At 41.3% G+C, this 144,179-nt stretch overlaps 1 protein-coding gene and 1 long non-coding RNA gene across 3 annotated transcripts; one reads left to right on the top strand and one right to left on the bottom strand.

Annotated features, from left to right (window-relative positions):
* Window positions 1-35,204: 35,204 nt before the first annotated feature.
* LOC132829532 (myb/SANT-like DNA-binding domain-containing protein 2) lies at window positions 35,205-68,160 on the bottom strand. Of its 2 annotated transcripts, XM_060846757.1 has the most exons (5): window positions 67,768-68,160; window positions 61,625-61,973; window positions 45,994-46,054; window positions 42,745-43,339; window positions 35,205-38,824 (listed from the first exon to the last, which is right to left on the bottom strand). In XM_060846757.1, exons 1-5 carry the CDS (start codon window positions 68,137-68,139, stop codon window positions 38,786-38,788), a joined length of 1,416 nt encoding a protein of 471 aa, XP_060702740.1. In that variant the 5' UTR covers window positions 68,140-68,160; the 3' UTR covers window positions 35,205-38,785. The 2 variants fall into 2 exon arrangements, with proteins under 2 accessions (XP_060702740.1, XP_060702739.1); XM_060846756.1 differs by having other exon boundaries at window positions 35,205-43,339.
* A 425-nt stretch (window positions 68,161-68,585) lies between these two features.
* Window positions 68,586-89,279, top strand: LOC132829645 (uncharacterized). The gene is made up of 2 exons (XR_009646249.1): window positions 68,586-68,935; window positions 89,086-89,279. It is a non-coding gene; the product is annotated as an uncharacterized LOC132829645 (long non-coding RNA).
* Window positions 89,280-144,179: the final 54,900 nt, after the last annotated feature.

The raw sequence follows: 144,179 nt of genomic DNA, 5'->3' as shown, positions 1-144,179 counted from the left end.
ATAGGTGGATAAGAGATGTAAAAATAGAGCAAATCTATGATGTCCTGAGACAATTATTTTGGAGGAGTTCAAAAATTCACTGCCTGGCAAAATGTGAACTCATGTGGAAGAGCAGAGAGTTATAACAGCAAGGTTAGCAGCTGACGGGACTGATGATTACAAGCTGGTCCATAAACCATGGTTTGGTTTCCAGAATCAATTTCAGTCCATGAGGGATAGAAGTTGGGGAAAAGAGAAATCTTCATGTGGAAAAGGTAAGGTAGATCTCAGTGAAGGTCGTGAGGAGAACTCGCCACAGTGTAAAAAGGAAGCCCTTGAAGGGGACAAAGAAAGTGAAAGGCCCCAGTGTTTTCATTGCAATAAATTAGGCCATATGAAATCACAATGTTAGTGGGCTAGGAAAACAACAGGAAAGCCAGATGTGGGAAAGCAGGATACGCCTGGAAGTTTTGTTGTAATGGTAACAGAAAGCACAGTGGAAGTTAGAAAGCTGCATCAGAATGTACAAGCTGATCAGAGGTTAGTTCAGGAGGAAGTGCCAGATCTGCTTAAAGAATATACCGACAACATTAAAGTTTATTCACATTGGCCAGGAGTAGCAGGAAAGCAGGTTACAATATTAAGGAACACAGGATCTTCTCAGTCTGTGCTGCTGAAGGATGAGGAGATACGTACTTCTGAGGGACTATTGCCAGAAAAGGTACTGGTAACAGGAATTCATGTTGAGACAAAGAGCACTCACTTATGTACAGTGAGGTTAGAGTGTCCAGAAAAGAGTGGAGAATTTGTGATAGGAGTACGGGACAAACTCTCAGCTCCAGAAATACAATTTGTCCTTGCAAATGAGATAGCTGATTCATTGGTAAGCATGCTGCCTACTGTAGTTGAAAAGCCAGTGGAAACTTAAGCAACTGATGCAATGTGAGATTCTTATCTGGGAATCTTCTCTGATTGGGTAGTAACAAGGTCACAGAGTTACCAGTCGAAGGAGGAGAGATCAAAGGATACAAATAATGAAGATGAAGTGGCTTTAGCAGAGACTATGTTTGATCAGTTAGTTGGGACAAACCAGGAGCAAATAAATAATCATGCGAGTATCTTTACCTCTGCAAAACTCATTGAGTTGCAGCAGAAAGATGAAAATTTAGAGCAGTTGTATCAAACGGCATATACAGAGCAAGAGTATGAATGTTATTACCTGAAAAATGGTGTCTAAATGAGGAAATGGGCATTCTCAAGCAGATGAGAAATGGGCAGAGATTCATCAAATTGTATTGCCAGTGGGGTGTAGAAAGGAGATGTTGTGAGTGATGTGTGATGTACCACTTGGAGGTCATTTAGGAGTGAGGAAAACACAGGCTAAAAGACAAGGACATTTTTACTGGCCTGGACTGCACAAGGATGTTGCTGAATTGTACCAGATGTGTCATACATATCAGGTAAATGGAAATCCACAGGTGGTAATAAAACCCGTACTTTTAATATCTATTCCAGCATTTGATGAACCTTTTACAAGAGTCTTGATTGATTCCATAGGTCCATACCCTAAACAAAATGTGGGAATCAGTATTTGTTAACAATAATACATTTATGGACGTATCGACGAAATTTCTAGATGGCATTCCATTATCCAATATCACAGCTAAAAATATTGTAAAGGAATTACTCAATTTTCTTTACTAGATACGGACTACCAATAGAGATACAGTCAGATCAAGGGTCAAACTTCACATCCATACTATTCAAGGAAGTTATGGACAGCTTAGGCATAAAGCAATTCAAATCTACTGTGTACCATCCAGAATAGAGGGAGCACTAGAAAGATGGCATCAAAAACAAAAGACATGTTGAAAGCATATAGTCAGGATTATCCAGATGATTGGGATAAGGGAATTTTGTTTGTGCTTTTTGCCATCAGAGATGCACCAAATAAATTGACCAAATTCAGTCCATTTGAATTAGTTTTTTGGTATGAAGTGAGAGGACCATTAAAATTGATTAAGGAGGAATTGTTAAGTCAGAATTCAGAGACCAGCCCATTTGGACTATGTGTCAAATTTTAGAGAATGATTAAATAGAACTAGGGAGTTAGTTAGCCAGCATTGAAAAGTATCACAGCATTCAATGAAGCAGGAAGTGGACAAGAAATCAAAAATTTGCAATTTTGCTATTGGGGATAAGGTACTAATGTTACTTCCTATAGCAGGTGAACCTTTAAAAGCAAAGTTTAGTGGACCTTATCAAATTGGAAAGAAATTGAGTGAGGTGAACTACTTAATAAGAACCTCAGACAGGAAGAAATCTCAGAGTGTGTCATGTGAATAGCTCAAAAGGTGTTTTGACGGGAAAGGAAAGCAAGAGAAGAAGGTGCTAATGATTACAGCACAGAAGGCAGAACTAAGTTCAGAGTATTCTGAATTGGACATTCCTCAAATTAAGTTGGACAATGAGGAAGTTGTCAAAAATTGGGATAAATTATTGGATTACCTTCCTGAGAAAAATCAAAATAACCTGAAAGAGTTATTACTATCACATGGAGAAATATGTGGAAATAAACTAGGAAGTGTTAACCTAATCATGCTTGACATAGATATAGGAGATACTATTCCAATTAAGCAACATCCTTATAGACATAATCCTCTAAAGTTGGCATAAGTTCAGTAGGAGATAGAATGCATACTCCAAGATGGCATAATCAAAGTGAATTACAGTGACTACAGCTCGCCCATGGTAATGATGCCAAAGCCTGGTGGTACCCAATGGTTACGTGTGGACTATGGCAAAGTCAGTGCAGTTACAAAGACTGATGCATATCCAATTCTGTGGTTGGAAGATTGAGTTGAAAAGATGGGACAAGCAACTTGCATTTCTAAGTTGGACTTGCTCAGAAGATACTGGCAGGTACCTTTGCCCGAAAGAGCAAAGACAATTTCAGCTTTTGTAACACCAAATGGACTGCATCAGTTTAAAGTCATGTCATTTAGTATGAAAAACGCTCTGGCCACATTTTAGTGACTAATAAGATAATTGCCAGATTATCCAACTGTGTTGTGTACATTGATGACCTGGTGATTTTTAGTCGCTCATGGAAGGAATATTTACAATATTTATTGGACTTGTTAGATCGACTTTAGAGGACGGGGCGGGTAGTAAACGAAGCTAAAAGTGAATTTTGCAAAAGCCCAAGTCACCTTCCTGGACCACGTTATTGGACATGGACTAATGACCCCATGGGATGCAAAAATGAAAATAATTGCAGAGTTTCCCGCACCATCAACAAAAAGAGTAGTACTATGGTTCTTTGGATTGAATGGATTTTATCAAAAGTTTGTGCTGATGTTTAGCCATGTAGCAGCTTCACTCGCTGAATTGCTAAAGAAAGGCCAGAAGTTGCAGTGGGCATCGGACTGTCAGAAGGAATTTGACAGCCTGAGGCCTGTGTTAACTACTGCCCCGGTATTAGCCAATCTGTTTACACAAAACTTTTCAAGGTGGCTATCAATGCCAGTGATGTGTGTGTTGGAGCTGTACTCCTCCAGAAAGACGACGAGAAGATGGAAAGACCTATTGGGTATTTCTCCAGAAATGAATGTTCATCAGCAGAAATACTCAATGGTTGAGAAAGAGACTTTAAGCTTAGTGTTAGCACTACAACATTACAACGTTTATGTTACCAGCAGTGCATCTGAGACAATTGTATACACTGATCATAATCCATTGAAGTTTGTGAAGAAGACTAAGGACAAAACTGCCAGCCTGTTTAGATAGAGCTTGTTATTACAGCCATTCAATTTGAAAACTGTGCATGAGGCAGGTCAAGAAAACATAATTGCTGATGCATTGTCGAGACTTGAGTGAGAAACAGAGGTGATTGGTGGTGGGAGAACCACAGACAGAATCCAAACGTAGTTGTGATGTTTGCACATTTATAGTTAGTGAATATATATGTGTGTTTAAAGTAGTAACTTTTTATTATGTTTTTTGAGGTTTCGAAAAATGAAGCCATCTTTGGATGTTGATGTTTATAGGGGGGAGTTTGTCACAATGCTGATCTGTCGCAAGGTTATTATGCCTTTGAGATTTTTTTCAGAGAGGGGAGAATAGGCCAGACTCTCTCATGTTTGAAGTTTGAATGGTTCAGGCCAAAAGCTTGAAAAGTCTTTTGAAAACTGGTACTGTCAAGGGGGCATGGCCAGCTCTCTACCTGTGCCGTTCAATTCCGTTCAGGAGTTAGCTGAGTAAGAGACATAGTTGAAACTGGAAACTCTCTTTTTCCATCTGCCCTTCTCACTTCAAAAACTGTAAAGCTGCCAGTGCCATTGTTTACTGTTTGTGCGAAGGGATGTGTGTACTGGGACTGTTGCAAGTACTTTCGGAACAGCATCAAGTCAGGTTTGGATAGGATACGTTATCCAGTATTCTGTTTTCTGTTCTTTGTGTTTCATTCCATATTTTTGTAAATAAATTTTGTTTCTTTAAAACTTGGCAGTCAAACCAGCTAATTTACTCCAAGAATCTCCGCTGTACACCTCGCTAAAACAAATAGCAAAGTTGTGGTCTGGGCTACCTGCTCAAAGAGGTTTTGAGGGGTCTGGCCTTGTCCATAACACTATCAATAGATCAGCAACACATATCCAACACTTGGAATTCATGTATTTGAAGCTTTGTCCAACAGACTTATTTTTCATTTCTTTTATAAGGATTGGCGTGTTTCTCAAAATTATAATAATTTTAATCACAAAATTCCAACTTGACCAGTACTCCTTTGGTAGTAAATAGGGAAGGAATTGATTTGATCTCCAATCTCCATTAAAAGCTCCTCCTTCTCCCTGGAAACAGACTGAGGTCAAGCCAGCCTGCCTGCAACCGTAGCATTACATTTGACCATGAAATGAGCCTCCAACCTCATGTTTGTGCCATCATTAAGACATTTTCTTAATATTGCCTGATTCATCCTGTCTCAGCTAATCTGCTGTTAAAATCATTAGTTGAAAAGTGTGATGCTAGAAAAGCGCAGCAGGCTAGGCAGCATCTGAGGATCTGGGGAATCGATGTTTCAGGCATAAGCCCTTCTTCAGGAATGAGGCTGGTGTACCAAGCGGGCTGAGATAAAAGGAAGGGGGGGGAGGAATTTGGAGGAGGCACGGTGGCACAGTGGTTAGCACTGCTGCCTCACAGCGCCAGGAACCTGGGTTCAAATCCCGCCTCAGGCGACTGACTGTGTGGAGTTTGCACGTTCTCCCCGTGTCTGCGTGGGTTTCCTCCGGGTGCTCCGGTTTCCTCCCACAGTCCAAAGATGTGCGGGTCAGGTGAATTGGCCATGCTAAATTGCCCATAGTGTTAGGTAAGGGGTATATGTAGGGGTATGGGTGGGTTGCGCTTCGGCGGGTCGGTGTGGACTTGTTGGGCCGAAGGGCCTGTTTCCACACTGTAAGTAATCTAATCAGTAATCTAAGTAATCTAATCAGTGTTGAGGGGCACTGGGAATACGATAGGTGGAAGGAGGTGAAGGTGAGGGTGATAGGCCGGAGAGGGAGTGGGGGCGGAGAGGTCGGGAAGAAGATTGCAAGTTAGGAAGGTGGTGCTGAATCTGGGGGGTTGGGACTGAGATAAGGTGGGTGGAGGTGAAATGAGGAAGCTGGAGAAATCTTCATTCAACTCGTGGCGTTAAAATCATTACTACAGTCTACATTACCTTAGATGGCAATTTCATAGAATCCCTACAGTGTGGAAGCAGGCCATTCAGCCCATTAAGACCACACCAACCCTCTGAACAGCATCCATCCCAGACCTATGCCCATACCCTATCCCTGTATTTCCCATAACTAATCCACCTAGCCTACATACAATGGCAATTTAGCATGGCCAATCCATCTAATCTGTACATCTTTGGACTGTGGGTGAAAACCCACGCAGACACGGGGAGAAGGTGCAAACTCTACACAGTTGCCTAAGGGTGGAATCGAACCCAGGTCCCTGGCATTGTTCGGCAACAGTGTTAACCACTGAGCGACCACGCCGGACCCGATTCTAATGCATTCCTGATACATTTACCAAATACTTAGTCAAAGAAAGAGTTTGAAGGAATATCTTAATGTGGAAAAACAAAATTAATCATTGCAAGGAGGATATTCCAGAATTGAGGGTCCATTCTGACCCACATGAACTTAGGAACATCCAAAACCTGCAGCCCTGACTTGGATTGCAGCAAGTTCAGTTTGCCCATCACTTACCTCATTGGCTTGAAGTTTTGGTTTAGGAATTCTCATCCTAATTTTCCAACCCCTGTGTGGTGCTGCCCCACTCTATCTCTAAACTCTCATTCCAGTCTTGCGACCATCTGAGATATCTGCACTTCATCAAATGCTGTTCTCTTCCCTGATTTTGATGGCACCCCCATTGGTGGCATCTAGCTGTCAGAGCCCTCAAACATGGAATGTCCTCCTGAAACTCCTCTGCTTCTCTACCTCTACTCCACACTTTAAGATGCTCATTTAAACCACCATGATCTGGGAAAGCACAGCTCTGAGGATATTTAAACCACTTCTGTCACTTTAACCCATCAAAAGAAAGCAAGGCAGGACATAATTGTTTTTCATCCATTAGACTTCCTTGAGGGCTGCATTATAGAATCCCTACAGTATGGAAGGAGGCTACTTAGCCCGTCAGGTCCACACTGACTCTCCAAAGAGCACCCAACCTTACCCTCATAGCCTGACATTTACTACCTTCAACCCACCTAACCTACACATCCTTAGACACTACCAATAATTTACTGTGGTCAGTCCACCTAACCTGCACGTCTTTAGACTGTGGGAGGAAACCGGAGAACCCAGAGCAAATGCGTGCAGACACGGGGAGAACGTGCTAACTCCAAACAGGCAGTTGTACGAGCTGGAATCAAACCCAGGTCCCTGGCACTGTGAGGCAGCAGGGTTGACCACTGAGCCACTGTGCCACCCCTCTGTACATGTTGATGGAGTGCTTTCTCATTCTCACGAACTGTTCAACATTAAATGGTGCAGAGAGTCGAGGAGTAGGGAGAGAGAGCAGTTAAATGCGTGGCTACAGGGATGGTGCAGGAGGGAGGGATTCCGGTTTCTGGACAACTGGGGTTCTTTCTGGGGAAGGTGGGACCTCTATAAAAAGGATGGTCTACACCTGAACCTGAGGGGCACCAGTATCCTTGGGGGGAGGTTTGCTAGTGCTCTTTGGGAGGGTTTAAACTAACTCCGCCGGGGCATGGGAACCTGGACTGTAGCTTTATGGTACAGGACCATGAGTGTAGGGAGGTTATGAATAATGCAGCGATCTCGAAGGAGGGTGCCTGTAAACAGAAGGGTGGATTGAAGTGTGTATACTTCAATGCCAGAAGTATAAGAAATAAGGTAGGTGAACTTGCAGCGTGGGTTGGTACCTGGGACTTCGATGTTGTGGCCATTACAGAGACGTGGGTAGAACAGGGACAAGAATGGCTGTTGCAGGTTCCAGGGTTTAAATGTTTTAGTAGGATCAGACATGGGGGTAAAAAAGGGGAAGGTGTGGCATTACTTGTCAAAGATAGTATTACAGCAGTGGAATGGACGATGGAAGAGGACTTGCCATCTGAGGTAGTTTGGGCTGAGGTTAGAAATAGGAAAGGTGAGGTCACCCTGTTAGGTGTTTTCTACAGGCCTCCTAATAGTCCTAGAGAAGTAGAGGATAATATTGCGAGGATGATTCAGGAAAAGAGTGAAGGTAGCAGGGTGGTTGTTATGGGGGACTTTAACTTCCCAGATATTGACTGGGAGAGCTATAGCTCGAGTTCATTCGATGGGTCGGTGTTTGTCCAATGTGTGCAGGAGGGTTTCCTGACACAATATGTAGACAGGCCAACAAGAGGTGAGGCTATACTGGATTTGGTTCTAGGTAATGAACCAGGCCAGGTGTTAGACTTGGAGGTAGGTGAGCACTTCGGGGACAGTGACCACAACTCGGTGACTTTTACTTTAGTGATGGAGAGGGATAAGTGTGCGCCGCAGGGCAAGAGTTATAGCTGGGGGCAGGGAAATTATGATGCAGTGAGGCATGACTTAGGATGTGTGGATTGGAAAAACAGGCTTCAAGAGAAGAACACTAATGAGATGTGGGGATTGTTCAAGGAGCAGCTACTACGTGTCCTCGATAAGTATGTACCAGTCAGGCATGGTGTAAAGGGCCTTGTGAGGCAGCCGTGGTTTAGTAAGGAATTGGAATCCCTTGTGAAAGGGAAGAAGGCGGCATATGTAAAGATGAGGCGTGAAGGTTCAGTTGGGGCGATAGAGAGTTATAAGGTAGCCAGGAAGGATCTAAAGAGAGAGCTAAGAGAAGCGAGAAGGGGACATGAAAAGTCTTTAGCTGGTAGGATTAGGGAAAACCCAAAGGCTTTCTATAGGTATGTCAGGAATAAAAGGATGACTAGGGTAGGTATCGGTCCAGTCAAGGATAGTAGTGGGAAGTTGTGTGTGGAGGCGGAGGAGATTGGAGAGACACTAAATCAATACTTTTCATCAGTATTCACTCAGGAACAGGACACTGTTGCTGATGTGAATATGGAGTCACAAATGATTAGAATGGATGGCCTGGAAATATGCAGGGAAGAGGTTCTGGAAATATTGGAGAGGATGAAAATAGATAAGTCTCCTGGGCCTGATGGCATTTACCCTAGGATCCTATGGGAAGCTAGGGAGGAGATAGCAGAGCCATTGGCCTGGATTTTTATGTCGTCATTGTCAACGGGAATAGTACCAGAGGACTGGAGGATAGCGAATGTGGTCCCCTTGTTCAAGAAAGGGAGTAGGGATAGCCCTAGTAACTATAGGCCAGTGAGTCTGACTTCAGTGGTGGGCAAAGTCTTAGAGAGAATGGTAAGGGATAAGATTTATGAACATCTGGATAGGAATAACGTGATCAAGGATAGCCAGCATGGTTTTGTGAAGGGCAGGTCGTGCCTCACAAACCTTATTGAGTTCTTTGAGAAGGTGACTAAGGAAGTGGACGAGGGTAAAGCAGTAGATGTTGTGTATATGGATTTTAGTAAGGCGTTCGATAAGGTTCCCCATGGTAGGCTAATGCTAAAACTACGGAGGTATGGCATTGAGGATACATTAGAGGTTTGGATTAGGAATTGGCTGGCTGGAAGGAGACAGAGGGTAGTAGTTGATGGACTATGTTCATCTTGGAGTGCAGTTACTAGCGGTGTACCACAAGGATCTGTTTTGGGACCATTGCTTTTTGTTATCTTTATAAATGATCTAGAGGAAGGGCTTGAAAGCTGGGTAAGCAAGTTTGCGGATGACACAAAAGTCGGTGGAGTTGTGGATAGTGAGGAAGGAAGTGGTAGGTTACAGCGGGATATAGATAAGTTGCAGAGCTGGGCAGAAATGTGGCAAATGGAATTCAATGTAGCTAAGTGTGAAGTCATTCACTTTGGTAGGAGTAACAAGAAGATGGATTACTGGGCTAATGGTAGACTACTTGGTAGTGTGGATGAGCAGAGGGATCTTGGTGTCCATGTACACAGATCTCTGAAAGTTGCCACCCAGGTAAATAGTGCTGTGAGGAAGGCATATGGTGTACTGGGCTTTATTGGCAGAGGAATTGAGTTCCGGAGTCCTGAGGTCATGTTGCAACTGTATAAGACTCTGGTGCGGCCTCATCTGGAGTATTGTGTGCAGTTTTGGTCGCCATACTATAGGAAGGATGTGGAGGCATTGGAACGAGTGCAGAGGAGGTTTACCAGGATGTTGCCTGGAATGGTAGGAAAATCTTATGAGGAAAGGCTGAGGCACTTGGGGCTGTTCTCATTGGAGAAGAGAAGGTTTAGGGGAGATTTGATAGAGGTGTATAAGATGATTAGGGGTTTAGATAGGGTCGACACTGAGAACCTTTTACCGCTAATGGAGTCAGGTGTTACTAGGGGACACAGCTTTAAATTAAGGGGTGGTAGGTATAGGACAGATGTTAGGGGTAGATTCTTTACACAGCGGGTTGTGAGTTCATGGAATGCCCTGCCAGTAGCAGTGGTGAACTCTCCTTCTTTATGGTCATTTAAGCGGGCATTGGATAGGCATTTGGAAGTTATTGGGCTAGTGTAGGTTAGGTAGGATTCGGTCGGCGCAACATCGAGGGCCGAAGGGCCTGTACTGCGCTGTATCTTTCTATGTTCTATGTTCTATGTTCTATTATGTAGTAAGAATACTTGCTGTATTTTTGCTGTTGTATAGGGCATTTAGACTCTCACAGAAGCCTATCTAAAGAAATGTATCAATACCCTCAATAATTATCAATTCTCGCTATTAAACTTAAAACAATGCACCAGGAAAGTATTAATTTCCTAGACACTACAATATTTAACTTGGGACAGGACAATAAGCACTGTTTAACAACAGCATTTATTTTCAAAATAATTGACACACGCTTACACAGAAAAAGCCATCACTCTAAACATCACCCATAAATATTGACAGATGACTGAACAGCTAATGTATAAACACAATACTTGAACATTTCAATCAGGCAGTTGCTATCCTTTTTACTGTACCTCTGATCTCAATCTAAGATTTAAGTTTAACAATTGTCAAACAGGGATATCATGATAGCATCCACTATGTTTTTCCATATGAAATAATTCTTCAAATTACACAATCATTAATTTAGTTTTTTTTAATTCATTCTTGAGATGTGAACATTTCTGCCCAGCCCAAGGTGCTCTTGTGAAGGTGGTGGTGAGCTGCCTTCTTGAACTGCTACAGTCAATCTGCTGTAGGTAGAACTAAAATGCTGCTAGGGAGGAAAAGTGGGAATTCCAGGATTCTTGTCATCTCCTGTTTCCCCACCTTGCTATTCCCTCTGCAGCTTCCCTTCCCTACCTCTATTGTAGCCTCTTCCATTCCTACCAGTCTTGGAGATTTCTCTTCCCCCTCCCTCCCCCATATCCCTTTCAGCTTTCTCCTTTCCCCATCTTCTAGCATTCTCCTCACAGTCACCGCTGTTTCCTAACTGCCCACTGCTTCTCCAATCACAGAAATACTGTGGAAATCTGACACAAAGTGAATGCTGGAGAAACTCAGCAAGTCTGGCAGCATCAATGGAGACAGACACAGAATTAATGTTTCGAGTCTGGTAGGAGTCCTCATCATAACTTCAGGCTTCTGAAGAAGGGTCACTGGACTGGAAAAGTTAACCCTGTATCTCTGTCCGTTGATGCTGCCAAACCTATGTTCCAAAGTTAGTCCCTCTTTTTTCTAAAAGCTGTTCCTTGGCTCAAGGAGACTCTGCCCTTGATTTTTTTCAGAGGGGCAATAATCCAGGCCAGGCTCCGGTCAGTCTGGTTTGATACAGAGGTGAAAAGGATTTTGAGAGGCCTTTTGTTTATAGGTAAACAGATGAGATTTCAGGCCAAAGTGGTCATGTTTTAGAAGTGACCTGTATAATGAAACGAGAGTGGTCTGCTCTCTAGCTACCTGAGCTGAGCAATTTAGTTCAGTTTTAAACTGTGAGAAGTTCAACAGGGAACTGTGTGGAAACTCTCTCTTTCTTTCTTTCTGCCTTTGACTTCAACCTATAAAGATGTGTTCCATTTATACTTATTTTAAAGGGTGTTTGCTTATTGGGACTGTTGTGTATATTGGGAACAGCATAATTAAGTCTAGTTGGATAGGATGAGTTCTGCAGGGGCTCTCTATTCTGTTCTTTGTGTTTCATTGTGTAATTTTATGAATAAATTTCTGTCTGTTTTAAAATCTAGTCGTCAAACTTGCAAACTTAATCCGGATAAATTTCACTGTACACTTACTGAAACAAATTCAAAGTTATGGTCTGAGCTGCCTGCTTAAGAGTGTTTGAGTGGTCTGGCCCAGTCCAGAATACATTGGGTGCTCTTCCAGGATTTAAACAGCAAGTGGTAGGTGCTATTGTCTTTATTTCAGGTTGGTTGGGTTGGGTAGACAAAGCTTGGGATAGGAATGGCTCTTTTAGTTGCCAAAACGCTTCTGAATGTGGATGCAGTGACTTTGGAAGTTTAGCAAAAAGTGAATAAGACCAAGTTGCAAGAATTAGCAGAGAAGCTGGAATTGGAACTGCCTGCTTCTGTGAGGAAAAGGGAGATAATTACAGCAGTAGCTCAGCATTTAAACTTGCTGGAGAAGCCATCAGAATCTATAGAGATGGCAAGAATTCAATTGTAAATGAAGCAGATTGAGTTAGAGATGAAAGATAAGGAAAGAGCAGAAGAAATGAACCTCTTTGAGTAATGATTAAAAGCAGAAGGGAAAAAGAGAGCAGAGAAATAAAAAAGAGAGAGCTTTTGAAACTTCAAACACTGACGCTTAAAAAGGAAAATCAGCTTAAAAGGCTGGAGAGAAAGGCTGAGGGTAGGCTCGGTGAGGAAGTAGTGCCAACTCATGTGAAAGACCAGAGAGTTAAAATGGCAAAGTTAGCAGCTGAAGTGGCTGATGATTATGAGCTGGTCCATAAAACACAGTTGACTTCCAGAATCAATTCCAGTCCATGAGGGCTAGAAACTGGGGCAAAGAGAAATCCTCACGTGGAAAGGGAAAGGCAGGTCTCAGTGAAGACCATAAGGATAACTTACTACAGGGTCATAAAGAAACCCTTGAGGGGGACCAAGAAGTTAAAAAGCTCTGGTGTTTTTGTTGTAATGAAGTGAGCCACACAAAATCACAGTGGTGTAGGAGAAAGCCAGACGTCGGAAAACCAGACAAGCCTGGGGAGTTTTATTGGACTCGTAACAAAAAGCACAAAGGAAGTTAGACAACTGCCTCAGAGTGTACAAGATGATCAGAGGTTGATTAAGGAGGAAGTACCAGATCTGCTTAGAAAATGTACATGCAAGGATAAAGCTTATTCACATATGCCAGGAGTAGCAGGTAAAGAGGTCACAATATTAAGGGACACAGGATCCCCTCAGTTTGCAATGCTGAACGATGAGGGGATATGCACTCCTGAGGGACTACTGCCAGACTACTGGTAACAGGAACTCATGTTGAGACAAAAAGTGCTCAATCTTATAAAGTGAGGCTAGAGAGTCCAGACAAGAGTGGAGAATTTGTGGTGGGAGTACTGGACAAACTCTCAGTTCCAGGAGTACAATTTGTCCTTGCAAATGATAAAGCTGATACACTGGTAGGCATGCTGCCTACTCTAGTTGAAAAGTCAGTGGAGACACAGGCAAGTGAGGACATGGAGAATGTTTATCCAGGAATTTTCCCTGATTGTGTGATCACAAGATCACAGGCACAAGCTGAAGCAGGAGAGATCAAAAGACACAGTGTTTTGAAGCTGACATAGTGTTATCTGAAATGTACTTAATCAGATAAGTGGAACAGAGAAGGTGCAAATAGGTAAACATGCCAGTATCTTTTGCTCTGCTAAACTGATTGAATTACAGCAGAAAGTTGAGGGGTTAAAACAGCTATATTAAAAGGCATATACAGAGAAGGAGAGTGAATGCCTTCCTGTGTGTTATTACTTTACAAATGATGTCTTAATGAGGAAATGGTGACAATCACACATTCAAGCAGATGATAAATGGGCAGAGATCCATCAAATTGTTTTGCTAGTAGGGTATAGAAAGGAGGTGCTACCACTTGAAGATTATTTAGGGGTAAGGAAAACACAGGCTAAAATACAAAGCCATATTTACAGGCCTGGACCACACAAAGACGTAGCTGAATTTTGCCAAATGTCAGCAAATCGGAAAATCACAGATAGTAATAAAACCTGCATCTTTAATGTCTATTCCAACATTTGAGGAACCTTTCACAAGAGTCTTGATTGATTGCGTAGGTCCCCTACCTCAAACAAAAGTGGGAATAAGCATTTATTAGCAATAATGGATGTGCCGACTAGATTTCTGGAGGCAATCCCATTACGCAAAATCACAGCTAAAAGATTGTAGAAGAACTACTTAATTCTTTTACTAGATACGGACTACCAATAGAGATCCAGTCAGATCAAGGATCAAACTTCACATCCAAACTATTCAAGGAGGATATGGATAACTTGGGAATAAAGCAATTCAAATCTACTGTCTCCATCGGCAGTCACAGGGACTGCTAGCGAGATGGCATCAAACACGGACCATCATGTTGAGGGCCTATGGTCAGGATTATGCAGATGATTGGAATAAGGGAGTTCCGTTTGTACTTTTTACGATTCGAGATGTACTGAATGAATCTACCAAATTCAGTCCATTTAAATTAATTTTTGGGCATAAAGTAAGAGGATTGTTAAAATTGATTAAGGACCAATTAATAAGTCAAAATTCAGAGACCACCCATTTGGACTATGTGTCAAAATCTAGAGAACAATTAAATAGAGCTGGAGAGTTGGCTAGGCAGCATTTTAAAGTATCACATCATTCAATGAAACAAGAGGTGGATAAGGAATCACAAATTCGCAATTTTGCAATTGGGGATAAGGTATTGGTGTTACTTGCAGAAACAAATGAGCCCTTAAAAACAAGGTTTAGTGGACTGTATCAAATTGAGAAGAAATTGAGTGAGATGAACTACTTGATAAAGACTCCAGATAGGAAGACATCTCACAGAGTGTGTCGTGTGAATATACTCAAAAGGTATTTTGATAGGAAAAGAAAGCAAGAGGAGAAGGTGTTTATGATTACAGCACAGAAGGAAGAACCAAGCTCAGAGGATTCTGCATTGGACAGAAAAGACCTGAAAGAGTTTTTACTATCACATGGGGAGATTTGTGGAAATAAACTGTGAAGTACTAACCAAATTGTGCATGATGTGGATATAGGAAATGCTGTTCCAATGAAGCAACATCCTTACAGGCATAATCCTTTAAAGTTGGCACAGGTTCAGAAGGAAATAGAGCACATGCTCCAAGATGGCATAATTGAAGTGAGTTACAGTGACTGGAGTTGTCCCAATGGTCATGGTGCCAAAGCTAGATAATACTCAATGGTTATGTGTGGACTGTCACAAAATCAACGCTGTTACAAAGACTGATGCATATCCAATTCCACAGTTGGAGGACTGTGCCGTAAAAGTGGGACAAGCAACTTACATTTTTAAGTTGGACTTGCTCAGAGGTTACTGGCAAATACCTCTATCAGAGAAAGCAAAGGCAATTTCAGCTTTCATAGCGCCAAATGACTTTGAATGCCAAATGACTTTGAACGCCAAAAAACGCTCTAGCCACATTTCAGAGACTGACTAATAAGGTCATTGCCAGACTACCCAACTGTGTGGCATAGATTGATGACCTGGTGATTTTTAATCACTCATGGAAGGAACATTTACAGCATTGATCAGACTTCAGAAGGGAGGCTTAGTGGTAAACCTGGCTAAAAGTGAATATGCCAAGCCCGAGTCACCTTCTTGGGCCATATTATTGGACATGGACAAATGGCCCCACAAGACGCAAAAATGAAAGTAAATGGGGAATTTCTCACACCGTCAACAAAAAAAGCAGTACTATGGTTCCTGGGGTTGGGTGGATTTTAACGAAAGTTTGTGCTAAATTTTAGCAGTGTGGCTGCTTCACTCATCGAATTATTTAAAAAAGGCGAGGAGTTTCAGTGGACAGCAGAATGTCAAAAGACATTTGACAGCCTACAAACTGCGTTAACCACTGCCCCAGTAATAGCCACACAGGATTACACAGAGCCTTTCAAGGTGACTATTGATTCTAGTGATATGAGTGTCGATGCGGTGCTCCTGCAGGTGGATGACGAGGGGATAAAAAGACACATGGGGTATTTTTCCAGGAAGTTGAATGTTCATCAACAGAAATATTCAACGGTGGAGAAAAAGACTTAAGCTTGGTGTTGGCATAACAATATTTCAGTGTTTATATTACCAGCAATGCATCTGAGACACTAATCACAACCCAATGACATTTGTGGAAAAATTTAAGGACAAAAATGCCAGACTGTTTAGATGGAGCTTGTTGTTGCAGCCATTCAATTCAACAATTGTGCAGGTGGCAGGTCACGAAAACATGATTGATGATGCGTTATCGAGACTCGAGTGAAATACGGAAGTATTTGGTGATGGGTGTACTGCGACCTAGGGTTGTGCATGTTTGCACGTTTATAGCTAGGAAAGTGTATATGTGTGTTTAGACTACTAATTGGGTTTTTGAAGGGTTAAAAATGAAGCCATCTTTTGGTATTGATGGTTCATTTTTCTTAAGAGGGGAGATGTCACCTGTTCAGTTTCTCCAGGACTTTGTGTGTTTGCCTCCAATCACAGGCTGTTTCTCTCTATGTTTGCTCATGCAAGGCAGTGAACCAGCCTGTGATTGGTCAAGTTCCTCACTGATTCTATCACACTCTACTCACCAGGTGAAGGGACTTTTTTCTAATTGGTTGCTCCCACAATTTAATACTTTTTGGATATTTTAGGAGCTTTAGGGTGAATTCACTCATTGTGCTTAGATATTTTGAGCCCCGGAGAGAGCTGGTAAGGGCATGGATATTCTTGGTCCTTTCTGTAGTAGTTGTTTACAAAATGCTAAGTACATTTCAAGCTCTTTGCGAGTTCTGATGATGCTCTTTGAGAAATTTCAAGAATTAGGGAGTTTTGAGAAGATCTGTAGCTCAGGTTGAGGTTCTGCATGTAAGTTTGCTCGCTGAGCTGGAAGGTTCATTTTCAGATGTTTCATCACCCAACTAGGTAACATCTTCAGTGGGCCTCCAGTCGAAGCACTGTTGATAATTCCTGCTTTCTATGTGTATCTATCAACAGGAATTATCAACAGTGTTCTGCCTGGAGGCCCACTGAAGATGTTACCTACTAGGGTGTTGAGAAGTCTGGAAATGAACCTTCCAGTTCAGCGAGCAAACCTACATCCAAAACTTCAAGAATGTGGAAATTTCCACATAGTGTCTAAACTGAGATATCTTCTCCAGTACCTGTCCTTGTCCTCTGTATGCTGAATAGATATTTCTCTGGCAGATGGAGACAGAGGCAGAGGGGAGGGGGCTATTGGTAGGTTGGGGGGGGTTAGTGGCAACAGAACTGTATGTTTTGAACTTTCTTTGTCTGAACACAGTTCTTTTCATTCTCTCAAAATAGAAATTGCTGGAGAAACTTAGCAGGCCAAGTAGTATCTGTGGAGAGAGAAACTTAGTTAATATTTTGGGTGGGGTGACCATGCTTCAGAATCATACTGGAGTGTAGCCAGAGAGGGGGTTCAGTTGAGGTCAGACAGGCACCACCCCAGTAGAAACCCTAACTGCCACAGCAGGTACCTGTACTTAGACGCCCAGCTGGCACCTCAAGCCAAGATCCATAGGACTATGTGACCACTCTTCTCGGTAGGTTTAAAGAAACTTAAAATTGGGGTCCCCTGGAGTGTATGCAAAAGCAGGTGAAAGTGAGTACCGCAGATGCTGGAGATCAGAGTCAAGATTAGAGTGGTGCTGGAAAACAACAGCAGGTCGGACATCATCCAAGGAGCAGGAAAATTGATGTTTCAGTCAAAAGCCCTTCATCAGGAATGGCACTATAATCCAATAGCAGTGCATGACGTGGACAAGGGAGATTTCCTACTAATAAATCAACCAATATGTTGGTTATGAAGAAGAGTCACTGAACTCAAAATGTTAACTGATTTTCTCTCCACATCTCCTGCCAAGCCTACTCAGGGAGTTCAGAAACTTGGGCTCAGCAGTGAGGAAGAGATGTTTTCGGTTCAGAATGTTGGGCTCCTTGGAGAGAAACCTATATAGTGCTTTTACAGGTATGAGTCTACATGCCATATATAATTGTGTTCCCATGCATCTGCTGTTTTTAGTTGGCAGAATTTCTACATTGGAGGGTGCAAATGAGGGATACTTTAGACAGTTGGTGTAGTGCATGTCTAGTCAGTAATTAATTGACAAAGGGGACACTCATCAAGTTGGTTGCTTTGTCCTGAATTCCATCACTTTCCTAAATCATGCTTTGTAGATAGCAGACAGTCCTTGAAGAGTTAGAAAGTGGGTCACTTGCCACAGACTGCCCAGCTTTTGGCCTGCCATGTAGTCACTGTATTTATAGATATTTTCAATCAACCTTCTTGAGATGCTGATACACAACTCTGGAACAGTTGGGACTTGAACTCAACTCTCCTGGCTCAGAGTCGAGAGTGTTGTGCTGGAAAGGCACAGCAGATCAGTCAGCATCTGAGGAGCAGGAGAATCGACATTTTGGGCATAAGGCTCATTCCTGATGAAGGGCTTATGCCCAAAACATCGACTCTCCCGCTCCTTTGGTGCTGCCTGACCTGCTGTGCTTTATCAGCTCCAAACTCTCGACTCTGATCTCCTGCATCTGCACTCCTCACTTTCTCCTCCTGGCTCAGAGGTAGGGATATTACCACTACACTACAAGAGTCCTAGTAACAGTACTTGCATGACTACTTCAGGTAAATCTCTGAGCTTGTTGACCACAGTATTCTAATGATGGTGACTAAGCTAGTGGTAATGCCATTAGATGCCAAGGTGAAGTGTTCCAACTCATTTTTATTGGAGATGGCCATTATACAAGGGACTTGTGTTTGCTGCAAACATCCTTGCCTGGTTTTGCTGCTTCTTTATCTGAGGAATTGTGAATTGAACTATAATCATCTGTTTGTATTCTGCAACCAAGGCCCAGGGTTGACACAAGTACTTCCATGGCTAGTCAACTTAAACTCCCAATGCGATAAGCACAATTTAGTTTTTAAAGAGTGTTTTTTAAGAGTGAGAATAGAAGCCCCCAGGGATAGCATTTAGAGTCAATGTTATTCCTGTTACATCTTCTTCAAATTGTTTTGACATTAGCAGGATGTGCCTGTCACAGATCACAGTTTCCCAGATGCTTGAGGTTGCACATACACAGCAGCTGTGAAACCACGGGAAATGCAACTGCTGCTTTTGTAAAGGAACTCTGCCTTCCTCTGATTTTTGGCTTTTACACATCCCCAGTTTTAATCATTTGCTATAAAAAGACATGCTTTTAACTAACTTGACTCGAAGATCCTTAACCTCCTCCCTAAACCTCTCTACTTCAACACCTTAATGAATATCCTTAGCATCTATCTCTGTAACCACACTGACAGTCACTTGTCTTAAGATGTCCTGATTTGAAGGGATGCCCAGTTTTGTCTGATCACCTGTCTGTGAGACATGTTGAGATGTTTTACCACGTTAGAGTTGCCATATAAATGCATATTGCTGAAAGAGCTCAAGTGATATTGAGACCCTAATGAAAGGCATTGAGCCTTTGAAGCAGTGAGCAATTTGGGACATACAGTCCAGGATGGTTCTGGGTTCAAACCTCAGTCTGTCATCAGTCAATTCATCTTAACCAAGGTGCTGGCAGAGAGGCTGCAGTTGAATTTTGCCAGGATGGAGATTATTGGCCAGTTTTCCTGCTCCTGGGCAATTTCTAGAGACTTGCGGCTGGGACTGCATCTTTGTGGCTGCTGAGTTAAGATCAGAACTGAACTAGGTGATCATGCCCTTGCAATCAAGTGGATAATTTCCATTCATCATTAACACCTTTAGGAAAGGACAGACAACAGGAATAATCAGCAGGAGAGGACAACAGTATTCAGCCTATTATCAAAGTGATCACTAAAAACTTCAGTCAACCTGTCAAATCGTACATTCAGTCTGAAAGATGGAATAACATAAAAGCTCTTGCTGATTTGCCACTGATAACTATATAGTGTTAATAGTCATTTTACTAGCAGAGCTGAAAATGTGTTGCTGGAAAAGCGCAGCAGTCAGGCAGCATCCAAGGAACAGGAAATTCGACGTTTCGGGCATAAGCCCTTCATCAGATGTCGAATTTCCTGTTCCTTGGATGCTGCCTGACCTGCTGCGCTTTTCCAGCAACACATTTTCAGCTCTGATACTCCAGCATCTGCAGACCTCACTTTCTCCTCGAAGATTTTATTAGCAGAGTCAAGATTGCAAAACCAAAAACATAGCATTTCCTGGTTTACTGAGAGCAAATGGGAGAAATATATCAGTAACCTGCATTTGTATAGCAACCTTAACATATATGTCCCAAGGTGCTTTGTGTAGAGTCATACAGCACGGAAATAGACCCTTCGGTTGAACCAGTGCATGACAACCATAATCCCAAACTAAAATAATCCCACCTGCCTGCGCTAGGCCCATCACCCTCCAAACATTTCTTAGTCATGTACTTATTTAAATGTGTTTTAACTGTTGAACTGTAATCACATCCACCACTTCCTCTGCAAGTTCACGCTCTGTGTAAAAATAAAATGCCACCATGTCTTTTATTAAATCTTTCTTCTCTCACCTTCAAAATATGTCTCCGAGTCTTGAAATCCCCCTCTAGGGCTTTGTTATTAACTGAAATTGTCACTAAGCCACAGAAGGAGATATCAGAACAGATAACCAAATGGTTGGCCAAAACAGATGAGTTCTATAGAGTGTTTTAAAGGAAGAAAGTGAGTATGAGGAACTGATATTTTTCTTTGTTGAATTATAAACTGAAATAGATGTTGGACATTGCAATTTAACTTGAAATAACAGGAGATGGATTAAAAAGTGGTGCACATTTTTGACTGCGCAAGACAATATTAATTTTTGAAACAGTGATTTGGATACTTTGCGATAGAATGGCACCCGGCATCCTTGATTTAAAGAAAAGCTACTCAGCAACAGTCCTCAGATTGGTCCATCTGCAGTTTGTTACAGATCTTCATGTGTAGAGCAGCTAGAATGTCCAGAGTCAGCAAACAGAAATCAAATCTATCTCCCTTCAGTTGCTTTGTGTGAAAAGACACTCAATGAAAGAAACTTAAAAGAAACATTCTAGTAAAAATAAAGACCTAGGTCTATTGGATCAACTACTGAAGAACAATCATGGATTTACAGATAACAGCTTGTCTAAATCATAAGGAACTCTGAAAGTCAATTTAATCCATCCCCGTGGCCTGTTCTTCTTACCTTCATAATTTTGATTTCTCTGTCTATAGTTTTGCACCATAGCATTTGTATCAAACCATCTGTCTTTAGTCTACTTTAATTATGGATAAATTTATATGTAGTTGCCATTTTAAAGGGGCATTTTAAAGTTGCTTCATAACACAGTTATTAACACTTTTCTCTGCCATTTGATAAAGTTAAATATGCCTGCTAATTATGAAACCTGGTGTGAATTGCTTTTGGCCTGAATAGGTGGTCACATTCAGGCCTTATATGTTTTGTAAAGCCTTGTGAAATAGTGGGGTATGATTATCAGTGCATTCTGCTCAGCTAAGCCATGACATGAGACAGAAGCAAAAACAGGCTTGCAGAAGAATTTCATAGATTGCGATATGGCCACCAATAATGATGTGAATGAAATGGTTTAAAGACTGGAATTGGAAGAATGTAGAGATAAGGGAGTGTTTTGGGCTCTTGTTGATGAGAGGTGAGAGGTCCCTAAGTCCCAAGGAAGGATTTGAAAATTAGGATAAGGATTTTAAAATTGAGAAATTGCTTAATGAGAACCCATTATAAATCAATGAGTAGATGACTGATGTCCAGACTTGAGTTCAGTCACTAGCAGCAAGATTTTTGAATGGACTTGAATCTATGGCCATTAGGAACTCAGAAACAACCTCGAACCATGGTATGGGACAGGAGTTACCTTATGAGCTGATCATTTGAGTTCAGAGATTTAAGGAGGATCTTTGTGTTCAGTGTGGGGAAGGGGTCGCTTTGCTCATGCTCAAGGGGTGCAAGCTCAGATCAGAGTTGGACATTGGTGATGGTCTGTGTGCTGGATTGATTGAGAGGGATAGGACAGGGTGGGAGGAGTTTGTCGCCTGTGGAGTTGGGGAGTGGCTGTAGGGCTTGGGCTGGAAGTCACACTAGATCCCATGATTCTTGACCCTAGTCTTGTCTCAAAGGTCATGGAATAGCCAAATCTAGAGGTAATAATAGCTCAGAAGAGGTTTCAGTTGAGAAACCAGAAGAGTTAGGCAATGTCACAGAGTTGGAATTAGCCAAAGATGTAAAAGTTAACAAAATGAATTGAACAAATGGAGTACTGTTTCAGTGGATCTGAGAGGGTAGTCTCCATGTAAGCTTGCTGCCTTTCAGAAGACTTTACTGAGTAAAGTGCCACGAACACTATTGTAACAAAAATGTTTCAGAGTAAAATAAACAATGCTGCAACATACTTAAGGGGCTTAAATGAAATAATAAAGCTTTCATTTAACCATGATCATATGCCAAAACTCACTTACCTTAAATTTATCTCAAATCAGATTGAACCAGCTTAATATTCTTGCAGAGTTTAGTTTAATAGCAATATCATAGAAACATAGAGATGTACAGTATGGAATGTAGCAATAGAGACAGTTCATTAATTATTGACCTGTCTTGTTTTCATACTTTTTCCTGCATTAATCTATGATGGGATGTCTATGTCAATAAATGGACAAGCTTTGATTTTACCCATCCCTAGAGTGCCTTACTAATCTATTTCAGAGGCAGAGTGGAACCATCTTGCTGGAAATGTAGAGTCACTTGTAGGCCAAGACAGCAGATTCTCTTCCTTAAAGGTTATGAGTGAACCAGATGGGTTGTTTTTATGACAAGTGATGATGATAGATTAATTTAGTTTATCTTTCAGTTCCAGATTACATTGAACTTAAATTCCACCAGATTTCATGATGAGATTTGAACGCTGGTCATGGAGCAATGATCTTATTCTGTGGATTGCAATCCAGTAACCCCACTGTGTCCTTATTAAATCCTTACCTATCAAAAGCCTTAAAATGGTCAGTATTGAAATTTACAACAGAGCTAGCATCAACATTTTGGAGGTAACTCAGATTTCTACAACTCTTCACTTTGTAAAGACGTATTTCCTGAGAACCAGCTCCAAAGGAGCCTTGTTCTGGAACTCCAAATCATCAGGGGAATTAGTTCATCTTTATCAGCTCAATCAAATCAATTAATCATCTTAAATGAATTAATTAGATTAATGTTTAATCTGGTTTGCTTTTGGGAATACTAGTCTTGTCTATGCAGCCTGACTTCATAATTAATCCTTTCAGCTCCAGCTATACCCTGGTACGTCTGTGCTACACCCTTTCCTAAGCTAACATATCCTTCTTGTGACACACTGGCCAGAACTGAACACAGCACTCCAGATGGGATTGCACAAAGGCATTTTTACAACTATGCTGTGTGAGTCCTACATATTTCTTTTTGACTTCATTCAAACAGAAGCTGCAATATACAACAATCAATCCTCACACACCCTTCAAACAACATATAACAGAAAGATGAGGAATGTGGAGTGGGGACTCTCAAACACCAGACGATGCCTAACTAGGTTAGTGCAAGCCAAGATAATGTTGAAAGAGTGAGGTCAACAGTTTGGTTTGGCAAACTCTAGCACTGAGTGTTGTTGCCAAAAAGCACATTGAGTCATCAGATTCCTTAAACGTGATTCTATTCCAACTTTCTCCCCTTGCCTTCTGATGGTTGCTGTGGTATGGATTCATGAGTCCCAGCAGCCTCTGGAATCTGTATTGTTGGCTAGTCCTCAAGTGTCGGCCTCCAAAATGAATGCTAGGCTATTCAACAGTGGCTGTGGCTAAGTCCAATCGATCCTTGCCCAGACCCCATAATGTATAGGTTCCAAAATGTAACACTGGATTTAATCAAGGACATAAATGAGAAATAGGCAAACCAAACATTGAGAAGTTATGCTAAATCTGTATAGAATCTTGGTTAGATAACACTTAAAGCACTGCATTCAGTTCTGATTGTCAGATTGTAAAAGGCTGATCTTGCTAACATACAGAAGCATGCATAGTAGCAGCAAAATCTTGCAACTATATCCAAATAAAGGGTGTTAAAAACTTATTAAACACTTAAAAATGAAAAACAAAATGAGAGTGTATCAGTGAAGAAAAGGGGTGAGATGAAGTAGAATAGCTTTTAATTTTTTAAAATTGGCTTTATATTGCACAGTTTTAAAAAGAAGACAGAGGTGCAATTGTAACTTATTATGGAATAATTGGTGAGAGCAATTATAAATTGGATATAGAGGCACGGGAGAGGGTACAGAGAGGAATTACAAGAATTATCCACACCCAGGCATTTTTAACATAATCAGGAAAAGATGATCAGGCTGGGTTGCTCTTCTCTTCAGAAAAGGCCGAGGGTTGAATAAATGGGGTCCTTTAAAATTATGAATGGTTTTGAAATTTTGGACATGGAGAGAAAGTTTCTCCTGTGGAGAAAAGTGAAATCAGAGGCCATCAATATGAGGTAGTCGTCAAGAAATTCAGCAGGGAGTTGAAAGGAAACTACACAGAGAGTGGCATGAAAATATAGAAATTGCTAAGGCAGAAAGAAGATGAGGAAAGTAATTTAGATACAATTTAGAGGAAACCAGACATGGATTTCAGGGAGTAAGGAATAGAGGGTTACAATAAGATATTTAGCCAAGAGAACTTGGAAGGAGATTTGAGAGCAGTAAACTTCTGGCAGGAGCTGATTGAACTGAATGACTTGTTTCGGTCCTTAATTTTTTTAGAACAAAGGGCTGAATCTCATGACTTTTAGGATATCACTATCATCAAGTTCCATGGAGAGTTTCTCTCCATGAGGCAGTTGAGATTTCTCATTGTAATTAACCAACCTACCTCATTAACTACCCATCCCAATAGTGCCCTCTCGCCCCATTCTAACGTTCCCAAAACAACCCGGTACTCGCAGGATATCTTACAAAAGACTGGCATCCCTGACCCTCTGCAACATCTGTGAAAGGGTGAACAAGTGCTGATATTGTAATAGTACGGCAACTGCAGAGCTCTACATTGCTCACCGCACATAAACAGCATGGTTGTCACTCCCTCCCCCATACAATCCCCCATTCTCTCATCCTCAATACTGTTTGACCACTTGACAGCATGGATTATCTATCCATAGCTACATCCCATCTCACCACCCTCTTGAAAGTCACCAGTGCTCTTGTCTTCATGTCTGCATCTTGTCATTGAACAGTAAAGCAACACCATGTACAGGCAAACTATTGGACAAATGCAAACATGAGCTTTTATTTACAGTCAGCAAAAGTGAACACAAACTAAATGAATAGAAGCTGCATTTCACCTCACAATGCAAGCAAAATACAGGCATGAAGACCAATGATTCTTGTATAATCTCTGATTGTCTGCTGCATCCAGCTCCCATTGGCTGGAACCAGGTGTCAGTCAGCTCCTTTGTCATGCCCGATGCAGCCAAGCTCTGTCATGCACATGGAGAACTTCCTCTCCCTCCTTGGAATGCCGCTCTCATTTCTCCAGTTCCTCAGTATCTATCACACTTCTGTTTTACTTGTTCCAATTGTGCACAGCACATCATAGGGTGACACACTTTGTCTGGACTATACTCATGTGCTCCCCCACAAACTGGTCCAAGCTATAGATCAGCATTTTCAGCAGTCTCATTGCTTGCTCCACCATAGCCCTGGTCAATGCATGGGCAGCATTTGTACCTGCACTCCACATCAATCAGGGACTTTGCAATGATCTCAACAGCCATGGTCATAATCAGTGGACCCTTTCCCTCAGTATCCAGCCTTGTAAGGAACTGGACCCTCAAACATATCAAGTTGATGGAAGTGCAGAGTGTAGGAGTCGAGGCAGCTGCCAGGTTAGTGGGCGCATACCTGCAGGAAGTGTTAACCTCTTCCTGTTCATGATTCCATGGCATTCTGACAGTGCTCCCTCAATGCCAAGTGTGTTCAGTCGATAGTCCCTGCATCAGGAGAAACCCAGATATGTTCTTGAATCCTACTGCCTGGGCTGCAGCACTGATTACGTCATTGGAGATCAAAATGAACCAATATGATCGTGTACAAATGGCAATAATCACAATCCTAATACATTTGTGGATGCACGACTGAGAGATCTGACACAGGTCACCTGTTGTTCCCTGGAAGGAGCCAGTCATATTGAAGCTCATAGCGACTGTCACCTTCACAATACTAGGAGGGGACGGTCTTCCGCTCCCGCACTCTCAGGACCCACTCTAGCAGCCAGCACAGTTCCATCACATCATTGACACACAACCTGTTTTGATATTGTGCCTCAATCATCTGCAGGAAATGGAGTCTGGGATGAAAAATTCTGCTCCTCCTCTCTTGATGCAACTCGAGGGACCAAATAGATGTGATCTGTGCCCTTAGGTATGTGCTTTTTCAGCTCGCCATCATTTGTCCTGATCATCCTGCAACTACATTTGCCTTCACAGAAAGGCACCACAATAACCAACTTGCCACCAATGGCTGGGCACAAGTCAGAACAGTCAATGGATACTCCCCCACATAGTAAAACATGTAATGCTAATGTCTCCATCATTCAGTCAGCTTTAGCATCAGCACATGCTGTTGTGGTTCTGTTCACCGAGCTGGAAGTTTTTGCTGCAAACGTTTCGTTCCCTGGGTAGGGAACATCATCAGTGCTATTGGAACCTCCTGTGAAGCGCTGCTTTGATGTTTCTTCCGGTATTTATAGTGGTTTGTTCTTGCCGCTTCCGGGTGTCAGTTTCAGCTGTAGTAGTTTGTATGTGGGGTCCAGGTCAATGTGTCTGTTGATGGATGTTCTTGCCGCTTCCGGGTGTCAGTTTCAGCTGTAGTGGTTTGTATATGGGGTCCAGGTCCATGTGTCTGTTAATGGAGTTTGTGGATGAATGCCATGCCTCTAGGAATTCCCTGGCTGTTCTCTGTCTGGCTTGTCCTATGATGGTAGTGTTTTCCCAGTCAAATTCATGTTCCTGGTTGTCTGAGTGTATGGCTACTAGGGATAGCTGGTCGTGTCGTTTTGTGGCTAGCTGATGTTCATATGACACCCGGAAGCGGCAAGAACAAACCACTATAAATACCGGAAGAAACATCAAAGCAGCGCTTCACAGGAGGCTCCAATAGCACTGATGATGTTCCCTAGCCAGGGAACGAAACGTTTGCAGCAAAAACTTCCAGCTCGGCGAACAGAACCACAACAACGGACACCCGAGCCACAAATCTTCAACCAGACTTTAATCAGCACATGCATCACTTGGCCAACTGAGCTTCAAAAGAATATCCCAGAACTGTCTTACCATTAGTGACCGATCTATATTTCTGACCATCCGCATCCTGACTAAATAGAAGTATCAGGAATTCTGAATTGTGTAGAAGTCTTCAGACTTCTTGACAGTCTACCTCATACAATGCTAATAGATTGCACAGAAAATTTTTCTCTTCATTGAAGATGTAAGGTTTTCACTATGACATTTGTGCAAGAAAACATGTTTTTCAAGTTACTAAGAGCTTTAACAGTTGAAAACCAAGTGGGATTTCTTGTTTGCTTTGTTGTAAGAAACACTGTTCGTTCATCAGCCAGACCAGATCCAAACTCTTCATTTACCTGTATTTATATTTTGCCAGAGGTAGTTGGACATTCCGATGACATTCTGTGCCTTTCAGTTATTGACAATCAATTCCGTTGATTTTGAGTGTGGGCCAAGTTTCATTGGAGATCCATAGCACCTTCAGCTTTCTACATGCTAGTGGCTAGTAATGCATGCCAGGAGGCATGCCCTGGTATCTCACCTCAACTGATGAGTTAAACTCAATGAGGGGACCATCAACTTTTTTCTCATATAGAGAGGAGACATTCCACCACCATCCTCCCAACTCATGTATGTTCATAATCTCAGGAAAGATGACAAAGCAACAGATCATAGCAAGAGGACACAGCAAATGTGTGACACAATCAGGATACTCCTGATCAAAACGTTTTGTGGTCAGTCACCTGGACCTTTACAGAGTAATATCCTATAGTGAACAATGAAACATGATGCTACTGCCTACGGTCATTGTCAGCAGCAATCACATACTAATGAGTATGATTGTATATCTACCCAATTTTGTGTCATTAGTCATGGGTCCCATGGCCCTCATGTGGCTGATGAGCCCAAGCCTATACCCATATCTCTGACCACACAGTTGACAGGTGTTTCTGGGAGGTGGAATTGGTCCTTAGCCTTGAGATTGCTGACAATCCTTTCTCCTGTTTCTTTTCTTTTTGCTAGCTGGGGTGTTCTCAAAGAATTGCATCCCTTCATATAGGAGCTTCCTCCAAATTTGTTTCTGAATAAGGGCCTTGCATGAGTTACTTTCTTGAGGGAAGCCTTCAGGGGTCTTTGTAAAGCCTCTTTTGTCCTCCTTCAATTTGAGAAGAGAGCCTTCCTTGAGTTGAGCAAAGAAATTTGCGTTGACACTCGAAATGCAGGTATCCTGAGCATGTGGCTCTCATGTGGAGATTGTTTGGATAATCGTGGCCTTGGTGCTGATGTTACTATTCACACCTTCTCAGCTGATGTGGAGAATCCATCTCAAAAAGCATTGATGGTACTTCTCAAGAGCCTTGATGTGAACTCTATAAGTAGTCCATGTGTTGGACACTAATATATGAGTCGATATCAGGGATGTCATGGTCATAGACGATACTCATCCTAACTTGAACAAAATCAACGCTCACAGACTGAATGCAGGTGTTAGATCTCTGCATTAAAGACAGCCTTAAATGCATGGTGGCTTGCCAGGTTGGGGAATTATTCCATATTCAGGATTTTTATGTTAATCTTAATGGAGGGATGGAGCTGGGTTGGGCTGATAAAGGACTTGAGTCTTCTTGAGGTTAAGGCTAAGAACGATCCTTAGAAGCTACTGATGTAACATTGTATTTAACTTTTAGCTAAAAGATAATTGTAAGATTTTAGATTAAATTGAAAAAATCTAATACTTGTTTCCTTCTATGATTCGAGACCATTCTGATTTTCAAATAATCTTAATGGCAAAAATTGCAATGGGTTTTCTTCCTGAAGTGGAACAAATGGTGAAGGTTCTCAGAGCAAAGGTCAAAGGGAGTACGTATGGCAGTAAAGGAAGGATAGAGATTAACATAATTGTGAAGGGTAAGTGTGAAGAGATTAACATAATTGTGAAGGGTAACTGCTGAAAAAGCCAAGACAACACAAATAAAACACAGCTGCTGGAGGATTATCACAAATATGGAGAATAGAGGTCACGGTCTAAAGTTATTGAATCCAAGGAGGCTACCAAGTGCCTAAACTGAAAATAAGGTGTTTTGTTTTTCATTAGCTAATGTTGGGATTTGTTATAACATTGACATTTCCATCCTGGACCTGCTACAATGTGGGACCAAGCAACTAGAAGGTTGGAGTAAAAGGTGAGGTCTGCAGATGCTGGAGATCAGAGCTGAAAATGTGTTGCTGGTTAAAGCACAGCAGGTCAGGCAGCATCCAAGGAACAGGAAATTCGACATTTCGGGCAAAAGCCCTTCATCTTTTCCTGATGAAGGGCTTTTGCCTGAAACGTCGAATTTCCTGTTCCTTGGATGCTGCCTGACCTGCTGTGCTTTAACCAGCAACACATTTTCAACTAGAAGGTTGGAGTCAATCCTATGGACAGAGTGGAGGTGTGCTGCAAAGCTGTTACTCTGTCTTTTCTCATTATTCAATCACAGGATAAGTGTATCACTGGCATTTATTGCTCAGTTCTAATTGCCCAGAGGGCAGTTAAAGCTCTACCACATTATGGCAGTTTCACTTCCTGAAGGGTATGAGTGAAACAGATAGGTTTTTCCAGCAATCAGGTTTAGACTCTTAATCCCAGTCAAAGTTCAACAGTCCGCCATGGTGGGATTAGAACCAGAGGCCGGAGAACATTACCTGGGTCTCTAGATTAACAGCCCAGTGATGATAGCCCATGGCTGCCACGTCCCCTCTGCATTTAGTCTTCTAATGTAAAGGAGTCCTCATTGTGAGCAGCAAATATATTGAACTAGCTTGAAAGAACTACAAGTCAAAGACTACTTCATCTGGAAGGTGCGTCTGAGGCCTTGGGTAGTGAGGTGGATGGAGGTGAAAGGGTGAGCATAACACCTCTGCATATGTTCCGTGGGGGTTGGGTGGATGAGAAAGTGTTAGAACTGATGGAGGGATGGTTACCATGGAGGGAATAATCATTGGAGAATGCTTACACAGGACATTGTTTAGGCCACTTTTGGAATGCGGTGTTCACTTCCAGTCTCCCTGTTATAGAAAATATGTTGCTAAACTTGAAAGGCTTCAGAAATGATTTACAAGGATGTTGGCAGGGTCGGAGGGTTTGAGCTACGGGAGATGAACAGGATGGGGCTATTTCCCTGCAGCATTGGAGGCTCCTTTAAGAAGTTGATAGGGTCATGGATAGATGACTAGGCAAGGTCTTCTTCCAAGGGTAGGGGAATCCAAAACTAGAGGGCATAGGTTTAAAGTAAGGGGGGGGGGGGGGGGGGAAGATGTAAAAGGCACACATGGAGTAATATTTCCACGCAGACGGTGGTGTGTGTATGGAATGAGCTGCCAGAGGAAGTGGTGGAGGCTGGTACAATCACAACATTTAAAAGGCATCTAGTCGATGTGTAATGAGTGTAGCTGTGAGTTCTTTTGTAGAGTAGTATAGTAGATAGTTTATGGTTTATTGTTGTTTGTGTTATATTTTCATACTTTCATAGTTTTGTAAAGAAACTTTTTCTATAAAAATATTTTTAAAAAGGCATCTGGTATAGGAATTGGAAGGGTTTAGAAGGATATGGGCCAAATGCTGGAAAATGACACTAGATCCATTTACAATATGTGGTTGGTATACTGACAAGTTGGACTAAAGGGTCTGTTTCCATGCTGTGCATCTCTTTGACTCTGGTGGTGATGGTGTCCTGCAGGAGGTACAGTGAACCCCAAATAATTAATACTTAATATTTAAGATTAGATTCCCTGCAGTGTGGAAACAGGCCCTTTGGCCCAATCAGTCCACACCGACCCTCCGAAAAGTAACCCACCCAGACCTATTTCCCTCTGACTAATGCAGCTAAAACTATGGGCAATTTAGCATGGCCAATTCACCTGACCTGCACATCTTTAGATTGTGAGAGGAAATTGTCGCACCCGGAGGAAACCCACGCAGACACTGAGAATGTATAAACTCCACACAGACAGTTGCCCCAGGCTGCAATAGAACCTGAGACTCTGGTGCTTTGAGGCAGCAGTGCTAACCACTGAGACTTTGCAAAAGGGTTTGGAGAAACACACCACTACTTGTTTTTTTTGAAACTAGGAGGGAAAGAAAGGAGAAAAATCCAGTCACAGAGAGGACGGTGGCAAAAATAACTCAATTTACCAAATTTCCTATCTCGGACAGAAATCTGGGATAGAAGTAGTCAAAAATCTGAGCAGAGGCCAAATGTTAAAACAAGCTTGAAATGATACTGAAGGAAACGGATTAGAAGCAAAGAATCATTTTAGTCAAATAAACATCTACAACAATTTTTCATAATCTTAACACCCAAAGAAAATAAATGGCTAACCACCGAGAACCCAGCCCCTCTGACCAGTTGGAAGTTATAACTCGGAAAGTACAGGGAATAGTGCTGAGTGAGGCTGAAGGACTGGAGTTGTTCTAAATAATTCAATTCTGGAACGGATAAGAGAACCAAAACCTCTAATTGATTGGGGTGCTTTGCCCAGAACAATAACCCTGGCTGTGGAAGGGATTGAAGACAGTTTCCGCAAAGACAAAGGTTTTCAAGAGAAGAGAGGTTCTGGAGATGACATTAAAAGCTTAAGTAAAAGAGGAGTTCAAAAACTAACAGAAATGACTGAAGGAATTAGTGATGTTTATTTTGATTTAACTTGATTTATTGTTGTCACGTGTACAACAATAAGTAGTGAAACATTTTTTGAGTAGTACACGCAGCTCATTGCAAACAAGGACATACAAATCATAGGGTGCTTAGAAGAGCGAGACATTAAAAAAACTTGCTTGTTAAAGTTCCAGTCATTTTGCCCTAAAAACCCAGAACAGTGAAGGATGTCTGTAAAAATCAGGACCAAGCTAGAATTATCCCATTCAGCTACCCAAAGCAGAAGTAGTATTGATCCTCCTAAAAGAAATGCTGGTGTCAAAAAACATCAAATAATGGACTCTTAGAGAGTTCAGAGAAACCAGACAAACTGAACTAATTCAGCCAGGTTCTGCAGATGTCTGGAGCAAAACAACCCTTTTCAGGGCCAGGCTGGCTCAGCCAAAGTCATATGGTTTTACAAAACCTGAGATTTGGCCAGTAAAATGTGAAGAGGTCAGAAAAGTGAAGTGACGGATGGAGAAATCTTTACTAAATTAAACAGAAGACTGTTAGTAAGGGAGCTGCCTCACACAAAGTATTACATGACAGCCGTGGCCACTAGTTAGCCTGTGTACACGAGGGTATCCCAGTAGAGATATGGGAGAACAGGAAACAGTGCATCCCCCAATAGCAAAATTATGGAAATCCTTACCATAGAAAATCACCTACGAGCATTAAAAAAAAACAAACAGATCAGGTGCTACAATAAACTTTAAGGTAGCCAAAACTAGTGTGCAGTGCTTAGTTGAGGAACCAAGAAAGATAGCTGGTCTTCAAGTAGACATGGTTGAATGAGATTCACCCAAAATGTAGCGAGTAGAATCCTAATCCTCAGGATTAAATAGAGATACAAAGTTCCCAGGCTTCACCTGCAAATATGAAAAGGGAGCCTACACCTCTGTTGGACAGGGGAGAGGCTTGGCTACTTTAAAACTTTTTACACTGTGATGATGTGATTTACAGGTATAATTCTTTGAAGTGTTATTTGTTGAGGGTTTGGGTTTTCTGGCTGAAGAATTAGCAAGCGATGTTTTCTGTGTGTAAGAAGTTAATAATTAACATTTATTTCTGTAGCTATGGTGACTTCTTTTGAAAATTATATTTTGAAGCCTGGCTTGGTTGGGTTTATGGCATTATTATGGACTTTCAAAAAAATTTTGATTGTTTTGTGACCCAGCAAATTAAATAATGGGGACTCAAGATTTGTTAAGTGTATTCTGGAATTAATTCCTTCAGAAAAAGAAAAACACCCATAGTTCGGCCTTTTGTTTGACTTTGAGTGGAGTCTTTGGAATAGGATGGCTTCATAAAAACGAAGCTCCTGAGAAGCGAAGGATATATATAGGGAAACTCTTATATCGTGTGAAGGTATTATTGATTCCAGATCAAAAGTGATGGATTTTTTTTTTAAAACCCACTGAGGTATGTTATGAAACCCCCAGGGGAGCCTGTGGGACTTAGAACTCAGTGTCCTAGTCCAGAGGTAGGGGCAGTATTATTGTACAAGACCCCTTTAGAATTGTTGGCATAAAACTCTGAAGAGATTACATAAAACTATACAATTATGTATGCATGTTACTCAAGAAACGATCTGCAATTCTAGCCGAAAGGTTGAAGTCACAGTCGACTTAACACTAGTGAATATGGTGACCATGTATCTAACATTTCAGTAGGTTTAGGTATTATCTGAGTGAGATAGTATGAAATTGTTTATAAATTGAAGTAAAACAAGTGTTTTTGGGATTAATGAAATTACAATTTCACTGTATTCAGAAATCTTTGATCCTATATTAAAGTAGTTTGGATTATTCTATTTTATTTCTTTTGTAATAAACTTCTGTTTTATTGTGTGAGCAAAACTTGCAACATTGTGTGCTTTTGTTTCAGTGAGAGATCAAAACAATTTGAAAATACTATCTATCCAGCCAAGTTCCTGCAATAGGATTGGACTTGTCTGGTAATAAACAGCTACTTTGACCATAGCAATATTTAGTAAGAGGTCACAGAAGTTTCTAAATAGTTCCACAATGAGTGAAAAAGCCACCATAACCACATTTAAAAGAATGAACACCTGCACCCCTACGGTATGAACAGGTGTAGCTAAACAAAACATTTTAAAAAGTAGAGGAAAATCCCTGAATTGATAGAGTTGGTAAATCTGGTATACCCAGATTTAACGGAAACATTCACTCTTGGCAAACCAATCTTTCTGAATTGGGAGACAGATCTAGAAGGTTCCCAAATAGACCTTACAGGTACTCAACTATCCCCAAAGCAACATAGAAAGGTGCCTCACCCAATTGAGAAGCCATAATAAAAAAAAGCAGCAAAACTAGCCCAACATGGGTCTCCAGAGATAAAGGACAGAACAGGGTCACACAAAGGTTCCAACTTAGGTAGAAGCCTTAATCAAAGGCTGCAATCGTGTTGGATTAACAGGGAGCCTGGCTGATCAACACACTGTCTCCAACCTAGGAAGAACAATGAAGATCCCCAAAAGATTCACGGTGATAGAGATGCCTCATTTAGTTGATTAGTTTGTTGCAGGAATGGGACAGCTACCTTAGAGCACTAGAATCCAAAATGAAATCAGACATGTGTAAACCAACCCTTCAAAGTTAGTAAGTTAGGAAAAGTCAGTAATCCTCAAAGCTCCAGCACATTTGTGACCACCATAAAGGTACAGCTAAAACCAAGTTAAACTCAGAGTCGAGAAAAACAGTGGGAATCTACCAGAGGGTAGACATGTTGAAGAGTAGCCAGAGAAGGGGATATTCAGGTGAGGTCAGACAGGCAGGCATTCTCCCTAGCAGAAAACCAAACTGCCACACTAGGCACTTTTATTTAGATGCCTGATAAGCACCCCATCCCATGAGTCATAGGAGAAAGTGGCCACTGTTTAGGAAATTTAAAATGAACCTAAGAGAGGCATCCACGGGAGTATACGCTAATAGTAGGCCTTAACATGGACAAGGGAGATGGCCCACAATTAAAATCAACCAACAGGTTAGTTCTGAGGAAGAGTCACTGAACTCAAAACATTAATTGCTTCCTCTCCACAGATACTGCCAGACTTAATTAGGTTTGTCCAGCAGTTTCTGTGTGGATCCTCAGCACTGAAGAACCTGATGCCATGCTCCTGTGTTCAAGATGATGTTGTAATGTACACTGAAGTTCAGGAGATGGCGAGGATTGCAGATGCTAGAGAGTCAGAGTCAATTAAATGTGTTACTCGAAAAAGCACAGCTGGTCAGGCAGCATCCAAAGAGCTGGAGAGTTGACGTTTCAGGAGGACCCTTCATCAGGACTGCCAAAAATGTTGATTCTCCTGCTCCCCAGATGACTGTGCTTTTTTCACTGTTGAAGTTTAATAAACTACTTTTAGCTTTTGAAAAAGGTAAAATCTCAGACCGTTTTACTATTTCAGACATTCACACACACACAAATAAAGTCATAATGGTCTTTAATATCTAATAATTTATAGCTTAATGCTGCATCAAGAGAAGAATACAAGACATATCTCACCAAAACATCCCAAAGCCGCTGAGAGTTCCCATTGAAAATAATGGAAAATCCCTAACATTCTTATGTGGGGCAGTGAGTGAGGATTATATTCCCCCAATTTTGTGAATCAAAAGATGATCTTATATCTTTCTCACTTTGAGCCAACATTCTAATCCATATGAGTCTCAAGCACTTGCTAGTCAGCATAGATGCTTATTCTTTTCCTTCTTAAAAGGATAAATCATTTCATAAAGTATTACAATATAATCAATAACAGCAGGGATAAATACCACATAATATTTCAGTTAAGAAAAATGGAAAAAGAACACGTTTTTCTTTCTTATTGTGATTTTCTTTTGTTGCTGCAAACTTGATTAGATTTTATTCTACCACTAAATGTGGACATTTGGACATCAGTGCAACAATCAGCCGCTTGCTGACTAAACAACTTCACACCTTGTCCTGGCTGTCATACGTCTGTATTATATACGGAGCATGTGCATCATTGGTCAGCTACACAATGAGGAATGGCTGCCCTGTTTAAAATCAAAGCTTTAGACAGCTTAATTACCAGAGGGCAAAGAAACGTCCAAAATAAAACTTTTTGGAAAAAAAATCAAAGCACAAAAATGTAAAAAATACAATTTTATTTGTTTAAAGTTACCTCTAACTATATCTTCATCTTTATATGATCAACAGTGTCTAAACTAAGAACGATACAGTTCAGCCTGCCTGGTTGGTCATCGTTCAGAACAGTGGCTTGTTCTGGGGATTTTCTCCAGTGATTTGGTTTTTGTTTCTGACTTTCATTTGGTCTTCATTTATAATGGGATCTCCAGTAGTCATATATTAACTTAAGAGTACTGAAAATACCCACTCGTGAACGCTTGCACTATGTAAGAACGTAACATTGAACCTAGGCAGGTGCCGACATAGTGTGCACTCTGGCAATTTATGAAAGCGAAGGGAGCTGTAAGCCATTATTGTAGGTGCAGAGTCCTAAGCATTAGTGCCTTTATTAGCCAATATACTATGTACAGAGCAGTCCTGTGCTTTTTGTGGTGGGATTGGAATGTTTCCACACTGTCCAAATTGTAGATTGGTGAAAATTTTCATCAGCAGTTTGTGAGTAGGTTATGTGCACACAATTACTGAACTGTATTTCTAAACAGAGGGATCACAGACCCGATTAATAAAGCTAATTGGATGGCTGCTGAAATCAGCAGAATTAATATTTTCCAAAGGAATGAGGGGGAGATGTCTCCTAGAGCCGTGGTAAATATTAAGTTGGAAGCTCCTCAATAATGGTCTTGTGGCACCATTAGGTACATAAACTATACACACAAGGTTTGAGATCTGATTCCTGAGCTGTATTTTATTAGCTAATACCCTGGGCAATAGCAGAATCTGCAATTACTTCCAGTGCGTTTACCGTGATCGGGATGAGGGGAGGAAACAAATCAGCAAACGGATTTGATTGTTATCCAGTGATACAAAACGTAACTACACTGATGGGAGTTCAACATAGGATTCAAATGTCATTCCCCAGAGTCAGAAGATGTCAACATTCACTGGTTAGGTTCATGAGTGAGATATTAAAGGGCTACTGCCAAACAAAGTACTCCATCTACACAGCATAGCTACAGGTCACCAGGACAGAGTCTTGAAAAGGGAACTGACATTATTTATAGGCTGGATGGCATCAAATCGACACACAAAACTTCTGAAAGGGATATAGAGAAACTGATTTGGATAGACGTGCCCTTTCCTTATGCATTTTCCACAGCAACATTTTGGCCACAGTTAATTTGCCAACAAACAAGCTGCCTGTTTCTCATGTAACAAATTGGTGCTTGTTTTGAATCATGGTATTGTTGCAACAGTCTTGCTGAGAGCAAGACAAAAAAAAACTTTCATTGCATGTTTTTTCCCCACTAATAATGATGCTTCTCTTGGAATCAGCCTCAAAATTCAAACTAAAAGGATATAAAAGCCCTACTTAATTTCAGCAAGGCTTTTTGCATAGCTTTCTGGAACTGGGTTCACAAATTATCCAATCTAACTCATTTCTCAGCTGGCCAACTTGTAACGATGGATACTGACATCTTAGAGCTGGCTTCGATTGCATTTTTTTAAAAAATAAAAGATTCTCATGACCATTGTTGCCCTTAAGCAACAAGATTTGAACAAAGTGGCATAAATAATATCAAAGCTAATAGTGTCCAATGAAAGTTTAAACCAAAAGAAAAGTGCTCCAGGTGACCTATGCATTTACCCAGGAAGAGGCAATGAAATAAACTCCCAAAGTCCACTACTCATCACTGAAGTACAGTCACATCCAGAATGGTCTTAGTTCCAAAACGGTACAGGAAGGGTTTTAAAAGCACACTATGTATTTTCAATTTCTTGCCTTCATATTAAAATGGGCAGCAGTTTTGCTAAAGTACAACATTTAAGACAGCAATATGCAGGCTTCACCTTGAAGGTGAACAGTGTAATGATTCATACTGACCCAAAGCAGAAATGCTACCTCTCTAAACTTCCTGAACTTCATTTTTAAAAACTATTTGAAAGACAATTACTTAAGTTACAGAATTTGAGGCATGCCCACAAGGTTACAACATGAATTTGAGACTGTTCCATTAGTTTTCAGTTATTTTGAGACATAACTGAATTGAAACTTTAGGGTAGGTAGTGAAAGGTTGTTTCCTCGGGCTGGGGAGGCAAGAACACAGAGGAACAATCTCAGGACAACAGGCTCAAAATCTTTAGGGCTGAAATGAACATAAGTTTCTTTCCCTTCACCACCACTTCAAAAGGTGGTGAATCTTTGGAATGTTCTATCCCATAGGATTAAGGCTGAGACAGACTGATTTTTGGTTTCAGGAAATCAGAAGATATAGGGATGAAGAGAGAAATTTAAGTTGAAGCAGATGATCAGCCATGAGTATTGAGAAATGGAACTGGCTGGAACAGCCATATGGTCTACTCCTGTTTCTGAAGTTATTAGATGAGGAAACAGTTATTGTCCCTTGTTTTTGTTACCTAATGGAAATTACTTTGTGTGGGAGACAAGGTCAATGAAACAGTTTGGAATCCAATTAATATTGGCTATCATTAATCTTGGCAAGATGGGTATCTCAAGAACATTGAGGATCATTACGACTTGCAATATCACTACCCTCAACTCACTGCAGTACCAGTCACATTTCACTCAATGGGCTGATGAATCTAAATGGCACTACTGCAGCATCTTCAACAGGTTGTTTCATGAGTTAAAAATGTCACACACTTATCAATTACATCATCTTCAGTGTAAGATAATACTGAATCGAACCTGCATCATTACATATTGTTGTTCTGAGAAATTAGGTTTCCAACTTTAAGTGCCATGTCTTTTGGTTCCAGTGTAGTGAAGATTCCACAGAATACAGCAGGTTACGGTTGTTCCATGCTTCTAGCCAACCCTGCATGGTCTTGGTCTAATTGGTTATGATCTTGGGGAAAGCTTCCAGAATCAAAATCAGAAGTTGCTGGAAAGGCTCAGCGGGTCTGGCAGCATCTGTGAAGTAAAATCAAAGTTAATGTTTCGGGTCCAATAACCCTTCCTCAGAACTGTTTTTCCTGCAACTTCTGTTTTTGTTTCTGATATACAGCATTCACAGTTCTTTTGGTTTTTATAAAACTTCTAGGATACCTGGCTGTGTTGTCGTCACTTGTATTCCGTTTCTGGGTCACATGAAGAGTTACACATCGAAAGTGATCTTCAAAGAAACCTGGAAGTGCACTATAAGTGTACCCTATATTGCGCCTTGTTGCATTAGCAGAGAATCTACACCAAAAGCTGCAAACTGGCTTTACTTCAATATTTATCTCTATGGCTTCAAGACATGTTAATTAAGTGTCTTATAAATCTTAAAAAAAACTGTCCTGAGCAATAAAGTTGTGATACATCAAATCTTTTTCCAAGTTTGAGGAAAAATGACAAGTGATGCAAAACACTATCCCAAACACTGATTGCATTGCCATCACATCAAAATCTCTCCCCGTCATCTTCAACGCCATTGATAACTCTACTGATACCCTGAAAACATCGATGTTGATTGAGTTTTTGATATTTTGACTTCTTTGGGCTCAGGTGATTAAGAGTTAATTTACTCAATAACTAAATGTGCCAGAGATAGACAGTTTTGATGCTCTTCATGTAACTTTAATACTCCTGCCTTCTGTAATATTCCATGATCCATCACAAAGTACACTGCAAATTAAAAGGATTAAGTTTTGACTATGCGACACTTCTCAAAGAAAGTTATGGGTCATGTAAGAGTTAAAAAGGAATGAAGAAACGAATACTAAAGGGAATGAAAAATAAACTTCAGAACTTGAGAAATCTTAGCGTAGGCAAGTTATCTTGCTTAGGTCTGTGTTTTGTCCCCACTTCTTTCTCTTACGAAGGCATCGATTCGAAGTATGGCTTGAATATGTTGATAATCCTAATTATCTTGTCCAAGACTTTGTCTCAGACTAGATGACAAGTGACAGCAAATTATTTGAACTCATGATGGATACAAGAGCAAAGATTAAACTTGAAGTGCTACAGCCTAGCTTCATTTGATTATTACAGTATACACAATGGGATGTGCCAATGAGGATAACATATTTTCAGCAGACAAGTTTCTTTTCCCCTCTACATGATACCAACCTCCATGTATCAATAGTCTCCCTGTCGATACAGCAGCAGAAGGTAGGGACCAAACCTGACTGCTCTCATTTACTTGGTCCTGTTTTAGTTTGCAGAAGACTAACCAATCTTGAGCTGCTACTGAAGCTCATACTTTAGAGTTCACTTCAAAATGCAACATTAAAACGGTGAAAGCTCATTATTTTTAAACCTTGGGAAATAAAGTCTCAGCTATTGCCTGTAAGGAACTGAGAGGTGAATGCTGTGGAGAGGATTTCTTTTTTACTGGACCTGCTTTAAAATGTTAACATTTTACATTTGCTGGTGGTCCATCAGCAAAAACCAGAAGACTCTGAATTTTTAAGGTACAGTGCTATTGATTACAAGAACCATGTGAAGTCTCCTGAGGGATTTTACTATAAAAGAGTTTAAATTTCTAATGCTAGGAACAATGTGAGACAAGCTCAAGTTGGTTTGAGACACTTTTGGGATTAGTGCTCTCTAATAAAAACTAATTGGTCTGACAGAATGTGATAGCAATTTCTTTCTTACTCAGTCCTCAATCTCAAACTTTGAAGGTGAATTCCAAAAGATGTTTCTGCTAAAAAGAACTAACAGTGATTAAAAACTGATGCGTGTATGACACTTCAAACAAAGAACAATGCAAGTGATTATAAAACAAGCATTCTAATGGATTCATTAAGCCCTGGCAGTTAATTTGTATTGAAATCTGCTGATAACATTTTACCTAACTTGACACTCAATTGAGGGAGGTTTAATCCACAGTAAGGAAATGTCACCATAATCCTAAAGGACCAGTGGGCTGTTCAATCATTATACAGACACGCCTGGTGGAGTGTTTAACCCAAGGGTCACCACATCTCAGTCAAGGGACGAGTTTGACAAGATAGAACAGCTGGTGTGGGAACTGAACCAGTGCTGTTTGCGCCATGCTGCACTGCAAACCAGTCGTGCAGTCAACTGTGCTTTGTCTCTCTCTCAAATGAGACAACCTAGAGCCCTCTGGAGCAGTGATGACTATACCTTAACCCATACTACACAACAACAAAGCCCTAAGCCTCACCCCCAACATCTCAGTCATAGGTGCTTCACACTAACGTGAATGTCCCCTAAAGGCAGCAAAAACACCAGTGGGTTACACCACCACGCAAACAAATGATTATTTGGTCTTAAAACACCACTTTACTTTAGATTGTCTGGTGGTAGCCCTCATTTTGCAATGATGAAGATGATTAGAAAAGAAACTAAAAAGTAGAAAAGATCAGTTAGCTGTGAAAAGAAGAAAATCTCTTCAATACAAGAGAGTCTGGGAAGCTTTGTTTAGAATCTCACTCCAGGATGCTAATACAACTGTGAAAGCATATTAGATTCTGTCTGGGGAGAAGTGCACCACGGATTTTAAAATGCCCAGGTGAAAATGGCCAGTGGAGGGCATCTAGTTACTTTATTTTACCATCTGCATTATACTTGGGAATCCCAAAAGAATAATTTGCACCAGGGCTTTCCTCATCAAGCGTTCTAATGCCTTCCTGGCTCTAAGCATTCATTTTCTTTACAGCCTTCTTTCCCAAAATCGTTCAGCTGTGCTGGAACCAACCCTGGGATATTGTCAAGGCACTGTGCACATCAGTAAGTGCCAGAATAATTGCAGCTGTGCAGAGTGGAGTTGGGTCAGGGTCCAATATGAAGTGTTGTTCACAGACCTGGGTTTATGGTAACAGGAAAGTTATAATAATTTGCAATAGAAAAGGAGGCTTTGTTGACATTTTGGCCACCCAGGGCTACATTCCAGCAGCCATTTGAACAACACACATATCCAGATAACTTTGCATCCCCCCCCCCCCCCAATGCCATTCTGGTTCAATGCTAACTTCAGTAGAAGAGGCTGAGACCCAATCTCAATTTCTATTTTACTTCATCTTTTCTTCCCCCATCCCCAATTAAAATACACGTTACCTATTAATTATTTAGTAACTTAGTTCCTAACCCAATGAAATCACTAAGAGTGGCTAGTGGATTTGAGTGCTGGAAAATGCTAAGATTAGAGAATACAAGTGAAGCATGCAGCCCAATATACTACCAGACCATTATGAATGGTAGGTGCTCTCGCAACTTGTATTCATATCTTAGGCAAACTGGTTGGACTGTACAGTATACTGTACATTAATAGGACCGTAACCAAGGCATTGGATCATTAAAGCCTTTAATTGATGCAAAGGCTCCAACATTCACGCTCTCAGGTTGGAATCTTCTTTCTCTGGAATAGAGTAACTGCAAACTCCTTTTCTCCATGATTTCAGCTCCTGCCTTGCCCTCCCAATCATTCCACCCATAGTCTTGAACATTCAATTTTGTTCTACCCAATCCCCTTCCTCAGCCACAATGGCATTGAAATCCTTAGGACAGCGAGTGTGGTGTGGGAAGCTTCAAAATCAAAACCCTGACATTTTTACAGCTTTAAATGCCACCAGGCAGGACTCTTCTGCACATCCAATTGAATACGTGCGTTACTTTGTGAATCGTAAAGAATACCCCATGGCTTTTTCCAAACACTCAATTACACAGCCAGAAGAGAGATACTCCTTTTCTACTTCTATAAATTTGATGTAAATAGATCTGGAGATGGCTCCTGCCCGACAGTTCTCAGCGAGGAAGCTGTTGATGGTACAGGTCTCTAGGCCCAGCATCTTGACAGGTGGTTGAAAGTGTTGCAGTATGCAATGACGAATGGTCACCTCCTCTGCTAAGCCCAAGTAACAGTAGCGGATTTTTGACTTCACCTCACTTCCGTCGACGAGTTCGCTCTCCAAGAGAGATGGCCCAGCAGTGTTGCTGCCGGAATCCCGCCGCAGGGAAACCCTGGGCAGCACCCGTATCCCGTAATCTCGCCGCGGGGAGAAAACCTCACCCTCTGCCTCCTCACAGCCAATCACGTAGAGGCCATTGGTGTCCGGGATCCCGCCCGGAAGCAAATACTGTATAGTGTTGTCACCGGCTGCTCGGGAAAGTGCGATGGGTATCCATTCGAAAGCGAAGTGCAGCTCGAGACAGCGTGCTTCACTTTTAGTGATCTCAAAAACCTTGTAATAGACTTTCTTCCAGTTCATTTTTTGACGCTTGATTGCAATCACTTTGCCCTCTGGTTTATCTGGGTTTAAGTATTCCTTCAGTCTTTTTCCAACCAACACCTGGGAGCTGATTTCCGCATAATGATACCGAATATCCTCGACCCACCGCGTATTATACCCAATGGCAAAAATACCAAGTTTATTTGTGAATTGTGGACCGCTGAGTTCATCATAACTTTGGAACTCCTGCCATCTTGGCTGGACAGCATCTAGCAGTGCTGTGAGGGCCTGCAGAATCTCCGGCTTCCTGCAAAGAAGGAAACAACAAAGTGAGTTAAAAAACAAAGACAACACCCGAGTTGTAAAACTCATGTAAAATCACATGGTGCAGCAGTATGACACTCAGTTCCTTGTGTTTGCTCTTTAAAAGAGCTTTCTAATTGGGTGCACACTACTGTTCTTTGTTTTTAAGTATCAATGCTACAATCGGTTTCCACCATCCTTCCAAGCAACATCATCAGAAATTGTGTTTTAAAAGATGTTCAACTCTTGCTAATATTATTTTGAAAATCTTAAACCTGTCCCCTCTAGTTATCTACCTTAAATCTAGTCACAGCAAAGTCATCTAATCTACTCAAATTATTACATGTCATAAGACCTGGTAAGAAAGCTGGATTGCAGACTGGCAGTGTTTATTTCACTAGTCAAGTCACTCACTGGACTCTGGTGATGTGCAAATAACTATGATTTATGGCCACGTGTTGTTTTACCAAACTGAGGTAACATAGGTTGCTTAGCATTATTCTTAGGCTACCTATCATTCCAACAGTTGTGACAATTCTTCCGCAACAGATGGAGAACTGTATTGGCCTAGAAGGACTCTGCGCTGGGAAGAATGCTTGCATAATACATGCAGTAAATACCAGTCAGGTAACTCTGACTAGGGACAAGTGGCACAGTACTTCATTAGGAAAAGTGATCAACGTGCTTATTAAGACAAAACAAACACCAGTGGGTGCCAAAGAAATAACTAAAAAAAACTCTAAGTCTACTATCACATAAGGTGATTTAATCTGCCACACAGTGGCAGCAGTGCGCATTTCATCAACATGATGCACTGCAGCAATACCCCTTTGACACCTCTTTCCAATCTCAATGACCACTATAACCTAGGAAGACAAGGGCACCAATATTTGCAGGCTCCCTTCCAAGCTATACACCATCTTGATTTTGAATTATATCACCATTGCTTCAGTGTGGCTGAGTCAAAAACCTGGAAGTCTCTAACAGTACTGTAGGTGTATGTGCAGTTCAAGAAAGCAGCTCACCATCCCGTTCACATGTGCAATTAGGGATGGCTAATAAATGCAGGCCCAGCCAGCGATGCCCAAATTCTGTGAATTAAATTAAAATAAAGAGTGGTCTAGCCTAATCCTACAGGCCAGAATTTAAACTTGGTAAGCCAGCAAATAAGTCATCAAACAAAGCAAATTGAAGTAGCAAGGGTTTCATGGGTTTGGCTCACAGGTTCTAGTTTGGATACCTCAAATTAGCAGAATGGCAGTTTCTTAACTGATCGAAAATGTCCTTTACTTTTAAAGAGCACAGGCTATTTATTAACATTTTTGCCATCAACTTTACACAGTAAAAATATTTCCACAGCCCCGGTTAATTTGAGATAGCGCTCTGGTCAAATGTGTTCCTTCAAACACAAAACTGCATCAGTCCCATATATCAATGAAAGTGGATTGAGCAAAGAACAGCAGAACATGAGAATCAATGCTAACTGCAACACAAAGCATGAGAAACTGACATTCTATCCATTCTGCTACCTTCCAAACTAGTCCTCCTTCAATCTGAACTTTATTTTCCAGAACCATAAACATGTTCACGGCAAATTCCAGTCTAATTAACAAAGCATCATCAGGCTAACAGTTCTTACCTTAAGCAATATCATCTTAATACTGGAATCCAGTGCTGGGAAGAGGTTCTTTGCTGTTCTACAGAACCTATCAATCCTTTACTGGCAAAAAAGTGTTACTAAACTGTGTTACTGTACAGGCATAATATGTACACCTTATTTCCTGACATACCCAACCTCTGCAGCAGCAGAGTTAAAATCCTGGCTAATATTTCTCATTCTAGATGTTCAAGATAGCAGCAGAGTAGCACAGCTAAGCCCAGGACTCATCCGCTCCTTGTCTGCTTTTCTTTTTTTGTGTGTGTTTGTTCTTTTTATTCCCTCTGCTTTAAAGCTGGGTGGAGGCAGTGGCCTCTGGCAGCAATGACAGGATAAGCCAGACATGGCTCCATCCCAGCCTGGGGTCTCCCAGAGTGAGGAGCAGGTCCCAAGACTATTCTCCTGGCCTGCTCTTGCAGGCTGAGCTGAGGGCCCTGGCTCGCAGCTAAGTGCGGGTGCCTGAAGGAGCAGAAACATCGGCGAAAGGGGTGGCCGAGGACTCTGATGACCAACCGCAGCGTCTGGAGGAATGTCAGATGGGGAGGAGGAGGTACAGAACCTGAACATTCCCAGGCTCAGGTCTCCAGCTTGGCTGCAGAGGCGGAGGCCCGTAACAGAGACCCAGGAGGCCGTTGCCTGGAGTCTGTGAAATGACAAGCAGCTACCGGAGGAGGAACATCAAGAGTGAAAGATGAACTCTATTGCAGCAAAAATGTCAGTGAGGTGACATTTTGCTTATAACATGCAAAAAACCACTTTCACTACCTAATATATACGTGATAATAAATTCAAATTTAAATCACTGTAGATAAGGATCACATATAATAAAACCATCTCTGCAACACAGAAAAAAGGATTGAAACAGGTGTTTTTTTTACAAGAAATACATTATTTGGGAGACATGAGGTTCAAATCTACATTCAAGCACAAGAGCCGACTTCCAAATCCAATGTAGCATCAGTTACATCTAAATTTTACATTCAAACTCTTAAGCAACTTACTGCATGTTATCTGTAGAATTATGCCTTGTTGGTTGCTTCTTCTTCACAAAATTCATTTCTTCTATAAAAAGGAAAGAGAGGGATGGTGATTTAAAAAGGACAAGACAAATTCCTATTGAAAAACTAAAGTTAACTACAGTACTACGTTTCACAGTAAACACGATCACTTCAACAAAAGCAAAATCAAACAATGTTAAGAAACCCAGAGAGCGGGAGATTAAAACATGAAGTCTAGTATAACTTCTTCAGAATCCACATCAGGCATCCATGATGCTATTTAATATAATTTGTACTATTTTTTTTTAAGGAAATACTACTTTGAATTAATACTCTTCAATCTACTGCAATACTTGGGCAGGATTCTCTTCCCTCAAATTCTTTGCAATCCTAGCACAGCATTTTACAGCTCCAAATGCTCCTACTCGGCAAACAAACTTTGCCATCTGTAACCATGTTACTAGATGCTTCCTTTTCATAAGTCAAGTGGACATAGTACAGAAATTTCACACACCCATTATTACAGTCCACTGCTATTGCTCGGATTTCAGCAATATCAAGTATGGGTATGTTAAGTTATAAACACAAGTTAGGCCTCAAAGAAAAGAAACAAAGAATCTGATTATTGGGCGAAGCCTGGTTATGCACAAATGGCTTTCTCTGCAGAAATGTGTTTCTGGTTCAATACCTGCAGACTGGCAAAAATAATTGCTGCTATGTTTCCTTTAAATAAACATGATGTTAAAGTTTGACATTCAAATAGTACTGCAAATCAAAAATTGTGACAAGTCCATCACAGCTCCCACTAAATTCATTCATTACGGCCCCATACCAAACAGTGTGTCAATATTTTACCTAGTTAAGAACACTAAGAGGTTTAAAAATAACTATCAAAGTACATCACCTACACAACACCACCTATGTTATATGCGGTGGTATCTCATTAGTAGTGTGCCTCACTTCACACCACCTGACAGTGATTTCAATTTCATTTTGCCAGTTTAAGAATAAACTAGGTTTACATGTAATTCTGGGAGTAATACAATCACATGCTGCAAATGCAGCTAAACCTTATACTCTGGTCATGCCATGCGATGTCCAATCCTGCATGTAGTGAATGGCAAATATGCAAAATTGTGACAGCAGTTAAGTAGAAAAGAAATGCGTATTCATTTTTTACATAATCAAAAGTTACTTAGCTACAAAGTGGAAGTATGTGATAGTTAGAACTATGTGTTCCAGAATATGTACAAAGTAACTGAATTTCTAACACACTGACTTGGTTGAACCACAAAGTCTCAGCCAGACCACAGTTTTCTTTCCTCTACTCTTTCTCATTAAATTGAACTTTGCTTTGTTAAATCTGCATTTGAAGGTCTGGGAGAGTTCTACACAGCAGTCCACATGAAGATAACGCACCAAATCATCTCTGGCGAATGAGTTCAGGGAGCTTTTTTGTAAGCTCCTTGAAGCTTTAGATGATAACAAGAAAGTTAGGAAAAACTGAAATCCCCAAAAATGGGCTCTATTCTATGCACAGTAGTACCCAGTTGGAAAACTATAACTTAATTGGAAGCCAGGGTGTGTACAGCTCAGTTAGACTGTCTAGACTGGCCTGATGCCAATAAAGACGGCTCCAAGGTATATTGACCTAACCAGTCAAGCCAGCTATCTGAAAGGTGTAAACAGAGAAGAACAAAATCTTTCAATGTTAGATGAATAATGTTTTGTTCTGGTGATTATTTTGTTTAGGAATGGATTAATATTGTTGAGTGGATGGGAGGGAAGTAGAGGCTACTAATCTCAACCTTTCAAAGAACTTGGATGAACGTTGGAAATGTAATAGTCAAGGGTATAGAGCTGGACAGTGTGGCTAGCGTAGGTTTAGCATAGTTTGTGGTAGTACAGACAATGGGCCAAATGGCTTTTTCTGTGCTGTGTGGTTCTATGAAATGTGGGCACCAGGGCATGGCCAACATTTGCTGGTCATTCCTACAGTTTAATTTGAATGGCATCTATAAGTCAGATAGTTGTGGGTCAGGATAGCATATTTCCATTCATAAAAGACCTCGCAGACAGATTTTTAATCAGTAAGGGAATTGAAGATTTTAAAGGAAAAGACCGGAAAATGGAGTTGAGTATCAGATTAGCCACGATCTCATTGAATGGCGGAGGAGACCTGATGGACTGAATGATCTATTTCTATTCCGACGTATAATGGTGTCATTATCTTAAAAATCCATCGAATGAATCAATGGTTATTTAACAGAACCATTCTTGACAGGAGCTTTCAATTCCAAATTGCAAAACTCTAAGTTGAATTTAAACTTAAATTCCACCAGCTGTTGTATTCTGTGTTTCACAAAGCATTATCACGGACCTCTGGATTTATAGACAAACAACATTAGCAGTTTACCACCATCCTCCAGAAATGGTTATGCCCACCATCTGTGGACATTTGCCCTAAAGAGAACTGGTGTTTTTAGGATAATATATCCTAGGTTCCCAATGCTGGACATTAATAGCAAGCAACAGTTTTTACAAAGAATGCTTAAACCTCAAATGGTTTTTGCTCAGCTCATCTGCACAAATCTTTGGTTATGCTGTAAAACTAAAAAAGCCAGTATGTTCAAACATCGTGATGTTCACGGTAACATTTTAGAAATCGCTCTTCAGCAATCCTCTACCTATAGATTGTGGCAACTAACAGTGCTGTGGGAAATTTAGAAAGTTACTGGAAATACTGGAAATTTGCAGCAAAATCAAAAATAGTAGAAGTGCACACATTTTTCACAAGTCATGAAGAGAAAACAGAATTTAATAGTTGAGCTGAGAATTCCTTCCAACTTTGGAACAACAAAGATGTTAAAAAGAAGGCACCTGAAAATGAAAACTTCAGTTCTTTAGCATTGACATTTTTGCTTTAAAGTGATGACTGGCTGAGCATTTTTCTTCAAGACTACTTGAATTCTCAGTCTTTCCAAGTCATGAAAAACAGAGTTCCACTTAACAGTCCCTTTTACAAATAGAAAATGGCTCAAAGTGCTGATCAGAGGACACAAACATGGCATGATGTTTTATACTCCCAGTGATAATTGACTGAACTAGTTTACATTCGATAACTTTGAACAGAAAACTGAAGCAGGGAAATGTCTTTTTTTAAAAAGTACTGGATAATTGATCAAATTAATGTGGAACTCACTTTTTCATTCATAAAACGGGAGCATGGCAAGGTCAGTATTTGATGCTGATCCCTAATTGCCCTCCAGATGACCGTAACAAAATGCATAGAGCTTTGAAGGGAACATGGAGGGACCAGTCTAAGTCAATGGCGTCCTTAGTTTCGTAAGTGGTACAGTTGGCAGGAACCCCCTGCAATCTTCAATACAGCAAGTAACTCATTTAATACATCAAGTCAAGACTTATTCACTTAATGGTAAGATCCTGGGGAGTGTTGCTGAACAAAGAGGCCTTAGAATGCAGTTTCATAGTTCCTTGAAAGTAGAGCCACAGATAGACAGGATAGTGAAGGCATTTAGCATGGCTGCCTTTAATGGTCAATGCACTGAGTGTTCAGGTTTGGGAGGTCATGTGAAGCTGTGCAGGACATTGATTAGGCTACTTTTGGAATAACGCATGCAGTTCTGGTCTCCCTGCTATAGGAAGGATATTGTGAAACTTGAAAGGGTTCAGAAAAGATTTACAAGGATGTTGTTAGGGTTGGAGGGTTTAAGCTATATGGGAGCTATATGGGCTGGGGCTATTTTCCCCAGAGCGGAGGTTGAGGGGTGACCCAAGAGCGCTTAATTATGAGGGGCATGGATAGGGTAAATAGACAAGGTCTTTCCACCAGGATTGGGGAATCCAAACACAGGGGGCACGGGTTGAAATGTAGAAGTAAAGGTTTAAAATGGGCAACGTTTCCACGCAGAGGGTGGTATGTATATGGAATGAGCTGCCAGAAGTGGTGGAAACTGGTACAATTACAACATTTAAGAGGCATCTGGATCGGTATATGAACATGAAGGGTTGAGGGGGATATGGGCCAAATGCTGGCAAGTAGGACTAAACTTATTTAGAATATCTGGTCAGCATAGACAAGTTGGACCAAAGGGTCTGTTTCCATGCTGTACATTTGAGTCGGAGTGTCTTGATATGTTAAATAAAACAAAAATTATATCAAAGAAGTTGAGTTTTTCCAGGTGGGTTAAGGTAGATGGAAGGGAGATTTGATACAAGTGCATAGGATAGTGACAGTTTCAGATATTGTAAATAAGGCTTTTCCATTAGCTGACAAGTCCACACATTTAAAAGGTATTGGTTAGGGGTTGAAAGGGGAATGTAAAACAATACGCTCTCATCCAGAGTGGGAATGATCTGGAACTCTCTACCTGTGAGGATTGTAGAAGTGGATAGTATCAAAAGAAAATGGGCTGGGAAGAAAGAGAAAAAGAAACTTGTAAGACTTTGAAGATTAATGGACAATGGGACTGACTGGATCTTTTGATAGAGAAGTGGCATGTACTCGAGCTGTGTTGCCTGCTTTAGTAATTTAGTGATTCTCCATCCTTGCTTTGGTTTATATGGCTACTTGCATTTTCCAAATAATCAGTTTCAGGATCAGACAGACACCCAGGAGCCTCCATTCCACTCTTACAGAGGAAATGCTTGCAACAAAATAAATTAGTTTTCCTGAACCTAATAAATTGGATGATCTTTTCTTAAAAAAGGACTTGCACTGATATAACAATTTTCATAAAGTTGGAATACCTGCCACTTCCTTAAGTGATTTACTACCAATGAGATGAACTGCAGTTAGCCCTTCAACATGTTTCCCAGCAGTTAATTTGCACAAAGTGCCACAAACATTAATGTGATAACATTCAATTAAATTGTTGATTAGTAATGTTGAGATACACACATTGCCAGGCCACTGGACAGAACATGCATGCATTTCTCCAAAATAGTTCTATCAATCTTTAGCATCCATCTGATCGGTCAAGTTTGGCCTCAAATTTAACATACCACTAAAGCATTCATTCCATCATTAGAATTAGAATACATTTGCCCTGACTAAAGTCAGAATGTCTCTTTAAGATCCATTTAAATGGTGCATGCATATGTGCATAAGCGCAAAAGACTGATAAACCAGATATATGTGTGGTTCAACATACTGCAGAAAAGAGGAAGCATATTCACTTCAATGGTCACGTAATTCATGGTATAAAAAGGTTTTACTAGTTACTCCCCGGTTTTACCCTTGTTTCTCAAAATCTGCTGGCCATATCAGGCAGAGCAGACTGCAGAGATCATGTTGATTTCCTCCTTTAGGCCACCACTAATGGGAAACATAAAGCAATTCTCAAAAGATAGCTTAACACAAAATGGCTGCTCACAGTCAAATAACAAACAGAAGTTCAAATAAGACTGATAATGCAAGTTATGTTGTCCGAGTTGAGCCAAAATGGCTGAGATCCAAAAAAAAGTACAATCGCTTTGCTTTACACCTGCAGTCCAGAACAAAACTGAATAAGTTTAGACCCTGCTTCATAAGGATCTGCTCACAACCACAAACAAGGACGGAGACTGTAAATTTCAAACTGTACATTCCTTCCAAATGCTATTGCTCTCCCTGTGGAAATCACATTCCTGCAGGAAGGGAAAGCCGCCTGTGCTTAATCGCACCCTCTTGTCTGTCAAAAATTCTTGTTTGTTTAAAAAAATCGCAACCCATACTTCCTGTTTGATGTTAAAACAATTCCAGCAGTTGATACTTTTGCAATCTATTTGTTTAAAATTTATCAGATTAGCCAGAATATCTAGGAATCAGGATGTTCAAAAAATTGAAAAGCATGCAGTACACCTATATTAAAGCAAGTCTGTGCAGTTCACTCAGTTCCTTGAATTAGTAAATTTAATAATTCCAGCCTCAGATTATTTTACCAGGACAATCGTAACAGTTTTCTACCACACCACGAAGCAGGAAAACAGTAATATTCTTCAGCTATATTTATAGTCTGAGGAAAAATGGCAAATTACAAATCTAACCCACAGACACCTAATCTGGCAAATTTTATTAACTTATGAATTGGATAACATAACCAAAGATTTTTATCTGAATGTGACATCACGATGCAATAAAATTAAGTGGGGGTTGCACAAACACGGTGACCTTGGATGTACAAATTAAGGTGGAAAATGTGTTGCTGGAAAAGCGTAGGTCAGGCAGCATCCAAGGAGCAGGAGAATCGACGTTTTCGGCATGAGCCCTTCTTCATACCCGAAACGCCGATTCTCCTGCTCCTTGGATGCTGCCTGACCTGCTGCGCTTTTCCAGTAACACATTTTCAGCTCTAATCTCCAGCATCTGCAGTCCTCACTTTCTCCTGTACAAATTAAGGTGGCAAGACAAGTTCAGAAGCCATTTTAGCCTTACCCTTATTAATACAGGCACAGTGTAAAAGCAGAGAAGTTGTGCTAAACCTTTACAAATCACAGATTAGGCCTTGCCTGGGGTACTATGTACAATCTTGGGTGCCAGATTTAAGCAGGCCTTAAAATGGATGCAAAGGAGATTTACCAACATATTTCCAGTAATGTGGAACTTCAGTTGTATTATTCTTCTCCTTCTCAAATCTCTTAAATGCTTTGCCCCCACCGCAGTAACTTTCAGAGATTTCTGCAAACCTCAAATTCAGGCCTCTCGTGATTCTCGGATTTTAACTCTCCACAACACACAGCTTTGGCTTCAGCTGCTTCAGTCCTATTGCCTGGACTTCTCTTTCTCAATGTTTTTAACATTGTTTTCACCTTCTAATTTGCTCCTTAATCCCAAACTTTGTCGAAGGCTTTGGTCACCTGTAGTAATATGTCCATGTACCAAACTTTGTAAATACAATATGCATATTAAAATGTGTTGCTAAAGGAAGACTAGAAATGAATCATAAAATCTCTACAGTGTGGAAACAGGCCATTTGGCCCAAGTCCACACCAATCCTCCAAAGAGTATCCCACGCAGACCCATTCCCCTACCCTATTACTCTACATTTCCCTTAACACATCTAACCTACACATCCCTGAACACTATGGACAATTTAGCACGACCAATTCACCTAATTTACACATCTATGGACTGTGGGAGGAAACCCACAAACACACAGGGAGAATGTGGAAACTCCACGCAGACAGTCTCCAAAAGGTGGAATTAAACCCGGGTCCCTAGTGCTGGGAGGCAGCAGTGCCAACCACTTAGCCACCATGCCACCCTTAGATCAGAAGTTATGGGGCAATTTGAAAGGGGCACCCTTAAAAATCATATTTTTAAAAGGATAAATAAAAAGAAACTGCTTCCAGTGACAGAAGACAGGAAACCAAAGGGCACACTGAAGTTAACTTGCAAAAGGTGGGGAGGGGAGAGGAGAAAAAAAAAGGAGAAATTTGTTTTCACAGCTAATCACTGCATTTACCATCCTTTTGGGCAAAGCAGTTTCAATAGGAACATTCAAAAAGGAATTTGAAAAGCATCAAAGGGGAAACAATTTGCAGGGCTATGGGGAAAGGACAGGGGATTGGAATTAATTTCAAAGAGTTGGCACAGCCACGAGTGGGTGAATAGCCACATTCCTTGCTGTGTTATTTCACAACTGAATATAGGAAATGAAGGCTTACTTTCATGTGGCTTGGAGAGAGAGAGGAAAAAAAACAACAGACCTGCGAGTAACAACCAGATTGCCTGGTACAGAACACAGATACATTGCTTGCTTTAGTGGGAATTGGTACTATAGAATGGCATATAACATAAGAATACTTTAATGCCAATCTACCCATTTAAATGTTTTTGTACCTTGGTTCATCTTTTTAGGATTGCTATACATCACACCTTGGAATCTAATGAATCGAAAGCTAATAGCAAAGGTAAAAACATGTAGGCTGCTCTCTCAATAGAGACAACTGGTGGCGGTATAACACCTGTCATCCCTTTCCCAAGGTCTGACCAAAGGAACAGTCTAGTCTATTCTCTGGATTTGAGCATCACATTCAGGGGTTTGCCCATCTGCTGGAAGTACCCAACATTTCCTCACGTCCTAAGAATTCCCAAAGAAACCATGCAATTCTACGGTAGGCATACACCAGCTTTGCCTTATCCTTAACAAAAAGATATGAACCAGCAGCACTAGTTTATTATTCAGCAACCGTGTTCAGTAAATTACTAACCAACTTGCCCACACAGCCCAAACAGAAAGATATACACATGTTTAAGTACATGCAGCTGATTACAAGGATTTAATTCGCAAAAACTCATACCATTATGCGATGGTCTAACTACAATTCAAAGTTGCTAAATTTCAGTCAACTGTGTAGTCAAAAGTTTATCAAGCATAAACTACTTGCTGTCCTAATTCAATTTCTGAGTTTGAGCAACATGATCATTTCAAGCAAAAATTATTTTGACTGAATAGAATGATCAAAGCTGCACATAAGCCCTTATGTATTGCTTCTGGGATATTTATAATTAACCCCTCCGTCCTCTTCTTAGAGGTCAAATGATCTCTACAGAGGCAGAGGCAATCAAGTCACATAATGCTAGTTTTTTGGGCTTTAAAACATTCCATAACCATCACCCTACTTAAAAGAGGCAACAATGCAGATTATAGCATCCAATTTAAAAATGTGCCTATTCAATTAAGTTTTACTTTTTGGCACAACCTAAACTGAACCAACCCACTGAGCCAGTAAAACCAGGGTCTAGGGAAGATTAGGCACATAAAATGGAGGCCTTCGGAGCAATTAAGATGAATTACTTAAAAGGCTGTTGCTCTTCTTCACTTCGGTTATTGCAGACAAACTTCCATTTATAATGCCCGATTCACAGCACATAAAACAAGGATGCAGATAAATGTTGGTGATTACTCTTTAATTTGTTACACAGTCATGTCAAGCAGCTCAAATATATCAACTTTAATACAGTAATAATTTTTATATTAAAAGCACTACAGACAAAATCAATAACAGGTGAAAGATAGAGATATTAGATTAGATTACCTACACAGTGTAAAAACAGGCCATTTGGCCCAACAAGTCCACACCTACTTTCCAAAAAGTATCCCAAGCAGACCCATTCCCCTACCATATATGTACTAGCGCACCTAACACTATGGGCAATTTAACATGGCCAATTCACCTGATCTGCCCATCTTTCGGCTGTGGGAAACCTACACAGACATAAGGAGAATGTGCAAACTCCACGCAGAAAGTGGCCCGAGGTGGGAATCGAACCTGGGTCCCTGGTGCTGTGACGCAGCAGTGCTAACCACTGAGCCACCGGCTGCCTCAATTGCAAAGTGGCCCCAGTGAAATATTAGGGCGAGTGACTAAAAGTTTGATCAAAAGGATGGGGTACTCCAAAGTTATATTCCTATTAACATTTTAAACTAAATTAGACTAATGCTAATATCAGGGATAACAATGTGTTACTGATTTTGCCAATACTGAATGACCAGTGCAATTTCTATTGTACAGCAGAGGCAGACAGAGAAGAAAAATCCCAACTTCAACCTAAACACAATGTTCAATTAATTTTTGCTGGGTTGGTAGTAAGGGTTCGAAAGGGCACTGATTGGCTTGAACGTACCTGATAAAGTGTATAGCCAGGCATCTGGCTTTCTTTCCTCTGGAAAACTGTGTCTAAATGAAATATATTTCAGTTGTGATCACTCTTCGTTGTATATCTGGCTGACACTCATTAAATTCATTTGACCATAGTGACAGAACCACAGCCTTTCTAACCCTAATTTGTGGCAATGTGAAAGCACTGAAGAGTGGAAAGAAAATAAGAATACACTAACACTCGTGTAGAGGGGAATAATGTACAAACAAAGTGTGGAAACTAAAGACCAGATGTCTTATTAACATTACAGTATAAACTCTGATTTCAGCTCCTCTGTTTGTTTAGCACATAAGTCAAGGATTCTGTACATACAATTGACAACGACAGATTACTAACCGTCAGCACAAACCTGCTAGTAATAGCCAACAATAAAACGAGTCTGTGCAGTTCCACTAGAAGAATGTTTTCTTCCAAATCTTGGGAGGTACAGTTCCACAATCACAGACCCCTTTTGCAAGAGTTGTAAACTGCTGCAATAAGACTCAAAACATTCTTTCCCCTTCGTGAAAAGACTGCATAGCTTCGCTGGTCAATGCAATCTCAGATTTTAATGGGACACGCAACATAAAATTCATCAGCGCTTGTTGGGTTTGAAAGGAGTTTCACTTGTGGAGGAGGATAATCATTAACTAGATTGCAAAGTAATTGTTGAATTAGTCAAGATACAAATCTGGAGTACACAAACAGCACCCAACGTTCCTAAGGAGACTATCGATCAGCTATTACAGCTCACCACATATAGCAATTTCATAGAATCTACTGTTTCTGAAGGGGGAAAGAATTAAGGTATCTCGAGAAGAGCAAAGACTGTAACATGTAATTCTACTACAGTTAACTGGCTCTTCAGAATATTATTTGAGGGAAAAAAAAACTTGACTTTGGTTCCCTTTTTCAAGTTCAGTGACATGTATCATGATACCAAGTGATATGTGAACTGTTCAAGCAGGATGTGACTGTACAAAATGTGTTTGACTAGTACAGCAGATTGACAGTACGCTGTATCTAAGATCAGAACAAAGATCAGTACAGCCATGTCCCCAAGTTCTGGCTGACTGGTGATGTAATCATTTTTGCCAGTTTGCACCCAGCTTCTTCCATGGATTTATATTTAACGTGAATTCCAGCAATTAATCAGCACTTGCATTTCTACAATTAATCCCTTTTTTCCATGCCAGATTCAACCTGTGCTCAAGGAGAGTTCATCATTCTTGGTATAGATTTTGAAGTCAGAAGAGAATCTCCTGCAGACTAGCAAGTTAGAGCTGGTACTCCTGACACATATAGGCAAACCAACTGAATTGTTGCATCCCAGTAACTATATTTAAATTACATCAAAACTTCCACAAAGGAAACAATATGAATATCCCATCTCCCAGTCAGTGACTGAGGAGCAGACAATTTCATGTCTCTTATGCTTTCCAAATGCTTTGCAGAAAGCTGACCCCATTTGTGGTAGTTAGTATGGAATTAAATAAGAACAAAAGCACAGGGAGTGAAGTAATATCAGGAGAGTAATCAAGGCAGGCATGATAGAGCAGCTGGATATCACATCTGGCTCATTAGTTCAATATCTTCCTCGTGCATCAACCATTCAGTACGCATCTATATGATTGCGTAACTATGTTAGTTTAGACATAATCTGAGCAAACTAATATAGAGAAGGAAGTCTAGTTTACTGAACACAACCATATTATCGAGACCCCTATTAGAGTCCATTAGCCTCCAAATAATCTGAAGTTTCACACTTTCCAACTGATCAAAGACACAAACATTGCTCAAGTATCTGCTGCTATATGTAAACTCAACTAATCACTGTCAAAAGGAAGCCCTATCTAGTCATCAAAATTGATGCCCTTTCTTTGGAGCAATTAGAAAGAGGGACAGTACTAATTGCTCCTACAGATAATATCTGAACAACTCCAATTTGGAGATTACTTCAATGGGCTGTCTTTCACCTTTAATTATAACCATCTGCCATTTCCAGCTTTAGAAATGATCAACTAAAATGCACTGATTGCTACAAGATGACAACATCTTTATTGAGATTGCCTGAAATACTTAGATGAACCATTTAGACACAGATTCTTTTTGCTCATCTTTCACAGAAAGGGTGCTGTTGGATGGAACTCTATAATAGGAAGGACTAAGGATCATAAGCTTCAACCTGAAGAAAGAAACAAAGCCTCTCTCAAATGAGATGGATCTACATTAGTGTAAAATGTAGAAAGAGCAAGAGGGAGGCTAGGGAAGGTGGGATGATGCAAGTGGAATAGATCGGGGAAGGTAGAGAGAGTAGGGTGGGAGGCAGGCGGAGCGAAGTGGGGCAAGTGCAGAGGTGAGAGGGAGAGATCAGGGCAGGGCACGAGCAAGGAGATTGAACAGGTGGGGGAAGAAATAAAATTTGGGTGGGTGCGTGGAAGCAGGGACAGAATGCAAGGTTGGTGCTGGGGGGGGGGGGTTGGGGACAAATATGCAAATGTAGAGCGGGTGAGAGAGAACTGAGTGGGGGAGTCAGGTAATGTCCAGGACAGGGAAAGTAGTAGGTTAGGGGGGGAAAAGAGAAGGAAAGGAAGTAAAGAAAGAGGGAGTAAATCTCAGCAAACACTGTGATTCAATGTCACAAAATATATGAGCCACTGGACCCTCACCTATGTCATGGAGACTACACTGGACGTGTAGCTTCCCAGCATTACCATAAACAGTACATGGACATTAAGCTGGCATGCCTCTCCTTCTTTTAAAAGAGATTGCCCAATAATTATTTAACTCAGCCAGTGAAAGAGATTGATTTAGGTGTGGTTAAGTATCAATATGAACTCTCAAGAGTTTATGATTCACACCTTATAATCAAATAAATCCTTGGACCACTGACTGCATTAACTAATCCAAACGCTTGACATTCATTAGTTGGAGAAGTGAATTTCTATGCATTAAGTCAGTCAAAAAATGATCTGTAATGACAAGATGCAAAGTCACAGAGAATATTTAACATTGTCCTTTAGAGGGCATTAGTATGCCAAAGATTAATAGAAAATCAAGGATCCTTAATATTGTGTTGTAAAGTTCAAACTTGGTGTCCTCTGAATCTGCTGTGACCTCATCAGTGACACAGATGTCAACACCATCTCAACAAATCAAAATGCTGTCTCCAGACATTACCCAAATTCAGTAATGCAAATTCTAGGACAGAACATTTCAACTGTTGCATTATGGAAATTTGTAAATCCCATTATATTACTAAAATCCAACAGATAGCACTGGAGGAGATAAATGTCACTGGTCTCCTCCTGGCTGACTTATTTACTCCAGCCTCAAGAGATGCAATTGAAAAAACACACTTGGCTGTTCTGTATTTTCTGATCAGATTTTAACACCGATAGAAATCAGTTTGAAATAAATGTGGCACAGCCTTTTGGAAAGTGCACACAGTAAGAAAGAGAAAATTGAAAAACAGACTGACCATTTTCAGCCTCAAGTGTGAAGATTTTCACATTCACCTTGCTGGCCATAACATTTTGGTACATCATAGAACAAACATTTAAGACATTTGTTTTCACTGACAGAGTTAAAGGAAAAGCCTTAAATGCTAGTTTATCTAAGATTAATAAGAAAATTTGCAAACACTTAGAATGATTAGTCAATACACCTGAAAGAGGATGACATTTTGGCAAGCTTCGAGAGAGATGTAAATCCACACTTTTTAAAAAGTTTCAACATTGTGTCCCAATGGCACTCCAATACAAAATTAAGAGGTCATAAAGTATCATAAGATTCATTGATTTACTTCAGATTTCTACTATTCGATTTTTGTATTCAGCATTGTGGTGGAAAACACTTGCATTTTAATTGAGTATGAAGACTGAAGATCAACACATTTGTCAGGCAAATAAAAAGCTAGTAATATGATAACACAAGTCACATAGCATTATAACTTGGATTTCAAGTCAAAGGAGAAAGTGAGGTCTGCAGATGCTGGAGATCAGAGCTGAAAATGTGTTGCTGGAAAATGCAGCAGGTCAGGCAGCATCCAAGGAACAGGAAATTTGACGATTCCTGAAGAAAGGCTTATGCCCAAAACATCGAATTTCCTGTACCTTGAACGCTGCCTGACCTGCTGCACTTTTCCAGCAACACATTTTCAGCTTTCAAGTCGAAGGCACGGCCAGTGGATTGACAAACTGTGGCTGTGACGTGACCTGGTCGATATCAAGCAAGCAAACTAGCCAGCATCACTAGTTACAATGTTGAACATTGTATATAAGTAAGGTGCACTGCACTTCTAAGTATGCTTGAATCATTGTTTTAAAAAGAAAACCAAGGTTCTGTCAAAAAGGTTTGGTTTGAAAACTCACCTCACTGGAGGTTACGCAAACTAACATTTTGCTGTTGATTTTGGCATGTTCTGAATAGCTCTGACAGACAAAAAGTGTCAATTTCTGCAACCGCATCCTGCAGCAGCAGCGATGGGAGCAGCAGCTGATGTAATAGCAAAACACTGGCACTAACATGTTTATACTGGTGACTTGCCACGGTGGCTGCAACAGTCCTAGCAACAACTAGCCGGACAGAAAGATCACTGGGATTGAGAGTTTGATTTAAGCAGGGCTGAAATCTCATTAAGAAAGCTTTCTGTTATTGTATTTGCACTCATTCTTACCCACACTCCTTAATGGAAGTGAAATCATAAGTCAGTTAAATGTTTTCAGCCAAGAACTAGGATAAACATTGCTGCCAACTTCACTAATGCATCATATGCTCCCCATAGTAAATGCAAGTTTATGCAGAGAAAATGGGAGAGGAGCGGTCAAGAAAATTGTTAGGTACATGATCCTTTTTAAACTTTCTGATTTAATTTGAAGTAAGATTAGTGTCCATTTTCACTACATCCATTAAGGCCAATGGCAGTCCAGTCCCCACTCTGGTTAAGAAGTTCACAGGCTGAATGCATGACGAGTTGAAAGACCTAGAGAAGTATTCCAACTGCTCTTAATGATCTAGCATTATGAACTGGTGAGATGGGGGGGGAGAGAGAGAGAGAGAGGGAGAGGGAGAGGGAGAGGGAGATCACATAGAATTTCTTCTATTTATTACTTTGGTGTATGTAGGTATGGATATCAGGTAAAGACAGGATTAGATTTTGTACTGGCCCCACACACCTCTCCTCGCTAATAGTTATTCATGATGCAGCATCACCGCCTAGGGTTATACATGAAAAAAAAACTGTCCTCTTGCAAGAACCAGCACTTCCAGGATCAGGCAGACTTCAAGAGAAGAGGACATGTGCCACAAGGAAGTGAATACCTTACCAAAATTGGACACATCAATACCTTCAGTGCCTAGCATTCAACTTCCAACCATATATTTGACAGCAAGACTATTGAATTAAGCACTTTTAATTAAAAATACTTTCTTTTATGAAAGACCAAAATGTTTGAGGCTATTGTTGCTCCCCCAACACAAAGCCACAATTTGTTAAACATCTGTATTTTTAAACAAGGTAAGGGAAGGCTCCAGTTTGGTTACAGAGGTCTCGACACCCTTCTACAGCTCAAGAAGTTTAAAGTGAGTAACTGAGTAAGGAAGCATCTCAGGTTGAATCACTAATGTGCTCAGTTATTTGAGTTCAGTCAACAGCCTTTGATTAAAGGAGGGTGATGCTGTCAGACTTGCTCAGCATTACAAGTGACAAAAGACCTTTGCTGACAATCTTATTCATGACATGGGTAACTACTTTTGACATTTTACTACGAATGTCCATGTGCTAAAGGTGGGAATGCATGATTGTATATTGTTGCCAATTTGTGATGAACCTGTCATCTTCCAGGTTTGGAGTCATTTAAAAAGGTAACAGGTCAATAATGAAGCTTGATCATATCTGAAACAAAATCAGACAAATCCTTTCAAATACCAGTGTTCCAGTGGACAATATAAATGGCCTGGTTTATATAAAGCAAACCAGTTGCTCACCTACGTCCTCATCTGCATCCTGGTAGACGGAGAGATCCTGTTTCTGGTAAGCCTGCAACTCCTGCTTCTGATTCATAAGCAGCTCTTGTTTAATTAGTAAATCTGGCTTCTGGTTTCCCCAGTCTTCCAGCTGAGTTGGCTGCACCTCCCGGCTGTCATCCAGGTTAATAGTGTCTGATTTTGCGTCCTGGTACAGTCCGCTGCTGTCGATAAGGACTGGCTGATAGGCGTGCGGTTCCCACACAACAGGCACCCGCCCGAAGACCTGCTCCAGCTGCTGAAACGTGTAGTTACAGGTTCTCTTACCCCGACCACGTTCCTTTACTCGACTATAGCACCTCTTTAGAGTCTGCGAGAGAAAGAAAACACATTAGACTCTAAAGTCAGTGCATCACTTCCAAGTTGAAATCATAACTCATCACAACAATTCATTCTCTCTTAAAACCACAGAATTGCAGAGCATCTCAACTCAGTCTTCTCATCCATCCACCAGGCAGATTCAGAAATCCACCCCTTTGCATTTTTGAATCAGTAATTCTTGTTCAACCTGCCTCCCTCCAGTTCTTGATCGGTATGTTGAAAGCCCAAATTTTCCTAATTTATTTTGAGAAAAAAGGATGAACTTATTCAATGATTCTTGGTTATCCTCCACATGCCCAGGAAAAGCTAATATGCTCTCCTGCAACATCAAAACTAGCACACCGTGCTACACCTCGGTGATGGACACCTCCTATAACAAAGTTAAAAATCACATAACACCAGTCCAACATGTTTAATTGGAAGCACTAGCTTTTGGAGTGCTGCTCCTTCATCAGATGTTATGTGATTTTAACTTTGTACACCCCAGTCCAACACCGGCATCTCCAAATCATGCCTCCCACAACAGAGTGCCAAGCAACTAGTTTTGCTATCACTGCTTTACCACGTTATGCATGAAACACAGCTGTGCTTCCTACCACATGAGGGTTAGTATAAGCAAATTACAATAAACAGCAATTCCTCATTTCCCCTTGGAAAAAAGTCCAGAACTAAAAAATCCACACCAGGATTAAGGCACTTACAAAGGAATAGGCACCCCTGAATATGTACTCCTACAGTTTTGGAGCATACATCCATTTTGAGACTGCACACACCGAGGTTGAGAAGCAAGTTTGCATACAAGGTAATGGGAATCGTTAAAAAGGTCTTCAATGTTGAGAGGTATTTGCCACTTAATGATATCCATTCAATCTAAGCAACACTAACAATCAGGTTAGAGGATTTTCTTTGACGGATTCCCAAACAGATTAAGCTTACCTGTGGCCCTACCATGCAAGGTAGTGAACTCAAGGGTCCTCTCCCAGGAAGAAACAAAGAACAGTGCCTTGTGTCAGAGTCAGGTTCTTGTACTCATTAAATGGAACAGGATAGTGTTGAGCTACTCAATAAGACCATTCCCCAAGTAAAATATAAACAGGAAATGTTGGAGATACTACTCGATCAACCAGCATCTCTGAAGAGAAAAGACCACACAAGCTGAAACATTTCCCTCGAAGGATGTACACACAAGATAACTACCTGACTTCTTTCCTTACAAAATGATGAGTAAGCTGTAGTGCCTCTAGTATATTCTGTTATTTGACAAGAGACAAAACAATATAACTAGTGATTTATACTAAACTCCATCATAAGTGGAACAACTGGCAATCAGCGTCATCTACAGCATTTTATTTACACAACAGAAGCACGCTGCTTTGATTTAAAAATAAATTTACCTTGCAGCCACAGAGTGCTGGTCTAAAATAGCACTAGAGATGAGAAATTGTCAGAGGATCATTAGTCTACAGAATCCTCTTTTCAGAGGGCAAGGTCATTGAATTGACTCAAGGCTAAGTTCCATAGATTTGATAGACAAGAGAGTCAAGAGTTATTGAGGCAGCCAGGAAAATTGAGTTGAGACCGGAATCAGATCAGCCATGATCTTATTAAATACAACAGGCTCAAAGTTTGATGGGACTCCTGCTCCTAAGTTCCACTTTGAGCTATAGTCATTTGTCTTCACTTTTTAAGCAAATGGTATGTACATTGGTTTTGTTGTTATTATTAGGGAAGGAAATTAAAATCAAAAGGTACCCCAATATTTACATGTTTTTACTTATGGTAGGAGTGAAAGTATAATGAGATTATGTTCTTTAAATCTCAGTTGCTTCATTGCATTTTGAAAGATGCAACACGTTAAATTTAAAACTGTAGGAGGTGAAACAAATACTGATGATTCTGCCAAAGTCTGTTATGTATTTTTTTTGAACATGATTATTTCACACACATTCCACCTCTGTTCCATTTCAGCGTTGTCAGTTTTGCATAGAACACGCTGTTCTTGTCCACCAAAAAAAACCTGACGACTTTCTAAGCAATACAGAATATGGATGAGAATTAAGATGTTCTACAGATCATATATCCCAACAACTTAGTGAAACTGGCTAGGGGATTGATGCCTTCCTCAACATGAAGGTTAAGAGTTTGAATTAAAAGCACAAATGAATTGAGAGAGTAAAAGGTGAATTTAACACTAATTTTCTAGCATGGTTTTGGTACCAGAGTTTTCCCCTTTGAAGTCCCACTTTTTTTGATCACCAAGCAACAGTTCAAAGATAACTGTAATGTACGATCATTACTTTCAGCTTGCAGAGTACACATATTATCCAAATGGAGCAACCTCACCATTTCTTAATTTTACTGTCCCAACTTTATACTGGTATGGGGTGATATGACAGTCTTTTATATGTGTTACCTTGCTTTTTTTAAGTAATCCAGTAGCATGAAATGTAACAATTCAAATAGAAGATTTTGACCCCAGAGACAATGAGCTAAATGGTGGCTGCAGCTTCCTTTGAAGTTCCCCTACTGCAAGAAGGGACAAGAGGAAGTAAACAAAAGAAATGCATCTCAGTGTGTACATATGGTGATTGTATAAGAAGCATTAAGTACTGCTCACAAAAAAGGTAATTGACCTGAAACACAATTCTGCTTCTCGTCATAGATGTTGCATGGCCTAAGTATTTACAGTACTTTCACTGTTTTAAACACAGGGTATTATTTAACGGTTTGCCAGCAGAATACTAGTCACAGTATGGCATGTTTATTAGTTTAGGTGGAGATGGAGGACAAAGGTACAAATTATTGGTTTAACTCCTGGTTCAGCTGAAGCACTGAGTCAGGGAGAACTGCATTGTTGGAGAAACCATAATTCAGTTGGGGCATTGACGAAGACCTTATTCAGATGACTGTAGAAGCACTGTCAGGATAGCAGCGAGTATCGAGGTGAACACAAGCAAATGGATTACTTTCATTCATTCATGTGGTTATTGTATTTGCATTTGGAGGCTACTGCACTCTAACAAAGTAGGCAAGTGTGTACAAACTGCTTTCAGCCATGACGTGCATAATACAAGTTTATGTTTTCAACAGATGACTTAAATGCTATTCCCAATTAGTGGATTGCATGTTATTTGCAGGCCATAATTTACTACTGCTCATGCATTTTAGGTTAAGGATTGGGGATAGACAAGCTATTTATGTAGAGAGCAAATGATGTACAGGGCGTTAAGTTCAGACCAGTGAAGGGCAAGAATCATGCTTATCTTGCAGGGTGAGTTACTAACTGTATAATATATTAATTGAAGCCAAAATTCATAATTATGGATTTATTTGCAAACCACATGTTTGTTACCTAGTTTAGTTTCTTGTTTATACTAATGGGCTGATTCAGGTTTAGAATGTCAATTCTACTTGTGAAAATAATATTGTTAAGTTTGTTACAAAAATCTAACTTGAAACACATTTAAGGAGTTGAAAACAGAATCGCCATGCTACCTCAGCTGCTGTGGACTTTCATGGAGTCACAGAGATGGAACCAGTCCATGCCAACCATAATCCTGAACTAAACTAGTCACATTTGACTACACTTGGCTCATACCCCTCCAAACATTTCTTATTCATGTACTTATCTAAATGTCTTTTAAACATAACTGTACCCACATCCACCACTTCCTCTAGAGGTCCAATCCATAAACAAACCACTGTTTAAAATAAAACTGCCGCTCATGATTTTAAAAAAAGAATTCCCCCCCCTCATCTTAAAAAAGCCCTCAGTCTTGAAATCCCCCACCCTAAGGAAAAGATACTGCCATTCACCTTATCTATACCCCTCGTGATTGTATAAACCTCTAAGGTCACTGCTCAACCTCCGATGCTCCAGTGAAAATGTCCCAGACAATCCAACCTCTCCTTATGACTTAAACTCTCCATTCCTAGCTACATTCTGGTAAACTTTCTCTGAACCATCTCCAGCTCAATAATATCCTTTGTATATTAAAAAAAGAGACCAGAACCCCACAGTTCTCAAGAAGAGGCCTATTTCCCTTCCTATTTTCATTTCCCCTGAAGAGCACTCAACTTCTTACCTTCTTTGTTTACAAGATAAAAGACTACCTTTGAATGTGCTCCAAGTTGTTTGAAATATGTCATCTTGATACTAGAATATAAAACAAAAATCCTTTCACTGTAGCAGGGTTTTTAACTCAGCCTTTCATCCCAAACTAAAGAATTTGTTACATTTCTTCAGAATTTCTTATATTGACTAATTGGGCATTATACTACTATTTATAATTTCTTAAACCAATAATTCCCAAATATTTTTGTGCCTCAGTTTTATTTAAATAATATATTTACATATTATTAAAAACCCTGATCAGAGATATCAGCTAATTAACTACACACAGTAAGATCCTACAAACGGTTGATAAGTAGATAATCTGTTTTTATTACAATGACTGAGGAATAAATTCACAGTACTTCTGAGAGATATTGTGAAGCAAAGGGGCTTTTAGCTCAGCATCTCATTCAAATGACGGCACCTTGATTGGTGTAGCACTCCCTTTAGTCCTGTACTGATACTAGACTATTCTAGAATAGGTGTTTAATTAAGCAGTTGATGAAGTAATCACATATGAAAAATAGCACAAGTTGGAAAAAGTCACTCATCCATATAATACTCTGGTCAGACCACACCTTCAAGACTGCAGTCAATTTGAAATACTGAGGCACGATAATTCAAGCCCTGGATTTAATCCAAAAAGGAAGCATAAGGCCAATTTTGTTCAAGAGAACCAAAATAAATGAGAAACTGGAGAAATCCAGCCTTATGAACATCAGAAAGAGGTGGCACTGGCAGAGCCTGTGGAAGTATACAAGAACCTAAAAGTAGATCTGAATAATTAATCAAAAATGAAGTATGGGAATCAGAAAAGATCAAACATTGAAAGTTCAGTAAAATTTCAGATGTTTCATGCAAGAAGAAACAATCAGTGTATGGTTTGAATATAGGACAATAAAATACCAGCCATCTAAGGTGCAACTGGATAGCAAAGAAGCTACAGGGGTGTTTTTGGATGGATAACCAAGAGGTTATAAATATAGAAATCCTGTTAAGCGTGGCAACATGCAGACTCCATTTAGCCAAGAAGCAAATTACTGTAAGGACAGTAGTCATTAATCATCTACTATAGCAACTCTGCTAGTTATCATTGCCAGGCAAAAAGAAGCATGAATCTATCGCTGGGACTGTTGAATGCCCCCCCACAAAACTCCTGGAGAAAAAAAAAATGCCCTGAATAAAAACTTAAACTAAATCAATTTACAAAAAAAAGGTTCCCGTTACAAAGTGATATATAGTTAGTCACACAAAGCTACTAGCGGCAGAATTACAACAATTAGCGAGTCGCAGAAGGCCTACTAATGGCTAGAGATCATTAAGCCAGTTGTTGTAACCTAGTTAGCGATAAATTGGTGGGGGGGGAGAAAGAGAGAACATAAAGACAATTACTGGTGGCACTATATTGAATTAGGAGCAGAAAGCTAATTTACTTCCTGCAGAATAGCAAATTATTTTAGCAAGCGCGACGTTTAGTCACAGAAACTTATTGACGCAAAGGTGAGCCAGGATACTAATTACAAAATTGAAAAATATTAACTAGCACCATGTAACTAACAAATGTAACAAAGTTGCAGCATGGGGCACTAGTTAGTACGCCCTGAGTGCGAGTTATAAAGTACCGACTAAGCTGATTACTAGTTAGTTCACTAGTTAGAGTGTCGGGTACCTTGATTCTCTCCTTGCACTGGTTAGCGCTTCTCTCATAGCCCATTTCCCGCAGGGCCTGAGAGATGCGGTCGAATATGTGCGAGTTGCGCAGGTTGCCCTCCAGCACGTCCTGCAGCCTCTCGTCCCCCCACACGGCGATCAGCGCGTTTGTCTCGGCCGGGGTCCAGGAGATCCCGCGGCAGGCGGCAGGCCGGCTCGGGCTGGGCGCCGGGTTGTCGGCTGCGCCGCCCGTCCAGCTGGGGGTAGGCGGCTCGGTGGAAGGGTCTCCCACCACCTCGGCCCAGGCGGGAGCCGCGATGTCTAGCGGGGCCTCGGCCGCCGCGCTCGTCCAGCTCCGGCTCGGGGAGTCCGCTGCGCTGGGCGCCGCCATCGTCCACCGTCCACATCCGGGCACCGGCCCGGGGGGATGTGGGATACAGCGGGGCGTGCCCCTCACCTCCACAAACACAAGGCACGGAAGGGGGGGGGGGAAAGAACTTCAAAGCCACACCGCCCCTTCAAGCGTATCACTTCAATAATAACGGATAGTATGGGAATGAATGTTTGATGGGTGGGGTTTGGCGGGTGGAGAGGAATACAGGCCTAGAGGGGGGGAAAATGCTGCTGCCCCGCACTAAAATGGCGGCCAGCCCCTACCCCCGGGGGATTGTGGGGCGTCCTCCCTCCCTCGCGCCCGCGGCCCCCCGTCTCCAAAATGGCGCCGTCACATGGAGCGAGGGGTCACTTCTCATTCCTGGCGTGGAGCCGCTTAACTGGCAGCGGCCGCCCAATAGGCCACCACACACACACCCCACCTTCCCCCCTCCACCCCACCTTCAAAAAGAAACACACAGAGACACAGGCAAACGAAGGAGTTCGACAATCGGCATTTCCCGTGACGCAAACGCAATCGGTTCGAACGAAGACAAACCGCCCCCTTTTTTTCTCTCTCTCTCTCTCCCCGAGCACATGGGCCCGCGAGGACTCACCCCACCACCCACCGAAAACACGCTCTCGCCTAAAACAACAACATAAAATGGACGGCCCGCGATTAAGACTTTTTTTTATTCAGCTTCCGTTAGCGCCCCACGCGACGCCAAGATCGGCGGTGGGGAAGCTTCTTGAGCGTGTTAATCGGGGCTGAAGAGGAGCCGGTGCCCCCCACAAAGATGGATCCTGCGGCCAAGGTGATCACACACGTTCGTGAGTTTCGGGGAACTCTCGGACCGAGCCCTCAAAAATTGACCACCCAGCGACATTGTAACATTTTAACACAATGGATTTAACGCCCCTTATCCACCCCCTCCTCCCTCCCGAGCACATTCACAGCCGCACGCAATGTTGAAAACACGAAAGAACGTACGTACTTTAGATTAAATGATAGCAGGTCATAGGGGAAGCGAGGCGGATGCCCCCTTCAAAGATGGCGGCGGGTGATGGCCGCGCGCTGCATTGTGGGATGGATAAGGCGTAAGATGGTGGCCAGCAGGACAGCGTGCACTAGTTTTTGTCTGCACCTCATCATCCAAACATTACAAGAATAACGGGTGGATACAAAGTATGCACTTTAAGAACAGAAGCATGTCGATATTTCGGTGAAAGATAGAATCATGCCCCGCACAAAGATGGCGCTATACTTGGTGACTCATGGGACAAAGGGATTTTTAAAAACTCGGTAAAGCATCACTCAGTCTGTCCTGGCCTTTGGTCTTTTTCTATTAAAGTTAAAATGTGACCTTCAAATTCAGTTCAAATATCCCTAGCCTCACTTTGATATTAGCTGACATTAATACTTGTATTAGAATCCTGTACCTTTGAATGTAATTCAATGTTAGTACATTGTTTCGTTAGTACATTATTTTTAAAAGTTAAGACAATGCAAAAAAATTGCAATAATGTTATTGTCAGTGAAAGAGAGCTTTGTGTTCCTGACTCTGTCCAAAGTGCTCACTTCACTATAAGAGTAATAGTTTAATTAGGAAATAAAGCCAACATCGAACTGGCACATCCCACAAATAGCCAATCACTTACGCTACAGCAGGTTAGTTAAATATAAAGCCTATACTATATTCCACTAACTTGTTCAAATTTTCTGATGACATAACAATATTAGTGATATTTTTCATTCACGAGATGAGAGCATCACTGGCTTGGCTAGTATGTGTTACCCATCCCGAACAGTCAACCACACTGCTGTAGGTCTGGAGTCACATGTAGGCCATACCAAGTAAGGATTGCAGTTTCCCTCACTAAAAGACTTTTTTAAGACACTGAATTCATGGTCATTATTAGATTCTTAATTGCAGATTTTTATTGAATTCAAATCTTATTATTTGCTGTGGTGGGATTTGAACTGGGTCACTAGAACATTACCTGAGTCTCTGGATTAACAGTGCAGTAATAATCCCACAAGGCTGTCACTTCCCCTTAAAACTGTAAGATGTAAGAACAGGAGTATGCAGTTTGGCCTCTCAAGCCTGTTCTGCGATCCAATAGAATCATGGCAGATGCAACATCCATTGCATCCACTTTCCGACCCTTTCTCCGTAATCCTTTATTCCCCTAATGATTGTGAATCTATCAATCTCAAACTTAAATGTACACAAGGACTCTACCTCCACAGCTGTCTGTGGCAAGGAGTTCCAAAAACACTGAATCTTAAAGTCAGGAGGCATGGGATAGTGGGAAGTTTGACCAGTTGGATAGAGAACTGGCTAACTGGTCGAAGTCAGAGTGTGGTGGTAGATGGTAAATATTCAGCCTGGAGCCCAGTTATAAGTGGAGTTCCACAGTTCTGGGTCCTCTGCTGTTTGTAATTTTTATTAATGACTTGGAAGAGGGAGTCGAAGGGTGGATCAGTAAATTTGCAGACAATACGAAGATTGGTGAAGTTGTGGATAGTGAGGAGGTCTGTTGTCGGCTGCAAAGGGACTTAGATATGATGCAGAGCTGGGCCGAGGAGTGGCAGATGGAATTCAACCCTGTCAAGTATGGGTTGTCCATTTTGGAAGGACAAATAAGAACGTGGAATACAGGGTTAACAGTAGGGTTCTTAGTAAGGTGGAAGAGCAGAGGGATCTTGGGGTCTATGTTCACAGATCTTTGAAAGTTGCCACTCGGGTGGATAAAGCTTGTAAGAAGACCTATGGTGTATTAGCGTTCATTAGGAGAGGGATTGAATTTAAGAGTTGTGAGGTGATGTTGCAGTTGTAAGGCCACATTTGGAGTACTGTGTGCTGTTCTGGTCGCATCATTTTAAGAAAGATGTGGAAGCTTTGGAGAGGGTGCAGAGGAAATTTACCAGGATGTTGCCTGGAATGGAGAATAGGTTGTAGATAGGTTGAGAGTGCTAGGCCTTTTCTCATTGGCACGGCGAAGGATGACGGGTGACTTAATAGAGGTTTATGAGATGATCAGGGGAATAGATAGAGTAGACAGTCAGAGATTTTTTCCCCGGGTACAACAGAGTGTTACAAGGGGACATAAATTTAAGGTGAAGGGTGGAAGGTATAGGGGGTATGTCAGGGGTAGGTTCTTTACCCAGACAGTGGTGTGGGCATGGAATGCACTGCCTGTGGGAGTGGCAGAGTCAGAATCATTGGTGACCTTTAAGTGGCAATTGGATAGGTACATGGATAGGTGCTTAAGCTAGGACAAATATTTGGCACAACATCATGGGCCGAAGGGCTTTTTCTGTGCTGTGTTGTTCTATGTTCTATGTCTATGTTCGAGAAGAAATTCCTCTTCCTCTCAATTTTAAATTGGCTACCCTTAATTCTGAGATTATGCCCTCTGTTCCTATACTCTCACCTGAGGGGAAATGCCCTCTTAACGTTTACCTAGTCAAGTCCTTTCAAACTCCTGTAGGTTCAGAGAGATCACTTCTAATTCTTCTAAATTCCAATGAGTAAGTCTGAACCTGTTTAACCTTTGCTTATAAGACAGTCACTCCATATCAGGGATCAACCTGTTGTGGTCATAGAGTCACAGAGACATACAGCATGGAGACATGCCCTTTGGCCCAGACTGGTCCATGTCGACCAAAATGTCCTTCAACGCTAACTCTATTTCCTTGCACTTGGCCCATATCTTTCTAAACCTTCCCTAACCATGTATTTTTCCAATAGCTGTTATATGTTATTAATGTACCTGCCTCAACCACTTCCACTGGCAGCTCATTCCATATGCGTACCACCGTCTGGATAAAAATGTTGCCCCTCAGGTCCTCTTTTATTCTTTCCCCTCTAACCTTAAACTGATGCCCTCTAGTCCTTGATTCCTCAACCCTGGGAAAAAGAATGAGTGCATTCATTCTATTCATGTCTCTCATGATCTTTTACACTTCTATAAGATCTCCCTCAGTCTCCTATGATTTCTAAAAAAAAAGTCCTAGCTTGCCTAACCTCAAGCTTGCCTGTAGTGCAGACCGTTGAGTCCAGGCAACATACTTGTAAATTTCTCTGCACTTTTCCCAGTTTAATAAAATTCTTCCTATAGCAAGGTAACCAAAACTAAACATAATACTCCAAGTGCAGCCTCACCAATGTCCTGTACAACCACAATATAACTTGCCAACTTCTATACCCCATGCCCTGACTGATGAAAGCCTATGTGCTAACAGCTTTCTTCACTGCCTTGTCTACGTGGTATGTACAGAAATTTTAAAAGATGTTTGATTATAGTGCTACGTAATAGATCTGTCAGTAAAGTTGAAGTTTATGGAGTATATTGGATAAAGGTCAGGAAATAGAGTAGTGGTTAACTTTTTTTTCTGCACTGAAGGAAGGTTAATGGAAGAGTACCCAAGATTTGGAGTCTTCCTTACATATATATATATTTGTAAGCTTTAAAGAACCTCCACAGCCTAGTGAAATGTGTGAATGAGTACATGAAATTTAATGCAGAGAATGTGAAATGGTTCATTTTGTTAAGAAGCAGCAGCAAGAAAATATAAAATAAAGAGTATAATTCCAAAGAGGTTACAGGAACAGAGATATAGGTGAAGAGAATGGTTAAAACATTTTGCAACATTTTGGGCTTTTTCAATACGAACATGAATTTTCCACTTGTGGGAAAAATCTAGAACTCTGGAACAAGGTCATAGTTTCAAAATAAGGAGTCACTGATTTAAAGCAGAGGTAAGAGGGAATGTTTCTCACAGGATTGTCAGCTTTGGAGCTCCCTCAAAGAATGGTGAAAGCAGAGATCTTAAATATTTTTAAGACAGAAGTAGCTGAAACATTATCATGAGTAGTTAGGAATGTGGAATAATCAGATCAACAGTGATCTTGCTGAATGGCCTACTCATGACTCTAATTTATATGTTAGTAAAAGCAATTTAAGTTACTTATAAGTATAAGTTACTGGTTTGACCTCAGCTGGAGTATTGCATCTAGTTTCTGTGAACCAGGTTAACAGGAGAGAATGCAGAAAAGGGATCACAAGACTGGATCTAATGAAGATGTGTTTTAGTAAAATAGAAAAATTGGAGAAGTTAGAGAAGAAAAAGTTAAGAGAAGATTTAATACAAGTGTTCAAAATGTCAAGACAGTAAATAGGGAGAATTGGTCTCATTGAAGAAAGGATCAAGGAAAAGAGGATGATTTAAGGTAATTGGCAAAAGGAATAATGGTGGCATTAGCAAAAACTTGCATGCAACAACTATTATGTTCTGGAATGTAGGACCTGAATGTGGTGGAGGCAGGACCAACCTTTGGTAAGTTTTGCAAAGGGATCAGACCATTGTCTGAAAAAGACACGAGGAGGGCTACAGAGAAAGGTCAGGGGAGTGGCATTTGATCCTTATGCAAGCCACCGCTGAATGATATCCATATCATAACCATGCTATATAAAATGAGTAGACCATCAGATCTAGCTGTTATTGGGTGTTAATATTGACTAAGATACACAATATCCCTTGCATAGAGTCACAGAGATGTACAGCATGGAAACAGACCCTTTGGTCCAACTCGCCCATGCTAACCAGATATCTTGGATAAATCTCATTCCATTTGCAAGCATTTGGCCCATATCTCTTTAAACCCTTCACATTCAAATACCCATCTGGGTGCCTTTTAAATATTGTAACTGTACCAGCCTCCACCACTTCCTTTTGCAGTTCATTCCATACATGCACCACTCCTTACGTGAAAAGGTTATCCCTTAGGTCCCCTTTAAATCTTTCCCCTCTCACCTTAAACCTATGCCTTCTAATTTTGGACTTCCCCAACCCAAGATAAAGACCTTGTTTATTTTCCCTATTCATGCCCCTCATGATTCTATCAAGCTCTATAAGGCCACCCCTCAGCCTGTGACACTTCAGAAAAAATACCCATTCAGCCTCTCCCTATAGCACAAGCCTTCCAATCCTGGCAACATTCTTGTCAATCATTTCTGAACCTTTTCAAGTTTCACAATATCCTTCCGACAGGAGGGAGACCAGAATTGCATGCAGTATTCCAAAAATGGCCTAACCAATGTCCTGTATAGCTGCAACATGACCTCCAAATCCTGTACTCAATACACTGACCAATAAAGCAAGCATACCAAACATGTTCTTCACTATTGTATCTACCTGCGACAGCACTTTCAACGAATTACAAACCTGTATTCCAAGGTCTCTTTGTTCAGCAACACTCACCTTACCATTAAGTGTATAAGTCCTGCCCAGATTTGCCTTTCTAAAATGTTGCACCTCACCTTAATCTAAATTAAACTCCATTTGCCACTCCTCAGCCTATTGGCCTATCTGATCGAGATCCTGTTGTACTCTTGAGTTAACTTTCTTCATTGACCACCATACTAGTAAAAAGTGAGGTCTACAGATGCTGGAGATCAGAGCTGAAAGTGTGTTGCTGGTTAAAGCACAGCAGGTCAGGCAGCATCCAAGGAACAGGAAATTCGACGTTTCGGGCCGGAGCCCTTCATCAGGAATTCCTGATGAAGGGCTCTGGCCCGAAACGTCGAATTTCCTGTTCCTTGGATGCTGCCTGACCTGCTGTGCTTTAACCAGCAACACATTTTCAGCTCATTGACCACCATACTTCCAATTTTGGTGTAATCTGCAAACTTTCTAACTATACCTCCTGTGTTCAAATCTAAATCATTTATGCCAATGACGAAAAGCACCAATCTTTTTGGCACACCACTGGTCACCCGCCTCCAGTTTGAAAAGCAACCCTCCTGCACTACTCTATGTCTTTGCACTACTCCATGTCATCTACCTTCGAGCCAGTTCTGTATTGAAATGGCTAGTTCTCCCTGTATTCCATGTGATCTCAACTTGCTGACCAGTCTACCATAAGGAACCTTGTCAAACATTTACTGAAGTCCATATCGATGCATTTCTTCAAAATTGCTGTAGGTTGTTGGCATCCACTTTAGACAGTAACTAGATCTGGTATAACAATTCATTGAAAAGACTCCAGTAGCACAATGCGTCCCTGCAACTATGCTAAATTGCAGCCTAAATTGTGTACCCATAACTTGTTGATTAGGATATCAACATGTACTGAGCTTCGCTTGAATCAATAGAATTGACACTCAACTTGTTTTGTTATTTTTATGTGTAACAAAAGCAATTGGTCACGTTTAGATAGATACCTGTATTCTGGAAATCTGAAATAAAATCAGAAAGCCAAGGAAATAGCTAGGTCACCATATCTGAAATTGAAATTGAAACATCATTTTGAATGAGAGTTTTGTTAGAATTCAAATGTACAAATGTTCACATCCACAGATCCTGTTTCTCAAAAGCATGCTGGGTTAATATTCCCTGCTTTTAACTGCTACACCTATGCCATATAGTGGATATATTACGAGTGTACAGTAATCACGCATATACTATTTTTCATTCACAGTGCTACCATTAGTCCACAATGACATTCTACCTAGCATACAATAGGCAACATCATGTATGAATTTCAGTGCCATTATGATACCTGGAAAAGCACAGCCGGTCAGGCAGCATCTCAGGAGCAGGAGAGTCGACATTCCGAGCATAAGGTCTTCATCAGGAATGTGGGATGCCCAAGAGGTTTGAGAGATAAATGGGGGGGTTGGGGCTAAGGGGAAGGTAGCTGGGAATGCAATAGGTAGATGAAGTTGGGGGGTGATGGTGATAGGTCAGAGTGGACGGTGAAGCAGATAGGTGGGAAGGAAGATGGACAGGTAGGACAGTTCAAGTAGGCAGTGCAGAGATGTTCTCTGAAGCATTCCAGAAATTGGTGTCCTATCTCCCCAATGTAGAGGAGACCACATCGAGAGCAATCAACATGGTCGATGACGTGTATGGAGGTGCAGGAAAATCTTTATTGGGTGTGCAAGGGTCCTTTGGGGCCTTGGATGGTGGTGAGAGGGGAGATATGAGTGCAAGTTTTACACCTCTTGTGGTGGCAAGGAAAGGTGCTGGGAGTGGAAGGTGGCTTGATCGGAGACGTGGACCTAATAAGGGAGTCGTGGAGGGAATGGTCTTTGTGGAAATATATCTCTGGTGGTTGGGCCTGTTTGTAGGTGATGGAAGTGTGGAGGATGAGGTGTTGTATCCAGAGGTTGGTGGGATGGAAGGTGAGGACCAGGGGGTTCTGTCCTTGTTGCGATTGGAGGGGTAGGGTTCAAGGGCAGAGATGCAGGAAGTGGAGGAGATATGCTGGAGAGCATTGTTGATCATGTCGGAGGGGAAATTGTAGTTATTGGAAGAAGTAGGCCATCTGGGATGTTCTGGAGTGGAATTGGTCCTCCTGGGAGCAGATGTGGAAGAATTGGGAGTGGGGGGATAGCATTTTTCAGGAGGGGGAGTGGGAAAAGGTGTAGTCCAGGTAGCTGAGGGAGTTGGTGGGTTTGAAGTAAATATCAAGTTTGACTTGGTTGCCAGAAATGGAGTTGGAGAGGTCTAGGTGAGGGAGGTGTTCAAGATGGTCCAAGTGAACTTGGGGGTCAGGATGGATGGTGTTCGTAAAATTGATGAACTATTCAACCTCCACGTGTGAGCACGTGGTGGCGCCGATACAGTCATCGATGTAGCGGAAGAAAAGGTGGGGAATGGTGCTGGTGTAGCAGAGGAAGATGGACTGTTCCATGTACCCGATGAAGAGGCAGGCATATCTGAGACCAGTGTGGGTGCCCATGGTTACCCCTTTGGCAAGAAGGAATTGGGAGGATTTAAAGGAGAAGTTGTTTATGGTGACCAGTTCAGCCAATCAGATCAATGTATCAGGGGAATGGTACTGGTGGGAGAGGAAGAAACGGAGGGCTTGGAAGTCTTTGTCATGGTGGATGGATGTGCACAGGGACTGGATGTCCATGAAGAAGATAAGGCACTGGGGGCCGGGGAACCGAAAGCTATGGCAGAGGTGGAGAACATGGGGGTGTCCCGAATGTAAGAGGGGAGACCCTGGATCAAGGGGGACAGGATGGTGTCAAGGTATGCAGAGATAAGTTCGATGGGGCAGGATCAGACTGAGACGATGGGTCGACTGAGTCAGGTTGTGAATTTTTGGTAGCAGGTGGAACCAGATGGTGTGGGGTTTCTGGACAATGAGGTTGGAGGTTGTGGGTGGGAGATGCCCTGAGGTTGTGGATGGTCTGGGAGAGGATGGTTTGGCGATGGGAGGTGATGTCGTGGTCAAGGGGGCAGTAGGAGGAGGTGATCATGAGTTGGCACCTGGCTTCAGCAGTGTACAGGTCAGTACGCCAAACTACCATTGCGTTTCCCCCCACCCTTATCCACTGGTTTGATGGTGAAGTTGGAGTTGGAGCGGTGGGAGTGGAGGGCTGCACGTTGCGAGAGTGAGACCTTGGAGTGGGTGAGGGGGATGGACAGGTTGAGGTGCCTCATCTTCGGCTTTAGGACCCTCCAACCACATAAGGTCGATGTCACTTTCACCAGTTTTCTCATCTCCCCTTCCCCCACCTTATCCCAGCTCTAACCCTCCAACTTGGCACCGCCCGCTTGAACTGTCCTATCTGTCCCTCTTCCTTCCCACCTATCTGCTCCACCTTCCACTCTGACCTATCACTATCACCCCCCAACTTCATCGACCTATTGCATTCCCAGATACCTTCCCCCAGCCTCACCCCCTCCCATTTATCTCTCAGCCTCTTGCCCCTTCCCGACATTCCTGATGAAGACCTTATGCTTGAACCATCAACTCTCCTGCTCCTTGAAACGTGCCTGACCAGCTGTGCTTTTCCAGCACCATACGTTTTATCTCATGAGCTGTTGATCCCAGTGAGTGGTAATTGAAGAAAAACGGCACATTTCTTCGGCTGTTCATAGTAGGCAGGGTATAGGCTGTACTTAACTAGCCTGCACTTGCAAAATCCAAAACAAAACCCTTGCTGATGGATATAATTTTGCACTTGTGTAGCATTTGCTGAACATTCGTAAGTGCTACCAGCTCCAACAAGGAATTTAAGGCAAGTTCATAATTTGGCTTTTTTGCTTGTTAAAAGAGACATTGGTTTTTCTGTTCTTCTGTCAATGACCCTGAAGGGAATAATACCCTGGAAAGCAAACCCCATTATTCCATGATGTAGTCAGAAGTGTGAAGTATGACCAATTTAATCAACTGGGTGGTTAATGCCTGACTGTAACCTCTATCTAAAATGAGATTAATTCTCAACTCCATGTTTCATCAATGAATGCAAAAACAAAAACTTACTTATTGTAACCAATATTTGGCAACATGGACCACAGGTTACTCACAGCGCCAGGGACCCTGGTTCGATTCCAGCCTTGGGTGACAGTCTGTATGGAGTTTGCATGTATTCCCTGAATCTGTGTGGGTTTTCTTCTATAGTCAAAAGATGTGCATGTTAAGTGAATTAGCCGTGGGAATGCAGCGTTATAGGATAAGGGTTGAGTCTGGATGCGATGCTGTTGAGAGGATCAGTGTGGACGCAATGGGTCGGGCCTGCTTTCACACTGTAGGATTCTATGAAGTTACTAATATGCAAACTTAAATTATGTTGCCTTTAAATTCAAACATGTGCAAATACATTCACATATAGGATGGGAAGATACATGAGGCAAACAGTTTTTCAGGAATATCTTGGGGTTAGAAAATACGGGTAAAAAGGAACAAAGTATGTAGATCAAGAGTCCAAATCAAAAGGGGTGAAATAATGTGACTTCCTCACATTTTTATTTTTGGTGATACTGTCATATTTTTGGTGCCCACAGTGTTCCTCAATTCAGCAGCTGGTCAATTGGACCCAGGTCTTGAATTAGGAGTTTTCTTTCTCTACAGGCTCTTATTTCTTTTCCACACACACAGGAAGAGAACAAAAATGATCTGACTTGCAGACGTTTGGAGGTTCACCTGCTTCTCTCTGCTCCTGGTTTGGTGGCAGATTGCTACTGCCAATCCAAACAAGGTTGCTAGGCAGTTTTTTTTTTCAACTCAAAGACAACAGGTGCCATTTTGTGCCTCAAAAATATCAAGTCCAACATCTTCTAACAAAAAAAAGACACTTTTTGTAAGCAATAAGTGACCATGCAGTTTGATTTTCGCCTTCCAGTTCTAATAGAATAAAACTGGTTCATTCTCAGAAACAAAGTGTTCCAAATATCCACTTTCCAATTTATATTTTAAACAAAATATATGTAGTCTTTACACTCTGTAAGCAAAAGGAATATGTTCAAGCATTGCACCATTGTTTCTTCATGACAATACCATGGCCAATCAAAGTCAACTTGTCAAGCAGTCAGCACCCTTTTTCCCTCCGTAGAGTAAATTGTCACATTTGTTTGAAATTTACCATTCTTGTGTTTGTCCTGATACACGTAAGATGAAAAGATTCAGCAAGATGTCTCCAACATTGTGAAAAATATTTCCTCAAGGTATGAGCAAGACTGTATTTAATATTCATTTCTCATTGTTTGAGTTAATGTCACTGGGTCTTTATAGTTTATACAACTGTGTAAATTGCTAACCATGTCAGCATTAAATAAGAATCAACTGCATGATAGGTGAAAGTGAAGACTGCAGATGCTGGAGGTTAGAGTCGAGAGTATGGTGCTGGAAAAGCACAGCAGGTTAGGAAGCATCTGAGGAGCAGGAAAATCGACATTTTGGACAAAAGCCCTTCATGATGAAAGGCTTTTGCCCGAAATGTCGTTTTCCTGCTCCTCTGATGCTGCCTGATCAACTGCATGGTGTTGACCTGGCAATCGAAATCCAAGTGCAAGAGTAGGTTCACTACTTTGCTCAACTAGCGAACTACTTAGCTCAATTGCCAGATTGTCAGTCATCAAGGTACGCTCGCCCACAACTTCTGGGATTAATGAAATTGGCTTCCATAAATTGCCATCATGGAATTTGATCTCCAGCACTGGATTCCTGATTTCGGTAGGTCCTGACAGAGCAGTGTTTGTGAGGCAGAAAGTGAGCATCAAATCAGAATAAGGTAGGTGAGACACAGCAGCGTAGGATGTTCCAGTTAAAATATAGATTTTAATACATGTGAAGAAGCAGGACTGGAATTTATAAATAATGTATATAACTGTTGGGATAAAATGGATGGATTTAGAGATGTTTTGGGGGTTGAAATTATATTCTTTAATTCCTGTGCCTAGACACTTACTGGCCTCATAGTGTCCATAATGTGCTCCAGTCTCTGAGGGGAAGTGAGTCAGGCGCCATATCAGTAAAACAGGTATTATGAAGGAACAGCCTTGCCCCCACCTTGGGTGAGAACTAAACAGCAGGAGCGCAAAGAGGAGGAAGTGTAAGAGAAGATTAAAAAAAACAATAATCCTTTCTGCCCAGATTGCTGCTGTGTGGTTTCCAGTAAGCTGGATTTCATATAAAAGCAATTTACTGTGGATGCGGAAAATCTGAAACAAATGGATAAGGCTTGCAGGATTCTGATTTGTAATCAGTAATTTGTTGACATTTAGTTGGGAGAAGGTGAAGACTGTAAATACTGGAGAGTCAGAGTGGAAAAGTATGGTACTGGAAAAGAACAGCAGGTCAGGCAGTATCCGAGGAACAAGAGGGTTGACGGTTTGGATGTTCTTCCTGGCAGGGCTTATGCCCAAAACATTGACACTCTTGCTGTATGGATGCTGCCTGACCTGCTGTGCTTTTCCAGCGCCATACTTTTCAACTCTGACATTTAGGTGGTGCGAATTACCCCCAGATCCCTGGTTCTAAACACTGGACTTATGTAGAGAATGTGAAAGGAAGAAAACAGTAGACAATATTTCATTATTGCAAAAGAATCTGCATTTATTTAAATATAAAAGGTAAGTATAATGCGAGAAATAAAAGTCAATGCAATAAACAGTGAAATTAACATAATCAATTATACAGAGAACAGTAGTACTATTAATACACTATTAGCTAGATTAAATGCTTTTAGAATTTAACACATGAGTTTTAATCACAGAAAATTTAATCAGGCTTCCTACCCTCTGGGCCCTATGCACTGCCACCTTCCCTTCCCTGCTAGCTAGGTCGGAAACTTTGAGGTCTGGGCAGTTTAAGCTCACTACTGACGAAAATGCAAATGACACCTGGCTGTTGAGGTTTTTGCCATTGGTTCTCTTGGTTCGGAACAGTCCTGTGTCTGGAAGCTCTTGTTCAGATAGTGCTTGGTTGGCATTTCCCCCTCTCCGATGTCTTTGTTGCAATGATGCCCTTGGGTTGGCTTCATGATTCAGCTTCTCAGTTTGGTCTCTGTGGTTCTTGGTTCCGAAGCTGCTTGATAAGGCTGGAAGCCTGCGGGGAAGCTGTTTCTACAGAAGCTTGGTGTTAAAAAGTCTCTCCCCCAGGTAAGATCAGGACTGGCGGTTATACAGACTGAGTACTCTGATATCTCCTCTCAAATCTGTGTTGCCCTTGAGTTTCTGGTGTTCCCTTTGAGGTCAGTTGGCTTCCTGAAAGTTAAGAGTATGTGTGAAAATGTTGTGATAAAAGTTGAATGTCCAGTGTCTGTATGGCTCCATACTGCCTATATCGTGTAGTCCAAGGTGTAAAAGTTAGTTCTCATCCAGAGTATTAGGTTTAATTGATTTTTCTCTGAGAGTGAAGATGTAATTTGGAATTCTAGGTTGAACAGTAGTCCCAGACAGAAATCATTCTGGCTCTGTGTGTATTTTTTTGCAGCCTGAGTTCAGGACTTTGTCCAATATTTTAAATGTCCAGTATTTTAGATGATGGGGATTTTTGCACAATCCTACAGCTGGATAAGTTCAGCAGGTCTGGCAGCATCTGTGGAGAGAGAAACAGAGTTAATGTTTTGAGTTTGATGTGACTTCTTCAGAACCGAAAGCTGCATTAAAAAGGCCCGAATCTTCTGATTGAAAGATATACATTTTAGAAGCAGAGATAAGTGCTGCTGGTCAGGGTCATGCAGATGTGCTGATGCAGCATACTCACTCAAATTGGCCTGGATGTTTATAAACATCTGATGGGAAATTATCTAAGATATGGAACCATCCAAAAATCCCCAACTCTAAGTTAGATTTAAGTCAGAGACCTCTGAGTGAACTGATTGACTTAGCTTAATAGTTATTTAGGAACAATAGGGAATTAAAAGCTGCTTTTTCTTTCTGGGTAACTACTAACTTGACCTTCCCCTAACTGCTACAGACCTCTGCAACGCATGTGCAGCAACCCCCATTTCCCTGGACCCAACCTAATCCCTGACTCCTACAGATTTCCATAACCCCGCCCCCCCCCCCCCCGCCAACACCGTTCCTCCACCCCTACCCAAAAAAGTACGAAGATGCTGCCCAGACCATGGTTTTAAAAATAAGTAAGAAATCCTGTCATTAGATTGTTTAAATGTTGTAAAGTGTGGGTACTGGGTAGCATCATTACTTCTGGGCAAGATTTCCTGACTTGTTGCAGTTCTAGATGGGATACCCCAATTTCTTGTGCTTCAGGGTAAGGAATAATAATCTAATTTGCCACCTGTTGACATTATTTTCCCAGACCTTTTCTTTCAATTTTAAAAGCCAATTTAACCAGGCTTTCTTGAGTTAAGTAGTTTATTCGATACTGAACACATAAATCAATACACATACAGACAGATCAAAAATGGGAAGTGAGTCAAAAAATGATTAAAGTTATAAAATACATGGATCAGTCTCTGGATTGTTCATGAAGAGTAGATAATGGAATTTTGCAATCGTTAAGTTATGTGATGCAGTGGTAATGATGTTCATAGTTGAACAGTCAAATTTGAGATTCTTGGCTTTGCATTGTTAGTTGAAGTTCATTTGTCCTGTTTCCTTGCTGATGGTCTTTTAGCACTCAATAATGTCTTTTCTTTTTATACACAGTGCAGGGGATGTTTTTCAATGGCTATCCTCAGGCCATGACCTTCACAACACACTAGTTCACAACCAACTATCTAACACACAGAGACCAGCATTTACAGTTGAATGGGTGTGTAAAACATGAATATGTCTTTTGACTTGTGCAAAGTTTGGAAATAATCTGCAGGGGATGTTTTCCTGCTGAGAAGTGGTAAGTAAATTACTTACACCTCTGCCTCTGGAGTCTCTCAGTTTGAAGCTTCTGTATCACCTGCTGAAATACGACATTCTGGAGGTTCACATAAGGAATCTTTCAACAGGCAGCAAATTCCATTCTTTGGCATGTATTATCAGTCAGGCTGACCTTTTATCTTAAAAAGACATTTCTTGTCCAGAAGTTCAATTTATCTGTAAGTAGTTCAAGGTTCTGATCTGTTGTCACGACACTGTCCACAATGAAGTGAGATCCATTCTCATTTCATTATAAAGGGGGGGGGGGAATAATAATTAAATATAAAATTACGTGCATATACACACACTCACACATTCATTTTGCTAGCCTTAATGAATATTATCTTTTCAGTACTAACTATGTCGCTTTTAAGTTCTGAACAGTTCATCTATAATTACATTTGATTTCCAGCAAAATGGGTGATCTTTAGGTGGTTCAATTGAAGGAGCAAATTCGAATGGAATATCATAGCATTCTGGATGTTTTATATAAAAGGTTTAATGGGTTGTGATCACTATAGGCAGTGGTCTCTCTCTAGGCAGAAGTGGGTACTGAAGATGTTGAAAATCAGAGTTTAGATTAGAGTGGTGCTGGAAAAGCACAGCAGTTCAGGTAGCATCTGAGGAGCAGGAAAATCAATGTTTTGGGCAAAAGCCCTTCATCAGGAATGAATGAATTCACCTGAACTCCTTAGCACCTTCCAAACCCATGACCACTTCAAAGGTCAGGGACAGCAAGTACATGGTAGTGAGGTTCCATCACCTGCGAATTCCCCTCCAAGTCACTCTCCATCCTGACTTGAAAGTATATCACTTTTTCTTCAGAGTCACTGGGTCAAAATCCTGAAATTCCTTCCCTAAGAGGATTGTGGATCAACCTACAGCACAGGTGGCACAGCATTTCAAGAAGCCAGCTCATCACCACCTTCACAAAGGCAATTAGGAATGAGCAATAAATTATGGCTGGCCAGCAATGCCCACTTCCCACACATGAATTAAAAAAAAATCCCCCCAGTGTTTGAGAATCAATAATAAACTCAGGGTTTCCTTCTCTGCATTGATGTACCATTTCTGATGCCTGTTTTAGGAGAAACCCCTGTGGGTTTATCTTCCGAAAGGAAGGCATCCCCTACAAGATGACACTTGTGTCAATGGCTGCTTTAATCGCTTGAATGTATTTTGGAACTGCAAGGCTGACTTATTACAATGTCCTTCACCTTTTTGAAAGCTGACTGCCATTTCTCTGTCAATACTACCTTTGCTTTATTGTGCAGTAGGTTGATCAGTGGCACAGCTGCTGTGAAGAAGTTTGGGACAAACCTTGGTGGAACCCATATATCCTCAAAAAACACATGCTTTTCCATCTGGTTGTGAGAATGAATAACTGTGTTACAATGTTCGCCCTGCACAGTACTTATTCTTGACTCATTACATTAGGGGTTTGCCTTCGCAAACTTGCTGCACATGGAGGTCAGCTGAGCAGGCTAGGCAATTAGATAAGCCTGAGACTTTCTAGGTTCATCAGTCTTTGACAGGTGGTAGCTGGGCCATTTGAGTTCAACTTGCATCTGGAGTTGCAAAGGCAGAGAATTTATTTGGGCATTCAAGGGACCATTCCAGCTCTTAGGGAAGGAATTTCAGGATTTTGACCCAGTGACTGAAGAAACAGTGATATATTTCCAAGTCAGGATGGTGAGTGACTTGGAGGGGAATTTGCAGGTGGTGGAACCTTACTACCATGTACAGCTGCTCCCATTCCCTTTACTGCTCGAAGAACATTAATATTGAAATCTATTATTGTGTAAGCTGCTTTATCTATTAGTTTGGGTCGTAGTGTCTTAGACTGTTTGTTTTTGCTTTTGAGCAACTCTCAGGCTTGCTGGAGTCGCTCTGGAGCTCTGCTACATAGTTTAACTTGGAGACTTCCTCTTTCTGCTCTGAAAACCTCCATAAGTTTCAGAGGCCCTTGCAATTGAAGCCCATAAACTAATTCAAACCGAGTAAAATTGGTGGAATTAATTGGGGGAGTCCCTTGTTGGCAAACAGAAAAATAGCTATTCTTTTATCCCAGTCATTGTTTTTTAATAGTCTGGTGGCAATATTCTAGAACCTCTTGTCACTGTGGGTAATGCACTGAAGACTTCAGCTGCATCACAGCTAGGTTAGACAACCACCTGATGAAGGAGTGGTGCTCTGAAAGATAGTACTTCCAAATAAACCTGTTAGACTATGATCTGGTGTTGTGTGATTTTTAACTTTGTCCACCAAACCAGCACTGATACCTCCAAGTCACAGCAAGTATATCATAGGCATGAAATTTGAGTCCTGATCAGACAGGATCTCACTGTATGAAGAATTGGATAAATTCCCTCACTGCTCTTTTGATGGATATGTTTCTTGGAGACACAGCTTCTGGGAATTGAATAGGCATGTCTATCTTGGTAAGGATGTGCTGATCGTCTCCATTTGTTTTGGACAGGCGCCACACACAGTCCACTAACATCTTACAACTGGCACAGGCATCATAGGTGCAGTTTTTAAATGTGATTTGGGGCTTGCCCACAACCTGGCATGAATGGCAAGTTCTGCATATCTTGCTATATCGTTGTGGAGCTGTGCCAAGTAAAACTGCTGGCTGAATGTGGCATCTGTTTTGTGTACACTGACACACCTTTCCATTAGAGATTTTGTGCCAGCTGCAGTATTTCTCTGCAATATCTCATTGGTAGCATCACCTGGTGAACCACTATGTTCTCTTCACTTGGAGTTCTGTGATTGGTCTGCATTTTTTTGTCAACACATTAACCTCGTATTTTGGGAGAACTGCTTCCTCAGCTTCTGTGTGTGATGCAGCAGTTCAATCTGACAAATTCAATGACAAAGATGATGGAATTACTTGCCCCACTAAACAAGCGATCAGAGCTGTCATAATGCATTTTAGGTTGCTGACTGTCACACCCTGCAAATATTTCTCACATTCCTGGAAGCATCTAGAAGCAAGAAATGTAAGGACAGTGGTGACCTTTGATGGCCATTGATAAAATATGGACAGCAGGTCTGTTTTTGCAACAGATCCTTTTCAATTAGGCTGCATGTATTTGATTAGAGTGGTGCTGAAAAAGCACAGCAGGTCAGGAAGCATCTGAGGAGTAGGAAAATCGCCATTTTGGGCAGGAGCCCTTCATCAGGAATGAAGCTGGGAGCCTCTGGTGTGAGAGATAAATGGGAGGGGGTTGGGGCTGGGGAGAAGGTAGCTAAGAGTGCATTAGGTTGATTGGAGGTGGGGACAAAGGTGATAAGTCAGAGAGGAGGGTTGAGCGGATAGGTGGGAAGGAAGATTGGCAGGTTGGACAGGTCATGAGAATGGTGCTGAGCTGGCAGGTTGTAACTGGAGTAAGGTGGGGGGAGGGGAAATGAGGAAATTGATGAAGTCCACATTGATGCCCTTGGGTTGCGCTCTTTCTCCAGGCGTCGGGCAGTGAGGGAGTGGCAGTGGCCTGCTTCCCCAGAAAGTGCTCCAATTATCCAAGAATCCAAAACCTTCCCTTCCTGCACCATCCCTGCAGCCACGTATTCAGCTCTGCTCTCTCCTGGTTCCTCGCTTCACTAGCACGTGGCATGGAGATAAAAACTTTGTTTGTTCTAGCTCTAAACTTCCATGCTAGTTCCCTGAATTTCTGCCTTAGATCCCTACTTTTCTTCCTACGTATATCATTGGTGCCTACGTGGACACAACTTGGGGCTGCTTTCCCTCCCCCTCAAGAATCCCAAAAACACGATCAGAGACATCACAAGCCTTGGCACCTGGGAGGCAACACACCAATTGTGAGTCTCTCGTTCCCACAAAACCTTCTATCTGTTCCCTTAACTATAGAGTCCCCAATGACTAAAGCTCTGCACCTCTTTCCCCTTCCCCTATGAGCAACAGGGTTAGACTCTGCGCCAGAGAGCTGTGCCTCATTGCTTACCCCCCCCAACAGTATCCAAAATGGTATGTATACTTACTGAGGGGAACCACCACAGGAGATCCCTGCACTGCCTGTCGGTTCCCTTTCCCACCCCTATCGGTAACCCATCTTCCTTCTTCACGTGGCTGTGGAGTAACTACCTCCTTGTAGCTCCTCTCAATATCCCCCTCCACCTCCTGAATGATCCGAAATTCATCCAGCTCCAGTTCCCTCACATGGTTCTCGAGTAGCCGAAGTTAGGTGCACTTCCCACAAAGCACTCCAATATACCGGAATAGCTCTTATTTTGAGATTAATTAATTATTTTCATTGTTAGACGATGTATAAAAGTATTGAATCTATTGGGGAAATTTGCTCTTGTGTTCAAAACATTTCCCATAGTTTTTTTATATGCTTGTTGCACAGTGGAACAGTCATTCAGAAATAGAACACTAGATGGCAGTATTGGTGCTGTGTTTGCTTCATTTTGGCTCAAGTAAGTCATGTCAGACTGACTTCGAATAATTATCTCTCTGGTTTCCAAGTATTTTTTTTCTTCTGGATTTTGTTCAAGTATTTGAGTGAAATGGATTACGAGCAAATGCATGCTGTTCTAAGCCAAGAGTAAAAATGAGTATTACTTTAGGGATTAAATCAACAAATTAATTTTGGAGGGAACAGAAATTATTTTGAGAATAATAAACACAGCTGTAGAAATAAAGCTACTTAACAGTAGGTTTATCTTTAATTGCAGGGAAATCACCACATTTGACAGTGTATTTTCAAGCACTCTGTTCCTTGCTTTCTTCATTATTTAAAACCTATATTTTTTTTTAATTCACTGGATGTCAGCATCACTACCTAGATGCTTATTATCCATTCCTAATTGCCCAGAGGGCAGTTAAGAAAAAAATACCCCTTGCTGTGAATCTGGAGTCACATGTAGGCCAGACCAGGTAAAAACAGCAACTTACCTTCTTTAAGGGGTTGACTGAATCAGGTGGATCTGTACAACAATTTACTATGTCTAATGGTTGCCATTAGTCCAGCTTTTAAAATTCCTAACTTCTTTCAGTTTCAAATTTTGTCCATCTGCAAACAATACCTGAGGGTTCTGGATTATTTCTTACTTTCCTACTGCCTTTCCCTTTAACCAAGTTTTTGGTCATCTGACCAAATATCTTCTTACATGGTCCAGTACCACTTTTTTTTAATAATGATTCTGTTAAGAACCTCAAATCGTTTTATATGTAATTGATGCTATATAAATTCTAGTTGCTGTTGTTCAATGATAAGGATTTTGGACTTCTTAAGACATTTTTACAGTTGAATAAACCTGATATTAAATTTGAAAAGGTAGCGATTAAAATTCTTTTATTAGATAAGAATGTCAAATGTCATGGATCAGTAGCAAGTAAATGGAATATGGGTAGAGATGATTCAAAGTCCAGTTCAATGCTCGGATTGGTTGAAGGGCTGAATAGCCTATTTCTGTTCATACAACACATGGCTGTAAAGGATTTTATGTGCAGCGTTAGTTATGTCTCATTGCCTCCTCCCTTTGAAACATTGTGGTCTAGCTGTTCTTTGCTTCACTGTTCCTGGATATACAATTGTTTTTTAAAAAGCCCTTTCTATTCCAGTTGGAAAGAATACCATAATCTAGAATTGCAGAGGCTGATATTGACATATATGGATTGAACCAAGTGTAGACTTTATTCTTCATGTTATTCTAGAGTCCCAGACTAATGCTCTCGGTACATGGGTTCAATTACCTCCACGATAGATGGTGAAATTTGAAAAGTCTGGAATTAAATGCTACTATAATGGTGGCTATCTAACTACTGTCAATTTTTATTTTTTTAAAATCTTGTTCTTTAATGTCCTACAGGGGTGGAAACCTATCATCCTTGCCTGGTCTGGCCTATGTGTGACTCCAGACCCATAGCAATGTGGTTGATTTTTAACTGCTGTTTGAAACGGCCCAGCAAGACACTCCATTCATTGGCAGTGAAGGATGGACAATAAGAGTTGGATCAGCCAGCAATGTTCACATCTCACGAATGAATAAAATATGTTAATTTATTTAGAGTCAGTATTACCTATTGAAACATAATGCACAGCACGGAAACATGCCCTTCGGTCCAACTCGTCCATGCCGACCAGATATCCTAAATAAATCTAGTCCCATTTGCCAGCACTTGGCCCAAATTCCTCTAAACTCTTTCTATTCATATACCCATCCAGATGCCTTTTAAATATTGTAATTGTACCAGCCTCCACCACTTCCTCTGGCAGCTCATTCCATACATGCACCGCCCCTGTATGAAAAAGTTGTCCCTTCCGTCCCTTTTAAATCTTTCCCATCTCATCCTGAACCTTTGCCCTTTACTTCTGGACTCTCTCCCCCCAGGGAAAAGACTTGTCTATTTACACTATCCATGCCCCCTCATGATTTTATAAATCTCTATCAGAACAGGAAATATGAAAGTTGTTTAGTATCTTTGGATAGAGACAAAGAAAGAGTTGTTGTAAGCACATGAGAAAACCAATAAAGCCATGAGGAATTACACAAGCTCCCTTGTAAGCTGCATAGCCAGACCAACAGCAGATTGGAACACAGCCTGGTGATGTAGTTAGTGCTGCAGTTTGGTATGACTTGCTTCAGCGGTGGGTTTTGAGTGTACTGTTGTGTTGTCAGTGAGAGTGAATGGTGTTACTAAATGGAACCGAGTTTCTTTCTCATGATTCACAATGGTCCTTGTGTCCCAACAAAGAAATAACCAGTAATGGACAAACTGGGTTCCAGGTCCTGTGTCAGAATAACTTCGACATTTTAAAAAAACATCTTTCTCTGTCTCGTTCATTGCTTTTTTTTCCTTAGGTCATTGTTTCTTTTTGAGAGAAAAAAGACATGCATTTAGATAGCACCTTTCCCAAACTCCCGCTATTTCAAACTTTGAAGTATAGTCATTGTTGTAGTGCAGGAAATACAGCAGGCATTTTGAAGACAGCAGAATCCTAAAACACCAATGTGATGATGACCAGATTTTTTTTACATTTTGGTGTTAATAGGAGATAAACACTGGTAATGATATCAGAGAAGACTCCCTGGCTTCTCTTCAAGAAATATCATTAGTTTTTGTTCATCTAAGAAGATAGACAAGGCTTCTATGTTATGTATCATCTAATAGACAGTGAATCACTTCTTCAGTATGCCCTGATGGATCAGTCTGAATTTTTGCCCATATTGCTGGGAAGGGACCTGAACTGCTCAGTCAAAAGATCATTGATTCAAAAATACTACTGACTGGGCCACAGGCACCACACAAGATGCTTTGTTGCAATAATGCTCTGAGTTGGTGCTTTTCCATCTTCATTTTCTGTTTATTGTTTGAAGGCACTGTCTGTTATGATGGTAAAATTTCATAGGTGTCAGCAGCCAAAAGGCACCTGGGCTCAAGCAGTAGTTCTTGTGTGAGAGGCTCAGAATATCAGGAGAATGTTCAAGAGCAGAGGCTATCACATCCTCATCTCAGATGCACATCTTTCTGTTTTAATTTTCTTGCTAAATGTTCACATCTCAAGTGGAGATAACATGGTTCCTAGTTGCGAGAAGGGGAAAGGAAATAAGTCGAAAGTATTGTCATCTGTTCATTTGAACACATCATTCAATTGCTTTTCTTTCTATTCTTTCATCAGGCATTATCTTGAGAAGGAAATCAGGCAATTAACCTGTCTGCAAATTTGTGTAACAACTCTGTGTTGCTGTGGCATTAAGCGATGAGTAACAATAGTCTTTAGATAAATTTTCCTTCAGGAAGGAACATAAACACTGGGTGGAAGCAGATTTAATGATAACTTCCAAATGAGATTTGAATGTGTGTTTAAAAAAAAAGAAATTGCAAGGCTTTGGGGAAAGAGCAGGCAAGAATTAGTATTTAGATATCTCTCTCATAAAGACAGCACAACTACAATGGCTGAGTGGTCCCTAACTCCACTTTCCAACTTTCAGAATTGTGTACAAATACCATAAAGATGAAATAACTTTAGAGAACTGATAAGGAGGTCATTCAATTTTCTTAGTATTGACTGGAAAAATAACTGTGTCAAATGTGAAGAGGAGGAATTTCTGAAATATGTACAAGTGAAATAACTTGACAGAGGCCGGTCTCCCGTCATCCGAGTCACCCTTTATTTACGTGTGTACAGTACAGCTGATTGCCAGCCAGCTCGCAGTCTATCCTCTGGTCTGAGGAGATTCTAAATCCCCTGTTTATATATTTTTTTTCCTTCACACAGAGCATTTTCAGTCTACATGCATGTAGCTTTTCCTGCATTGTTTTCGCCCCAGATTTTGTTCCTCTGACTCAGACTCTGACATGGTGGGATGTACCAGGCCGTAGCCCACCCTTTACATCCAGAGCATCAGAGAGTTTCCTCTTCTTTTTCCAGCGGTAAAGGTGTTGAGCCTGCATCCATCTTGGAATCTGAGGTTTCATTGACACTAGATGGAGGGGGAGAACCCACAGGTTTTGATAGGCCTTCGGTCTGTTTTGAGGGGCCGGATATGTTTTGCTACTACCCTGTTTGTGTGGTAACATCTTTCAGATAATCCACATGTTCGTTCAGGACTGTGTCACCTATCCAAACTTTGTAAGTCACGGTACCTGATCTCACATTAACCTAACCTTGTATCTATACAGGGCCATTTCCATTGATTCGGCACCAAACTTTGTCTCATGAATTAAACTGTCTCTCTTCAATCTAGGAGGCATGTAGCCAGCATTGGTACTTCTGCTGCCGTTTCATCCCTTCCGCCCCCCCATGGTCTGGGAACATCTTGTTTAATGTGGTGCAGAGTCTTCTCCTCATCAGCAACTCTGCTGGAGCTACCCCTGTTGTTGTGTGAGGAGTGGTCCTATAATCGAACAGGAGCTGGGACAGTTTGGCATCAAGTGACGCTGCGGGCTACTTCCTTAAGCTTGCCTTCAATGTTTGGACCACTGTTTCTGCCAGACCATTGGATGATGGATGATATGGAACTGTCTTTATGTTCCGAATACCATTCGACTTCAGAAAATACTCAAATTCCCTGATGGTAAACGATGTTCTGTTGTCTGTGACCAATACTTCCCGGAGCCTGTGTATCATAAACAGTGCTCGCGGCTTCTCAAATATCATTCCTGAGTTTGCTATACAGACTGTATGTACATTGAACTACTTTGAGTAGGCATCCACAGTGACCAGGGAAATTGAGCCCATGAAAGAATTGGCATAGTTAACATGTGGGAGAAAGTGAGGACTACAGATGTTGGAGATCAGAGTCAAGAGTGTGGTGCTGGAAAAGCACAGCAGGTCAGGCAGCATCTGAGGAGTAGGAGAATCGACGTTTCAGGCAAGAACCCTTCATCAGTGCAAATCTAGTAGTTTACACATAACTAAGTCCTGGATTTACCTGGCCATTTACATGAATATGGGGCCACTGCTGATGGCAATTTTTGTCCTTGTTGGCACTCTGGGCACTGCCCTACCAATGCAGCTATGTCTGCATCTAACCCTGGCCACCAGGCGTAGCGTTTGCCCTCACTTTCATCTTGGAAACCCCTGGATGACCCTGGTGGAGTTCATCCAGTATCTTGTAGCGACCTTTACTTGGGACAATCAGCCTTGTTCCCCACAAAAATATGCACTCGTCCTCTACAGAGTTGGTCTCACTGGGTCCAGAATGGTTTTAGTCCTGGTTGCAATGATCTTTCTGTCTCCCTCATTAACACCAGCTGTTTAAGTTTTGCTAGGACAGGATCTTTTTGTGTCCACAATTGGATATTGTCAGCGGTGGAACAGTGTATAGGAAGTTTATATCCAAAACAAACTCTTCCAGGGGAGACACTACCAGTGGAATATCTATCAGTAGGAGGCAGCTCAAGGCATCTGCATTCGCCACTTGACTTCCTGGACAGTGTTCTAACATGTACGCGCTGAGAATAAGGGTCCACCGCTGAATTCTATGAGAAGCAATGGGCAGCACCACCTTGTCTTCTTTCAATAGCATAGCAGAGGTTTGTGATCTGTTACTCTGACAAATTCTCATCCATAAAGATACTGGTGGAACTTCCTTGCGCCAAAGATGACCGCCAAACCTTTCTTCTGTATCTGGGCATATTTCCATTTGACATCAGGCAAAGTCTGGGAAACACACTATTCAGCATTCCTCTCTGTTGGACTACCGGTGAGCCAACACTACCCCATGCCATACGGAGATGCATTGCATGTCAGCACTGCCTCTCACGTCTGATCGATAGCATTTCCCAAAAAGCTATTACTTTGGCTTCGCAGCCGTTTCCATGGCTGACCCTTTTTCAATACTAAGTGTAAGGATGCTAAGACCGAAACCACATTACGTATGAATTTTCCGTAATAATTCACTAACCCAAGAAAAGACCTAAGCTCCAGTGCAGATGTGGGAGCCAGGGCATCTTTGCTTGCCCTCACTTCATCTTCCAACAGGTTTAACCCAGTTTTGTCAACTCTGTAGCCTAAGTAGGTCACTTGGGGCATCTAGAACACACAAATTTCACTTCTATGACATGCTCCCACCTGGAAGAAACATTTGAGCACCATGTCCAAGTTCTCCAAATGCTCTTTATTGGTCTTCCTAGTTGTTAGCATGTCATCCAGATAAACAGCAACTGAGGTAGCCTTTGTAAATTGCTCTCCATAGTCCACTGGAGAAGTGCACAGATTGATGTTACCCCAAATGCCCGTCTTGTATACTCGTATAAACCCTTTTGGGTGTTGATTTTGGCGTACTTCTGACTTTTCATCCAGTCACAATTGCAAGTAGGTGTGGCTCATGTCCTGCTTCATAAAGGACATCTCCCCACACCCCACTAACATTGCACACAAGTCATCTTTGTAAGAGATGGGGTATTTATCCAGTTGCGAGAAGTGGTTTACTGTTTACCTAAAATTCCCATAAAAAGCAAACTGAGCCATCAGGCTTCACCACTGGTCTGACCGATGCTGCACATTCTGAAAACTGCATTGGTTTGATGATTCCTTTGCTCTCTAGCCTCCTGATTTCTGCTTGTATTTTTGCCTGCAATATAAATAGCACTGGGCAGTCCTTTCAAAATCATGGAAATGCTTCCTCCTCAGCATATAAATTTGCATTGGCCCCTGTGATAGTCTCAAGCCCTTCCTGAAATACTCATAAATATTCCATGCACGGAGGCAGCCATTTTCTAATCGAAAAATGCTGTGTCAATCTCAGTGAATCTTCTTCAACCAATTCTGCCCAATAGGCTTGGGCCTGACACTCTTACTACCATCAGTGGTAACTGCACCAACTGCTCTCATAGGAAACTAGAACCAAGTCATATCCTAAATTTGCAACGGTTCCCCAGTCTGAGGTCTTGCGCAAACTTAAGGATTGGAGTCCCGAGCGAATCTTGTTAAAGACAAATTTTTCAAGCACAGATACAGCTGTACCTGTATTGACCACCATGGGAACAGGAAGGGAAGGCAAGGACATTCAAAGTTGAGTTCCCAGTATGACAAAAGAGATAGAGATTCAAAATAAAATAAAAAATGCACAGTTCAGCAGAGAACTAAGTAGAATATACAAAGTATAACAGAGAACTGAAGAAGAAATAAAAAAACACACAGAGGGCACAGAGTAGATTGGTGGTTGAAATAACAGAGCACAGCCTTCTACAGACAGAAAAAGAAAAGATAGACAAACAATGGTTGTGCCAATGTAGGACCAGAAAGGAAATGTTCTTGAGGTAATGGAACTTGCTGAGTACATTGCATATCCCTTCCTAAAGAGTAAAGATGCAGCTAATCTCAGAGTAAAGGAAATAGTTGGAAAGAAATTGAATAGGATAAAAATATATTTTTTAAAAATCACAGTTTTTGTCGTAAAAGCAGTCATCAGCCTGGATGCAATGCATCGTAGATTATTGAAAGGAGTAAGAGTTGAAATGTTCGAGGCTCAGGCCATAATTTTCCAATCATTCTTGGATCTGGGAAAGAAGCCAAAATATAACCAGTAACAATTTTGCCCATTAAATTCCAGCTCCAAAATGATGGACAGAGAGAGAGAAAAACCCAGAAATTGCAGCTGGTTAGTCGGATGTAGATGAACAAGTTGGGGAGGGTAATGTGGTTCATGTACATTTGAAATTTCGTATTGTATAAGATAAAATATCTCATAATTGAGATGCTAGTAACAGTGAAGTTCATAAGATTATGGAGGTGCTTGCAATGTCAGTAAAAATCACACTAAGACTTAGAAAACAAAGGGTAGTTGTGAAAAAGAGTTTTTGCAGAGCATAAGGGGAGTATACATTTGTGTCTCCCAGTGGTTTGTGTTGGGAATACAATTAATTTTAACATATATCAAAGACCTGGATATGAACATATAATTTAATGTATGCAGATAATAGTAAACTCAGAGAGCGAGTAAACAGTAAGAAAAATAATAACCAGCTTCAGGAAAACAGACTGATGAAATGGACAGATAATTGGCAGATGGAGTTGAATGCAGTGAAGCATGAAGAAATTCATTTTGGAAGGAAGAATGAGCAGAGGAGCCATAAACTAAATAATGCCATTTTCAAGTGTGCAGAAAGAGAGATATCTAGGGCTGTATATGCACACGGGTTTTTGAAGGTGGCAAGGCAAGCTATGGTGGTTGTTAAAAAGGCATGGAGAATCTTGGCTTATTAAATAGAGGTATAGAATATGAAAATAAGGCAGTTATGCTGATCCTTTATCAAGTGCTGGTTAGGTTCCATCTGGAGAATCATGTTCAGCTCTGAGCGGCATATTTATTGCAAAAGTAATTGTCAAAGGCTATCCATAAGGACCCTAACATAGTTGCCCCAGAAGTGGGATCAAGGGCACATAAGATCACATTATATGCAGATCATGTTCCCCTCTTCCTATCAAACCCAGCAGTTTCTGTACCCCACTTAATATAATTTATTAACTTATTTGGCTCTTTTTTGGGAAATAAGATGAAGTTTGCAAAGTTGGAGGCTATGCCCCTGGGAGGGCTTAAGGGAATACCTGACATTGAAGGTGAATCACGATTCCCCTTTAAATGGTCACAGGGGGTTTTCTTTAATTAGGTATTTTTGTTACTCCCACTTTTGATCAGTTATTTAAGGCTATTTTTGCTCGCTTGTTTGACAAGATTAAATAAGATCTTTAAAGATGGGAGGCCCTTCCAATGTCCTGGTTAGGTCAAATAATCCTAATTAAAGTGAATGTTCTTCCTCGTTTGCAACATCCCATGCATATATTCCCTCTGATGTTCCCAGGCAAATATTGCAGAGATTTACTGGTTGGTTTAGTTCTTTTATTTGGCATATAGGTGACTCCTCATTAAGCTCGCTAAATTGCACCTACCCCAAGGGCTGGGAGGCGTAGACTTCCCGATACTAAGAGATACTAACTAAGCTCGCTTCTGTCTTTCGTGAGTGACTGGGCTTGTGAGGACCTGATGTCAATATGGTTGGATATCAAGGCCTCCCAGGCAAAGTGCCCTCTTACTAATCTGTTTATGGATAAGATGAGGACAGTTATGGAGTATAGGTACACAATCCTTTATCCAAAATCCCAAAATCTGAAAATCTTCAGGATCCAAAGTTTTTCTTGTGTTTTTTTCTCCCTGACAAGGTTGTTTGGCATGCAAACAGTTAACCCAACTCCACACCCACTCGAGCCATGTCACTCAGATGTGACATGGGGCTGTGGCCAGCACTGGCAGGCATCAAGTCTGTCTCTGGGCTCATAGTACTCACAGGTGCGTCTGCTGTTCTCTGTTAAACTGTCACTTATTCCAAAAACTACCTGGTCTCGACGATTTCGCATAAAGGATTGTATACCTGTACTGTCGGAATCCAATCATTGTTGATACAGTCAAAACATGGAGAGTAATGCGACAGACTGAGGGCATGCTATCCAACACCATTCTCACACCTATAGATGGTATGTCGAGATTCTGGCCAGAGATAATGGACCCTGGATTTAAATTTTGGGCAATTAGGGGAATGTCCTGTCTGGATGAAGTGTTTGAGGTGGAAATCATGATGTCCTTTGACCAGTTGAGCTGCAAGTATGGATTGTCTAGCAGAGACCTTCTTTGTTTTTTCCAGGTCAGGGACTTCATCCAAAAAGGAACTACACTTTTGACCAACCCCTATAGATCTGATACAGAGAAGAGAGTGTTTCATGCCAAAAGCACTCTCTTGGTCAGTACTCTCTCCTGCCTACTTGGGGCAAGGCCTCAGATGGTATTGAGCAACTATGTGAGGTCTGAGCACAAGAGTTGGGAGCGGACATCCTCCAGGACATGAGAGGACATTTGGGAGAACGTGAGAAAAATCTCAATCTGTAACAGAACATATGCCATGCAGTTGACGGTTCTTCATAGGATTCATTTGGCCCCAGATTGTCTTGCAAAATTCAAAAAGGGAGCATCTCCAATGTGCCCCAAGTGCAAAATAAGCACAGGTACCCTCCCTCATCATTTGTGGTCATGCTGCAAGCTTCACAGGTATTGGAGTGCTGTGGCCAGAGTAATAATGAGGGTCCTGGGTAGTTGAGGTAGACCCGTTCTCTCTTCTCCTGGGCTTGCTGAATTTACCTTCCTTAGATGTACATGGGAAAAAAAGCTTTTTAACATCTTCACTTACTGTGCGAGGAAGAACATTCTGATGAGTTGGGTGTCTGAGAACCCCCTGGGCCTATTGGGAAGACATAAGTTAATTATGGAACACGTCACTTTGGATTTCTTCACAAATATGGTTCATCATGAAATGGAACTTTTTTTATAAGACATGGCAGCTATTTTTGAATTACCTGGAAGCAGATTTGCCTGCTATTTTAATTAGGGCCTTTGTTTAGCCATGATGATTAGGTTGAGTGAACCTGATGCCCTGAGAGGAAGAATCCCGAATATATATGGATGTAATAAATAATGCTTTTGAAGGTTGGGAGCTTCAGTTTTGTTGCACTGAGTGGCTTTATTTATTGATTTGTAGTGAGTATAGTTTTGTTGTGTTTTGTAGAGTAGGATAGTTGTTAGTTAATTGTAATTGATCTTATAATTTTATACTGTTATATTTTTGTAATTTTATAATTTTGTAAAGAAAAGTTTTTCAAAAACATTGTAAAAGTATATGAAAAACACTACCTTAAAAGTTAGCTGTTTTAAAGAATCTCACATCAGTTAACTGTTAATTAGCAAAACATATTCCAAACAAATGACCCCTTTGGAATTTAGACGGTATAGTAAGATTTTTAGACATTAAGAGGATTGCCAGGACAGGTAAAGATGAACTATTTCCACTGGTCTAGAACTAGGGGGTTTCACTTACATTCACTTACATGGAACCAGATCTATCAGCAATGAAAGGACTGAGTGATGAAAATAAAAAAAGTAACCTTCCTCAAATGAAAATTGATCATACATCAATTGTAAAGTTTAAATCTGTGATTCCTAATGTGATATTAAAGGATATGGGGCAAAGATCACAAATCAGCTATGTTGTCATTGAATGGGAGAACAGGCTTAATGAGCCAACACTCCAGTTCCGATGTTCCTCTCTCCTGAAATCACAGAAATAGTCCATAATTCTGAATCTGACTCAAAAAAGGGATACGTTTTCAACACACATTCTCAAGTCTTAGCTTCTGCCTTTCTAACAGTAGAAGACTCTGTTGTCACAGGGAAAACATATGCATCATTCAATGATCAGTTGGCTCTCAGCTGTGCTTTAGTAGTAATACCCTTGCCTCTGAGTCAGAAGATGTGTTCAGGTCTCACTCCTGAGGTTTGGGCATGATACTCTGACGGTGTACCACACTGCTAAAGATGGTGTTTATTGGATGAGTGTCAACTTGAGACCCATGCTGATGTATCATTACTTTTTGACTCCTATCCCTTTCAGATCTTAAGCAAGTGAGCCAAATACAGACTGTCTGCACCATAGCATTCAAGGAATAGGCTGTGTCTAGAGATTCGTCTATATGTATATTAGTTTAACTATAATCTAAGCTGAGATCTTGAGGAAAAAGGAATTAATGTACTTTATTTCATTTTTTAAAAGTTCATTCATGGGATCTGGGTGCTGCTGTCACTTAATGATCCAGAAGCTAGTTAAAAGTTAACCTCATTGCTCTAGCTCTAGAATCATATGTAATCCAGATGCGTTTTTATTGTAATAGACAGCTTTTAATTCCAGATTTTATTCATTTAGATTTCTTCATCTACCATGGTGGGATTTGAACTTGCTACCCCAGAGTTCTGGATTTCTAGTCTAATGACATTATTATACATAAACTCCTCACTGTCGCACTTTAATGACAAAAGAATATTATTGCACCTCAGTCATCTCAGATGAGTGCAAAAGATCTTATGACAATTTGAAGAAGACCTTGAAATTCTCCCAGGGTCATGGCCAATAACAATCACTGAAGGTTTTTGAGTATTATTGGAACAACACCCATCGAGTTAACACCCATCATTTTCCTGACATGTGCCTTGTACATAGTGAGCAGGCAGTGGGAAGACAGGACTACAGAATTTCAAGCATCTGCTCTTGACTTGTTGCCACAATATATATAGCTGGTCCATTTTACTTTCTGGTCAATGGCACCACCAGAATGTTGAAAGTCAGGGGTTCAGTGAAGGGGGTTTAATGAAATGGAAATCTCTGTAAATATACTGGTTTGGTGGAATTATTTTCAATTGCTATCAACACTGAAGAGAATTCAGGTTCCAAGTGCCAATAAACTTTGAGAAGAAAGCAAATAAAGTGGCAGCAACTGAACAGGATGCCCCACTCAAAACAATTGAAGCATTATCAAATAAATGAGTCACATTGTAACAAAGCACAATGAACAGCAAGTTATGAAAATTGAAGTCATATATTAGATGTGCAGAAAACTTGGAAGAGACAACTTCAAGTAAAACATCTGATCTCCCTACCTTACAAAGAGCACCATAAGTCAAGGGAGCAGAACAAGGCTTTTCAGCCCATTGAGTCTGCTCTGCCATTCAATGATTGATCTAACAATCCTTAACTCCACTTGTCTGCCTTTTCCTCAAAACACTTGATTCCCTTACTGATGAAAAATCTGTCCATCTCAGCCTTGAACATACTTAACAATCCAACAACTACAGGGCTCAGAGATGAAGAATTCATGACCTCCTCAAAGAAGAAATTCCTTCTCATCTCTGACTGAAATGTGCAACCCCTTATCCTGAGATTATGCTCTCTGACTGAAGGCTCTATCTTAAGAAGAAATAATCTTTCACATCTACCCTGTCAATTCACAAGTTTCTCAGGTATGTTTCACCATTCATTCTTTTAAACTCCAAAGAGTATAGGGACGTCTCTTCATAAGGCAGTCCATCCATACCCAGAATGAGCCTAGTGAACCTTCTCTGGACTGCCTCCAATGGTGGTATATCTTTCCTTAAATAATGGACACAGAATAGTTCACAGTATTCTATCTGGGAAAAGTGTCTTGTATAGTATTAGCCAGACCTCCCAATTTTTATACTCCCCTCTCTCTTAAATTAAAGTCAACATTTTATTTGTTATTCCGATTACCTGCTGAACTTCAATGCTAGCTTTTTGTGATTTATGCACGAGAACTCGCAAATCCCTCTCTGCTGTAGCTTTCTACAGTCTTTCTCCATGTAAAATTTTAAACAATCATAACAGATATCACATCAGACAAGAAGAAATCTTCAGGTAACACAATTGAGAAAGTAAACAAGTTAATTTTACCAATAATTTACTGCTAAGGGAGAATGTGAAAGTCCAAACTAATTAAGAAATTGAAGCTACAAATCAGCTACTTCTGCACAGATCTATTGGCAGATTGAGAGCAAAAATCCAATATAAATTAAAGAAGTGGTGCATATAATTCATGCAAGATACCATGAAGAAATGACTAGCAATGTCTGAAAATTCAAGATATTGCAAGAGAAAAGTGTCTGCTCTAGCAGGAATGATGTCTGGTGCAAAAGAAACACAAAATGTTAAAGGTTTCCCAGTTCAGAATAGAACATCAGACTATTTGGCTACTGCCTTTTCCCCAACAAACTGAAGAGAACACATTCAGGTATGATTGTGAAACTTTCAGATTCATCTGAATTTGTAAAGTCAAAGATTTAAGGATGAGGATGGACTTTTGATGGATGTAATTATATAAACAAATAATAATTGTTCTCTGGTAAAAGGTGTGGTGGTGCCAACTGCTGTATAGGTTCAAAAGGGTTAGTTCTTTATTGTTTGCAGTAAACACCACTCACTGTGATGATATGGTGAGGAATTTTCGCAGCAGAGAACGGCGGGAGCTGGGCGGAAGTTCAGGTGGAGCGCAAAGCCGGTCAGGAAGGTAAGTGATTGCTATTAGAGTGGGTGTGTTCTAAACCCCAGGTCCTACAAAGTAGGGTCTCCCTCCCTCCTTCCTCCCCTAACCTAAATTAAGAGTCTACAGACTTGCCACAAAAAGAGGGTCTAAGGAAGTTTGGATCGAAGAGTGAGGCTTCAGGAGTCTTTGACAAGGAGGTTGAGTGAAGTGATTACGCCACAGTTGAAGAGGGTGAAGACATGACTGCCAAGCTGGTTCAGTGCGCTACGTGCTTGATGTGGGAGGTCAACGACTCTGGTGTGTCTGGCTCGTATATGTGTGGAACATGTGTGCATATTCAGCTATTGACCGAGCATATTGCAGTGCTGATGAAAGAACTCGAGGACCTTAGGCTCATCCAAGAGAACGAGATCTTTCTGGACAAGACCTTCAGTGAGGTTATTACACCAATCATGCCAGAAGAGAGCAGAAGAGAGCAGACGATGAGGAAGGCAGAGAGGAGACAGGCGCAAGAGACCCCGGGAGAAGTACCTGTCAGGAACAAGTTGAAGCTTTTGGAAACAGTAGAGTCTGATGACACTGCCAGTTCGCAAGACAGCCAGGCCTGTCAATCAAAAGTTGGCGCAGAGGCAGAGCGGAAGAGTCGGACACCGCACAGAGCCGTGGTAATAGGGGACTCCATCGTGAGAGGAACTGACCGGGGTTTTTGTGGCAGCAGACGGGATTTAAGGATGGTGTGGTGCCTTCCTGGTGCCAGGGTGAAAGACATCATGGACAGAGTGCAGGAAATCCTCAAGGACGAGGGTGAAGAGCCAGAGGTGGTGTTACATATTGGCACAAATAAGGTCGGGGAGAAGAGGAAAAACATACTACAGCAGGACTTCGGAGAACTAGGAAGAAGGCTGAAAAGCAGGACGTCCAAGGTGGTTATCTCCGGTTTGCTTCCAGTTCCTTGGGCTGGTGTGGCCAGAAACAGGGAGATAATGGACTTGAACGTGTGGTTGGGGAACTGGTGCAGGAAGCAAGGATTTAAGTTCTTGAATCACTGGGGTATGTTTTGTGGTGAGCATAAATTCTACAAGAGAGACGGTTTGCACCTTAAGAGGTTAGGGACCAGCATTCTGGCAGGCAGGTTTTCTACTGCAACACCGCTACATTTAAACTAAGTAGCGGGGGGGACAAACTGGATGTTTAAGAAGGAAATTGGACGGAAAGTTAGAACAAGAGAAGTCAAGAAAGACAACTGCATCAATGAGGCAGAAAACTCGAAAAGAGATCATGCTGTAAGGTTGAGTGAAATAGGGGCTTATGGGAAGGGTGAGAGCAGTAACAAATTAAAAATACTGTATGAACGCACAAAGCATTAGCCATAAGATGGATGAGCTTGAAGCTCTTTTGGAAATTGGCAGATACGATATTGTGGGGATAACTGAGACCTGGCTTCAAATGGACAGGGCCTGGGAAATGAATATTCAAGGCTACACATGCTATCGTAAGGACAGACTGACAGGCAGAGGAGGTGGGGTGGCCTTGTTGGTAAGGAATGATATTCAGTCCTTGCCTGGGGGACCTAGAGTCAGGGGATGTAGAGTCAGTGTGGATAGAGCTGCAAAATACTAAGGGTAAAAAGACCCTCTTGGGAGTCATCTACAGGCCCCCAAACAGTAGTCTGGATGTCGGATGTAAGTTGAATCAGGAGCTGAAACTGGCCTGTGGTAAAGATGTGACTACAGTTGTTATGGGGAATTTTAACATGCAGATAGACTGGGAGAATCAGGATGGTATAGGACCTCAAGAAAGTGACTTTGTGGAGTGCCTCAGAGATGGATTCTTAGAGCAGCTGGTGCTGGAGCCGACCAGGGAGAAGGCAATTCTGGATCTAGTATTGTGTAACAAACCAGAATTGGTCAGAGACCTCGAAGTGAAGGAGCCATTGGGAAGTAGTGACCATAATACATTAAGCTTCAATCTGCAATTTGAGAGGGAGAGGGTACAGTCAGAAGTGACAATATTTCTGTTGAATAAAGGGAACTATGGAGCTATGAGGGATGAGCTGGCCAAAGTTCAATGGTGCAATACCTTAGCAGGGATGACTGTGGAGGAACAATGGCGGATATTTCTGTGTATAATGCAGAAGTTGCAGGATCAGTTCATTCCTAAAAGGAAGAAAGATCCTAGGAAGAGGCATGGGCGGCCGTGGCTGACGAGGGAAGTTAAGAAACCTATAAAGTTAAAAGAGAAAAAGTATAACATAGCAAAGATAAGTGGGAAAACAGAGGACTGGGAAGCTTTTAAAGAACAACAGAGGATTACTAAGAAGGAAATACGCAGAGGAAAAATGAGGTACGAAGGTAAACTGGCCAATCATATAAAGGAGGATGGTAAAAGCTTTTTTAAGTATGTGCAAGGCAAAAAAATGGTTAGGACTAAAATTGGGCCCTTGAAGACAGAAACAGGGGAATATATTACGGGGAACAAAGAAATGGCAGAAGAATTAAATGGGTACTTCAGATCTGTGTTCACTGGGGAAGACACAAGCAATCTCCCTGAGGTAACAGTGGCTGAAGGACCTGAACTGAAGGGAATCTATATTTGCCAGGATTTGGTGTTGGTGAGACTGTTAGGTCTGAAGGTTGATAAGTCTCCGGGGCCTGATGGTCTACATCCCAGAGTACTGAAGGAGGTGGCTCGGGAAATCGTGGATGCGTTGGTGATTATTTTCCAGAGTTCGATAGATTCGGAGTCGGTTCCTGAGGATTGGAGGGTGGCTAATGTTATACCACTTTTTAAGAAAGGTGGGAGAGAAAAAGCAGGAAATTATAGACCAGTTAGTCTGACCTCAGTGGTGGGAAAGATGCTAGAGTCTATTATAAAGGATGAAATTACGGCACATCTGGATAGTAGTAACAGGATAGGACAGAGTCAGCATGGATTTATGAAGGGGAAATCATGCTTGACTAATTTTCTTGAATTTTTTGAGGATGTAACTCTGAAGATGGAAGAGGGAGATCCAGTAGATGTAGTGTACCTGGACATTCAGAAAGCTTTTGATGAAGTCCCACATAGGAGGTTAGTGAGTAAACTTAGGGCGCATGGTATTGGGGGCAAAGTACTAGATTGGATTGAAAATTGGTTGGCTGATAGGAAACAAAGGGTAGTGATAAACGGCTCCATTTCGAATGGCAGGCAGTGACCAGTGGGGTAACGCAGGGATCTGTGCTGGGACCGCAGCTTTTTACAATATATGTTGATGATATAGAAGATGGTATCAGCAATAACATTAGCAAATTTGCTGATGATACAAAGCTGGGTGGCAGGGTGAAATGTGATGAGGATGTTAGGAGATTACAGGGTGACCTGGACAAGTTAGGTGAGTGGTCAGATGCATGGCAGATGCAGTTTAATGTGGATAAATGTATGGTTATCCACTTTGGTGGCAAGAACAGGAAGGCAGATTACTACCTAAATGGAATTAATTTAGGTAAAGGGGCAGTACGGAGAGATCTGGGTGTTCTTGTACACCAGACAATGAAAGTAAGCATGCAGGTACAGCAGGTAGTGAAGAAGGCCAATAGCATGCTGGCCTTCATAACAAGAGGAATTGAATATAGAAGCAAAGAGGTGCTTCTGCAGCTGTACAGAGCCCTGGTGAGACCACACCTGGAGTACTGAGTGCAGTTGTGGTCTCCAAATTTGAGGAAAGACATTCTGGCTATTGAGGGAGTGCAGCGTAGGTTCATGAGGTCAATTCCTGGAATGGAGGGATTACCTTACACTGAAAGACTGAAGTGACTGGGCTTGTACATCCTTGAGTTTAGAAGGCTGAGAGGGGATCTGATTGAGACATATAAGATTATGAAAGGATTGGACACTGTGGCAGCAGGAAACATGTTTCCGCTGATGGGTGAGTGCTGAACCAGTGGACACAGCTTAAAAATACGGGGTAGACCATTTAGGACAGAGATGAGGAGAAACTTCTTCACTCAGAGAGTGGTGGCTGTGTGGAATGCTCTGCCCCAGAGGGCAGTGGAGGCCCAGTCTCTGGATTCATTTAAGAAAGAGTTAGATAGAGCTCTCAAAGATAGTGGAATCAAGGGTTATGGAGATAAGGCAGGAAGTGGATACTGATTAGGAATGATCAGCCATGATCATATTGAATGGCGGTGCAGGCTCGCAGGGCTGAATGGCCTACTCTATTGTCTAATGGGAGAGTAAAGTAGCAAGTCGTAAAGGAGACAGACTTGGGGCTAGGACCGCTCTTCCACCTTTGTCGTAATACAGAAGCAATTCTTGTAACCTGTAAATAGTTGCAGAGAAGCAACTTTCTTATTCTTCAAGACTATTCTTGTTAGACCAGAAAGTGGCTGTAGCTTCCCTCATCCACATTAGGCCACATAGTATTTTCAAGAACTTGTACGCTTAGAGGCTACAGAAGGATGGCAACACACACACAATAAACAACTACTATGAAGTGTCTTAGGCTATTTTACTACTTGGAGGGTGCTATATAAGTGGATTGATGTGTGTAACACTCTAACTGTGCAGCTTCATGGTTCTCTTAGTATTAGAGAGATGCATAAGCAAAGACATTGCTTCTTTCATGTAATAATGATTTTTCTCATTTTCCCTTTTCTGTCCCTGCTCCTGAAATGATCATGTGCTCCATGTGGTTTCATACAAAATGTGCAGTGTATAAATCCTATGTAAACTGAAGATGAGACCAGCAGCAAACAAGTTCTTTCTACTCTTATGATTCAAGTTGAAATAATTACCGAACAAATCAGATTACAGAAGAGAACTGGCTTGATGAGTCATAATTTTATTTGTTTTGGTTTTGATAAAATGGTCTCTTGCTGGATCATAAGCATGCAATGTTGCAGACTGTGCTTTAACAATAAAACAAAAGTTTGTTTCCAAAAGAAACGTGTATAAAATAGAATAATTCAAGCTATCTATGTATAAGACATATTCAAAGATTTTAAATACATGGTCAGAATATAATCACATTAATCCCAAAACACTCGTTTATAAATTGAAAAGAAATGAAAGTGGGTTTGTATAGTACCCAAAACATGCCATGGTACAAGTACCCCAAAACAACAACCAGCATCTGTTTCAAGCAGTAGGTTTAAATCACTGGAGACTTGAATTTTAAGCTAAAACTGTGATAGGTTCTTCCTGGAGCTATCATACACTAGAGCCTTATTGCACTCATCTTTAATATACACTTCAAGTTTTTTTTAGTCTGGTTTGAATCAACACTAACTCTTTATCCTAAGGTTATAACTCTCTCTATCGTCTTCTCAGGAACATGCTCTTTACAGTCATCTTATGTCACAATATCCATAGGACTACCGCCACCCAAAGTTAAAAATGAAACTAATTTTTTCTCTCTCAGTCAAGTGTACCTTCCCCCAAACTTAAAGAAAATAGATTACAGTACTCTCTAACAAACCTTTGAGGCCCTATTATTTATCATGCTGGGTGACAAACAATCTAAGACAAAAGTCCATTAGCGCAAAAAACCATCCACTCTACAGCCAGTTTCAAAAACTCGTTTTAAAAGAAATTATCATTGTGAAAGAATAACAGTATTTGCAAGTTAACTATTCACTTCTTACATACATAAAAACTCACTATTAGGTTGAACCAAAGATTTACATTAAAGATAATGTGTAAATTTACTTCACACTATTTACCCTAACAATTGTTTCACTGTGTTATCAAATATGGATGGAGAATGCTTTGAGGTGCACAAGCAACTTGGATTTCATTGTGAATGTTAAGGCTAATGTAATAAGATAATAAATGTATTATAAGGGAATTTAAGGCTTAAAATAAGGTCTCCAGAGATTCCTGGAAGGAAATTGCATTGCAGTGGGAGTATTTGAAGGGAAATTACATGCCTAGCATAATTACTTTTCTTTAAAGGGAGCAATTATCAAGCATAAACTGAAGGGAATTCATGACAGCAGAGCTTGTAGCTTTGACATTCTCCTGCACCTTTATGTATGGTAAACATGTATGCAGGAAGTGTGTCTAGTGGCAGCTATTGGATAAGCACATTTTGGAGTTGGAGTGGTAGGTGGACTGACAGTGGAGCATTCACAATACTGAGATTATCATGGACAGCTCATTCAGAAAGGTGGTTGCACCACAGGTAATGACTGAACAGGCAGAAAGAGGATGGGTGACCAACAGACATAAAAGAGGAAGACTCGGTAATGCAGGAGTCTCCTTTGGCCATCTCCCTCTCTACAGATATATCATTTTGGATACTGTTAAGTGATTGCTTCCCAGTGGATAGCAGTAAAAACCAAGTCCACGCCACTATGCATGGTTCTGGTACTGAAGAGGGGAGGAGGAAGAATGGCAGGGCTATAGTGATACTGTAGGGTGTTCAAGAAAGAGCAGAACAGAAAGGCATTTCTGAGGCCACAAAAGAGCCAAGGATGTTTCAGAGTAGCTGCAGGGAATTTTGTAGGAGAACAGTAAACAACTATTGGACATACTGATGCTAATACAACCAACACAGGTTAAAAAAGGAATGAGGTCCTACAGGCAGAATATGGGGAGTTAAGACATAGTTTAAAAGGTAGGACCGTAGAAGTGATAATCTCAAGATGCCATGTATTAGCAAGAGCAGGAATAACAGGATATACCAGATGAATTGTGTTGGAGGGAGGGATTCAGATTTCTGGAACATTGTGGTCATTTCTTGGGACGATGGGACCGGACGATGTCCCTGGAGAGAACCTGTTCCAATGTCCTCAGTAAGATGTTTTCTATTGCTATGAGAGAGTGTTTAACCTACAATGGCGGAGAGGTGGAAAGTTGAGCATGAAGACAGAGGAGAGAAAAATAAGGATAGAAACAAAAAACAGTGCAAGGCAGAAAGAAAACAGAAGAAAAACAAATAGGACCATAGTATAAACTAAAGTTTAGATGACTAACAAGGCTAAAAGGTTCAAAGGTGTTGTGGCTTAATAGACTGAGTGGCTCAGAGTCAGTAAGCTGGAGTCTGAGCTTCAAACATTGTGACACATCAGGGAGGAGGAGAGTTACCTGGGTGCAGTGTTTCAGGAGACAATCATTCCCATTAGACAAACAAACTCGAATTCAGCCACTGATCAGGGACAGGAGGTTGTGGCTGTAAGTGAGGCAGATAGAAGCATCCAGGAGGTAGAATTACAGGAGCCTCAGCCCCTGTCCTTGTCCAACAGGCTCAAGAGTTTTGCTCCCTGTGTGGACAGGAATAGGGACTGCAGGGAGGATGGGCAAACTGACTGCAGCACCATGGCACGGGGAGTGAAGAGAAATGTTGTATTTAGGGATAGTATAGTTAGAGTCATAGACACTGTTCTTTGTGACCAGGATTAAGAGTCCTGAAGGTTATGTTGCCTGCCCGGTGCTCGGGTCTGAGATATCTCATCTGGGCTACAGAGGAACTTGGAATTGGAGGGGTGGGGTGTGTGTGTGTGTGTGTGTGTGTGTGTGTGTGTGTGTGTGTGTGTGTGTGTGTGTGTGTGTGTGTGTGTGTGTGTGTGAGGGGGGGGGGGTGGGAGGTGGTATACAGATCCAGTGGTCATGGTCCATATAAATACCAACAATTTATATAAAACTATGGCAGAGGATCTGCTAAGGGAGTATTAACAGCTAGGAGTTAAATTAAAAGGCAGAACCAAAAGGGTAATAATCTTTGGATTACTACCTGAGCCACGAGCTAATTGGCACAGGATCAATAAAATTAAGCAGGTAAATGTGTAGCTCAAAGATTGGTTTGGGAGAAATGAATTTGAATTCAGGGGTCATTGGCATCCATACTGGGAAAGAAGGGACCTGTTCCGAAAGGATGGTCTTCAACTGAATCATGCTGGGATGAGAGTCCTTGTAAGTCTCATAACTACGGCTATAGACAGGGCTTTATGCTAAACTGGGGAGAGCTCAGGTATAGGGGAAATCAGAAAACCCAAATTAAAGGAGGAGATAGGAATGCAGAACACAGATGATGTTATTAAAATCTCTAGCACAGACACAAATATCGAAAGGGTTAGCAATCAAACTTCACGCACACTTGACAAACAAATGACAATGAGAAGAGGGACGGTTAATATGGGCCTGAAGGTATTATACATGAATGCATTCAGTATAAGGAATAAGGCAAATGATCTTGTGGCAAAGGTTGAAATTGGCAGTATGACGTGGTGGGCATCATGGAGACATGGCTGCAAGGGGATCAGCATTGGGAGCTGAATATTCAAGGATAAACATCCTATCGAAAAGATAGGCAGGGTGGCAGAGGAGATGAAATTAGATCAATAGTAAGAAACAAAGTAGGGTCAGATGATGTAGAATCTGTGTGGGTAGAATTGAGGAATCGCAAAGGTAAAAAAAAACATAGTTGGAGATATGCACAGGCCTCCAAACAGTAGTCAGGAACTAGGTGCCAGATATACCAGGAGACAGAAAAGATGTATAGGAAAGGCAAAGATGCAGTGATCATGGGAGATTTCAATATGCAGGTGGACTAGGAAAATTGATTTGAAGTGGATTGCAAGAAAATGGATTTGAGGAATGTCTTCTAGATGGCTTTTTGGAGCAGCTTGTGGTGGAGCCCACTAAGGAACAGGCAATGCTAGTTTTAGTGCTGTGCAATGAGGCAGACTTGATAAAGTGAAGGAACCCTTAAGAGGCAGTGATCATAATATGATTAAATTTACTCTGCAATTTGAGACAGAGAAGATAGAATCAGAGGAAATGGTACTACCGCTGAATAAAGGCGACTACAGAGGCATGATGGAGGAGCTGGGTAAAGTCGACTGGGAGAGGAGACTAGTAGGAAAGGCAGTGGAACAGCAATAGCAGGAGTTTCTGGGATTAATTCAGCAGACTGAGCAGAGATTCATCCCGAGGGAAAAAAAGCATGGTACAAGAAGGATGAGGCAATTGTGGCTGACTAGGAAAGTCAGGGATAGCATAAAAGCAAAAGAGAAAGCATATAATGTGACTGAGGTCAGTGGGAAAGCAGAGGTTTGGGAAGCTTATAAAGACCAACAGAGGGCAACAAAAAAAGAAATAAGAGGAAGGAGGTTAAATATGAAGGTAAGCTAGCTAGTAATATAAAGGAATTTTAAAAAATTTCTTTCGGTATATAAAGGACAAAAGAGAACAAAAGTGGACATTGGGCTGCTGGAAAATAATGCTGGAGAGATAGTAGTGGGAAACAGGAAATGGCTGAAGAAATGAACAATTATTTCGTGCCAGTCTTCACAGTGGAGGACACAAGTAATTTCCCAAAATTTCAAGAGAATGAGCAAGCAGAGCTGAGCATGGTGACCATCACCAAGGAGAAGGTGCTAGAAAACCCAAATGGGTTGAAGGTGGACAAATCACCTGGACCAGATGGACTACACCCCAGAGTTCGAAGGGAGACAGCTAAAGAGATAGTGGAGGTGTTAATGGTGATTTTTCAGGTATCGCTAAAATCAGGGAGGTTCCCAGAAGACTGGAAAATTGCTAACATTGATACCCCTGTTTAAAAAGGGAATAAGGCAAAAGATGGAAAATTACAGACCGACTAGCCTAAGTGGATAACATCTTGGAATCCATCGTGAAGGATGAGATTTCTGAATATTTGGAAGTGTATGGTAAAATGGGGCAAAGTCAGCATGGTTTCATCAAGAGGAGGTCATGCCTGACAAATCTGAACCAATTCTTTGAGGAAATAATAAGCATGTTAGACCAAGGAGAGCCAATGGATGTTGTCTACCTGGACTTCAAGAAGCCCTTTGACAAGGTGCTGCACAGGAGGCTACTGAGTAAGATAAGGACCCATGGTGTTAGAGGCAAGGTGCAAGCATGGTTAGGAGCTTGGCTGTCTGGCAGAAAGTAGATAGAGGGGATAAAAGGGTTCTTCTCAGGATGGCAGCTGGTGACAAGTGGTGTTCCACAAGGGTCAGTGTTGGGACCACAACTTTTCACTTTATACATTAACGATCTAGACGAAGGAACTGAGGGCATTCTGGCCAAGTTTGCAGAAAATACAAAGATAGATCGGGGTCAGGTAGCATTGAGGAGGTGAAGAAGCTGCAGAAGGATTTGGACAAGGTTAAGAGAATGGGCAAGGAAGTGGAAGATGGATTACACCATGGGAAAGTGTGAGGTCATGCACTTTGGTGTGAAGAATCGAGGCATGGACTACTTTCTAAATGGGGGAAAATATTCAGAACTCTGAAGTGCAAAGAGACTTGGGAGTTCTAGTCCAAGATTCTCTCAAGGTAAACTTGCAGGTTGAGTCAGTAATTAGGAAGGAAGATGCAATGGTGGCATTTATTTTGAGAGGACTTGAATACAAAAGCAGGAATGCACTTCTGAGGCTCTATAAGGCTGTGGTCAGACCATATTTGGAATATTGTGCACAGTTTTGGGCCCAAAATCTCAGGAAGGATGTACTGGCCCTGGAGACTGTTCAGAGGAGATTCCCTAGAATGGTCCCCGGAATGAAAAGTTTAACATATGACCAATGTTTGAGGATTCTGGCTTGATACTCAATGAAGTTTAGAAGGATGAAGGGGGATCTCATTAAAACGTTCAAAGATATGGTGCTGGAAAAGCATAACTGATCAGGCAGCGTCCGAGGAGCAGGAGAGTCGACATTTTGAGTGTAAGCGCTTCATCAAGAATGTGTAGGGGCATAAGGGGGCTGAGAGATTAGTGGGAGGGGAATGGGGCTGGAGAGAAGGTAGCTGAGAATGTGATAGGTAGATGAAGGTGGGGGGGTAATGGTGATAAGTTAGAGTAGAGGATAGAACGGATAGGTGGGAAGGAAGGTGGACAGGTAGGACAGTTCAGGACGGTGGTACCAAGTTGGAAGGTTGTATCTGGAATAAGGTTGGGGGAAGGGAGATGAGGAACCAAATGTAGAGGAGACCACATCGAGAGCAACAGACACAGCAGATGACCTGTTTGGAGGTGCAGGAAAATCTCTGTCAAATGTGGAAGGATCCTTTGGAGCCTTGGGTGGAGGTGAAGGGGGAGGTGTGGGCACAGGTTTTACACATCTTGCGATGACAAAAGAAGGTGCCAGGAGTGGAGGGTGAGTTGAGGGGGCATGAACCTAACAAGGGAGTCATGGAGGGAATGGTCTCTGCAGAATGAATATAGGATGGGGCAGGGAAATGTATCTCTGGTGGTGCGATCTGTTTGTAGTGGCAGAAATGGCAGAGGATGATGCAGTGTATCCAGAGGTTGGTGGGATAGAAGGTGAGGACCAGGGGGTTTCTGTCTTTGTTGCGATTGGAGGTGTGGGGTTCCAGGACAGAGGTGCAGTAAGTGAAGGCGATATGCTGGAGAGCATTGTTGAGCAGCTGGGAGGGAAAATTGCGGTCCTTGAAGAAGGAGGCCATCTGGGCTGTTCTTTGGTGGAATTGGTCCTCTTGGGATAGATGTGGTGGAGGTGGACGAATTGGAAGTAAGGGATAACATTTTTACAGGAGGCTGGGTGGGAGGAGCTGTAGTCCAGGTAGCTGTGGGAGTCGGTGGGTATGAAGTAGATGTCCATGTTGAGTCTGTCGCTACCACAAAAGGTGTGAAACCTGTACCCAGACCTTCCTCCTCACCTCCATCTAAGGCCCCAAAGGATCCTTCCACAACCAACAGAGGCTTTCCTGCACCTCCACACACATCATCTACCATGTCCATTGCTCTCAATGTAGTCTCCTCTACATTGGGGAGACAGGACACCAGCTTGCAGAATGTTTCAGAGAACATCTCTGGGACACATGCACTAAAAACCCCACCGCCCCATGGCCGAACACTTCAACTCTCCCTCCCATTCCACCAAGGACATGCAACTCCTGAGCCTCCTCCACCGCCAAATTCTAGCCACCCGATGCCTGGAGGAACATCCCATCTTCCGCCTTGTGACCCTCCAACTACACAGGATCAATGTCGATTTCACCTGTTTCCTTATCTCCCCTCTCCCAACCTTATCCCAGATCCAACCTTCTGATTCGGAACCACCCTCTTGAACTGTCCTAACAGCCCATCTTCCTTCCCACCTATCCAGTCCACCCTCTGCTCCGACCTATCACTATCAACCCCCCACCTTCATCTATCAATTGCATTCCCAGCTATCTTCCCCCCCAGCTCCACCCCCCTCCCATTTATCTCTCAGCCCCGTTGGCTACCCCCACATTCCTGCTGAAGAGTCTATGCTCGAAATGTCAACTCTCCTGCTCCTCAGATGCTGCCTGACCAGCTGTGCTTTTCCAGCACCACACCTTTTGACTCTGATCTTCAGCATATGCAGTCCTCGCTTTCTCCTAGTTGGCATACCGAATACTGAAGACCTAGACAGATTAGATGTTAGGAAGATGTTTCCATTGGTCAGAGAAACTAGAACCTGAGCGCACAGCCTTAGAGTAAAGGGAAGACCTTTTAGAACAGTAATAAGGAAAAACGTCTTCAGCCGGAGAGTGGTGAATCTAAGAAATTCACTGCCACAGAAGGCTGTGGAGGCCAGGTCATTTGGTACATTTAAGACTGAGATAGATAGGTTCTTGAATATCAAGGGGATCAAGGGTTATGAGAATGGGGTTGAGAACATCAGCCAATATTGAATGGTGGAGCAGACTCGATGGGCTGAATAGCCTAATTTCTGCTCCGTATGTCTTATGTTCTTAAGATATAGTACATTCACGATAAAGTAAATGTGTTAGCAGCACAAGTAGACAGAAACAATTCTGATACAGTTACGATTATGGAGACATAGCTACAGGGTGACCAAAGATGGTCACTGAACATCCAGGGATATTCATTAATTAGGAAGGGCAAATGAAAAGGAACACTACAGGCAACTATCAGCCGATCCGACCAAACAGCACACCCGTGAACTAAACCCAGTTCTTCAGAGTTCCCTATGCATACTCATCCCACGTACTTCTCATGTAGGCGACTTCTACTGCCTTCTGAAGATTTACAAAGCCGATACACCAGGATGTCCCATCGTATCAGGCAATAGGACTCTGTGTGAGAACCTCTCTGGCTATGTCGAATGCATCTTGAATCTCATTCTACAGGGGACCCCCAGCTTCTGTTGCGACACTACAGATTTCTTACAGAAACTCAGCACCCACGGACCAGTTGAACCGGGAACCTTCCTTGTCACAATGGATGTTTCCGCAGTCTACACCAATACCCTCCACAATGATGGCATCGTGGCAACAGCCTCATTACTCAACACCAACAACTGCCAATCTCCGAGCACCGTCCTACAACTCACCTACTTTATCCTCAATCACAACGTCTTCACCTTTGACAACCAGGTCTTCATCCAGACACATGGAACAGCCATGGGGACCAAATTTGCACCCAATATGCCCAAATCTTCATGAATAGGTTTGAACAAGACTTCTTCTCTTGCGGGACCTCCAACCATCACCAGGTACATTGATGACATTTTCTTCCTCTGGACCCATGGAGAGGAGTCACTGAAAAAAACTACACAGTGACATCAACAAGTTCCATCCCACCAAACAACTCACCATGGATTACTCTCTACTATCTGTCTCATTCTTGGACACATGCATCTCCATCAAGGATGGGCACCTCAGCACCTCACTCTTCCACAAACCCATAGATAACTTCATGATGCTACACTTCTCCAGCTTCCACCCAAACATATTAAACAGCCATCCCCTATGGACAAGCCCTACGCATATATAGGATCTGTTCAGATGAGGAAGAGTGTGACGGGCAACTTGGAAGTACTCAATGATGCCCTCATAAGAACGGGGTACGATGCTCAACTCATCAACCACCAGTTCCGACGTGCCACAGTGAGGAACCTTATTGGCCTCCTCAGGAGCTGTAACTGATAGGGTACCCTTCGTTGTCCAGTACTTCCTGGGACCTGAAAAATTACACAATGTTCTTTGCAGCCTGCAACACGTTATCAATGAGGATGAGCACCTCGCCAAGACCTTCCCCACACTTCCATTTCTCATCTTTAAATAGCCACCAAACCTCAACAGATCATTGTTTGTAGCAAACTGCCCAGCTTTCAGGACAATACCATACAACCTGTCATAGTAGATGCTGCAAGACGTGTCAGAATTTCAACATGGATACCACCATTACACGCGGGGACACCTCCCACCATGTACGTGGCAGGTACTCATGGAATCAGCCAGCATTGTCTATCTTATATGCTGCAGGCAAGGATGCCCTGAGGTATGACACATTGGCGAGACCAAACAGAGGCTATGGCAATGGATGAATGGACACCGGACAACAATCAACAGACAGGAGTGTTCCCTCCCAATTAGAGAACACTTAAGCAGTCTGGGACATTCGATCTCAGACCTTCGGGTGACCATTCTCCAAGGCAGACTTCGGGACAGGCAGCAGCGATAAGTGCTGAAAAATGTGTTGCTGGAAAAGCATAGCAGGTCAGGCAGCATCAAAGGAACAGGAGATCGACATTTCAGGCATAAGCTCTTCTTCAGGAAAAGTGGCTGAGCAGAGGCTGATAGCAAAGTTCAGTACCCATGGGGATGGCCTCAACTGGGACCTTGGGTTCGTGCCACGCTACAGGTGACCCCATTGCATTATACACAGACAGACAGACAGACAGACACACACACACACACACACACACACACACACACACTCATGCAGACCCTCGCTCATACACTCACATATACGCTCCCACAAACACCCTCTCACAGACTTAAACCCCTTTACACTCACAGACATACACACACCATCTCACAGACACTCATAACCTCCTCCCCACCACACACACACACACATCCACATACACACATACACATATAAGTTTATGGAGTGAATTTGTACTTGTAGAATTACATTTTAGTTGGCTCAAAAACTGCATGAATCCATGTAAGATTCTGTAAATCCATTTTTTAGATTAGAATCACTCTGACCATTGTGGCACAGACAGCCTCACACAGGGAGCTAACACCTTCAATATATTATCTGGGCTGACATAACACTAATTGTTAAAGTTCACTTGAGAATGTAACTTTTAAAAAAAGTTTTGCGCTTTACACATGAAGGAAATGAAACCAACATGTTCCTTCCAAAAGATGAGAGACTTAACAAACAATCCAGGTCTTTTGCAATATACAATTTCAGTTACATCACACTGTAAACTTTTGCTATAAATTCTGTCTTACAATCTTATTCTCCACAATCACCTGATGAAGGAGCAGCGCTAGTGCTTCCAAATAAACCTGTTGGACTATAATCTGGTGTTGTGTGATTTTTAACTTTGTACACCCCAGTCCAACACCGGCATCTCAGGCTTGTATGGCTAAAGGGCCTGTTCCTGGGCTATATATTTTCTTTGTTCTTTGTTTTTTGTCTCCAAATCATTACTTAGTTATGCCAATTAACTCTGTGATTTCCTGTATTGCTCGCAAGGCAAAGCTTTTCGCTGCACCTCTGTGCATGTGACAATAATCTCAATTCAATTCAATTCAATCTTAGGATATATGGTAAATAGTGAGGGAAGGTTTCTTCACTCAAGGGGTAGTGACCTATGGAATTCTCTACTAAAGAAGGCTATGGTTGCCAAGTCATTGAATATATTCGAGAAAGAGTTATTTTTAAGTTATTAAAGGCATTAAGGAATATGGCAGAAAGCAAGAATATTGCATTGAGATAGAGGATCAGCCACAATCATACTGAATGGCAGAGCTGGCTTGAAGGGCTGAATGGCCTACTCCTGGTTTCTATGTACGATGTTTCTATCGCAGTGAAGGTCTAACCCCAAGGCGGGTGTGATCCTAGCTTTGGGTACTTTATATGAGGGCTATCTGATGGAAATAAAAGTTGGAGGGCTTTCAAAGCACTCCTGCTTTTCTTGTCCCACAAGGAGTCCCTTAACCCGGGTCTGCCATCAGAAACCCTCTTCAAACCCTTCAACCTCACAATTCACGTGTTGCCGAATGCCCCACTTCCAAAACCCAGGAAAGAGTCTCCCTGCCAGACCCTGAATCTACCTTTGCAGAAGATTCAATGCTAAGAACAATGTTGGGAGGACATCAGCAGCATACCAAAACTTCAAGAGTCAGGGGGCAGAGATGAGTGTAGTGTCTGTCACTATGGAGATGGTGCTGGGAAAGCTAAAAAGATCTGAGGGTAGATAAATAGTCTGGACCAGATGGACTGTACCCCAGAGTTCTGAAGGAGATAGTTGAGGAGCTTGGGGGCACTGGTGGTGATCTTTCAGGCATCATTAGTGTCAAGTAGGATTCCAGAGGACTGGAAAATGGACGATGTAATATCCCTTTTTCAGGAAGGGAGGCAGAAGACATGAAATTGTAGGCTAGTTTGTCATTGGTAAGATTTTAGACTCCATTATCAAAGATGAGATTTTGGAGTACTTGAAAGTGCATGGTAAAATAGGGGAAGCAAAATGCAGGCCCCCTCTCCTTCCCTCTGTCCCCAGCCCATCTCAAACACACCATATGAGTTTAACTTTTCTTTCAAAATGAAGTACTTCTCTTTTCACAGAATTATATAATTTGGATAACAAAACAAACCATGTCCAATTTGGATAGTAAAACAAACCATGTCTGTAACTGCTGAAATCTCAGGTTAAAATCAGATATGAAAGCTTGTTTCAAAATCGCCTTGATGAATCTTGTGTATAACACATACTGTAAGCATTAGGCTTGCTTCTTGTCACACTTTTCTCCTGACTCATTGTGAGCATCATCACAGGTGACTTTTTTTCTTTATGTATAGAAAGACTAAACTATCCAACCTGTTTCCTATTGGTCTATTGTAACATCTTGCCCCAGTATATTTTGTTATCGACTAATTCCTGTTCTTGATGGAAACTTCAATTGGCTTTATTATTGCTTGTTATCACCTCCAGACTTTGCTTTGACTCACCTTTGACAAGTCCTACTTCCCAATCTGGAATCCACCATCATATTTTGGATTTTTCCAGTTGGTTCCAATTTTCACCCCCTGATGAATATAGGAAAGTTCCCAAAATATTATTCCTTCCACAGTACATTGAAAACAAAATCCTACTTCATAAAGTGTTGAAATGCAGACCCAGAGTTATAATTCAAAATGTTTTACCAATAGGATTTTATTTGTGTCATATTGAGTTACCACAGTTTTCATCCAGAAGTTGAAGCAAAATTTTTACATTCATTAATGAGCATTTATTTACAGAGATATAGTTACTTACATGCACCTCTTCAACTGCATAACTCCTCCCAGAAACAAAAACTCGTGAAAAGAAAATACTTGGAAATTAATGTACTGATCATTATGGAGACCCATTTTGAAGGATGCACAGTGAGTTTGATCAAAATGTGTCATTTATAAATTCCACTAGATTTTCCGACTGGGACAGTTTCAGCCTATTCTCTTTTATGAGGAGCACAAGTAAATCTACAGTTAACACTCACCATGTGATTAAACAACCTCATAAACCTTGGTCTCCTGTTATTCCTTTCCTAACACCCACTCAAATAAATCTTCCTGATCCTGAGCTCTGTAATCACTGTGTCTGTTCCTTGGCTTGACCAGCATGTTAAGCCTACTCCTAGTCATTGTGCTGCCTACTCAATTCCCCTTGACTGTCATATTTCCCGTGCATGGAAGGAAAGAATACCTATGGCATTGATTTAGGCTGGATCAAGCTAATGCTTATATTTTTCCTCCCTCTTAGTGCCCCAGCGTGACAAGATCAGGAAGAAGGAGTGTTAGGTGAGGAAAAGAGAAGGAAAAATGCATGAAAAGGAAAGTCTTTGAGAAGCAGACATGCAGAAAAAGAACAAGAAGGACATCATGGAAGATACATGCAGAGATTAACAGGACCAAAACAGTCAATTCCACAATGCTGGGAAATGTTTTCTTGGAATCAAGATTCAGCTGAGCATAACTTGAGTGAAGAATTGACCTCGCCATTTGTGGTAAGGTCAATGATCTATGATTATTTCCATTCACTCCTTGTACAGGTAGAAAAAGATCTAGGCCCTTACCTCTTTAAGACAAATAATTCACATTTTTTTCCTCATATGTTTTCTGTTTCAGACTGTGGAAGCATCAGAAATTGATTAAATTAAATTTTCTGTGGTGATTTCATTGTCAATAAAGTAAAATTCTCAGAACAAAGGCCTGGCTCCCAGCTCTTCTGCATCATTGCCACTACACCATACATACTTAAAATCTTTGACCTGGTAAAAGTGTTAAGCTTATTTTGAGTAAGAGTGTTTTCACAATTAAGTAATAAGAGCTCCCTGTCAATTAATGCCAATGCCAGCCACTAGGTGCCACTCAGTATAAATCGACACTGCCAGTCTCACGCAGTGAGTAACATTGACAGCAGTGTTTATGGAAAAATCCACAGTCCCATCTGCCCTGTCCAGGGAGCCAAAGAGGCCTTTAGAGAGAAATAAAAAGGGCTATAGCCCAGCAGTGCGGTGTCAGAAGCAGAGAGAAGCAGGCTTCCCCACCAGATGGTTACTCGTTCGGGTCTCAGTGCTGTCTCTCAAACCCAGCAACCACACTGGGATGTGTTCCATCAACTCTCAGCTGGCTACACTGCCTTCTGGATCAGAAACATTCCATCTTGAGTTGGGAAGACATGAACATTTCTTGCTTAATAAGCTAAGCTTCCTGTAGCCAGATGGCCCCAACAACCTGATTCATCCTGGCTCGTTCAGCTTTTGTAAAGTGACAGGAGCTTATACCCATGCAGAGACTGAATAGAATGGTGTGAACCTTTTTAAAAGGGGTGCAATACTGACTAGATTTACAACGAAGCCCAGGGATAACTCACATTTAAGGGCAATAATCCCTTTTTGCATATTTCTGATGTTATATTATTACTTTGAATCTTTCAACTAAAAGCAGTTTGACACGTGTGAACAGTTTTCATAATAAATGAGTACATAAATGTGAATCATGCATACACATATGGCGTGCAACGTGCCTGTGTATGGAGTGCATGTGAATGAATAAGACATGCTTTGGCTTGTATGTACACATGCAGCGTGTGTGTGTACATGTGTCAGAGTTTGTACATATGTCTTCTGCATGTGTGTTTCCTCAGAAATGTGAGTAATTTGGAGTATCCAAAAGCTGTAAACTTTCCAGCCGTGGAGCAGAGGCTGTACGATCAGATAGCTGAAAGCTCTATACTCACATTGTTTGATCGCATCGGATCTTTGGCCTCATTATGAGTTTTTAGTGTGTTCCCAGCCTGGACTTAGTTGGCTGTAGGAGGTTTACAAAATGGAAATTTGTAGAAGGGGTGTCACCCCCCACTCTTCAAGGAGCTATTTTGCTGCCACAAGGGAAGTTCATTTTGCTGGCAATAGGAATGTCAAAGGCAGCAAGTGTGCACAGCATTGCAATGCAATGGCTCAGTGCCCATGAGGAACGCAAGCTGTGTCTTCAAGACATGGGCCAAAAGAGCAATGAACTGTTTACCACTGAAGGCTACCCTTCAGAGGACCAACATGCTCTACCTGCAACCTGGCAGACAATGAAGCGGTCTGACAGCCTCAGAAATTCTGTCAAGGCAGCATCTCACATGAATCATTGGATTTTTAAAATGTCCGGCACTTTCACAACCTGTTACGCTTCAAAGCTGCCAGTAAATCAATAAGATAACACACTGTCAGGAATGTTCGCAGAGAGAAATAACTTGCATTTTTGTAGCACTTTGCAAGTCTGCATGCTGTTGACGTGGAGGGAAATGTGACAGTCAACGTGCAAGACCCCATCGCAGCAACAAAATAAACGACCAGATTATCTGCTTCTACAGATTGTCTTTGAGGGTTAATAATGGCCAGGATACCAGGAAGAGCTCTCCTACTTGTCTTTAAAAATGTTTCTTATGGTCTTTTCTGTATGCTTGTAGGGGCAGTGTATGGACTGCTTGCGGATATGATGGTCATGTGTATGGGGTGAAAATGAGATTGGCCTCAGACATGAAATCTCATATTATCATAACTACAACACTACAATAACAATACAGTTCACTCTGTTTTTCCCTCTTTTGTTCTGATTTTTACAGTTGTTGCCACACCTACCGAGTTTCTCCAGCATTTTCTGTTTTTTGTCACAACTACCATTGTAACTGAAAATCAGAATGGTCTCTTGGCTGAGATTCTACTGGCGTTCTGCTCCCAAGGAACTCCCAAGAGTGAGAGTCACACTCTTTCAATAAGAACCCGGCATTTAGAGGGATGTAAAAGTCATTGAAGATATTAAGGCAGGTTAAGTGACATTAATAAGGCATATGTGATCCTTTACAAATCAAGCAAAAGAATACAAAAGCAAGCAAGTTATGGCAAATTTTTATCAAACACTAAATTTTGTCCGATTCTTACTGCCATATTTAAGAAAGAATGTGAAGGTTTTATTGAGGGTGCAGATTTACAAGGTAATTTTTCAGGATCAAGCATTACAGTTATGTGAAATATTAATGAAACTCTGCCCTCGTGACAAAAGTATTGATAGCAGTTTTTGTGAAGTTGTTTAAAATCATGAGAAGATGGAGCTAGAAGGGGAGAGACAGTTTCCATTGACACAAAAGTCAAGAACCAAAGGAATAAATTTTAAGTGAACTGCAAAAGAACTGAAGGTGAGAAGGAAGTCTTTTCTCAGAAGGTATATGGAATCTGAAATGCACTGCTGTGCATGTTGTGAAGAACAATTTACTTACAGCTTTCAAATGGAATTGGATAATTTTCTGAATAGAAACAAATTCCAAGGCTATGGGAAGTGATCATAGTTGTAGCGTATGCAGTGGTTTTGTCATTTAAGCTTCTCGCACTTGGTGCAGGCATGAGGTTGGCATAACACATTGCTGTACAGCATGTGTCCACCCCCATGACTGGTCACTGCTGGCAACCAAGTCAAGCTGTCTGGCTATGTGTCTGTTCTAAAAGGCAAGGCAAGACAGAAGTACTGTGAGTCTGGTTGCTCTGGCTGAGGGGGCAAAATGCAAAAACGTAAGGCACAGCAAGGATGCTGGGATAATCCAGGTAAGCTCAAAGTGTGTAAGTGCCAATAGAGCAGCCCCAACTTGCACCTTGGTCCAGTTCACAAACTGGGCACCTGCGTATGCAGTGTCCTCACATCAGAATTCAATGCTAGCTGTCAGTGCATTCTGACATGCAATAATGAAGTGAAGGAGTCTACAGTAAATGAATCAGTAATGTACCATGATGATGTGTAGAGGCTGCCATGTGTTGGAAGCTAGCACCTGAGGATGGGTGCAGCCACTGTCCATGGAGTGTGCCGTGAGACGTTCATGCCGTATGTCTAAGATTGAAGTCTGGAGAAGCAAGTGATGAGCTAGAGACCAGAAACCTGCCAGGAACCCACTCTGACTTTCATTTCAGTAATTCTAGGCATCTAGTTTCTAGCCACCGTGTGGCCAAGTAGGATAAAGTTGATAAGTTCAGTTGGCTGGATGGCTGATTTGCAATGCAGAGTGATGCCAATAGTGCAGGTTTAATCGCTGCTGCAGCTGAAGTTACCATAATGATGGCATCTCCACCTCGTCCCTCACCTGAGGTGTGGTGACCTTCAGGTTAAACTCACCACCCGGTCACCTCACTCAAATGAGAGAGCAGCCATTACCTCTCCTGGAATGATGACAACTCCATTCTTTGTAATAGGAATCTGCATATTAATAAGGCAAGATTAGATGATAATGAGCATTTATAGATCTCTTATCACACACTGGCAAGTATCTTGTCTCAATGTTCAAAACTCTGAAAATTTGACTTCTTACTCCTGGTGAAAAAGAAAGATCGTTCTCAACATTTCACACAATTCTCCCAAATTGCTCCTGCTAGCCCATATTGTTCAGGACCTTGGAATATTCTGCTTAAAGATGTGCCATGAAAACTTGACTGAAATTTGTGTTGGAGGGCAAACCTTTGTGGAAGCTATCAACTGTGAAAATGGAAACTTCATTTCAGGTTGTTCTTGGAATGGAGCTGATATGATGAGAGCTGTATGATTTCTACATGTAAATTTAGATAAAGCTTTAGTGTTTGGATTTTAAAATAGTGCCATATGGGTGGGAATATTTTGTTTTTAAGAAATCAAATCAGACAATCCTTCCAAAATAGTGAACTAATCCAGTAAGTGTCAGAGAGAATGGACTGTCTGGAACATTAGTAGAAATTTGTTTTCACCATGTTGGTTTATGACAAGTAGGGTTAATGTTGAAGGCCATTTGGTCAGAATAATCAAAGATTGATTTTAGTTTAAGAAACCCAGAGTTTAGAAAGTTAGGGTAGTTCAGAGGAGACTTGACTTGGGTCAGAGGCAAATATAGTTTCCCTCTTATAAAGGAGTACAGGACATTTTAGGGAAAGCACAGCTAACTCAGTGTAAAAATTTAGTTATGTGAAACTTCCAAACAAGGAGTTAGGACTTCAGTTAGAAATCTGCAGGTCTTTTAAAAAATGAGAAAGTCTAAGTTGTCAATTTTGTGAGTGTTTCACAGTTCACGGGAATAAACTAAGCCAAATTTGAATATTTGATATGGAGGGGAATTTTCTGTGGATTTGAGTGTCCATTAAAGAATGTACGAGAAAACAAGATGAGGTTTCATTTTGTTGTATTTTTGAGATCATTAAAATAACATTCAAGTCGCTTGACACATACAGGAAAAGGGGCCTAAATAGTTGGCACTTATTGCTTTATTACAGGTACACTGCCTCAACCACCAAGACACTATGGCTTTAGTGATGCACTGAAACATCTTGCTGAGGCTTCTTAACAACACTTGCCAAACCTGCATTCTCCATCTGGAAGAATAAGTGCAGCAAGTACAGGGGAAGGTCACTACCTCTATATACCCTCCATATCATACGTTAGCCAAATATGAAAACTATCACCATTCCTTTATCAATACTGCAACTCTCTGCCTAACAGCAAGGTGGGAACATCTTCATTATTCAGACTGCAGAGGTTTATCTTCACAACATAAATTTCTGATAGATGATAAAGTCTGGCCTTGCTGCAACCTAACAACAACTGAGGACAGCCAGTGAGGCCCATACTCCATAATCAATAAAAAAAATCTCAAGTTGCCTTGATGATAGTCATAGAGTCATATAGCACAGAAACAGACCCTTCGGTCCGACCAGTCCATGCCGAACATAATCCTGAACTAAACTAATCCCACTTGCCTGCTCCTGACCCATATCCCACCATATCTTTCCTATTCATGTACCTGTCCAAATGTCTTTCAGATGTTGTACTTGTACCCACATCCACCACTTCCTCAGGAAGTTCATTCCATACTCGAAACACCCTCTGTGTAAAAGAAAAAACCTCTCATGTCTTTTTTAAAATCTCTGTCCTTTCACCTTAAAAATGTGCCCCCTAGGCTTGAGATCCTTCAACCTCCATCTATACCTCTCATTATTTTAAAAACTTCCATCAGGTCGCCTCTCAACCTCCTAAGCACCAGTAAAAAAATGTCCCAGTCTATCCAGCCTTTCTTTATAACTCAAACCTTCCATAGTCAGCAACATCCTAGTAAATCTCTTCTGAACCCTCTCTAGCTTAATAATATCCTTCCTATAACTGGGTGACCAGAATTGGACACAATATTCCAGAAGAGGCCTCAGCAATGACCTGTGCAACCTCAACATGACTTCCCAACTCCTGTACTCAAAGGACTGAGTATTGAAGGCAAGCATGCTAAACACTTTTTTAACCACCCTGTCTATATGTGACGTAACCTTCAAAGAATTATGTACCTGAACCCCTAGGTCCCTCTGTTCTACAATACTACCCAAGGTCCCACCATTAATTGCATAAGTCCTACCCTTATTTGTTGCATCGAAACACAATGTCTCACGTTTATCCAGATTGAACTCCATCTGTCGTTTTTCAGCCCATTGACCTATTTGACCAAGATTCCTTTGTTATCTTAGAAATTCTTCCTCATTGTCTACTATGCCACCAAGTTTGGTGTCATCTACAAACTTACTAACCATGGCTTCTTTATTGGCATCCGATGTGAAAAATTCCTCAAATCTCTACTTCAGGAAATCCATACTACTGAGCAGAAAATGAAACACTGTTCAGTTTGTTAGGCAGGAAGTTCATTCAGTGTATATTTTTGTATATGTTATGAACAATGCATATATTTATATATATTCATATGTAAATATACATAGATGTATATAGATTCACAAATGAGTATATCTTTTATATGTATACCTGTATGTGATAGAGAATTTTTTTGCCATCTGCTGCCTATCTAGCCCTCCATCACATCTCTAGGGAGGCCAACCTGAGTGAAGCCCTGAAGCACAGCCTCCTGGGATAGGTCTCAGCTGGGACTGAACCAAGTCAGGACCACAAACCCCAGATGTGGCAAGATCAGTACCAAACTTGACAGCTGCACTTCACAGTGGTATTGAACCCAAGGAATCAATGGTCAATAATCTGAAACACTGCACCAGAAACACAGGGAAAAGCTGGAGCTTTTAATTGCAGTCAGGGGCCTTGGAAAAGTGTTATCTTTATATCTGAAGCCTCCAGGATCAACCCTAAGGAAATGGCAAGTTGAAGATCATCACATAGCTGTGAGCAGAATCTTTTTATATTTCATTAAGAAATGATGTGAAACACTTTGGTGATTATCAATGACACTTCTTTCACACAGTGAAGTAGGAACAAATCAGAATCCAAAGAATTAAACCCCCTGCAAGAGGAGTAAAATTTTTAATAGATGCCAAGGCATCCAAATAAAAAATGTTCAAGCACACTGAGAAAACCTGGGTTAAAGTTTTAGGCCTTTCCTGAGGCAAATTTACATGGATGCTTCCATACCTTTACTTCCTGGGACCCCATATCACGGCTTGAAAATTTTCACAACCTCCCTCAGTGAGAACTGAGAGGGTGAAGTTGGGTGACTATGGTTGCAGGAGCCTGGAATGGAAGAACAGCTATTACATATCAGCAGTTATTGTTGTCCCCGAACTGGGGATCCCAAAATTTCAGCTCACAATCCTGCATGAGGTCCCAACTCCTACTTTGAGAAGCTTTGAACAACACCACAACCTCATACTCTCCTCACAGGTGCCAACTGGCTTACTGTGTATTTGTACTTTCACTCAGATGTTAAGCATTTGAGATTTCTCCACTTTTTTTGGCAAAAGAATACATTTTGATTGGGGTCAGGTTTCTGCTTGTGCAAAATTGGTGGGTACATAGGGCAAAGACATTGATGGGGGAATATCTCATCTTGGTCATCAAAAATCATAGCTCAGGGTTTCATTCTTGAAGCCAATTCTGGTATAATACTGACACTGACATAGAGTCCCTACAGTGTGGAAACAGGCCATTTGGCTCAAAAAGTCCACACCAACCCTCTGAAGACATGGTAACCAATATTTTGGAAACTTTAATGTATTTAGATACAAGGAGAAAGTGAGGACTGCAGATGCTGGAGATCAGAGTCGAGAGTGTAGCGCTGGAAAAGCACAGCAGGTGAGGCAGCATCTGAGGAGCAGGAGAATCGACATTGCGGGCATACCCCTTCATCAGGAATGAAGCTTATGGACCAGGGGACTGAGAGATAAATGGGAAGGGGGTGGGGCTGGAAGAAAGGTAGCAGAGAATGCAATAGCTGGATGAAGGTGGGGAGAAGGTAATAGGTTGGAGAGGAGGGTGGAATGGAGAGATGGGTAAGATTATGAACAGGTCAAGAGGGCGGTGCTGAGGTGGAGGCCTGGGACTGGGATAAGGTGGGGAGAGGGGATATGAGGAAACTGGTGAAATTCACATTAATCCTTTGTGGATCCCAAAGCTGAAGATGAGGTGTTCTTCCTCCAGGCCTTGTGTGGTTAAGGTTTGGCAAAGATTAGGTCTAGGACCTGCATGTCCTTGGTGGAGTGGGACGAGGAGTTGAAGTGTTCAGCCATGGGGCAATGGGGTTGGTTGGTGTGGGTGTCCCAGAGATGTTCCCTAAAATGATCCGCAAGTTGGCATCCTAGCTCCCTGATGTAGAGGAGACCATATCGGGTGCAACGGATGCAGTAGATGACATTAGTAGAGGTACAAGTAAATTTCTGTTGGATGTAGAAGGATCCTTAGAGGCCTTGGACGGAGGTGAGGAGGGAGGTGTGAGCACAGGTTTTGCATTTCCTGCGGTGGCAGGGGAAAGTGCCGGGAATGGGTTGAGGGCGGGTGAGGGACGTTTCTGATCACTTTCCAGCTTAACAATATCCTTCCGATGACAGGTCATCCAGAACTGCACATAGTACTCCAGAAGAGGATTCACCAACATCATATACAACCTCAACATGATGCCCCAATTCCTATACTCAAAGGTCTCAGCAAGTAAGGTAATCATGCTAAATGCCTTCTGAACCAATCTGTTTATCTGTGGCGCAAATTTCTAAGAATTAAATACCTGAGCCCCCCAAGTCTGTCTGTTCTACAACATGACTATTAATTGGGTAAGTCCTGTCTTTGTTTGCATTATCAAATGCAAAGATTGCTGGGTAATTGAGAAAAATACTGGAGTGTGGGATTAATTGAATAACTCTTTTAGAAGCACAATATTGTTGAATGGCCTCCTTCTATGATGGTTGAGGATTTCATGAACATTCTCTTACTTTCTGCTCACCTTGATAAAGAGAAAGGTAGTTATTTTTTTCTGCAGAAACGGCAGACAGAATAAGAGAATATGATCCTGAAAGGACCCTGTGCAAATCCCAGAATCCCTGCAATGAAAACAGAATTTGAGTTATTTAATTACCATAAACCAGTGACCCTGATAATGGCTCTCTCACATTTCACAGTGAGAGATGATAAAATTAATAATAAAGATATAAAGTAAAGGATTTTATGATGGTGGTTATGACTGCGTGTCAATTTATTCCTTACTGTTATTTTCACAGAGACCTCACTCATAAGAATTGTGACATGAGGCATAACCATTAACCAGTGGCAAGGATCCTTGGTGAAATGCCAAGCACACAGGGTGGACTGACTGTAATATTACAATCAGCTTTTCTGTCAGATGAACTTCTTCAAAACTGGCAGAAAAACTACCATGAACCTGAATTTGTTAAATACATTAATACTGAATGATGTCAGTAGGCATATTGTATTTTTAGTGCTTTAGAAATTTCTCTGAATTAATTGATATTGTTTACTGGTTAAAAGCAAGCATACTAATATTCACATGGACTATTGTGAAGTCACCATTGTACTGCTCTTTCAATAGTGAGAGAGAGCCAACCAGTGTTGGTTTAAGGATCATCACACCTTAGGTAAGTCAATAGTTTAAGGATCATCACACCTTAGGTAAGTCAATAGTTTGAAGAAGAGACTCCTTCATGGTCACCCCAACCAGTGTGGGAATTGAACCCATGCTGTTGGCACTACTCTGCATCTCAAGCTAGTTACCCAAAGCAAATTGGCCCCTTCTTGTTTGTACACTAGGTGGGAGAAGGGCGAGATTTGCTCTGTGTTGTAGTTTTCTAAATAAAGGGAAGATTCCTGAATGTTACTTGGTTAAATTATGACTTTGCAATTGTATAAAATCAATGTCAGTCATCATTTTAATCTTCCCGCTTTTAATTTCATGGACATCAATGAGCAGAAGAGCACTCGTCTATTTCACACTATTGCACAAAAGTCAACATTTATTGTAATTTTCAAGAGAACACATGAATATATGAAGAAGAAATTTCTTTGAGGGAAGATTTTCACAGTTCATATTGCTGTTTCAGGAATCTTGCACGTGGATCGCAGATGTTTGGAAATCAGCCACAAACTGCTCACAATTGTCCATTCAGCAAGGCCCAATGACGTCCAAAAATCAGCCTGTCTATATTTCACTGGATTTATTGAAAAGTGAAAGAACTTACATGATATGTTGCCTTTTGTGATCTCAGAACATCTGATGGCACTTTACAGCCAACTAAGTACCTTTGAAGTTTACTGTTGGAAGAAAAGAAACTCCTGAAAAAAACAGATTGGTGGCTTTGCCTTTACCTGCCTGGGTCCTCAGTTCTCAAATTCCCTTCTTAAACTTCCCTGCCTCCCTACCTTCCTTCTTTCTCTCCTTTAAGATACTCCTTAAACCTTTACCTTTTTTCAGCCAAACTTTTAGCCATCAACTTATAGAATTCAATGACTAATTCTGCTTTTTTACAGCATCCATGAAGTGCCTTGGGACTGTTTGTTGCATTAAAGGCACTATGTGAATCCAAGTTGTCATTGTTGGTTGTGGAGTGGATTAAAAAGTGAGGTCTGCAGATGCTGGAGATCACAGTTGAAAATGTGTTGCTGGTTAAAGCACAGCAGGTTAGGCAGCATCCAAGGAACAGGAAATTCGACGTTTTGGGCCAGAAAAAACACTGGTTCTCAACTACCACCCCACCAACCTCTGTATACAACGTATCATCCACTGTCATTTCCGCCACCTCCAAACGGACCCCACCACCAGGGATATATTTCCCTCCCCTCCCCTATCAGCGTTCCGCAAAGACCACTCACTTCGTGACTCCCTCGTCAGGTCCACACCCCCACCAACCCAACGTCCACTCCCGGCACCTTCCCTTGCAACCGCAGGAAATGTAAAACTTGCACCCACACCTCCTCCCTCACTTCCCTCCAAGGCCCCAAGGGATCCTTCCGTATCCGCCACAAGTTCACCTGTACCTCCACACACATCATCTATTGCATCCGCTGCACCCAATGTGGCCTCCTCTACATTGGGGAGACGAGCCGCTTACTTGCGGAACGCTTCAGAGAACACCTCAGGGACGCCCGGACCAACCAACCCAACCACCCCGTGGCTCAACACTTTAACTCTCCCTCCCACTCCACCGAGGACATGCAGGTCCTTGGACTCCTCCACCGGCAAAACATAACAACACGACGGTTGGAGGAAGAGCGCCTCATCTTCCGCCTGGGAACCCTCCAACCACAAGGGATGAACTCAGATTTCTCCAGTTTCCTCATTTCCCCTCCCCCTACCTTGTCTCAGTCGGTTCCCTCAACTCAGCACTGCCCTCCTAACCTGCAATCTTCTTCCTAACCTCTCTGCCCCCACCCCACTCCAGCCTATCACCCTCACCTTGACCTCCTTCCACCTATCACATCTCCAACACCCCTCCCCCAAGTCCCTCCTCCCTACCTTTTATCTTAGCCTGCCTGGCACCCTCTCCTCATTCCTGATGAAGGGCTTATGCCCGAAACGTCGAATTTCCTATTCTTTGGATGCTGCCTGACCTGCTGTGCTTTAACCAGCAACACATTTTCAACTTTAATATAGCCCATATGCTCTTTATCCTGTTTGCCTGTTTCAGTCAAGCAGATTCTGCAATTGACAGGCAATGGGGCTTGGTCCATTTTCTGGGAAGGGTACTTAGCTTGTTCAAACAATCCCCGGAAGCAAAATTCCCCAAATCACTTGATACAACACAGAAACAATGGATATCCTTCCAGAGCTGTTCAGATTGACAATCTGATCAGTGATTAAGCAGTAAATTGGGTTTGCTTTGTGTAAATTCACTGGGATATTGCAGCTTATAATGGGAAAGTTACTGATAGCCCAGCAGCACAAGACCAACACTTGAACTTCACATTTTAAAATTCCTGACCTTTAGAATGCCTTTAATTTACCTATTTGAATTATTAGATTAATGAAAACAATAATGTATCTCACACTTATTTTCAAATCCCTATTTTAAAAATATGATAGCCTTCTGAAGTATCTTGCTTAATTTGAAAAATCATGATGAATTAACCCTTTCCTCACTAAAACTCATGTGACTGTCATTGTTCATTTCCTCTTTAGGCAGTTATAGATTCTGTTTCCATTACAGTTTTTTGGAGGACATTACGTGTCAGAGCAACCACTGAAGTTAAAAATTAATCTATTCTGGCATGACTTCTTTGCAATGTTGTTACATTAATGCTCTTTAATACCAGATGTTAGAAGCTGTTTATTTTTTAATCAAAATCTCTCAATTTGTCAGTCAGCCAGGAAAGATGCTTCAGCAAACACAATCAAAAAACATTGTTGTAAGGAGCATTTTCTGCCAACATCAACGACCAAAAAGAATGGCCATAGTATTTAAAATTGTGCAAAAGAATTAAATAATTTAAAAAATAACTTGAATCAGAAGCTGTAAATTGAGAGATTGTGTAATGCATGATTGGATATCAGAATGGGTCACGGTCAAATTTCTCTTACGATTAATTTTTGATAAAATCTGCTAAGAAAATAAATATCTTATAGAGCTTTTACGATCAATATGTTTTTTGGTTAATACATTTTTTCTTTAAATAGGACAGATGTCTAAAGTTGCCACAGTTCAAATTAAAACTTGTAATGTCAAACAGTTTTTTTGTTCTGCAATCATGCTGCACACTAATGACCAGTAAGGAAGAACAGACTCCAAATGTAACTTTACAGCAGCTGGCATCGTATGGTATGGACAAGCTGTTTAGTATTAACACAAGGGATTGTTGAAGGGTTAATAACCATCCCCTCAACTGTTCATCCTGAAAGAAGGAATGTTGAGATCCCAACTCTGTTCTTTGCTTTTACTTGTCCATAGAAATTCACTGAATGTCTCTAATTCCCCCTGTCAGTGACAGCAGAGAGAATTTACACACACTTCCATCTTCATTGGCCTCGCTCCAAAACCATTACCCTCTCAGGAGCAGTTAGGAGCACTTTGATTGGGTAAACAGTGTCTCACTTTCTCCCCGGGGGCAGACAATTCCCAGCCTCAAAACTCAAGCAATGACCACAACGATTGGCTTTTTATGGCAATCCATCTATCAGAGAGATGCCGACTGCCAAGCTCTCTCCGCGGGCCTCCTTACCAAGTTCAGGCCCAGCTGAGGCCTATCCCAGAAGGCTGCACTGTACCTTGAGTCGCCTTCCCCAGAGTCAGCAATGATCAGGTGCTGGATAGGCAGGAGACACTGAAGTAATTCTCTATCACCTCGTATCACACACACACAAATACACATAGACTGCTTAACAGACTTTACATTACACAGTCCTTCATTAGTGTGATGGGTAATGGGTGCATCTTAATGAGAGAATGTGTAATACCAAAACAGCTGATCTTTTACTAACGACATACAGAATGGCTGTCATTTCAAGGGTAAGAAGAAGATGTCACTATATCTGACCAACCTTCAACCTTGGAGGAGAGTTGGAGACCTTTATAATTTTCTATCTTGACCCAATGTGTGTGAGGTCATCATTTAAGCGTACTTGTGAAATCACCACAATGCACTTTAAAAGAGAAAGAACAAATAATAAGCATTTCTTTATGAAGTGCAATTTATTTATATATTAATTTGATAGTAATGAATCTTTCTGTTGCACTGAGGACACTATCTAATACTGAAGTACCCACAGCTCTCAAATAACAAGCCACAGTGGAAGTGGAACAGTGCTGTGTGTTGGTCAGCTATTTAACCAGGAGTGGCATCATGGCCAACACAAGTCCTATATAAAACTAACATCCACATTCACTCTCTCACACACAGACTTTTTCCAGGAGGATCAGGAGCATAAATCCTTTTATCTCATTTCCAAGCTCTAGCTCTGAGGTGTCCTGGTCAACACATACTTCTCAATTAGAATCACTGAGAAAAAAGCAGGTGATCTGGTCATTATGACATTGTTGTTTGTCCTTCCATGCTGTGCGTAATTGGCTATCTTATTCCACAAGCGACTGCCATTCAAAAGTACCCTTCAAGTGCTTTGAGATGTCCTAAAGTTGTGGAGTAATCTATGTTAATACACTTTCTTTGTGTGCACCTTCAGGGATGTTAGCCCTATAGAAATATATACAAGTCAGCTTCCTCTGAAGAGAAGTGTGAGAGAATTGGGCTGAATAAAATCAGGAAGGAGGAGAACAATCTGTACATGAGGTCAGCTAAGGCAGGCATATATTTTTTAAGGGTTTTAATTGATAAGAGTATGACAAATGTCCAGAAAGTTATTGTAAATTCTTTAATAGTTGCAGAAATGGATATGTCACATCCATTGAGATATTAATCCTCCAAAGCCTGTTCTCAAATGCTCCTGGCTAGAGCCTGCTAAGAGGTTTGATTAGTTCCGCATCAATCTTGTGGACAATGACCACTGATTATTAACAAAAACTTTAATTAGGATGAATGGTTTGATTGCTCCGACCTTGTGCAATTCTTTGTCATTTGTGTTTTTGAGAGGCTATTTGCTGGCTTGTGGGCATTGCATTAAAATGTTATTTATTCTAATACACTTGGCACATGCTTCTTTGTGATGGGGTTGACCCCTCATCAGGCAACATTTAACTCTCTGTGCAAACCAGCTTCAGGGAACCATTTAAAGGGGCAGTGCACCCAGTGTTTAATGGTTTCATTGCACTTCAAGCTTCCCAATTGACTCAATGTGTGAATTCACCAGGTGCTACTAAACCATGCCAATGATAGGTTTTCTTTGTTCAGTTGTGGGACATGGGCATCGCTGACTGGCTAGTATTTATTGTTTGTCCCTAGTTGTTTTTGAGAAGGTGGTGATGAGCTGCCTTCTTGAACTGCTGCAGCCCCTGTGTTGTAGGTAAACTCGTAATGCTGATATGGACGGAATTCCCAGATTTTGATCTAGTGACACTGAAGCAATGGCGACATATTTCCAAGTCAGAACAGTGAATGGCTTGAAGGGGAACTTGAAGGCTACCATGAAATTCTTGCCCTTCTCCTATTATATGGCAGTAGCCATGGATTTGGAAAGTGCAGGTTGTTCTGCTATAATGTGCATTTCATCAACACATTCGTTATAACGCGATTGAAAAATTGGGGACATTGTTTCTAATGTGCAAACTTTTAAAACATGTGTTGGCTGTAATGAAATTACATTGCCAATACTTTAAGCGCTGTTTCTATAACGTGGAGTTGCACAAGAAGCAATAATCGCATTATAGAAAAACCACCTGGACTGTCTAAAGATTTTTTGCAAATTTCTGCAGTGCATCTTGTAAATGGTACACATTGCTGCTACCAAGCATCGGTGTCATCAATATCTTGAGCTCAGTTGTCAGTCAGTGTAGAATTTGTCAAGCACTATTGTGGGAGATTGGAAATGTTGTTTTTGCAGGTGGGGGAGGGGGTGTAGTTGGGGGGAAGGGAAGGGGAACATTATACAAATGGTCGCGGAATTCTTGTAACGTGTAGCATGTAGCATACTTAAGGCTAAGACTTTAATGAATATCGAAAGTCTTTCAAAGAAAATAGTTTTAAGCTAGAAATTCGACCACAAAATGAAGCAGCAGGGGCATTTCACAATAAAGCTTATAGTATGATAAGAGAGACTGGATAAAAGAACAAGCTGTAACAAACAAGGAACAAAGAATGCGGACAAGGACAGCAGGATGGCCAGATAAGAAAATAACTAACAAGTGAGGTAATCGGCTAATGATAGGATGGGAAAAGGGATGCGTGATTCCACAACTTGCAAACTAAATAAGAATGTTAATGTTTTGGCGCGCATTTCTGCTTGATTGCAGAAGTGTCCAGTACTTGCAAGGTTGTAATAAATTGTTCTTGTTCCAAGACTTTACCTCAGGCTGATTGATTTGTGAATGAGTTCTGTTTCTCACACTATCAATATATTTAACTTACAGACAGGAAGCAGCTGACCAGTGCTCTTGTTATTAAGATGAAAGTGAGGACTCTGGATGCTGGAGATCGGGGTCGAGAGTGTGGTGCTGGAAAAGCACAGCAGCATCAGAGGGGCAGGAGAGTCAAGGTTTCAGGCATAAGCCCTTCATCAGGAATGGTCATCATTCCCGATGAACAGCTTATGCTCGAAACGTCTACTCTCCTGCTCCTCAGATGCTGGCCTGACCTGCTGCACTTTTCCAGCGCCGGACTTTTCAACTCTTGTTATTAAGACGTCAAGTAGGGTAAATTTGATTCATTTGCAAAGCCTTCTTGACTTGCATAACTAATGACTAGGAACATAGTAGAGAAAAGAAGCAAAAGGGGTGTTTAAATGGATTAAATCAGGTAAACACAGAAATAATTTCCTGTGGTTGTGTAAGTGAAGAATAAAGTTTCAGTGCAGCTATTTAGGATTGAAATCAGGAAATCCTTTGTACCTCAATTAACCCTGCTTTCTGTCGCCCGCCACTCTGCCCTTGAGAAGTGATCTCTGACTTTTCAGCTCTGAACAAATGGCAAAAGTAGTGTTGAAGATTTCTTGGAGGTCTTCATCAGTGGCTTCTGGATATTCCAACAGCATGAAGGTCTAGTCTTGGCTCAGAGGTCTCGTCCTTGCTTCAGAGACGGCTTCCAGGTTGTCCAGCAGCCCAGCGTGGTGGTCCAGTGGACTGTGTGGAGGTCTCAGCCTGGCTCCGCCCAGCTCTGCATGGCAGTTTTGGCCTGGTTTTCCTCTGTACCCCATCCTCAGGAGTTGTAAACTGAACTGTGGTGAACTTTTACCCTTTTTTTCCTTACTATTAGTAACTTCTATCATTAATTTAGGCACCATGGTATGGCGACCTATAAAACTTTTCACTGTATATTTTTGGAAAAATAAACATGACAATAAATTACTATTCTATTCTAATCTATAAATACTGATATCTCTTTTTTGAATGTCCCTTTCTACAGTGTATTTCAGATTAACCATACTCTCCATATCATACTTGTTTTAATTGGATCATATACCCTCTAATGGAATGGTAAACACATATCAGAGATTGTACATGCTTAAGCAATTAAAATATTAAAAACTTAACCCGTAGTTAACAATATAAATTAAAATTAATAAACCACGCTGGGTAAGGTTTTGCAAAACTAAATAAGTCAAATTTTAAAAAACTGTGAGAAAGAGATCAAGATAGATGAATTATCCTTTCTAAGAAATGTCTTAGGATTGTGATAGAGGTAATTTTAACACTGTGTGATTGCTTAAAATTGGTCAATCAGCCATTATACATCATTTCCTCATTTCATCTTCATTTGCCTTCAGCTCAGGAGAGATGTCCGGCAGACATCTGAGTTGATACTGAACTGATAACTGAAGTAATCAATCTAAAGTTATCAAGTTGGTGTTATTTCTGTTTACATTTTTGAATTTTGTATCTGGCTCGAAATGATGAATTAAAGGAAATTGTGTAGGGGTAGCTGCCTGCAACTCTGTCATTTATTTTTGAAGTTCTGCAATTTGGACAGAATAAACAATCCAGTGACTTGCATTTAATGTCATTTTACATCTTGCACCTGAATTCGGAATTGTTATGTTAAGTCTTACGGCTACCTCATTCCAACAACCTTTGAGTTATTGTGCTCACACAGCATTGTTATTAAATGGATGCTACAAAACAAATCCTCATATTACCGACCTGCTTATTTTTTTTCAAATTTTAAAACTTCTGAAGTCAAGAGAAGAATTTGATTTCCACATTTTCCTTCAAAGTTTGAACCAAATGCAAAATTCAATTCGAAAGAAATTCCAATTTGATGATTGAAACAATTGGAATAAAGTTGCTAACTCAGGAACACTACTCGTAATTCAATCAGCAGGAACACATGCTGTTGTCTGTGAAAAATTGTTCCCAGACAGAACTGATTCTTAGCCAGAGGGCAAATGAATTTTCTGATAGGAAACAGAATCATTTTTGATAGAGTACTGGAAATCAAAGCAATTTACATTCAGGCAGCCATTAACATGTTACAATCAGTGATCCCACCTGGTCTGCAAACAGAAGAAAGACCACTTTGGTAAATGGACCTGCAGGCACGGATTGTATCTTCGCTATGCAGCACTTTAGAATTTGGGGCACATGCTTTAAGAAAAATATGAAAGCAGTTGTGACAATGCACATCATGTGTACGTTCAAAATATTGATCCTTAGAGTGCTCAGATATAGCAGGTGTCTGAAATGTAAAAAGATTGTGCATTCTTAAAACTGATCTATACTTGCCATGCAGTTTGAAGTATAAAACGCTGAATTGATTTGCTTTTTATATTTACAGTGTAGTTCAGTTGTGGCATTCTCACCTCTGAGTCAAAAGGGTTTGGGTTCCACTCCAGAGCACATTATCCAGACTGACAGTTCAGTGTAGCAGTGATGGAGAGTTGCACTATTGAATGCACTGTCTTTCAGTTCTGATTTAGGCTATGGCTGCATTTGCTGCCTGAGGGAGAAATAGAAATACTATGGTCCTGTTCAAAGATGAGCCATGAGTGCCCTGGGTTTCCTGACAACAACCATCATGAAAGCAGAATTATCTCATTGTTGTTTGTGGTACCTTGCTGTGTGCAAAATTGGTTGCCATGTTTTCTATATGATTGTGACTCCATTTCAAAACTGTTTAGTTGAATGTGAAGTATTTTGGGATGTCCTGAGGTCATAATACATGCTATACAAATGAAACTATTTATTTTTAAACTGCTCCTTGTCACTGTTCAATTATTGGTAGTACCATCACACAACACCTACATCTGATATTTTCCCAGGCGACCACTGTGGTATCTTGTGGGTTTTTTTTCCACCTCTATCAGTATGTGGTAGTGGGTCAAGGTATTTGAAACAGCTTACTGACACTAATCCTTCTTATTTGGGTCTATCGAATGATTAATGATAGAGGATATTGAGTATCTACAGGAGCAGCACTGTTCTTAGATAACAAGAAGGTTTATTGCATGGTAAGAATGAATGCAACTAAATTTGGTTCAGCATAGTTATTAGGACTTCAGGGAGTTGGGACAGATACATCTGCTTTCTCTGATAGCGAGGGTAGAATTCTTTTTCTCCACCAACGGACTATGTGTGACATGAGCAGAATGGCTGGAGCCAATGTAAGATCAACATTATCCCTTACCATTACCTAATTGATCACAATATATCAGTAACCTGCTCATTGATGCTCTTGTTGGGTTTAATCAAAATTATTTAAACGTTATCATCGCTTTGATTCAGAAGCATATCCAAACAAGTCATATTATCCTCTTAGTTCAAAGGGCAGGACAGATGTTGGTTATCTGTATGAGTAGCTCACTTGCAAACACCTCAAAGACACTTCACCATCTATAAGGATCAAGTCAGAAACATGTTGGAATATTCATCAATTATTCAGCCACAACAACTAACAAGTAGCTCAACACCATCCAAGACTGAACAATTTGCTTGGTTGGTGACCCCACCACTTCACTCACTGGTGATTTCCTCCACCCAATATGCTGTGCAATCTGGAGGATGCTGCAATGTATCTCAATGAGGGTATTTTGACCACTCCTCTCAACTCTCAAGAAGAACAAAGGCAGGAAAGTCCTCTACTAAGGTCGCACAGCATCTGATGTATAACATTATTCCTTCTTTTTGCTGGGTCAGAGTTCTAAAACTCCTTGCCTAAAACCATATTGGAAAGAACATGTCCATAAGGGTTGCAGGATTTCACTTTCTTAAGGCAACCAGAAATGGTGAATCAACACAGTCTTGAAGGTTAGCCTCCATGTGGTGAGTCCCTTTAAAAAAATAACAATCATTGCCTTGACACCCACATGGACGCATGAGGGTCAATTTCTTTACACAACGAGTGGTTTATTTGTGGAATGAACTTCCAGAGGAAGTGGTGGATGTGGGCACTGTTACAACCTTTAAAAGACATTTAGATAAGTACATGAATTGAAAATATTTGGCGTGATGTGGGCCAAGCATAGACAAGTGGGATTAGTTTAGTTTGGGATTATAGTTGGAAATACAGCTTTTCACTGTATTTTACTGTATTATTCACTGTAAAATATAAGAGACAATAAGTATATCATTCAAATCATTCATTCATCTAACAACTTAAGCTCCTTGTGAATTTGGACTTTTCATAATGAGCATGAACTTCACTTGCAGTTCCTGCTTAGTGACTTCATTCAGGGCTAGCCCTGGTTCCAAATGGTCTTGACGTCCCTTGTTCTGACTGCCAGCAGATACACCACTGCCTTCTCACTGTCTTCCAGGTTTATTGTGATTTTTTTGAGAAAAATACACAGCTAAATCCAAAACAAACGATTGCTTCCCAATAATCTATCCCAATGACAATGCAACATTTCTGGGGATGTCCCTGGCAAAAATTTCAACAAGTAACATAATTGTTATGGAAAGTGAATGGATATTTCAAGATTCCGCCCCCCCCCCCCCCCCCCACCTCCCCACCCCCTTCCCCCCACCACCACCACCACCACCCCTTGTTTACCCTATGCTTTCAAGCTTTTGTTTAATTTGAGACCATTATGAAGACTTGTGTTGGCTTATCTAGCAACATGCAGAAAGTGGAATATTTATTGCTTAAAATACTGTGACTGCTGGAGATCTGGATAAGGAACATCAAATTCTGGTGATACTCAGCAGGTCTGGTAGGATTAATAAAAAGAGAAAGAGTTAATATGTCATAATGAACTTGAAACATTAATCATGTTTTTCTCTCCACAAATGCCACCAGACCTGCTGAGTTTCTCCAGCACTTTCTGCCATTTATTGTTTACTATCTTCACGCTTCTGACTCTGACCTTGTAAGTGCACATGGAAAGATTTTTATATAAATGGCTTATGTGGTTGGCCACTTCTGAATTCCAGAGTTTCAGCCATGTTATGACTAAAAATATAATTTCTTCAAATCAAAAGTTATGTCCCTATAACATACAAATCATGAATTAAACATTTTCATAACAGTATTCTCTGTGGCCAGAGTACAATTGTGTAATATCTGAACCAGTGTGTCCCATTGAAATCAATAAAATGCTGTGGCCAACATTCTGTGCTCAATTTATGCCACAAAAATCAGTTTGTTTGCTAAAGGTGGAGTTCTGCATTAATCCACTGAGATCCAGGAGGTAATTTTAACTCAACCACCAGCAAGAACCGATGAGACAGGTTTGTACACCATTTTACTCTCCATTGAGGCTAATAGAGAGTTAAATGAGCAAACTATCACACAAGCATTCAACGCCATCCTGTCGGTTTCCTGCCAGTTTTTATAAGTGTAACTACTTGAGCGTTGTGCCCAGATAGCAATACTGAGTTGCAATGTAAACAGGATATTAACCACAAATGGTCCATTATAGAACCATTTGGAATTGTTGTAAATGGGCAAGTTCATGTGCCAAGAACCTTAGCTTGTGCCAAGCTGGTCATTCACTGGATTGCCGTTTTAGGACATTACTGGCACACAATGGCTGCTATGTTTGCCTACACAGCAGTCAAGTCAATTCACTGTGTGAAGTGTTTTCAGACATTTTGAAGTGTGATATATTTTTTGTTTACATATTTATATTTCTTCTTGTGAAATAAAACAATGGAATTGTAATTCTCTCCTTCACTTTTTAAATGTCATACACACTTAAAATTCCAGTTTGATTCTGAAACTCCTACTGATTTTAAAAAGGTAATTCCTATCTAATGTGCCTCTCTTGACAAACAAAAATTAATTTTTGTATTAATATCAATATGGTGCATTTTTCAAAATTCATTCTAGATTGTAGTAACTGCATTGTAACCGTAACAAAACTGCATGGACTTGTCAACTGAGCTCTTATAAAGGGCAAAAGATGTCTCTATCACTTTGACCAGGGTATGACCCTCAGGCCACTAAGGTCACATGATGAGTTGAAGACAATGAGCTGGCTGTGTGTGTGTTTGCACTGACTTCCCACTGAGAGTATAATTAAAACAGATGAAAAACAGAGGTGATAATGTGCTTTCTCTAAGGCTGGTTGGTGTAGTAGTTTGATTAATGATGCTGAGCAATACAGAGACACAGATGTACTTGCAGGGTAGACATCACAATGGCCCACAGAGACCAAACTAAGGGTTACAGCCTTGATCGATGGGTTTATGCCGGGGACCATGGGATCAGCTGGGCAGCCGTCCACGTTCTAAGCATTTGCTTGGTTCCCCCTGCATTTCAAGCATTCCCTTCGATATGACTTTAACCTTTATAATGCCACAGTGCCTTTGCCATGTCATGCACATTGCCAAGGCTCTTGACAAGGGCAATATCTCATTTACAACAATGAAGTCATTCCAAATGACTCTGTAATGCCTCATTAATCATTATTACTGAAGTTTGTTATAATGTGGACGCGGAATCCACATTGCTGCAGTTGGGATGAGTGAAGTTGTCACACTTGGTAACATTGACTCTCCCTGGGCCATTTACATACGTTCAAATCTCTTGCAAGCTTATATTTTTTTAATGTTCCCATCAAATATTGTGTGTACATATAACATTTCAAGAATATTTCCCATAAAAGTATGTAGATACCACTCTTGCTTCTGTATCAGAAAGTTGTGGACCCAAGCCCCACTCAGTAGTCTCACCTGAAACTTCAGTCCAGTTCATAAGGGTGAACTGATTTGGATGAAATGCTAAATGAAAGCCCTGTCTGACTTTCCAGGTGAGCACATTCTCTCTGTGTCCTGGTCCACACTTGTCCCTCAACAACACTTAACAGAAGATGTGGTTACTAATTTTATTGTTGACTGTGGGATCTTACTGTTACATTTCATAATTTTGATTGCTGTGACATTTCCTCACACCCCTACACACCGTGAATATATATATAAAATTTACCAGGAAACTAAATTGTAGAGTCTGAGGGGGCGTGTCCTTGGCGCTCGGAGGTCACATGGTCCTCTGATGCGTGCGCAGAGGATGATCATGTGATGCTCCGAGACGCGGGCGCGGTCACGTGGTCTCCCTGTTTCTCGTTCCGGAAGAGTGCCGGGAGGTCACGTGATCGGCCGTTTCGCGTCCCGGAAGTATGCGAGTTTGCTGTTTCGCGCCCGAAAGGAGGCCGATCAGAGACAAAGGAGGGTCACGTGGAATCGGACATCCGGGAATGCGAGGAGGCGGGGAATGGAGTCAGAGCAACAGCCAATTAGAAGACAATTTCACTTGAGTGATGGTATGATGTTTTATATGGTATAAAAGACTGGGTCAGGGACAGATATACGTCTTTTGTTCTTTCTGAACTGACTGACTGAGTAGTTTGTCAGGGACAGGAAGGTTTAGACCCAGAGCTCTGTATACTTTATCCACTTACTGATAGAATAAAACTAAAAGTGTAAGATTAGATATTTTTTCCTATTGCTTTATTTAAAGAGCACACAGGACTTGGCTCACACATAAAAGAAAATAAGTTTGTAGATTGAGCCTAAAGTCCATCAACACATTAAATGTGCTTTATTGGCCAAAAAAAAAGCATTGGGATGAACTAAATTTAAGTTCTTCCTTTCTTTAACAGAAAGACCAACTGAGTAATCAAACGTTATTACATTTGAGTGAAAAAGATCATTCAGCATGCAAAGTTTTCACTTCAGTATAACAAGGCCATAAGAAAAACTGACTTTTTCTGTGTACCTTTCCATCTCATTATCTCTGTAACTGGTTCTAAGGCATAATTATAAGATGTCCCTTTTTACCATTAGTACTGTATTCCAAAGAATCTCATGGTGTTCTGGGGGAACCAGTCTGCCTCTCGAAGCAGTCATTATGTAAGAGCAAGCCATACCTTTACTGATAGTGTTGACAATTAAAAATTGCATGTACGCCTGTTAGGCTAGTAATAATCATCAAGTGATAAGGGTGAAATGCAGGAATTTGATGAATCAAGGCAAAATTATCAGGTCCATCTGATTAAAGAGGGAAACTTTCAATAAAAGGCCTGAATACAATAGAAGCTTTAAAAAGTTAAACTCTTTCATAGTTGGCTTATAAAAGGCAGTAGGGTCCACAGGAAATGACATCACTACAGGAAATGGCATCACCAATCCAAGGAAACCTATACACATAAATAGAAAGCGGGCCATAACTCCAGTGCTTCACTGGAGGCTCATTGATGATGTTACCAAATAAGGTGAAAAAGCATCTGAAAACAGCAAGAAAACTTACATGCAGTCAGATTAGTCTAAAATTGGAAGTAGAATAACTGAACAATTTATAAAATATGGAATAGATGTTGTATAGGCCATACTGTGATCTGATGGCAACTTCATCTGCAAGTGTTGATCCAGCCATGTTGTTGATAACTTTATTTTTTGCAAATTATAGCTCTTGACCTGTAGGAATTTGAAAATATTCATCCTGAGGTTCTAGAAGCCCCAAACTAGAGCAAAGACACCCGATCTCTTGACCTTAGGGAAAAGAAAGACAGCTTTGTACTTGTATAGTGTTTTTATGTCCTTTTGCATTTCAAAGATCTTTACTAGCTAGGGAGCTTGAAGTGTAATCATTGTTGCACAATAGGAAACATAGCACACAGTTCACAGTGAACAAGTGGAATGAAATAAATGACCAGTTTAACTGTTTCAGTTGCTGCCTGAGGTTTAAATATGAGTCAGGGCACCAAGACAATTTCACTGGCCTTAGAATATTTTACAGTTATCTGAGAGAGAAATCCAGGCCTCAGTTTAAAATCTCTTCTGAAAGATGGCCCCTCTGATGCTTGCAACATTACCCCAGTGTGACAATGAAATGTCAGCTGTTGTATTAGGTAATGATTCTGAAGGGGTT

This window comes from Hemiscyllium ocellatum, chromosome 29 (assembly GCF_020745735.1).
Source record: "Hemiscyllium ocellatum isolate sHemOce1 chromosome 29, sHemOce1.pat.X.cur, whole genome shotgun sequence".
In the NCBI taxonomy this organism is placed as follows: Eukaryota; Metazoa; Chordata; class Chondrichthyes; order Orectolobiformes; family Hemiscylliidae; genus Hemiscyllium; species Hemiscyllium ocellatum.
The sequence above is the reverse complement of the archived record's forward strand: the minus strand, read 5'-3'. Positions and strand labels throughout refer to the sequence as shown.

What these genes read in the sequence shown, in the direction of transcription:
- LOC132829532 (XM_060846756.1), bottom strand. Translation starts at nt 68,139, where the DNA reads ATGGCGGCGCCCAGCGCAGCGGACTCCCCGAGCCGGAGCTGGACGAGC. An exon ending in AGTGCAAGGAGAGAATCAAG is followed by an intron (nt 61,974 to 67,767) that starts GTACCCGACACT and finishes TTTCTCTCGCAG; the next exon opens with ACTCTAAAGAGGTGCTATAG. An exon ending in GGATGCAGATGAGGACGTAG is followed by an intron (nt 46,055 to 61,624) that starts GTGAGCAACTGG and finishes TCCTTTTTATAG; the next exon opens with AAGAAATGAATTTTGTGAAG.